Genomic DNA, 144,179 nt, shown 5'->3' on the forward strand with positions numbered 1-144,179 from the left:
CATGCTGGATAGCGGTCGATGTGTGGAGTAATAGTAGTAGATGCAGCCAGGAGTCGGTCTACTTGTCTCGGATGTGATGCCTATATACATGATCATACCTAGATATTCTCATAACTATGCTCAATTCTGTCAATTGCTCAACAGTAATTTGTTCACCCATCGTAAAATACTTATACTCTTGAGATAAGCCACTAGTGAAACCTATGGCCCCGGGTCTGTTTTCCATCATATTAATCTTCCAACACTTAGTTATTTTCATTTCCTTTTATTTTACTTTGCATCTTTATCATAAAAATACCAAAAATGTTATCTTATCATAATCAGATCTCACTCTCGTAAGTGACAGTGTAGGGATTGACAACCCCTTATCGCGTTGGTTGCGAGGGACTGGCGCGTAGCCTCCTACTAGATTGATACCTTGGTTCTCAAAAATTGAGGGAAATACTTATGCTACTTTGCTGCATCACCCTTTCCTCTTCAAGGGAAAACCAACGCAGTGCTCAAGAGGTAGCAAGAAGGATTTCTGGCGCCGTTGCCAGGGAGGTCTACGCAAAAGTCAACATACCAAGTACCCATCACAAACCCTTATCTCCTGCATTACAATATTTGCCATTTGCTTCTCGTTTTCCTCTCCCCCACTTCATCCTTGCCATTTTATTTGCCCTCTCTTTTTCTCGCTTGCCTTTCTTCCGCCATGTGTGAATCAAAAAGGGTTGGGGGTTCTCTCCTGAATTTTAGTACTTTGGACAACCCTTCTATTCTTGCTAAGCTCATAAATAAGGATACTGTGGAAAAACCTACCGGAGTTATCAATGAGAATCTTAATAATTTTGATGAAGATGATTCCGGAATTTTTCGTTATTTACTTGATGAATCTTTGAAAGATGCTTGGTATAGACTATTAAGGATCAGGGCTAGCTATGTGCCTCAATACCAAATTGAAATTTACTTAAAAAGCTTTTATATTGCCCTTCCTTCTTCTTTTAAGCATGTCTTAGATTCTATATTTGAAGAAGGCTTTCTTGAAGGGGATGCCATAGACACTTATGAGAAGATGAAAACCATATTTGGGCACCCCATGAATGAGAAAGTTGAATCTACATCTCTTTTGCTCTCTTACCAAAACGAATCTATCAAAGAGATGAAGGCTAGCTTAGATACAAATTTCCGTAACATACTTAATATTTCTTCTACCATTAATAGCCATGTGCTTTATCAAAAATAGAAAGATTAATTCCATAGATAGCAAGTTTTCTCCTTTCTTCCCTAAAACCAAAGATGGCAATACCTAGATCTATCCTTGCTTTTTATGCCTAGCTAGGGGCATTAAACGATAGCGCTTGTTGGGAGGCAACCCAATTTTATTTTTATTCCTTGCCTTTTGCTCCTGTTTATTTATAAATAATTTATCTAGCCTCTGTTTTGGTTGTGTTTTTTATGTTTAATTAGTGTTTGTGCCAAGTAGAACCGTTGGGAAGACTTGGGGAAAGTCTTGTTAATCTTGCTGTTAAAAACAGAAACTTTAGCGCTCACGAGAACTGCTGCCACTTTTATTTGGAAAGTGCTATTTAGTTAATTATTTTTGAATATGATTAATAGATAAATTACTCACTTCCAGCAATTTATTTTAGAATTTTTGGGGTTCCAGATCTTGCGCTAGCTACAGATTACTACAGACTGTTCTGTTTTTGACAGATTCTGTTTTTCGTGTGTTGTTTGCTTATTTTGATGAATCTATGGCTAGTAAAATAGTTTATAAACCATATAGAAGTTGGAATAAAGTAGTTTTAACACCAATATAAATAAATAATGAGTTCATTACAGTATCTTGAAGTGGTGTTTTGTTTTCTTTCGCTAACGGAGCTCACGAGATTTTCTACTTTAAGTTTTTGTGTTGTGAAGTTTTCAAGTTTTGGGTAAGGATTTGATGGATTATGGAACAAGGAGTGGAAAGAGCTTAATCTTGGGGATGCCCATGGCACCCCAAGATAATCTAAGGACACCAAAAAGCCAAAGCTTGGGGATTCCCCGGAAGGCATCCCCTCTTTCGTCTACTTCCATCGGTAACTTTACTTGGAGCTATATTTTTATTCACCACATGATATGTGTTTTGCTTGGAGCGTCCTGTATGATTTGAGTCTTTGCTTTTTAGTTTACCACAATCATCTTTGCTGTACACACCTTTTGAGAGAGACACACATGATTTGGAAATTATTAGAATACTCTATGTGCTTCACTTATATCTTTTGAGTTATATAGTTTTGCTATAGTACTTCACTTATATCTTTTAGAGCACGATGGTGGATTTGTTTTATAGAAACTATTGATCTCTCATGGTTCACTTAGATTATTTTGAGAGTCTTAAATAGCATGGTAATTGGCTTAAATAATCCTAGTATGCTAGGTATTCAAGATTAGTAAAAACTTTCTTATGAGTGTTTTGAATACTAAGAGAAGTTTGATGCTTGATGATTGTTTTGAGATATGGAGGCGGTGATATTAAAGTTGTGCTAGTTAAGTAGTTGTGAATTTGAGAAATACTTGTGTTGAAGTTTGCAAGTCCCGTAGCATGCACGTATGGTAAACATTATGCAACAAATTTGAAACATGAGGTGTTCTTTGATTGTCCTTTTTATGAGTGGCGGTCGGGGACGAGTGATGGTCTTTTCCTACCAATCTATCCCCCTAGGAGCATGCGCGTAGTGCTTGGTATTTGATGACTTGTAGATTTTTGCAATAAGTATGTGAGTTCTTTATGACCAATGTTGAGTCCATGGATTATACGCACTCTCACCTTTACATCATTGCTAGCCTCTTCGGTACCGTGCATTGCCCTTTCTCACATTGAGAGTTGGTGCAAACTTTGTCGGTGCATCCAAACCCCGTGATATGATACGCTCTTTCACACATAAACCTCCTTATATCTTCCTCAAAACAGCCACCATATCTACCTATTATGGCATTTCCATAGCCATTCGGAGATATATTGCCATGCAACTTTCCACCATCCCGTTCATCATGACACGTTCATCATTGTCATATTATTTAGCATGATCATGTAGTTGACATAGTATTTGTGGCAAAGCCACCATTCATAATTCTTTCATACATGTCACTCTTGGTTCATTGCATATCCCGGTACACCGCCGAAGGCATTCATATAGAGTCATACCTTGTTCTAGTATCGAGTTGTAATCATTGAGTTGTAAATAAATAGAAGTGTGATGATCATCATTTAATAGAGCATTGTCCCAATAAAAAAGAGAAAAGCTAAATAAAAAAAAGGCCAAGAAAGGAAATGAAAAGGGACAATGCTACTATCCTTTTTTCCACACTTGTGCTTCAAAGTAGCACCATGATCTTCATGATAGAGAGTCTCTTATTTTGTCACTTTCATATACCAGTGAGAATTTTTCATTATAGAACTTGGCTTGTATATTCCAACAATGGGCCTCCTCAAGTGCCCTAGGTCTTCATGAGCAAGAAAGTTGGATGCACACCCACTAGTTTCTTTTGTTGAGCTTTCATACATTTATAGCTCTAGTGCATCCATTTCATGGCAATCCCTACTCCTTGCATTAACATCAATCGATGGGCATCTCCATAGCTCATTGATTAGCCTCGTTGATGTGAGAGTTTCTCCTTTTTGTCTTCTCCACATAACCCCCATCGTTATACTCTATTCCACCCATAGTGCTATATCCATGGCTCACGCTCATGTATTGCGTGAAGGTTTATAAAGTTTGAGATTACTAAAGTATGAAACAATTGCTTGGCTTGTCATCGGGGTCGTGCATGATGAGAGCATTCTTGTGTGACGAAAATGGAGCATGACTAAACTATATGATTTTGTAGGGATAAACTGTCTTTGGCCATGTTATTTTGAGAACATAATTGCTTAGTTAGTATGCTTGAAGTATTATTATTTCTATGTCAATATTAAACTTTTATCTTGGATCTTTCAGATTTTAATATTCATGCCACAATTAAGAAGAATTACATTGAAATTATGCCTAGTAGCATTCCACATCAAAAATTCTGTTTTTATCATTTACCTACTCGAGGACGAGCAAGAATTAAGCTTGGGGATGCTTGATACGTCTCCAACGTATCTATAATTTTTGATTGCTCCATGCTATATTATCTTTTGTTTTGGACATTATTGGGCTTTATTATTCACTTTTATATTATTTTTGGGACTAACCTATTAGCCGGAGGCCCAGCCCAGAATTGCTGTTTTTGCCTATTTCAGAGTTTCGCAGAAAAAGAATATCAAACGGAGTCCAAATGGAATGAAACCTTCGGGAACGTGATTTTCGGAACGAACATGATCCAGGATACTTGGACCCTACGTCAAGCAACCAACAGGGAAGCCATGAGGTAGGGGGCGCGCCTACCCCCCCAGGCGCGCCCTCCACCCTCATGGGCCCCTTGTTGCTCCACCGACGTACTCCTTCCTCCTATATATATACCTACGTACCCCCAAACGATCAGAGACGAAGCCAAAACCCTAATTCCACCGCCGTAACTTTCTGTATCCACGAGATCCCATCTTGGGGCCTATTCCGGAGCTCCGCCGGAGGGGGCATCGATCACGGAGTGCTTCTACATGAACACCATAGCCTCTCCGATGATGTGTGAGTAGTTTACCTCAGAGCTTCGGGTCCATAGTTATTAGCTAGATGGCTTCTTCTCTCCTTTTGGATCTCAATACAATGTTCTCCCCCTCTCTCATGGAGATCTATTCGATGTAATCTTCTTTTGCGGTGTGTTTGTTGAGACCGATGAATTGTGGGTTTATGATCAAGTTTATCTATGAACAATATTTGGATCTTCTGAATTCTTTTATGTATGATTGGTTATATTTGCAAGTCTCTTCGAATTATCAGTTTGGTTTGGCCTAATTGATTGATCTTTCTTGCAATGGGAGAAGTGCTTAGCTTTGGGTTCAATCTTGCGGCGTCCTTTCCTAGTGACAGTAGGGGCAGCAAGGCACGTATTGTATTGTTTCCATCGAGGATAACAAGACAGGGTTTTTATCATATTGCATGAATTTATCCCTCTACATCATGTCATCTTGCTTAAAGCGTTACTCTTTTCTTATGAACTTAATACTCTAGATGCATGCTGGATAGCGGTCGATGTGTGGAGTAATAGTAGTAGATGCAGGCAGGAGTCGGTCTACTTGTCTCGGACGTGATGCCTATATACATGATTATACCTAGATATTCTCATAACTATGCTCAGTTCTGTCAATTGCTCAACAGTAATTTGTTCACCCACCATAAAATACTTATACTCTTGAGAGAAGCCACTAGTGAAACCTATGGCCCCCCGGGTCTGTTTTCCATCATATTAATATTCCAACACTTAGTTATTTTCATTGCCTTTTATTTTACTTTGCATCTTTATCATAAAAATACCAAAAATATTATCTTATCATATCTATCAGATCTCACTCTCGTAAGTGACCGTGTAGGGATTGACAACCACTTATCGCGTTGGTTGCGAGGATTTATTTGGTTTGTGTAGGTGCGAGGGACTGGCGCGTAGCCTCCTACTGGATTGATACCTTGGTTCTCAAAAACTGAGGGAAATACTTACGCTACTTTGCTGCATCACCCTTTCCTCTTCAAGGGAAAACCAACGCAGTGCTCAAGAGGTAGCACCAGACGACACTACGTAGCTCGGGGGTGTAGGTGCGGTAGCCCGCGGTGGTCACCGGAACTCATCATGGAGGTGGAGCCTGTTCTTGGTGCTCGTGTACCACCGCTGCAGGCAATGCGCGGTCTTGACGTGGCGGTGGGGGAGCGCTGGAGCACCTTCTTGCGGCTGTTGGACTTCATGGCAGCTTTCTTCCTCACGCACAGGCGCCTGGCGCGGAGGGTCGCGTCGAGGGGCCACACGTCTCGGGCCGAGGGTGACGTCTTGATGGGGAGATGGTGGAGGCACTCCATGGGCTATGTCGCCCGCAGCAGGGGGTGGACGAGGCAGCAAGGGGGCGGTGCAGGAGAGCCCCCAGCGGCGCTGACGAACTCGGCGATGCGGTCCAACCAGTCTTCGTAAAGGTCGTCGATGGGGCAGTAGCGCAGGATCTCGCGCGCCATGAGCAGCGCAGCCTGCGCATCCGCGGGCCCGCAACGAGCGTGGGACGACGAGCCGACCAGAGTGAGGGACATGGTGGCGGTGCGTCCGTCCCGCCGCACGGAGGGATGCTACGATGAAGCTTGCTGCTCGTTCCCCTCCGGGCCGGTAACGGCGTTGGCGGCTGGTGATGGAGAACGACGGGGAGGCCCACCGACGGACGCTGTCTCAGTGACGCGAGCGTTGAGAGCGGCTCGGCGCTCAGCACGAGCCCGACGAGTGTCAGCCATGGAGACGATGGAGCAGCGGCGAGTCGATCGACGCAAGAGAGGCTTCAATGCACCCCTACTTGGCGCACCAAATGTCAGATCCAGGGCTCCGCACACCCTTGAGAGGTTCGAACACTAGGGTACGCACGAAGAACACTCTCTCCCTAGCTCGCTCGCTAATGATCCCACGACCTAGCTCGACGAGCCCAAAGAACGAGAGACACAGAGATTTATCCTGGTTCGGGCCACCTTGCGGTGTAATACCCTACTCTAGCTTTATGGTGGATTGCCTCGAGGGGCTGAGGATGAACTAGTATAGTGGATGAGCAGCCTCGGGAGGTGAGGTGTTCTTGAGCTCGATGAGCTGGTGGATATGGGGATGGTCCGCATTCTCCTAATGGTCCCCCTTTCTATCGTGGTGCCTAAGTCCTATTTATAGTGGCCTCGGTCCTCTTCCCAAATTTTAGGCAGGAAGGGAACCCACAATGGCCAAATTTGAAAGGAGACAACTAGTACAAGTTATCCTGACAAAAGTATTCTTCGCCTGCAAAAGGCTCTGGTGGTGATGCTGCTGTGGGCTCCGCGATGACCTCTGTCCTGCCGTCCTGGCGGTCTTGGTCTTGTTGCACCGATAGGGAAACCTTTGCCTAATGCCTCGGGACCCTGCGCCTGCGCTTGCCCCCTTAGCACAAAAGAGGAAAATGGCATGTTGTGCCCGCTGGCGCCCGCCTGGCCTTGGTCGTCATGGCTCACGTCATGTGAACCTCGCGAGGTGCACCATGCCTTGATACCTCCGCTCCTCGGGAGCCAGCCTAGCGTGGCTGCCCCCAAGGAGGTCTTGGTGTCGTCCGCCTCGCGAGGCTTGGCCCCTCGCGAGGGTCTTGTGTTGTCGCTGCCGAATTGGGCCGTACCAAGCCGCTAGTGGACCATGCCGCAGGGCGCAGGCAGGCAAGTCTGGGCACCCCGATCCCATAACACCGACAGAGGGTTCCATTGCAGAGGCCTACATTTCTACAGAATCATTGACATTCTGCTCAAAATACATTGAAACAGCTAATCAGCTTAGAAAAGAGGTGGGTGAAGACAATCCCGAGCTCAATGTTTTTGATTATTCTGTTCGAGTTACAGGGAAGAGTCGATAAGAGGACAAACGTAAAGATTTGGACAAAATGGTTTGATATGTGTTGAATAACTGTCCTGAGATACTACCTTATATCAAGTAAGTGCTAAGTACTACAGCTTATACATCATAATCCACTAAACTTGCAGCACATTCTTATGTATTTAGATGTTTGACGCGATCACTATGTTGTGCAGCATCTACAAAAAGGAGTTACTGCCGCAAAATCCAAGAAACATTGACAAACTGGTTATGGCGGGATATGCGAAATGGTTCAAGATCCATGTAAGCTTTTGAATTGCACTGTCAGTTTTTTAATATATTGTGTACATAAGATGATCAACTTGCCTATTTTCTAACCATAGGTTAAGAAGATGCGGGAGGATGGGCAGGCAATTGATGATGCCCTTTACGCACTAGCAATGGGTCCTGATACTCGGGTAAGACATTATGAATCTTGCGTTGTTGGAGATGTGCGCTATAACACCCTTGCATGCAACGAAGGCATGAAGACACAAAACAGTGCCATCATGAGAACGGATACGTATGGCAGAGAGACAACTGAAATGTATGCTAACATAATAGACATTGTTCAGTTGTAATATATCTCCAATTTCGAGGATCATCAGTGTGTGGTTCTGTTGTGCTATTGTTGGTATAACCTGTTTTCCAAGATCGCAAAATCCAGAGCTGATGATTATTTCAAATCCATCAATGTCAAGGCGGCGTACTAGACCAACGAGCCTTTTATTTTGGCAAATCAAGCAACACATATATTTTTCTTGGAAGACACATTTGCACGTAGAGATAACTGGAGAGTATTGCAAAGGTTTGAGCTGAGAAATTTGTTTAATGAAGTTGCATAACAAGATGATGCTTACACTGCTCTTGATGTACAAGATTCCATAGATGTTCCTAATATCTCTGAGAACCATCACATCAATGACGCTGGAGAAAAGATTGTCTGTCATGCTGTGGACATACAAGAGTTGATCAACAAGAAGCCAACGTTCGAGGACATTGAGGATGAAGAAGAAGATGACACTATGGGGAATTACGATTCAGACTGATACACATGGCGAAGATGTTAACTCTGCTGCTGCGGATGATGATTAGATTACTTTTGTCATATTTGCCTGTCAGAAGACATTTTTAGCTACTATGTGAAATTGTGTTTGCTATCACAACTGAAACCTGATGAACGTGTTGTTTAGTATTTTAATGTGAGAACGTCACTTGTTACGTATGTTGATTTGTGTTTGGTGATTGTATGACGACTAAAACATGATGACATTGTTGTTTAGTTGTACTCATATTTGGCTGTGAAACTTGAATTTGATGACATAGTTTGTTGTTGGACTGCAATTTGCTCAACATCTTCGAATGGGAACAAAGCTGACCCAACAGGGCCTCTGCTAATTTATTTATTTATTACCAAAAGGGCCTCTGCTATTTATTTGTTTATGAGCAAAAAGGGATACCCCCAATTTCTGTTAATAGAAATCATTAGATGTTCACAACACTATGCCCAGCGTGCTACACAAGTTTCATTCATTACTAGTTTCAGCAAAGTGCTCATGTCATAGCCACTGAATACATCACGAGTTCTACACACACTGCAAATAAAGAGACAATCATCCTACAAAGCACAATTTTGCCCATTATGTTCACAAGCTCTTTCATCTCCTCATTGCTGTCAAGGTCGTTCAGTAGCTGTTGCTTGGCCATGATCAGAGGAACTGCATCTTTAACCTTCTGCTCTGCATCTTCCTCTTCTGTCATTCCTTCAGTTACTTGTCCAACACCCCAACCTACTGGTATTGGGGTTCCTTGGCTAACCAAATAATCAGCATAGTTGCATTCCCCCACATCAGCAACTTCACAGATACAAATCACACGAATCTTCCCTTTTCTGCATGAATCAAATTGGAAGATCATCAACCAAACTATTAATAAATCAGCAACTGAAAGCAGCAGAGCAATACTTAGACATATTATTACCCCATGTCTCAGGCATTTGTAGAAGACTCAGCTAGGGTGGAGGATTGTGGTTGAGACGTGATGGATGATTCTGCATGATTTGCAGCAGTAGCACCAAACCAACGGCAACATGTTGCGATGAGCAACCGGCTGCGGTGCGTGTGCCGACAGGGGTGTGATGAGACCCACAGGCGATGGTACGGGTGGCGACTTGGCGCATATCTGGATGTTGACTGCTGAAGAGCAGGTGGACGAGCAACCAGCGGACATGATTGCTTCGGCTAGAGCTTCTGATGCTAGGGAGAGTAAGTAGAGAAGAGGAGAAGCGAACATTGGATATGTCAGTTTCATTACTTGCAGAGTAGCATAGCACCATATATAGTCATAGTCTAGGTTTGGATTCGAACCAGCTACAGGAGCACGTCTCTTTTTTTTCTAAAACTCAGCAACGTCTCTTTACTGGTACACTAGATTGTTCTATACGCCTTCTCAAGTCTTTGATTTACTTTCTTTTTTGCAAGGAAGGAAGGATGACAAAATTGAGAGTTCCTGGGACTCGATCCCAACACATCTCAGTTGAAAACCAAGGGTGCTAGTCACTTATGTGGCGAACGTTCCCTGGGAGGAGGATGGTAGACGAACACATTTTCCTCACAATTTTAGTTGCGACGCAAGATCGAATGGTCGCAGTTTCAGGAATGTTATCAGGCGAACGAGCCCAAATTTTCTTTTCTTCCTATATATAAAAAGTATGCTACTTGGTGTCAGCTTAGTCAACAAACGATTGTGCCAACCATGACCGTTGGATTGACATTCAAATCTCTCATGTTTCTTCAGTGTCTTCTTCCTCCAGCCGCCAAAGCCAAACCAGCACCGGTGGGACCGCCTGCTCGCGCCTCCCATAGCTGGTTGTGCTGCCGTGCATGCATCATGGCCACATTGCACCCTAAAACCATGTGCATCTTACTCGGCTCCTTTTCGTTCCCGTCCGATGCCTCACCATCGTCTCTGCCTTGGTTCGCTCGCCGCGGTGCCACCCTCCGGTGTTGTCAACATGGTCAACATCCGAGAGGAATAAGGAGATGATTGTACATGGTGAGGATGACAGAAGGGACCCAGCAGCGCACGCAGTAATTTTGTTTTTCCGGGATGGAGAAGATTATCAACTGGGTTATACGGGAGCTGTGCCCCGTCCAGCCCAGGCTTTTATTTTATATGTTTACCACATGACCAGCCCAGTTTGTTTTTTTCCTTTCTAAAAATAGCTAGCACAGCTATTCTGTTTTTTTGAAGAATAACCAACGTAGGCCTACTTGCTTTTTTACGCCATGTCGGGCTAGAAATCTTTCAAGACGAGAAGGGATGCATTCGGGCTTGCCAGAAAATGGGCTATAAGTAATAAGAAATGGGCTGTAAAATGAAAAAAATACAACAAACACACAATTAATTCCAAAATACTTTTTTCTTTCGAATTTTGATATTTTAAATTTCATTTTTTTGTGTGGGTAAAATTTCATTGGATTTAAAATAAGGTATGTTTAGTTTTTAAATTAATTTGAATCTGGCTAGAAATTTCGGGTTGTATGCTGTTTGGGACAGATTTGGAGGCTGACTTGTGGGTCTACTAGGTTGACGTCTACGAAAGGCTTTGTCAACTTAGTCCACAAATGATTCTAGCAGCAATGACTGTTGGATGTTAATCCAACGGCCGTGCTTCTTCTTCAATATCTGATCTTCTTGCTCCATCCATCCAAACCAGCGCCGGTGGGACTGCCTGCTCCTGCCTCCTGTGGCCGGCTGTGCTGCCATATAGGCCGCACCGCCCCATCCTACTCCATTGCTGGCCAGGCCATTCCGCTACTCACCCACACCTCCTGTTATTTTCCGGTGACGGCAGCCGAACCAGTAAACCCTCATACTCCCCACCGCGTGGACAACCACTTCCGAGTCTTCCCTGGCTCCATGTCATTCCCTTCCTAGGCGTCGCCATCGTCCACCGCTCTGGTGCTCTCAGCGCGACGTGGTGAACACGGTCAACGAACGACATCCATCAGAAGTGGATTGTACGTGGAGAGGCTGACAGCTGGGACCACGGCCACACACAAGGAAATGCCTGCGCAAAATAATGATTCCTCCACCTGACAACTGGGACCCACCGGAAGGGCCTTTGTATTTCATGAAAAAAACACCCCTCCCCCCGCTAACAGCTCAGACCCACCAGCTATATCTTCGCACGCAAGGAAGTGCCTCCTTAATTATTACGCACAAAAAATGAATACCCCCTGCTAGCTGGGACCCACCATAGTGGTAGGCTGACTTGTGGGCCTACTAAGTTGACGCGGACGGAGGGCTTTGTCAACTTAGTCAATATGAACGATTCTAGCTCTAGTGACCATACGATGTCCATCCAACAGCCGTAGTGCTTCTTCAACCTCTAGTCTTCTTGCTCCAGCCGCCCAAACTAGCGCCGGTTGTGCCGCCTGCTCCTGCCTTTGGTGGCCGGCTATGCTGCCGCGGTGGCCTCACCGCCCCCTACTACTCCCACAGCTGGCCAGGCCATCCCTCTACTCACCCATACCCCTGTTATTCTGTGGCGACGGCAGCCTCACATCGAAGCTGAACCAGTGAACCCTCGTACTCCTCTCCGCATGGGCATCCACTGCCGCGTCTTCCCCGGCTCCACGTCGTCCCCTTCCTAGGCCTCGCCGTCATCCACCGCCTTGGTGCTCTCGGTGCGGTGTGGTCAATGTGGTCAACGAACGACTTCCATCGGAAGAGTACTGTACGTGGACAGGCTGACAGCTGGGTCCACGACCGCAGCAAGGAAGTGCCTCCTTATTACACGGAAAATAATGTTTCCTCCACCTGACAGCAGGGACCCACTGGACAGGCCACCGTATTTCATGAAAAAAACCTTTCCCCCTGACTGCTGGGACCAACCAGCTACATCTTCGCACGCAAGGAAGTGCGTCCATATTACGGGAAAAAAGAAATGATTCACCCCCTGACTGTTGGGACCCACCAGCTACATCTTCACACACAAGGAAGTGCCTCCTTATCCTCCCTGACAGTTGGAACCTACCTGGTCGAAGCTTATGTAGCGTTGTCATTCTGGTCACGAATGTGTACGTACATACTAGTCGATCGTTCTGTCTGCAGGCTGTAGCGATGAACCATGCCCTAGTAAGGAAGGGCACATGTCGTAGTAGAGGCGCGGACGTAGCATGTACACATACATACAGCCAGAGTGCAAGAAAGTAAATACAACCACGTACGTACATACCGGCGGGGTCTCGAATGCCTACTCGCGCATACGTATGGCCAGGGCTCGTGTACATGGCTGGGTCGGAACGGAGAAACTGCATCATCATGTTCATAGGGAGCCAACCGGCTTGGACAGAACAGTCGATCGAAACGAGGCTTGGCTTACTGCAGAATGGAGGAAACGGGCTTCTGTTCGACCGGCCATGGTCGAAACGTGATCCTTTTCATCGGGAGGGGTCTGGTGTACCGCAAAACAGAGGAAACGGACTTCTCTTGGACCTCCTACGGTCAAAACGGGGTCCTGTTGATCGGGAGGGGTGTGGCGTACCGCAAAACAGAGGAAACAGATTTGTGTTGGAGCACGATGGTCGAAGCGAGGGTCTTGTTCATCGTGAGGGGTGTGGTGTACCGCAAAATGGGACTCCACGGGCTACTGTTCATCTCCACCGTCGACCTCCTCTAGCCTCCACGGGCTATTGTTCATCCACCATCGACCTCCCTCCACCTGCGGCTGTTCATCCACGGGCTCGTGTTCATCTAGCCTCCACCGCTCCTCCACCGGCTATTGTTCAATCAGCCCTCTCCACGGGGTCCTATTCAACCACCCCTCCACGGGCTACTGTTCATCCAGCCCTCCACAGGGTCATCCTATTCATCCAGCCCTCCATGGGTCATCCCATTCATCTAGCCCTCCACGGGGTCCCATTCATCCACCCCTAACCGGCTCGATCGATCAGGGTCCTGTTCATCCAGCGGCAATGGCCTCTACTACCACGAGGTCCTATTCATCCAACCCCCCACCGGGAGCTGTTCATCCAACCCCCCAACAACGCTCACTGTTCATCAAGAGACAGCAGGTTTGATCGGCTTCAGTTAGCAGCAGTAGCGAAGGAATTGCTCGATCGGGTTCAGTTAAAAGCCAGATCGATAGATCGCTTGGGTTCAGTAGGCGAATGCCTCACTCGGGTTCAGTTAGAGCCCAACGCCTCACACCCACGTGCGTATGTGTACGAGAGAAACGCGCATCGCTCGGCCCCCGACCATCCACCGTAACCGGGAACTCCCCGATATTTTCCTCGCCCTCGCTTCTACCATGTTTTTTTTCTGTCTTGGACGGCCCAAAGAATGTCATGCAGTTGCGTCTCTAGCCCGCCCAGGACGAAAAGCCCATTTTCTATCATGATTTTTTGTCATGGAAGTAGGAGCCCACCACATCTAGGATGATACCGGGTTTTGTCACAATTATCGTCATAGAAGTGTCATAAGCATGACAGAAAAAATCGTTCAGCCCAAAATGTCAGGATGTGTCTTTTTTGTAGTGACAGGAGCCCCCGGGCCTGGCCCGAACGTGATCCCGGGCGTCGTCGGGGTAGGCCCTATCGAGGGCACAAGCAAGAGAGTAGTAGTTGCTTGTAATTTGAGATCTTCTTTCACTAGTAGAAAACAGGGCTATGGTCCAGGCCGGCTCAGCCCATTAGTCCCGGTTCAGTGTAGAACCGGGACCAATGTGGGCATTGGTCCCGGTTCATGAGTCCAGGGGGCCGGCCGGGCCACGTGGGCCATTGGTCCCGGTTCGTCTGGACCTTTTGGTCCCGGTTGGTGGGACGAACCGGGACCAATGGGCCTCGCTCCTGGCCCACCACCATTGGTCCCGGTTGGTGGCTTGAACCGGGACCAAAGGCTCCCCTTTGGTCCCGGTTCATGCCACCAACCGGGACCAATGAGGTGCCTATATATACCCCCTCGCGCAAGAGCAGAGCACAATGCTCTGTTTTTTCTGGCCGAGGGGGAAAGGGCTTTGTGGTGCTCTAGCTCACCTCCTATGCACATGAGGTGTTCGATGGAATGCCCGAGCCACACTACTTAAGCTTTCTCCTCTCGAAGCTCGACCTCCAAGCTCCATTTTCCTCGAGATTTGTCTAGATTTAGCGGTCCGTCACGCCCCGCCCCCGTCTTCACCGCCGTCGATCACCCGCGCCGATCTCATCACTGACACCACCGTGGTGAGCCTCTTGTTCTTATCTTCTTTCTGAAAGGAAAAATATTCTTACTTGCATGTTTAGATAGATACTTGTATCATTTTCTTACATTTATTATTGCATCTTATATAGTGCGATGGTTTTGGTATCCGCCCCCGTCGGCCCTCGTCCTGTCTATGATTCGGATTTGGTATGTATATTATCTTTATAACTATTGGTTCATTTATTGTTTATGAAAATTATGCCGACCAACGTGACATAGATTTTATTTATCTAGGATGTATGTGAATCGGAAATGCCAACCGACCCTATTGTCGAGAGGTTAAATTTAGTTGAAGAAGAAAACAATTTGTTGAAGGAAAAAATAAAAAAATTGAGGAGGAGAAGATGATATTGGAGTTGCATGTTGCGGATGTCGTCGATGATCACAAGATCAAGATGGATGCAATGCGCTTGAAGATTAGAAAGATTAGAAAATATGCCATTCATACCGAGGCTTGGTATCATTATGCCATTGGATCAATTGTTACCTTGGTTGCGATTATGATCGCATTTGTTTTCGCATTGAAATGTTTTACATAGTTTCAATGTATGGTTTAATTAATTAGATGCTCTAGAGAGCTATATGTTGTTAGATGAGAACTATGTATGCACTTTGGTTTTAATGTGATGATGAACTTCTATTAATTTGGACACTTAATTATATATAATGCACGCAGATGAACCGGCAATGGATGTACGGTGACAGACACACCTGCGAGTACATTAAGGGCGTGCATGAGTTTCTCGATGCGGCTGAGGCAAACAAGCAGAATGGTTTTATGTGTTGTCCATGCACTGAATGTGGGAATACGAGGTCTTACTCTAACCGGAAAATCCTTCACTCCCACCTGCTTTACAAGGGTTTCATGCCACACTATAATGTTTGGACGAGGCACGGAGAAATAGGGGTTATGATGGAAGACGGCGAAGAAGAAGAGTACGATGACAACTATGTGCCCCCTGAATACGGTGATGCTGCAACGGGGGGAGCTGGTGAAGATCAAGAGGAACCAGACGATGTGCCCAATGATGCTGCCACGGGTGAAGCTGCTGAAGATCAAGAGGAACCAGACGATGTGCCCGATGATGATGATCTCCGCCGGGTCATTGTCGATGCAAGGACGCAATGCATTAGTCAAAAGGAGAAGCTGAAGTTCGATCGCATGTTAGAGGATCACAAAAAAGGGTTATACCCCAATTGCGAAGATGGCAACACAAAGCTCGGTACCGTACTGGAATTGCTGCAGTGGAAGGCAGAGAATGCTGTGGCTGACAAAGGATTTGAGAAGCTACTGAAAATATTGAAGAAGAAGCTTCCAAAGGATAACGAATTGCCCGACAGTACATACGCAGCAAAGAAGGTCGTATGCCCTCTAGGATTGGAGGTGGAGAAGATACATGCATGCCCTAATGACTGCATCCTCTACCGCGGTGCATACAAGGATCTGAACGCATGCCCGGTATGCGGTGCGTTGCGGTATAAGATCAGACGAGATGACCCTGGTGATGTTGACGGCGAGCCCCTCAGGAAGAGGGTTCCTGCGAAGGTGATGTGGTATGCTCCTATAATACCACGGTTGAAACGTCTGTTCAGAAATGAAGAGCATGCCAAGTTGATGCGATGGCACAGTGAGAACCGAAAGAAAGATGGGAAGTTGAGAGCACCCGCTGATGGGTCGCAGTGGAGAAAAATCGAGAGAAAGTACTGGGATGAGTTTGCAAAGGACCCAAGGAATGTATGGTTTGGTTTAAGCGCAGATGGCATTAATCCTTTCGGGGAGCAGAGCAGCAATCACAGCACCTGGCCCGTGACTCTATGTATGTATAACCTTCCTCCTTGGATGTGCATGAAGCGGAAGTTCATTATGATGCCAGTTCTCATCCAAGGCCCTAAGCAACCCGGCAACGAAATTGATGTGTACCTAAGGCCATTAGTTGAAGAACTTTTACAGCTGTGGAATGGAAACGGTGTACGTACGTGGGATGAGCACAGACAGGAGGAATTTAACCTTAAGGCGTTGCTGTTCGTGACCATCAACGATTGGCCCGCTCTCAGTAACCTTTCAGGACAGACAAACAAAGGATACCACGCATGCACGCACTGTTTAGATGACACTGAAAGTATATACCTGGACAAATGCAGGAAGAATGTGTACCTGGGCCATCGTCGATTTCTTCCGACCAACCATCAATGTCGAAAGAAAGGCAAGCATTTCAAAGGCGAGGCAGATCACCGGAAGAAGCCCGCCATGCGCACCGGTGATCACGTGCTTGCTATGGTCAATGATTTACACTACGTAATCTTTGGAAAGGGTCCCAGTGGACTAGCTGTTCCGAATGACGCTGAGGGACACACACCCATGTGGAAGAAGAAATCTATATTTTGGGACCTACCCTACTGGAAAGACCTAGAGGTCCGCTCCTCAATTGACGTGATGCACGTGACGAAGAACCTTTGCGTGAACCTGCTAGGCTTCTTGGGCGTGTATGGGAAGACAAAAGATACACCTGAGGCACGAGAGGACCTGCAACGTTTGCACGAAAAAGACGGCATGCCTCCGAAGAAGTATAAAGGTCCTGCCAGCTACGCTCTTACGAAAGAAGAGAAAGAAATCTTCTTTGAATGCCTGCTCAGTATGAAGGTCACGACTGGCTTCTCTCGAATATTAAGGGAATAATAAATATGCCAGAGAAAAAGTTTTAGAACCTAAAGTCTCATGACTGCCACGTGATTATGACACAACTGCTTCCGGTTGCATTGAGGGGGCTTCTACCGGAAAACGTTCGATTAGCCATTGTGAAGCTATGTGCATTCCTCAATGCAATCTCTCAGAAGGTGATCGATCCAGAAATCGTACCAAGGCTAAGGAGTGATGTGGCGCAATGTCTTGTCAGTTTCGAGCTGGTGTTCCCACCATCCTTCTTCAATATCATGACGCACGTTCTAGTTCATCTAGTCGACGAGATTGTCATCCTGGGGCCCGTATTTCTATACAATATGTTCCCTTTGAGAGGTTCATGGGAGTCCTAAAGAAATATGTCCGTAACCGCGCTAGGCCAGAAGGAAGCATCTCCATGGGCCATCAAACAGAGGATGTTATCGGGTTTTGTGTTGACTTCATTCCTGGCCTTAACAAGATAGGTCTCCCTAAATCGCGGTATGAGGGGAGACTGACTGGAAAAGGCACTCTGGGAAGAGACTCAATAATATGCAGGGACGGATATTCTTGGTCTCAAGCACACTACACAGTTCTACAGAACTCTACCTTGGTGACCCCGTATGTCGATGAACACAAGAACAATCTGCGCTCCAAACACCCGGAGCAGTGCGACGACTGGATTACATGTGAACACATCAGGACTTTCAGCAGTTGGTTGGAAACACGTCTCAGAGGTGACAACACTGTTTGTGATGAGTTGTACTTGTTGTCCAGGGGACCATCTTTGACTGTATTAACTTACAAACGATACGAGATAAATGGGAATACATTTTACACGATCGCCCAAGATCAAAAGAGCACCAACCAAAACAGCGGTGTCCGCTTTGATGCAGCAACCGAGAGCGGAAAGGACACATATTATGGTTACATAGTGGACATATGGGAACTTGACTACGGACCTGATTTTAAGGTCCCTTTGTTTAAGTGCAAATGGGTCAATCTGTTAGGCGGCGGGGTACAGGTAGACCCACAGTACGGAATGACAACAGTGGATCTGAAAAATCTTGGGTACACTGACGAACCGTTCGTCCTAGCCAATGATGTGGCATAGGTTATCTATGTGAAGGACATGTCTACCAAACCGAGAAAAAGAAAATATAAGGAAGCGAATACATCATACGATGAGCCAAAGCGCCACATAGTTCTTTCAGGAAAACGGGACATCCTGGGAGTGCACGGCAAGACAGACATGTCTGAAGATTATGAAAAGTTTCATGAAATTCCTCCCTTCAATGTCAAGGCTGACCCAAGCATCCTGATAAACAATGAAGATTATCCATGGTTACGGCGCAATAAGCAAATGACACAAGCGAAGAAAAAGTGAAGACTTTCTCCCGCAATAAGCAAATGCTATGTGGGTGAAATTATGATACCATCCCAACTTTCAACTTTTTCAGAGTTCATTTGAAATGCTTTCATGTCTTATGGTTCGAAACTTTGATACTTCGAAAGTGATATTTTTATAGTAAAGTTATTCATAAACTAGTGATTCACACAAATTTTATAAAATTCCAATTTAAACTATTCAAAATTTTAAAACTAATGGCACTAACAGAAAGTTTATAATTTTTGTGACCTAAAAGCAAAAAGAAATCACTAAAAAACTATAAGTATTTAGTTGTAAGTATAACAAAAAATAAATAGAAAAAAAATTCTATTTTTATAGTAAAGTTATTCATAAACTAGTGATTCACACAAATTTTTAAAAATTCAAATTTAAACTATTCAAAATTTAAAACTAATGGCACTAACAGAAAGTTTATAATTTTTGTGACCTAAAAGCAAAAAGAAATCACTAAAAAACTATAAGTATTTAGTTTTAAGTAGAAATAAAAAAAATAAAAAACCAAAAAATGTAGAAATAAAAAAGAAAAAACCAAAAAAAATGCCTCCTACTGAGCCTCCACGGCCTGAATACGACTAGAAACCCTACATGGGCCAGGATTCAGGCCCGCAGAGGCCCAATAGGCCCACAGGCAGTAGCAAGTTTAGGCCCGAAAGCCTGCATTAGAGAGGAGCTCGAATGGGGAGGCACAGCAGGGCTTATAAACCAATGCCGGCGCCCTTCAGCTAGCGATGTGGGATTAAACTTTTGGGCGCTGGCAGCACAAGGGCATTGGTCCCGGTTGGTGGCACCAACCGGGACTAAAGGGGGCATTGGTCCCGGTTCGTGGCACCAACCGTGACCAATGCCCCCCTTTAGTCCCGGTTGGTGCCACCAACCGGGACCAAAGGCCGCCGCTTCCCGCCCTTTGGGCTGCTGAAAATTGGCCTTTGGTCCCGGTTGGTGGCACCAACCGGGACCAAAGGGGGGCATTGGTCACGGTTTGTGCCACAAACCGGGACCATTGCTCTGGCTATATATACAACCCTTGCGAAATTTTCGCCAACTGCTCCATTCCCCATCGCCGACGCCGCCAGGCTGCTCGTCCTCCTCATCGCCGTCGCTGCGCCCTGCCCCATCGCCGTCGCCGCGCCCCGCCTCCTCGATCGTCCTCCTCGTCGCTGTCGTCCGCCCTGCCCCGAGCCCCGCCTACTCGATCGTCCCCGTCGCCGCCGTGTGCCGCCCCGAGCCCGCGGCCGTCCCCGTCGCCGTGTGCCACACCGCCCCGAGCTCGCTGCCGTCCGCCCTGCCCCGAACCCCGCCTCCTCGATCGTCCCCGTCGCCGTGTGCCGCCCCGAGCCCGCGGCCGTCCCCGTCTCCCCATCGCCCCGCGCACGCCGTCCCCGTCGCCGGCATCCCCGAGCCTGCCGTAGCTCCTTTCCCGTCGCTGGCCTCCTCTCCCCGTCGCCGCCCGCCCCCAGTGAGCTCCCCCCTTTCCCATCCCCGTCACCGACGATGCCACCCATTGCCGCCGCTGCTCTCTATTCATATATGCAAAAGTTACTTTTTTTAGAAAATCATCTATATATGTTCAGAAAAGTTCTATATGAATGTGGCTATATATATATGTTCAGAAAAGTTCTATATGTATGTGGCTATGTATGTGTATGTGGCTATGTGAATATGCAAAGAAGAGGAGATGAAGAAGATGATATATTTTCTTATTCGTGGGTGTGTCGAGAGGGTCATCGATAACTTTAGTGAATTTTAGGTTATTTTCATTTTAGGTCATTTTAGGCGGGGAAGAAGGGGAAGAAGAGGGAGAAGAAGAGGGGGTCGAGAGGGGGTCTAGGGTCGCCGAGGGATCGAGGGTCGTCGAACATGAGAGGAGGAAGAGGATAAAAAAAGAAGAGGAATAAGAAAAGAAAAAAGAGGAGAAGAAAGAATAGAGGAGAAGATCTCCTCTATTCTTTCTTCTCCTCTTTTTTTCTTCTTCTTCCTCTTTTTTTATCGGGAACGAGGGTTGTCGAGGGTCGCCGAGCGGTAGAGGAAGAAGAGGATAAAAAAGAAGAGGAAGAAAAAAAAGAGAGGGGTCGACGGTCGCCTAGGGGTCGAGGGTCGAGAGGGGGTCTAGGGTCGCCGAGAGGGGAGAGGAAGACAGGGAGAAATAAATAATAAGAAGGAAAAAGAAGAAAAAGAAGAGGAGAAGAAGAAAGGAATAGAGGAGAAGAAGAGAAAAATAGAATATATATTCTATTTTCTCTTTTCTCCTCTATTCCTTTCTTCTTCTCCTATTTTTTTTCTTCTTCTTTTTCTTCGACACGTGGGGGGGGGGTCGAGAACGTCGGACATTCATGAGAGAGGCGAAGAAGAAGGGGAAGAAGAGGGAGAAGAAGAGGAGAGGAAGAAGAGGAAGTCTTCTCCTCTATTCTTTCTTCTCTTCTTTTTTCTTCTTCTTCTTCCTCTTTATTTTATCAGGAACGAGGGTCATCAAGAGGGTCTCCGAGCGGTAGAGGAGAAACCCTAAATAGAAAGTATCGTCGGTGTGAGATACATGTACCGTCGGTGTCGGACACTGCACCCACATCCCACAAGTGGCGCGGGCTTCGACGCCCACGTCACTTGTGGGACGTGGATGTAGTGTCCGACACCGAAGGCCACATGTATCTCACACCCACGATACTTGCTAGCTATTTAGGGTTTCCTCTACCGAAAAGAAGAGGAGAAATAAATAAGAAGAAGAAAAAAGAAGAAAAAGAAGAGGAGAAGAAGAAAGGAATAGTGGAGAAGAAGAGAAAATAGAATATATTCTATTTTCTCTTTTCTCCACTATTCCTTTCTTCTTCTCCTCTTTTTTTTCTTCTTTTCTTCTTCTTCTTCTTCTTCTTCTTCTTCTTATTAGCCGGAAGTAGAGAGAGGTTTCCTAGTGTCAAAGTATTGAAGAAATCCATGCCTTCAGCATTAGCCGGAAGTAACCAGGGCATGTTGGTACGAAGTTCTACAAAGTTGTTTTGGAATGGAGTCCCGGATAGAATAATCCGCTTTTTGGTACGAATTCAGCAAAGGCCTTCCAAATAGCGATATTCGGAAGGCTCTTGCTGAACTTTGTACCAAAAAGCGAATTATCCTATCTGGGACTCCGTTCCAGAACAACTTTGAAGAGCTTCGTACCATCATGCACATGTTACTTTTGCCTAATGATGAAGACATGGTTTTGTTGAATCCTTTGACACTAGGCAACCTCCCGACCCCTCGGCGATCCTCTCGAACATGAGAGGAAGAAGAGGGTCGTCTAGGGGTCGAGGGTTCCAGGGTCGTCGAGGGTTCGAGGGGTCGAGGATCGCCGAGGGGTCGAGAGAGGTTTCCTAGTGTCAAAGTATTGAAGAAATCCATGCCTTCATCATTAGCCGGAAGTAACCAGGGCATGTTGGTACGAAGTTCTACAAAGTTGTTTTGGAATGGAGTCCCGGATAGAATAATCCGCTTTTTGGTACGAATTCAGCAAAGGCCTTCCAAATAGCGATATTCGGAAGGCTCTTTCTGAACTTTGTACCAAAAAGCGAATTATCCTATCTGGGACTCCGTTCCAGAACAACTTTGAAGAGCTTCGTACCATCATGCACATGTTACTTTCGCCTAATGATGAAGACATGGTTTTGTTGAATCCTTTGACACTAGGCAACCTCCCGACCCCTCGGCGATCCTCTCGAACATGAGAGGAAGAAGAGGGTCGTCTAGGGGTCGAGGGTTCTTCTCCTCTATTCTTTCTTCTCCTCTTATTTTTCTTCTTCTTCCTCTTTTTTTATCGGGAACGAGGGTCGCCGAGGGACATACATGTAGTGTCGTCGTTGTCGATATATACCCCCTCCCGATAGCTTACTATGATTAGGTAGCTAGTTCTACGTTTGGCACTAATATATCCATCTGTCATGTTTGAATAATAATTGCCATGTTGTAAATATTTGTAGAAACTATGGACACCGCCCTAGACGAAGTAACAAAAGAAGCGTTGTTGAGGGACATAATCGTAGAAGGAAGTGATGCCATCTCGTTGTTTCTCAACAAAACCGATGGTCTGGAAGGAGAGGGTGAACAAGCTGGCTACAGTGACCTAATGCCGGTGCAAGAAGAAGAACATGAGGACGGCTCCGGTGACCCAATGCCGGTGCAAGAAGGAGACCGTGATGACGGCTCCGGTGACCGAACCGAGTCCGGCCAGGTATATATATTAGTTAAGCCTATGCTGACTAGCTGATTGATGCATTCATTGTTTTGGTATGTACACATATTAATTAAGTCTTTGTTCTTTTTTCTAGCCCTCCGGATCGAGCACAACTTCGGTAAAGAGACGAGGCCCGAAGAAAAAGTTGAGCTCGGATGAAAAGTTTGAGATCATAGCAATCGCGCCCGACGGCCAACCTATTGAACCCCTCCGGACAAAGAGCGCATTTCTTGCTCAGTGCGGGGTTCTGGTTAGGGACAAGATCCCGATAAGCATCCAACAATGGTTTAAGCCGGCTACAGAAGACCCTGAGGTCTCTTACGTCAATGATATGCAGAAAAATGATCTTTGGACTGAGCTGAAGTCAAATTTCACCCTACCGCCTGAGGATAATCCAGAGAACCCAGTTAAAGAGAAATTAATCAAGTCTTTTGCTCTGAAGAGGATGGCAGAACTATTCAGGAGGTGGAAGAAAGAGCTGAATAAGTTTGTCGAAAATAATGAGACACCAGAATTCAAGGGCAGATATGAGAATATCAGAGATCATTGGCCCGCATTTGTGGCCCACAAGACATCGGAAAAGAGTAAGAAGATGTCGGAGACAAACAAGCAAAATGCTGCGAAGAAGAAGCTTCACCATCGCACGGGGTCAGGTGGCTACCTCGTAGCCCGGCCTAAGTGGTCCAAGACTGAGAATGATCTGGTTCATAAAGGGATCGAACCAGAGACAATTAACTGGCCAGACCGTTGCCAGACTTGGTTCTTTGGGGCTGGCGGAACACTGGACCCTGTAACAGGGAAGTGCATTTGGACGAACAATCAAATGGACATACCAGTCAGTAAGCTTAAGTAGTATATCGAAGCAGCGCATGAAGGGACGTTCTTTCCAGACAGAGAGAACGACGAGCTCACAATGGACCTCGGGAATCCTGAGCACCCTGGACGGACACGAGGCACGCCAGGCTCCATTCCGTGGAAGGTTGGGTTTCCGGACGCAGGCGGTTACAAATCCCATGAGAGGAGGAAAAAAGTGCAGCAGACCCAAATGCAGGCGCTAAAAGCAAGGGTAGACGCGATAGAGGAACGAGAAGCAAATCGCAGCAAACATACTGCCGAAGCCTCCCCCGAAGCTACCCCGCCATCTCAGCGCAGAAGCAGCGTGGCTTCCACCGAGCTGCTTCAGCCGGAGCATGCCTTGACGGCTCCTGCCAGCTATCCTGTGGATGCTATAACGGAGTCTCAAAATTGCCACCTTATGACGCAATGGATGAATTTGAAGGTCAAGGCGGCTGTTGGCTCTGTTTTTCCTACTGAACCCGGCACAACTTTTCACTGCCGACCGATTCCAGAAGGATATGCTAGGGTGATGGTGGATGAGATAACGGAGGGATTTGAGGACCTCCAGCTTGACCACCCTACCGGTGAAGGGGAGACTCGGCTGGGGTCTGCTCTGAAGACTCCATGCCTATGGCGGAAGGAGCTCATCTACCTTCCGAACTGGACGCCACCGCCTCCTCCTCCTCCTCCGGCGAGTCAGGGCACTCCGCCTCCACCGCCTCCTCCTCCGGCGAGTGACGATCAGGGCCCTCGGCCGGCTCCTTCTCCGGCGCGTGGCGGCACTCCGCCTCCTTCTCCGCCTGCGCCGACGCGCCCGAGCAGCCAGCCTCCTCCTTCTCCGCCTCGTCAGCAAGGGCGGAAGAGACCTGCCGCCGCTCCAGCTGCTCCGGCGCGTCGTAGTCCTTCTCCTCCGCCTCTTAAGCAAGTAAAGAAGACAACCGCTACGTCTGCTCGGTCGGCGTCTAGCAGTACAACCAGAGGCGGGAGGACATACAGATTCGGTCCTTCTCTGAAGACTCCAGAGAAGTTACCATACGAGAGGACCCAGGAGGAGAACGCCGAGATCGCGCGAGAAGAAGTGAAGAAATTCTTTGAAGGGGTGAAAGAAAAGAAACATCCACCTCCGGAGGAGAAGGTAGATCGGGTGAAAGTGAAGCGCACTCTGGCTGCCCTGACAAAACCACCGAAGTCTGATCCGCCGAAAGGAAACTATGACCGCATTATTGGAAAGGAATTTGCCGAAGCGGAGCGGTCGGGAAGTACTGTCAGTGATCAAAGGCTGAAAGAATGATGAGCTGGGAAACAAATTGCCTAGCTCGGCGAACAAGCGAAGCAATCGTGCCCCCCGCTCAAGGTGCCTAGCCACAACGTCGATAATGATCCGAGGATGGTGCCCGGTTATAGCAATCTTGCAGATTACCTGCCCGACGAAGTACATTATGAACCCATGGAGATGCAGATACAAAGATATGAGTACGGGAAGCCTCTCGTCAAAGATGAAAGATCTCTATCAACGATGATGCGAAGATTGCATGATTGGTACTTGAAAATCTGCAGAGACTCTGGGGGGAGGAGTACTTTGTATGTGAAAGTTAAAAAGGAGCATGACCTCGTTGGAATTGATCTGTTGCCTGTTCCATTTCAGGAGTTCTATCAGTTTTTCAATCAATTGGCCCTCGATAAAACAACGGTCGCCTGCTACTGTCTGTAAGTAGTACTACTTCTGTCATTAAGTTTCTCTATATAGCTTAGCTCTTTCATTGCATGTATTTATAATCATCCTCACTATATTATGCAGATTGAAGATCATCGAATTGAAGAAAAGACAAGTCGGTGATATTGGGTTCATTAACACATATCTCATAGATGCAACTCAGGTTAAATTTCATGCCGCAGAAACCGAGGCCAGCATGCTTGAATCGTTGATAATAAATCAAAACAAATATATAATACTCTTTCCTTCCAACTTCAAGTGAGTGTTACTGTCTTGTGAGTATTCGGTTTCCCTTATATATTAGTCAAGGTTATAGTAATGTAATTGATGAGTTATGCATGCGTGTGCAGTTTCCACTATATTCTCCTACATATTAAGCTTGAGCAGGGACTAGTAACCGTCTTAGACTCAAGACAAAAAGATCCCAAGGACTATGCAGACATGACTCAAATACTCGAGAAGTAAGTTAAATCGATCATTATCCACCATATCAGCAACTTTGTTCATTTTTTGATATATCAAGTAATTGTTTTCTTTGTCCGGCAGGGTTTGGAGAAAATTCACCAGAAAAGCTCTGGGACTGCCGAAGGAGCTGCAATTTAGACACCCGAAAGTAAGTACTAGCTATAGTAGCATTTTAAGCGCATCTACTAGTCATTCAAGCGCTAGTTTCATCAATACCATTTGGCATTCTTGCTTATCAGTTTGATTAACCTCTATTTCTTGTAAAGTGGTTGTGGCAGGAACAAGGGAATGATTTCTGTGGATACTATGTTTGCGAGTCCATCCGCCACACGACCTGTGAGCGGGGCTACACTGACGAACAATATGAAGTACGTAAATAACAACATTCACAATTTTATTTTATTACCATCATTTGTGTTGAGTTTCATTCATTCATATATATATATATATATGTATTGACCCCCTTCTTTAAATTAGATGTTTCGGAAGTGGGATGAACTCCTAGCACCAGCTCGCATGCGAGGAATTCAAGAGGAATTGGCGGCATTCTTTCTTGACCACGTGATCCCTGAAGACGGAGAATTCTATGTGGACCCTGAGTCCGTATGATTATATTTGTAAGAGATAATTATTGTATATATGTAGCCGGTAGTGTCAGATAGATATACGAGAACTTGTTGTTCGACCAATCTCTCGGAGAAGGAGAGGTGGTCGATATCACTTCTCTCTGTATATATGCATATATGTTCATGACGATCTTCTGTTTCCTTCGTTTGCTTACTAGCTAGCTAGCATGTCTAGTCCTCTCTATATACGTATGTATAGTACGTAGCGTCGACCAAGCACGGACATAACAGAGGACACTTCTCTCTATTAATTATAACTAGCTAACACAATATATGAAACACCTAAATTAACCCCCCAAAACCCCCAACCCCCCCCCCCTTTCAAAAAAAAAACAAAAACCCCAGCCACAGAAGTGCTGACGTGTGGATGCCTATTGGTCCTGGTTGGTGCCACCAACCGGGACCAAAGGGTCTCCTGACTGGGCTCTGCGCACTGCCCACGTGGAGGGCCTTTAGTCCCGGTTCTGGATTGAACCGGGACTAAAGGGGGGAGGTATTAGTACCGACACTTTAGTCCCAGTTCCGGAACCGGGACTAAAGGCCCTTACGAACCGGGACTATAGGCCCTTTTTCTACCAGTGTTTGCTTCTTCATTAACTTGAGCCCAGGTCAGTTTCTGGTTCTCCCGTGCGTCGTGTAATGCCAATTGCAGTGGGGCCATCTTTGTAATGGCCCAAAAATATGTTTATCGCACGGGTGAGCAATTGCCAATTCACTCTTCCCACCACGCCCTTATCCTTGTCCATGTATGTTGCATGCATTGAGTGGGTTAGGTAACGGAGGTGCGTGGTGCAGGAGAGCGTCAAGGAAGGGGCTTGATCTTCTTGGATTGGTGGAGGAGGGCGGGGATTACCCGCCATGGGATCAGCCCCCAGCCTCAATCGACCTATAAAAGAGGGGGTGGGGGAGGAGCGGGAGTGTTCATCCACACACCTCTCCTCCTCCATTTCCCGCCTTCTTCTGGTTATGCTAAAAGGGAGAGACTGGGGCCAGGCCCCGGGCTTCAGCTTGGGGTTGATGACGTTGAATGCTCATGTCGATGCTCGCGGAGTAGAAGAAGGGAGCTGTCACGCCTTTGCTGGGATAGGACCCCCCTCAAGTCTTCGCACAGGCCTTAGGGGGGCCCGCAGGCGGTGCGGCGGTAGTGCTGGTGGTAGCGACTCCGGTGCGCTGTCGCCAGGCCGCCCATGGATTCAATTTCATTGAGGGGCTATGTGAGCGACACCACGCCGGAGCCCATAATGGATGCAAAGCGTGGTAGTCAATCATGGCCTATCCCCCTTTCTCCTTTGACGCCGAAGGGAGACCGCGGAAGTAGTTTTCCATTGGTACCAACAGATCCCTTCTTTCGGGGTACTGCATGTCTTGTGTATGGGCGGGTTCCTTGTGCCCGTGCATGCTTCTTCAGGGGACGACATCCTTCTAGCTTTGGGTCGTTGGAGACGACCGTGCTCTCTATGGAGCCTTCCGGAGCGCCTGGTGTTCGGCCTGGCCGCCATGGTGGGGGTTTAAGCGAGAGCGGGCGTGCCCCCTTGAGAGACTGCCACGAGGGAGGTGGCGGCAACCCATGATGCGTCAAGAGCGAGGACGACCACTCCGATGAGGCGTGATTGCTGGCAGTACCATCATCATCGGCTGGGCCTTTGGTAGTGCCACCATCCGCACCTGCCCTCCAGTTTCTTCCTCCCAACCCGGGAACAACCCCATCACTGGTGCCGAGACCTTCTATACAAACGGTTTTTAACCCCTTTTCGTGATGGCGCTTGGAACGTTCACCAAGTGAGTGTGGGCGATAGGGGGTCCTTCCCACACGACCTAGAAACCGTCGGGGATAGGCCCTCCTGGCACACAAAATGAGTTCGTGTGTGATCTGGCAAGGCATCAAAACCCAATCGTTTCCGTTCGTATGTACATCCCACATGGCAAATCCCAGAAAAACATTTCCATTCGTATGTATATCACACATAGTTTTTGTGTGTGAAAACGTTTGTGCAAGGTGGCCTAACACAAACAGTTCTCTACGGGAAGCCATGTGTGATTGTTAGTTGATCGAGCACGCCTACTTTTTAGGAACCATGTGGATTGTTTGAGTTCATCGCCCACGGTGTTTTCTGAGTAACCTTCTGCAATAGAAAACCCCAATAAGCAGGGTAATTGGCCTATTATTGATAATCCATGTAGTAATCAAATTGATATTTCGTATACAACACAACAGATATTTCATATCCGTATAACGGCAACCAGGATTTCAAAATCGAATTACATCAGATAGCTTCGGCACTCAGTTACGCCATTACACAACAGCACCAAGTTTCACATGCAACATCAAAACCTTTGGAAAGTAGCATCATACACGGTCAATAGACAGGTGAATCTCATCTGGGAAACTGCAGAAGCGGAAGGCAAATATTGAGCCTTCAGTTATGTTGAATGTCCTTGCAACTTTAGGCTAGTGGCTATGGATAATTGCCCGCCGAACCTTCATCCTCTTCAAGAAGACTTGAATATTGTACCATGGGTGTTGAATGAATACCTTCCTCTCCTCTTGACCATGTAGGTGGTTTGAGAGGTAATCATCGGTGAACTGCTTTGAAAAGTACTAAGAACAAAGATATGCATAAATCGTTATTATAAATTTTAAAATGGCACAAGGGGTAAAAACAAGGTAAAAGATTTAGTACCATCCTATAGTTGACTGATGTCTTCTTCAATGTGCAAACAAAGATCTTGTTGTTATTCATCGCAAATTTCTTCATCCTAACAATATTTCCGAGTTTCTTGACATGACTGATATTTATGGACATCTCATTTCCCCATATGCAAAATGGGTCGAACAGTGGGTCTAAGCCTCTGACAGCAGGGCCTACATGTGCAAGACCAAATTGTAAGATACCTAAATATTAGAATGATTCCTGCAACTGCACAATAATGTGCTATTAGCGCAAGGACCATGCATGAGCATACCTCGATGGTAAACCGCAGTGTCTCCCATTGTTTCCCTGCAACACACATAAGGAAGATCTTGATCAGGTTAACTGAGAGTTGCCATGCTATCAGTAGAATATGTATTGAGTACAACCAAATTTGATTTATTTCACATGCATAACGGTTGCCAGGTGCTACTGAGCTCCACGTTATACAGCGTGCAAAATGGTTGTGGGCGGCGCTTAATTGGAGGAGGGGACAGAGATTTTGGTGCAAGGTGTCGCGTCGTCGGTTGGGGCCTGTGGGATGGGGAAGGAGGAGGATGTTGTGGGTGGGGTGTGGATTACCTGACCATATCAATGAGGCCATGCAGCAAGAAGAAGGGTCGGCGGCGAGGAGGCCGTGCAGCAAGAAGAAGGGTTGGCGGTGAGGAGGCCGCGCAGCAAGAAGAAGGGTCGCCGGCGAGGAGGCGGCACTGCAAGAAGAAGGGTAGCCAGCGAGGAAGCGGCGCTACAAGAAGAAGGGTCGCTGGTGAGGAGGCCGAGCTGCCAGTAAGCAGCAGTGAAGGTTTGAACTTGGAAAGCAAGGAGGAACAGTGGAAACATGGCTTTTGGTGAGAGGGAGGGGGCGGGAAGACAGATATTTCCACAGTGGCAGAAATTTTTTGCTCGGGGCCATGAGAAACTGACGCGCAAGTGTGGTTTGAGCGAGGGCGGTGGACTATAGATGACAAAGCTTCCTGCGTAAGCCAGACAAGATGGTACACCACGATATTCTATATCGCATCCCACATGATTCTTTCTAGTAAACTGTTTGTGGTATACCTGATTTTTTCATTATGTTTTGAAAGACAAAATGGTGTTACGGAGGGAAAGGATGGTGAAGTGTATGCTAAAACATTTATGTACAATGAACATGCAACTACATGAGTGTCGTGTTTAAATTTGGAATTATTCAGGGTTTGTTTGGCATTTTTATGCATTAATTGAGTTTCTAGGCATTTAATGTGCATAATTCAAATTTGAACTACAAGCACATGCTCGAGTGCACCAAAGTTTGTTGAAAAATCACATGTGTGTCTTTGGGTGAATTTATAGGTCCCATCCAAGAAATGGGAATGAAATTCAAACATCTGGGCGTCATGGCTCGGCCGGGAATATTGAGAAACTTGGTTTTTTAATTTTTGTAAATCCAAAACACGCCTGAAAATCATGAAACTTGGCATGGTGTCATTTCATGGCACCAACATGTTGTGGTAATTTTTCTATCCGATTTGCGAAGGCGCACACATTAACAATCAACAAAGTCATTTTGGAACAAGTGTTGCCACGTTACAAATCGGAAACAAAAGTATTATTGAAACCGTGGGCGTTCTACTTACCAATTACGTGTCGCCACATGTCCCATTTTTTATTAGCTAGGAGGTGTCGTGCGGGGTAGCTATTTGGGTATGGGAGGCGTGTGATCAGATCCCTGCGCATGCTCATCGAGAGGAGAGCCCTTTGACATCTATCCGGCATGCACCTCCCTCCCAATGTCTCCATTAATGGCGCCCGAGCCCCTGTTTCACGGCATGGCTATGTGTCACTGGACTAAGATTTAAGAGAGAAAAAAGAAAATTTGAATATGACTTATAGCAAGACTGATGAATATATGGACGATTACAGTGCATAATAATTGTCTTACATATTTAGGAACATAATTTAAAAAGCCACACGCAGCAATGCCCAAAATACACTAGGGCAAAAGAATAAGGAAGACAACGATCATTCTCGATGATCTCTACTTTCTTGATGCATTGCTGCAGGCCGCGGGAACTAGTCTCCACAGCGAGCGGCGATGATCTCTTTCTTGTCCTCAAGATGATGCTTGAGAGCATCCATGGATTCCTCCACCAGCCTTCTGCGCTTGATGCGCATCATGGCATTCTCGCCCATAAGTTTCTCGACGATGACGTCGGTCCTCTTCAACAAGCCAGTGGTCTTCTCCTGCTGCTCCGCACTTCCGATGATCTTCGCCCTCAGTAGGTTGTGCTCGGCCCGGAGCTTCACATTGCTCTCATTTAGTTGTCGAATGATGTTGGTAGCCTATTCAAACGAAGCTTTCATGTCGTCCTGCACCCTCGCCCAGCCAGAGATCTGATCCATTTGGCTATGGATGCTCACATGCATGCACCTGTAAGAGTCCTCGCCTACCCGTGAGACATTTCTCAGGCCGCCGCGGCGCGGGAGGACATCTCTGCTGCATTCGCGGCGCGGTGGGACATCTCTTCTGCTTTCGCGGCACAACCGGACCAGTCTACTGCAACGACAGCACGGCGGGACCTCCGTGCTGCTTCGGCGGCACGACGGGACCTCTATGCTGCTACGGCCACGCGGCGGAACAATTCGACTGCTTTCACGGCGAGGAGGGACATCTCTCGTGCTTCTGCTTCCAGGCTCGCCTCTCCCTGGTGGCAATCTCTCGACCCAGAACTCACGCTGGCCATGGCAATCACAAGGGAATGATGATGAATGACTTGTTTGTTTTTGTGGATGAGGAGTTGAGGAGGAATGTACAGTCATCTTGGAGTAGTAGTATTTATAACCGAGTACTAATACACTCCTAAGTGGGAAATCGTTTAGGTTTTGATTGGTGGAACAGATTTGCAATTAAATATAGCACGGTAGTAATTTGGAATATGATGGGACGCAGACTCAAAATTTATTGAAGGTTCTAAGTGTGGCACTATTCTCGGAAGGCATAATGTGGGCACGCTTTCTCGGCCGTGTACGTGGCGTTTGCACCATAGGGTGCACCGTAATAGGCAATGTCAGCACACGTCTTGTTCCAACAACCATGCACACTCGTTATTACCATCAGGCACACTTCTTTTAATTAGAACGTGTGCCCGTCTAGCGCACACACGTTGATCTGTCTAACTGTTTCTGTTTGTTGTGGCTAATCACAAACAGTTCATCTGTGTGAAGTGTATGCCATCAATCGTCGACACTTTGATTTGGCTGACCGTTTCTGTTTTGTTGCCTGATCGAAAACAGTTAATCCTTCTGAAGCATATGCCCTCAATCGCACACACCTTTATATAGCTGCCTATTTCTGTTGTTCCTCCTCATCACAAACAGTTAATCCGAGTGAACTGTATGCCGTATATCGCACACGCCTTCATCTGGCTGCCTATTTCTGTTGTTCTTCCTCATCGCAAGCATTTAATTGAACTGAACCGTATGCCCTGCATCACACAAGCAACTAAAAACGAAACCGTGTTTGATGCATTTATCATCACAAACGATTTGCACCTTTTTGACGGGTATTTTACACCACCATTTGCGATTAATGCATCACACACAGTTTCGTTGAAGGGTCTCTGGTCATAGTGTCGCGTTAGCAGCATCCTGCAGAAGTGCATCCTGATCCTGGGGAGGCGCCGAATCCTAGCCAGGCCTTCCCTCCGTCTTCTTCGTCTCCCCTGCAGTTTCAAGGAGGGGATAGACAGAACAAAGGCATCACATGCATTTATCTTTTCTCAATTTAAAATATGTAGGCACTTGCCAAACTTTAGTCTAAATTATGTAATCTTCTTTACCCAAGTTTGTGTTCTGTAAGATCTATACTTGCTTATCAGCATATTAATGAAAAAGACAAGCCTTCACTACAAAAAAAGACACATCCGTGACATTTTGGGCCGAACGAATTTTTTCTGTCATACTTATGACACTTCTATGACGATAATTGTGACAAAACCCGGTATCATCATAGATGAGGTGGGCTCCTACTTCTATGACAAAAATCATGACAGAAAATGGGCTTTTCGTCCTGGGCGGGCTGGAGACGCAGCTGCATGACATTCTTTGGGCCGTCCATGATGAAAAAACCATGGTAGAAGCGAGGGTGAGGAAAATATCGAGGTGTTCCCGATTACAGTTGGTGGTCGGGGCCGAGCGATGCACGCTTCTCTCATACACGTACACGCATGTGTGCGAGGCGTTGGGATCTAACTGAAGCCGAGCGAGTCGTTGGGCTCTAACTGAACCCGAGCGATTGCACTACAGGCTACGCGTTACTGAACCCGAGCGATCGATCGATGGCTGTTAACTGAACCCGATCGAGCGATTCATTCGCTATTGCTGCTAACTGAAGCCGATCGATGCTGCCTCTGGATGAACAGTGAGCGTTGCTGGGGGGTTTGGATGAACAGTGAGCGATGGGGGTGGATAAACAGGACCCCGTGGTGTTGCCTTTGGATGAACAGGACCCCGATCGAGAGAGTCGGTTGGTGCTGGATGAACAGGACCCCGTGGAGGGCTGGATGAACAGGATGACCCCGTGGAGGGCTGGATAAACAACAGACGGTGGAGGGGTGGATGAATAGTAGCCCGTGGAGGGGTGGTTGAACAAGAGCCCGTGGAGAGGGGTGGTTGAACAGTAGCCGGTGGAGTATCACGCGGTGGAGGCTGGATGAACAGGAGCCCGTGGATGAACAGTCGCAGGTGGAGGCTAGAGGAGGTCGACGGTGCATGAACAGTAGCCCGTGGAGGCTGGAGGAGGTCGACGGTGGAGATGAACAGTATCCCGTGGAGTCCCGTTTTGCGGTACGCCACACCCCTCCCGATGAACAGGACCCCCGCTTCGACCGTAGCGCTCCAACACAAGTCCGGTTCCTCCTTTTTGCGGTACACCACACCCCTCCCGATCAATAGGACCCTATTTCGACCGTAGGAGGTCCAACACAAGTCTGTTTCCTCCGTTTTGCGGTACACCAGACCCCTCCCGACGAACAGGATCCCGTTTCGAACGTGGCCGGTCGAACACAAGGCCGTTTCCTCCGTTGTGCGGTATGCCAGGCCTCGTTTCCATCGACTATTCCGTCCAAGCCGGTTGGCCCCCATGCGTTCCGTTGTCTCCCGATGAACACAACGCATTCCGTTGCCTCCCGATGAACACGACGCATTCCATTGCCTCCCCATGAACACGACAACGACGCAGTTTCTCCGTTCCGACCCAACCATGTACACGAGCCCTGGCCGTACGTATGCGCGAGTAGGCATTCGAGACCCCGCCCGTATTTACGTACGTGGCCGTATTTACTTTCTTGCACCCTGGCCGTTGTACGTACGTGTACATGCTACGTGCGCGCCTCTACTACGACACGTGCGCTCCTCTACTATGACACGTGCGCGCCTCTACATCGACCAATATGTACATACACGTTCGCGACCAGAATGACAACGCTACATACGCTTCAACCAGGTGGGTCCCGACTGTCAGGCACTTCCTTGCGTGCGAAGATGTAGCTGGTGGGTCCCAGCAGTCAGGGGGGCGAATCGTTTTTTTGCCCGGACGCACTTCCTTGCGTGCGAAGATGTAGCTGGTGGGTCCCAGCAGTCAGGGGGAAACGTTTTTTCGCCAAATACGGTGGCCCGTCCGGTGGGTCCCCGCTGTCAGATGGAGGAATCATTATTTTCCACATAATAAGGAGGCACTTCCTTGCGGCTGCCATGGACCCAGCTGTCAGCCTCTCCACATACAGTACTCTTCCGGTGGAAGTTGGTCGTTGACCACATTGACCACGCCGCGCCGAGAGCACCATGGCGATGGATGACGGCGAGGCCTAGGAAGGGGATGACGCGGAGCCAGGGAAGACGCAGCAGTGGAAGCCCGCGCGGAGAGGAGTACGAGGGTTCACTGGTTCGGTTGCGGTGTGAGGCTGCCGTTACCGCAGAATAACAGGTGGTGTCGGTGAGTAGAGGGATGGCCTGGCCAGCGGTGGGAGTAGTAGGGGGCGGTGAGGACTCCACGGCATCACAGCCGGCCACGGGAGGCAGGAGCACGCGGCACGACCGGCGCTGGTTTGGGCGGTTGGAGCAAGAAGACCAGAGGTTGAAGAAGTACTATGGCTGTTGGATGGACATCGTATAGTCACTGGAGCAAGAATCATTCATATTGACTAAGTTGACAAAGCCCTCCATCCCCGTCAACTTAGTAGGCCCACAAGCTAGCAGGGGGAGTATTCATTTTTTTCTGCGTAATAAGGAGGCACTTCCGGTGGGACCGAGCTGACAGTGCGGGGGGGGGGGACATTTTTTTCACGAAATAAGGTGGCCCGTCTGGTGGGTCCCAACAGTCAGGGGGGAAACGTTTTTTTTTTTGCAAAATACGGTGGCCCGTCCGGTAGGTTCCTGCTGTCAGGTGGAGGAATCATTATTTTCCGCGTAATAAGGAGGCACTTCCTTGCTGCGGCCGTGGACCCAGCTGTCAGCCTCTCCACGTACAGTACACTTCCAATGGAAGTCGTTCGTTGATCACGTTGACCACGCCGCGTTCCATTGCATGAATGCGTCCATGGGCGTGGTGCGTCCCCACTGTCAGCCTGTCACGTACAGTCATCTTCCGATGACTCTCGGTTGTTGACCACGTTGACCACACCGTGACGAGCGCACCAAGGCCGGTGGACGACGGCTCGGCCCCAGACTGGAACGACCCGGAGATGGGGAAGACGGGGCAGTGGAGTCGCAGATGGAGAGGAGTGGGAAACTTGACTGGTTCGGGTGCGCGACAGCACAACTGCGGTGCCGCCCATGGGAGACAGGAGCAAGAACAGAGGTTGAAGAAGGAGCATGACTGTTGGATTAACATCCAACGGTCAAGCTGCTAGAATCATTTGCTGATTAAGTTAACAAAGCCCTGTGTACACGTCCACTTAGTAGGCCCACATGTCAGCCACCAAATCTGACGGGTCCTAGCTGTCAACGGGAGGAATAATTTTTTTTCGCATAACAAGGTGGCACTTCCTTCCATGCGAAGATACAGCCGGTGGATCCCAGCTGTCAGGTGGAGGAAACATATTTTTTCAGCTTAATAAGGAGGAACTTTCCTTGCGTGCGACCATGGACCTTGTGGGTCCCAGCCGTCATGCTCTCCACGTATAGTCCTCTTCCGATGACTATCGTTTGTTGACCATGGCGCACCGAGCGCCGCGAGGCGGTGGACAATGGCGAGGCCCCGGACGGGAACGACTCGGAGATGGGAAGACGTAGCAGTGGATTCACAGATTGAGAGGATGAGAAGGGTTATAACTGGTTCTGGTCCGGCGTGGGGATGCAGTTGGTGGAGAATAACAGGAGGTGTGGAGGGGTGGGGGATAGCCTGGCCGACGGTAGTGTAGCGCTTCGCAGCGATGCATGCTAAGCAGAGCCGCTAGCCGCCGGAGCTGATAGCCTGGCCGGCGGTAGGGTCGATGACGGTCCCGGCGATGCTGGAGGAAGAAGGCGAGAGATTGAAGGTGCATGCCGGCCGTTGGATATAAATCCAATGGTTGTGGATGTCATAATCATTTGTTGACTAAGTTGACAACGACCTGCGTAGGCTTCAACCTATTGGCCCACATGTCAGCCTACAAAAATGTGGCATATATTTAACCCATGTTTTCAAGAATGTACAATCCATTTGCCGGGCTGGGTGAACAAATAATTTCGCGTCAATGCGGCCCATTTATATTTTCTAAGAAATCCCAGCCCATTTGCACTTCCTTGAAATACACGAATTAGCTGGGCTTGTTATATATATAATGTTATGTTAGAAGGAGCAATTAATATCAAAAAATAAACCGGAGAGGCACATTATATATATAATTAACAAATTAGCGAGTTATTGCTCAGAATAAAAATGAGCGCGTTATCATTACATTGGTCCTTAAAATCTTCGCAAGCTTTTGTACACAATGACCAGGATTTTCCTTGCATATGAGTAAAAAACAACCAGGATTTTCCTTGCCAACTTCTGTTAAACATTTACTTTTATAAGTTAATAACACGTGGGATGTTGTTATAATGTATATATATAAGTCTCTATAAAATATACGATAATAGTAATAATATAAATAAATATATATATATATAATGTGGTTAGAAGGGAAAACATAATTTGGACACAACATTATTATTCTTATATATATATATATAAATAGAACAGAGACCTGCGTTTTATTAAAAAAATACATTGGGCTGCCGATCTTTAAGAAAATGCCCAGAGGCCGGTATGGACCTCAAAAAATAAGTTGAAACCACTGTCTCCGTATGTCGTGGGCTACGCATGTTAAAATACAAAACCTAGGCCTAGTTGATACTTGTTCGCCCTCCAGAAAAAAATGATACCAGATCCTCGAGCGAACTGGATTAAAGAGGGGGCCGGTGGCACGACTGAAGAAGCACATCAGGAGCGATTTTTTTCTTCAGTGGATGGCTCTCGATGGCATTTTTTTTACTTGGCTCTGCACCATACAACTTGTATTTTTAGCCTCCCAGTCCGTGGTGGACCAGCAACCCATTTGCTGGGCGGGCCAACCTACAGAAACCAGCACTCGATTTTTCATCAAGCCCCCAAAACAACGCAGTACTACGTTTGTTTTGAGGCCGAAAACATTACGACAGGGGTTGAGCGGGGGAGGGGGAAGACAGAGACAAAAGATTAAAAAGAGATGATGCGTCGTTGCTACCCTAACAAAGCAGGTGCAATTCTTCTCGGGAAGAAGGTGTGCCGTTGACACCCACACGTCACATACCCCACAGTAGGCATACTAACAAGTTCACACACAAGTACAACAGAAAAGGTAAACATTCGTATCAAACTCAGGTTCACAGGACACGTTCATATATATAGCCAACATTCACTATCAACAACTCAAAAGATTCACATATACATAAGTTTAGAATGTCTATGCATCCAAATGATTGATAGATCACACAACAATATTCATAGATAATTCACAAAAAGATTCATATATACACATGTTCAGTATGTTTATGCATCCAAATGATTGAGATCACAACCAATATGATCCATGGATGAACTTTAATTACCTAGGGTACAGACTGGTAAATGGTGTTCAGTCGGAGGCACTTCTTGCTAAAATTAATGCTTGTACGAGTAAACTTTCGAGTACATAAGAGGCAGCACAGACAATCTGAACTTTTCTTGTAGGTTTATCCTCAAATAGTGACCTGGTGCCGAGGGATGTTTTAGCAACTTGGCCACTACTTTCATCCAACTAGTTTACTGGCTCATCTTGGTCCTGTAGCTCGCCAAAATTCTACATTGCAGACGAGAAAGGAGGCGGTTGAGAAAATGAACCACCCAAATTTTTTGTGCAATTCAACTAAAATGGAGCATCCCTAGCGTGCAGACTGATTAAGTGCCAGATGAATATACGCGTCAACCAACTTGTCTGGAATCTTTAGACTCCATGCCATACAGTTCGCTACCATATCTGCCGATAACCAAAAGGCACAAGTTGGGACCAAAGACTGGACTGTGTTTTTCTGGGCTATGCGCCAAGCAATATTTTTGGCGTCCACTCTCCTAATACTTGGAGTTTGACAACTGTTTGACGCCGGTTGATACTCGAATGAATATAGGCACTTCTTGTCAACATTGATGCTTGTCTGAGTGAACTTTGGAGTACATAGCAGCAGCATAAGTATCTGTCCATCTGATTTGTGCAGTTCTACTGAAATCACCCAATGCAATGATTTGTATGCGAGTTCAGGCTCCAAGTTACTCCTTTATAAAATCAGCAAACAACAACACAATACCAAATTACCAATACATGACAAGCACAATAATTAGGATAAAGACCAGTACCAACCTGTGTGAGGTAGCATATCAATTACTATTTCCTTTGACTGGAAGCCGAGATAAGCGAAGCGACTGATAGCAAAGGAAGAAAGCAGGCCCAGATTAGCGACTGACGGGAAAGGACGGAAGCTGTCAAGGCAATGAAGCACCCAAAGTTTTTGTGCAGTTCCACAAAAATCGAGCATCCCTGTTGGCACATATATTGAGAGAGTGAGATTACTATAATAGTGGGACTAGTTGATGAAACATACACTAACAAATAGAAGCACCCTCATTATCTTAATGGGTAAAGTTAGCAACATAGTAGTCTTTCTTAAAGAGAGGCATTAGTTTATTCAATCAGTGCCAATTAGCTCAACACTCAAAGCATTGCCATGTATCATAGGTTGCAAAATTTTAACGTGCAAAGATAAAGGAGTTTCTCATGACAGTAGCATGATACAAGTAGATATGACAACAAACTAATATGGATGAAGGCCTTAGGCCCGCACCAACCTGAGGAAAAAAGCTTATTCATGTAGTCCCATAAGAGACGATAAAGCACTCACTGGAATCACTCAATAGTATATATTTTTGTGCACTTCAAATGTATGGTTGAAATCACTCTTGTTTACCAGTGCTGAGATTATATCGAAAGATTATCAAGAACTTCCAGCAGAGTTAAAGCACTGGCTGGGATACAGTTCATTGTATTGTCTTGTGTAGTTCCACTAAAATGTATGATTGGCACAACATGATCCCTGTTTTCACAAGTAGGAACAAGGTGAAACCTTCATTATCTTAGTGAGAAAGGATAGAAAGACATTATCATATTACTCTAATAGTAGCATCAAATTCATGATGGACAATATGCAAAACATTGCCTCATTGAACCAATGGCAATAAATTGACATGCAAAACAATAGCACTATTATGTCATGACACTAATAATATTCCCTCCCTGCTCCACCACATGATTCACCTCCATAGACAAACATACACACGTACATGATTCAGCATAGGGTGCTACTAAAGATTTGTTTAACTCCGACAGGAAAATTAGGCAGCAATAAATTAGTGGTACTTAAGTACTCCTAATTAATTAAGCGAGACAGCAGAAGTGGAAGGGCTCCCTGGAGGATCGTCTCACATGTAAGATAGTCATTCCCAGAGCCCTTGAATGGCCTCGACTGAGGCCTCTGGCTTCAGCAAGATCGCCTTGGCACTGTTTATTCTTCTTCTTCTTCTTCTTCCTTTTCATGCTCTGTTTCTCTTTCTCCTCACCAGTTGGTGAAACCTAGTACATGATTGGCCTTCTATTTAAGAATTGGTTTTGTCAGTGAGGGAGTACAAGTGTAATAGTAAAAAATAGCATTATTTTCTCATGGCAGTCGCAAAATAGAGATGAACACATGTATTAAATATCATTCTTACCTAAAGGAAGGTTATGGCGCCAATATGGATGATGAGGATTGGAACACAGATCTCCCTTTGTGCAGTTCCACCAAAATGAACCAACTGTTCCATTCTGACATTCTAGTTAAACATCACAAAAGTCACTTCTTTTAAGAAGAGTTTTGTGCAGTGCACCAAAAGGTCACAACAGCAACCAGGTGAAATGGATATCCCAATTTACACAAAAAGCTACAGAGGAAACAGTCAGAGTCTCAAACAATTATATGCAAAAACATTTGGCTAAACTTGTCATGGCTTATAATAGTGGCATGTCTTCATTTTACAAGGGGCATTAGATTAAGAACAGCTAAATATTTGGTATAAGGGCATGGGACAGTGGGTGCACCAGCAGTCCAGCACCATGTACCTAAACAGGGGCATAAAGTGGTGATTCATAGTTTGTTGCCCCGAGAAACAAACATCCAAGAAACATATCTGGGTTGGTCCCATTTTTGTTCACTCTAGCCACCTACTCCTATGTGTGGATAGCAAATCTAGTCCTGGTCATACCACTGTGTACAATGTTACCCCTATATTTCCCTTTTCGACCAAGAGACCGGTTGGATGACCAGTCTGTACTACTTTCACCCCCTTTCCTTCCTGTTTGTACCAAGTCCGATGTACATACTAAATTCCCTCACTCCTACTTTATTTCTTGTTTGAACCAAGTACAATATTCGACTCCATGAAGTAGCTTTACCTCTAACAATAGAAGAAAAAAATAGGTGACATTGGACCATCCGATCGAGAGGGGCTGAGAGGTAGAAAATGATGCACATGCAGCGACGTAGCGAGCTAGGGAAGTAGAGCTAAGGTGGTTTCGAAGGAAGATATACCTGAAGGTCGTCGGGATGTGGATAGGTGGGCGGCGGGAGGCCGGATCCGCCCACACTAGGGCAACGACGAAGGGATCGGAGGACCTCCCGCGCTGGCGCTCGGCCAGAGATAATGGTGCGGCCGGCAGTGGGTCTCCTCCCTCGCTGTCTACGATGGCCTAAACACTGCCCCTCCTCCCCTTCACCGGCGGAGGGGGATACATCCGGATCTGTAACCAGTGGTAAGGATAGAAAGACAGTGTTTTTTGAAGGGAGAAAGACAGTGTTACCACCTCTATCTTGTTTAGATCTGGAGAGAATGAGAGTGTGTGAATAGAGCAGCCCTAGCAAGCAAGCGCGGAGGCTCCGGCCTATATATGCGTAGTGGGGTAGTTTTCCTTTTTCACTCCATCAAAACAATCATTTAAAATTGTGTACTACGTGCCAATTCGCCGTTTTTTAGTTGTTGATTGTTTTTTGAGATAGCTACCCGCTTGTTCCAAGTGGTGTTATGGTGTGCCAGATCGCGCTTTGTATCATTCAAGTCTGGTACAGGTCCCTCCATTAAATGAACAACCACCCCCTCGTAAAAATTGTGAACAAACCCATGACTAAAATTATCGGAAACGTGGGTTGCCGCAACATGCATTATTATTTATATTTTCTACTCCCTCCGTTCCTAAATATAAGTATTTTTTTATTAGCCATACCTAAGACAAGAAATTTTTTATTAGCAGTGAACCGCACATGTCATAGAAACAAAAAGTGTGGCAAGATTTCCTTAGGCAAGCCAAAGTGTGTCTAACAATTTGAGAAACTCAAGTTATGCAAGTGTGGGAAAAATAATGTGGCAACATAAGACAAGCATAGTCACAATCCAAACAGCCCCGTAATTTTTTGTGACATACATGAAAATTTGGTTAGTTAAATTTATAGTCAAAATTTGGCAAGGTGCATCAAATCAACACATGCAAGTATCAAAAGGAAAGTCACGGTGTGCATGCATGCGTTGTACTCCCTCCGTTTCCAAATATAAGTCTTTTTAGAGATTGCAACAAGTGACTACTCCCTCCGTTCCTAAATGTAAGTCTTTCTAGAGATTTCGATGGAAACTACATACGGATGTATGTAGACACACTTTAGAGTGTAGGTTCGCTCATTTTGTTCCATATGTAGTCCTTAGTGAAATCTCTATAAAGAATTATATTTAGGAATGGAGGGAGAACATATGAAGCAAAGTATGTCTACATACATCTGTATGTTGTAGTCCATTTGAAATGTGTAAAAAGACTTATATCGAGTGCAGTGCTTTGATGTGTCGCGTCAACTCGTACAAGACCGAGAAGTTTGATTACTACAATGCCTTCTCCCTCGCGGACTGAGCTCCGGTGCCTTAACTACATCTGCCTTTGGCTGCATGACAGGTGGGCCAACCACCTGTTGGGCCCACCTGTCATAGACACAAAGGCAGGAGCAGTAAGTCAATGAAGCTGCATCCCTCCCTCACGCATGAGAGTGGTGGTTGGCAGGACTAGTAGAAGCTTTCGCTACACGCTATCCCTCTCGCACAAGGTGGACGGACATGCAGCAGTGGATTCGATACTGTAGAAGTAGGAGTAACATCATTGTTCGTCTTCTCGAAGAGGCGAAGAGCCAAGCGCAACCCGAACATGGCAGTTGTGAACCCTCACGTGGCAGTCTTTGTGTAGGGGTGGGGCGTGGGGCGGTGCCTTGGAGCACACATATAGACAGGCTCTTGCATGAGACAAAATTGCTATTCGAGCCCACTATTGTAGTACTAGTACTTGCTAGTATATCCCTGTAAACCGGAAAGGAGTATTTGCCTTTCTAGAGATTTCAACAAGTGACTAAACTACACCGCGTGCAGTACTCCCTCCCTTTCGGTTTATAGGGCTCAAATCTCAAATCTCATCAACCAAGGAATTTTGCAATTGGAAGAATGTATCTCATATACTTTATAAAACTACCCTAATTAAAATCATGCATTAATTACGTAGTTCTCTCTTTTCCTCTGCGCCTTGGTCGCGGTGCACAATATTGAGCACTCCTATATGACTAGCCGCTCTATCTACATGCGGGACATCAAAGCTTCCGGGCCCGTGTGCCATCCACGAAATCGTAGCGAGGTGCTACATGCGAGACTCATCGGTCACCCTGGTGTGGCCGTCATGACCCGTCATATCACAAAACCCACACCTTTACCAGCAATGGTAAAGTGGCCTCGAAGTTGGACTGGACAAAGCAACCATAATTTTACTAGAACACTCGTTGAAGCCCCTTCTCCCCTTTCTTAAAGAAAACCTCACTCCAGGCTACCCACTTCTGCCATTTTTCTTCTGTACCGACGAAGGAAAGGTGGGCGAATCAGTGATGCTGCTATATTTTCATTCCAAGTGTAACTCCCTCGATGCGGCTATATCTCCTACGTGTCGAAGCACGACTTAGAGGCATAACCGCATTGAAAGCAATGTCGCAAGTAAGGTAATCTTCACAACATCCCATGTAATATAGATAATAAAGGGAAAGGTACATAGTTGGCTTACACTCGCCACGTCAAACAAAGTACATAAATAGCATTACATCATCCAATCACTCATGGCCCGACTACGGTGCCAAAATAAAAGATCAACCCAACATGCGACACGGTCCCCATCGCCCCAACTGGGCACCACTACTGATCATCAGGGAAAGACACATAGTAACAGCGTGAGTCCTCGTCGAACTCCCACTTGAGCTGAAGCGCGTCATCTGGAACGGAGTCAACAGGCCCTGCATCTGGTATGGAAGTAATCTGTGAGCCACAGGGACTCAGCAATCTCGTACCCTCGCGATCAAGACTATTTAAGCTTATAGGTAAGGCAAGGTTAATATGTGGAGCTGCAGCAAGCGACTAGCATATATGGTGGCTAACCTGTTCGCAAAAGAGAGCGAGGAGAGAAGGAAAAGCGCGAACAAAGAACTAGAGAACAACCTATGGCAAACATTACTCCAGCACCGTGTTCACTTCCCGGACTCCGCTGATAAGAGACCATCACGGTAACACACACAGTTGATTCATTTTAATTAAGTTTACGTTCAAGTTATCTACAACCGGACATTAACAAATTCCCATCTGCCCATAACTGCGGGCACGGCTTTCGAAAGTTCAAATCCCTGCAGGGGAGTCCTAACTTAGCCCATGACAAGCTCTCATGGTCAACGAAGGATATACCTTCTCCCGAGACATTCCGATCAGACTCGGCATCCCGGTTCTACAAGACAACTCCGAACAATGGTAAAACAAGTCCAGCAACACCGCCCGAATGTGCCGACAAATCCCGATAGGATCTGCACATATCTCGTTCTCAGGGCAGACCGGATAAGCTAAGCGTACGGGAGCCAACGTAACCCAAGTTGCCAAGGGACGGCCCCGCACGGTGCTCTAGGTTGGACCAACGCTTAGAGAAGCACTGGCCCGGGGGTTTGAAATAAAGATGACCCCTGAGTCCGCGAAACCCAAGGGAAAAAGGCTAGGTGGCAAATGGTAAATCCAAGGTTGGGCATTGCTGGAGGAGTTTTATTTAAGGCGGACTGTCAAGGGGTTCCCATTATCACCCAACCGCCTATGGAACGCAAAATCCGGGAACATAACACCGATATGACGGAAACTAGGGTGGCAAGAGTGGAACAAAACACTAGGCGAGAGACCGAGCCTTCCACCCTTTACCAAGTATATAGATGCATTAAGATAACAAGATAATATAATGATATCCCAACAAGTTAACAATGTTCCAACAAGGAACAGTCTCCAATCTTCACCTGCAACTAGCAACGCTATAAGAGGGGCTGAGCAAAGCGGTAACATAGCCAATCAACGGTTTGCTAGGACATGGTGGGTTAGAGGTTTGACATGGCAATTTGGGAGGCATGATAAGTAAGTGGTAGGCATCGTAGCATAGGCATAGCAAATGAGCGAGCATCTAGCAAAGCAAAGATAGAAGTGATTTCGAGGGTATGATCATCTTTCCTGCAAAGTTGTCAGAGTTGACTGGATCCTCGAAAGGAAACCACGTGCAAAGCTCAAACAACATGATGCAAACATGGTATGCTATGCGGGATGCGATATGTGATGCATATGCAAGATTTGGCAAGGAATTAATGAACCTGGCCTCAACATGGAAATCCAAGTGTGCCACTGGAAAGGTGAGGTGATTTCGGTTGAAATCGATATAAAGAACGCCGGAATCAGATGCACGGTTTGGAAATGGCAAGCAATTCAAATATGGCAACGGTCTGCGATAACCAGCAAGTAACCATTTAAATGCAACAAGATAATTATGCTACGGCACTCAAACATGGCAACAAAATACATGGCAGGGATCCATTCATGATGCTTGACAAAAGATGAACAATGAGCTATGGCCAATTCATCCACTAACAGGTTCAAACAAGCATGGCAAACGTGCAATTGGTAAACAGATTTCAGACTTAGTGGAATTAACACTTGTCTGGAATCTCAGATCAGGTAGCACACTTTGGAGCAAGAAAACTATATGCTACAGGAACTTAACATAGCAAAGCAAGGCATGGCATGGAGCTACTCAAAGAGCTTAACAAAAGTACCTTAGTGACCTTGAGCCAAAAGGGATCAGAAAATACAATTGCAAGCATGTGAACATGGCAAAAACATAATCAGATCTCAGACTTAGTGAAAAACTGGAGCATGCAAATCAGATATCAAGTAGGCATGTTTACGAGCTCGATGCACTCACTACAGAGCAAGGCATGACAAACTAAGCATACACCCATCAAGAATACACATTATATTAGCTATACATGGCAAGAACAACAACATATCATGCACGGATCAACTACAACATCCTCGGCAAAATCGCTAACAAGTAGACAATCTGCCCAGATTCACGAAATAGCAAAACTAGAGCTCGATTGACTCAAGCTAGGGTGCTCCATAATTGCAAACAAGGACATGGATGGATAGAGCACTACAATATTAACAAAACATCCTTACCGATCATCCTCAAAAGAGGCACGGATCACTAGGAAACAACATGAACATATGGCATATTGATAAAAACAGATCAAGGACTTAGTGGAATTGCTAAGTCCCTGAAATCAGCATTAACGAATGCACCACTTTGCAAGCTTGTGCTAGTCACCAAACACATCACAAAAATACATGGATGGCACCTCTGGAAAGATGGCAAAGCATATAACAAAACTCATGTAGAGCTCAGGGGCATATCATGCACACATTAATCATGGCAAAAATGACAAATAGCTATTTGGTGCAGCAGATCTGATAATGAACTCAAATAGCACTCTTCCAACAGCATTTCGGGCGTCAAGATTAACTCAAATGAAAATGATGCAATGAGATGAAATGATGTACTCTCTGAGACGAACATTTTTATATGCTATAGGCCCAAAACGGATTTACGGATGCAAAGTTACGGCACGATGAACATGGAAATATAATCTGCAAACTTAGGAAAAAAGATGAAGTGAACCCTAGTTTTTAGATCTGGATCCGGCGCGCGGATCGAGGTTCGCCGGGGGGGCCTCGGCGGAGTTCGTCGGGGAAGCGCCTACCGGAGCTCGCCGAAGGAGGGGAAGGGCTCGCCGGCCCCGGGCGAGGACGGTGGCGGCGGTGGCGTCCATGGCGCGGGGCGCCGGCGGCTGGCGACGGCCGGAGCGGGCGGGGCCTCTGCGGTGTTGAAGCTCGCTGGCGACAGGCGACTGCGTGGTAGAGAGGGCGGCGTGCCTCGGGAGGAAGAGGCACCGGGCGGCGGCGGGAGGCGACTGGGCCGCGGGGGCCCCTTGCGGGCCGAGCGGGCCGGCGGCGGGAGGAGGTGGCGATGTGGGGCTTGCTGCCCACGTGGCAAGCTGCGGTTGGCGGGGCGATTTCGTCCGGCCGGACCGGACGTGTCCGGGCGCGCGGAGGTGCTGGAACTAGGGTTTCGGGGGAGAGGAGATCCGGGATTTCGAAGGAGGACCTATATATAGGCATAGAGGGAGCTAGGAGTTTCCAAATGAGGTGCGGTTTTCGGCCACGCGATCGTGATCGAACGCTCTAGATGATGGAGATGGTTTTGGGCCAAATTGAAGGGGTGTTGGGCTGCAACACACACGAGGCCTTCTCGGTCCCTCGGTTAACCGTTGGAGCATCAAACGAAGTCCAAATGGTACGAAACTTGACAGGCGGTCTACCGGTAGTAAACCAAGGCCGCTTGGCAAGTCTTGGTCCAATCCGGAAATGTTTAACCCCCACACACAAAAGAAAGGTAGAAATGACCACCGGAGGAGAACGGAGCGCCGGAATGCAAAACTGACAACGGGGAAAATGCTCGGATGCATGAGACGAACACGTATGCAAATGCAGTGCACATGATGACATGATATGAGATGCATGACAACGATAACAACACACGAAGACAAAAACCCGAACCCGAGAAAATAAAAATAACTTAGTGCCGGAAACGGCAAGAGTTGGATTACATATTAGGTAAATCATATCCGGGGTGTTACAACACTCCACCACTACGAAAGGATCTCGTCCCGAGATCTAGGACTGGAAGAACACCGGGTACTCAGAACGGAGGTGATCCTCGCGTTCCCAGGTGGCTTCACGGTCGGAATGGTGTGACCACTCGACTTTGAGGAATTTGATTGACTTATTGCGAGTCTTGCGTTCAATCTCTTCAAGAATAACAACGGGGTGCTCACGATAAGAGAGATCTTCTTGGAGATCAATGTCTTCGAAATTGACGGTGCCTTCAGGAGTCTTGAAGCACTTGCGGAGCTGAGAGACATGGAACACATCATGCACATTTGCAAAGTTTGAAGGAAGCTCGAGTTGATAGGCGAGATCGCCTCTATTGCTGACGATCTTGAAGGGACCCACGTATCTAGGGGCAAGCTTCCCTTTGATACCGAAGCGACGAGTACCTTTCATTGGAGAGACGCGGAGGTAAACATGATCTCCGATCTCGAAAGCCAAATCACGGTGCTTACTATCATAGTAGCTCTTCTGGCGCGATTGCGCTGCTTTAAGGTTATCACGAATGACTTTACACATCTCCTCTGCCTCTGAGATTAAGTCATTTCCCAGAAGTTGACGCTCACCGGTTTCAGACCAGTTGAGTGGAGTATGGCACTTCCCGCCATACAGAATTTCGAATGGGGCCTTGCCCGAACTTGCTTGAAAACTGTTGTTGAAGGAGAATTCAGCATATGGAAGACAATCCTCCCACTTCATGCCGAAGGAGATCACACAAGCCCTAAGCATATCTTCAAGAATCTGATTGACACGCTCGACTTGATCGCTAGTTTGAGGATGGAAAGCTGTGCTGAAGCAGATGTTGGTGCCCATGGCCTTCTGAAAAGACTCCCAAAACTTGGAGGTAAAGATGCTGCCATGGTCTGAAGAGATCACCTGTGGAATACTGTACAGCGAGACAATTTGAGAGGTATAGAGCTCCGCCAATTGAGCTGCAGTGATAGACTCTTTGATAGGCAGAAAGTGAGCCACTTTAGTGAGTTTGTCGATGACAACGAATATAGCATCATTGCCAGGCTTGGACTTTGGAAACCCAGTCATGAAGTCCATCTCAATGTGGTCAAACTTCCATTCTGGAATGGCAAGAGGTTGGAGGAGACCAGCTGGCCTTTGGTGTTCTGCCTTCACTCTTCTGCAGACATCACATTCATTCACGAACTGAGCAATCTCGCGTTTCATTTGAGTCCACCAATAAGCTTGCTTGAGGTCCTGATACATCTTCGTGCTCCCAGGGTGGATGGAGAGGAGTGAATTGTGATCCTCGTTCATGATCACTTTACGAAGGTCACCTTTGGGCACAACAATACGATCCTCGAAGAAGAGAGTATCCTTGTCATCAAGGCGGTAACACTTGTACTTGGGTTGACTCTTGGCAATCCCAATCTTCACCTTCTTCACCATAGCATCAAGAAGCCGAGCTTGGCGAATCTGGTCTTCCAAGGTAGGAGAGACTTGAAGGTTGGCGAGGAAACCTTGAGGAACAACTTGCAGATTGAGTTTGCGGAAAGCTTCACAAAGCTCGGGTTGGTAAGGCTTGAGAATCAGACTGTTGCAATAAGCCTTTCTGCTCAATGCGTCAGCAATCACATTGGCCTTGCCTGGAGTATACTCGATACTTGGATTATAATCTTGAATCATTTCGACCCATCGAGTCTGCCTGAGGTTGAGATTCGGCTGAGTGAAGATGTACTTGAGACTCTTGTGGTCAGTGAAAATGTCCACTTTTCTTCCCAATAAGAGATGTCTCCAAGTCAAAAGAGCATGCACAACTGCCACCAACTCGAGGTCATGAGTGGGGTAGTTCTTCTCATTGGGCTTCAACTAGCGAGAGGTATAAGCCACAACTTTCTTCTCTTGCATCAACACTGCACCAAGACCTTGAAGAGAGGCATCGCAAAAGACCTCGAATGGTTTGGACTCATCAGGAGGAGTCAGAACTGGAGCAGTGACCAATTTCTCTTTCAAAGTGTTGAAAGCAATGTCACACTCCGGAGACCAAACGTACTTGACGTGCTTTTGGAGAAGATTTGAAAGAGGCTTCGTGATCTTTGAAAAGTTCTCAACGAACCTTCGACAGTAGCTTGTGAGACCGAGGAAGCTACAGAGTTGCTTCACGTTCTGAGGTGGTTCCCAATTCACAATTGCAGACACCTTCTCAGGATTCACCACAATGCCCTTGGCAGAGATGATATGCCCAAGATAAAGAACCTCATCGAGCCAAAACTCGCACTTTGAGAACTTGGTGTAGAACTGGTGTTCCCTGAGCTTATCGAGCACCAAACACAAGTGCTTGGCATGATCTTCCTTGTTCTTCGAAAAGACCAGAATGTCGTCGAGATAGACCAAAACAAAGTCATTGGTGTAGGCGTTGAAGATGAAGTTCATCATGCGAGAGAAAGTCGGAGGGGCGTTGACGAGGCCAAAAGACATGACAGTGTATTCATATGAACCATAGCTTGTCCTGAAAGCCGTCTTGGGAATATCTTGCTCACGGATTCGAATCTGGTGATAACCCATGCGGAGATCAAGCTTGGAGAATACTTGGGCACCTTTGAGTTGTTTGAACAGCTCGTTGATGTTGGGAAGTGGGTACTTGTTCTTGATAGTCTTCTTGTTCAATGGACGGTAGTCGACACAAAGTCGGTCCGTTCCATCCTTCTTCTTCACAAAAATAACTCCACAACCCCACGGAGAAGAACTAGGTCAGATGAGACCCATTCGCTCTTGAATATCGAGTTGCTTCTTCAGCTCCTTCAACTCTTCAGGTCCGAGCTTGTAGGGACGCTTGCAAACCGGTTCCGTGCCAGGCTCAAGATCGATGACGAATTCCACTGGCCGGTGCAGAGGCATTCCTGGAAGCTCTTCTGGAAAGACGTCTTGATATTCGCAAATGACTGGAATTTGCGAGATGGCATCCAGTTCACCCTTCTCATTGAGAGAAAATAGACGGATTGTATCGTCATTAGCGGCAAAGACAATTACATCCTCAGATGAATGAGTCAATTGAATCTGCCTGGCAGCATAATCAAGCTGAGCCTTGTGCTTAGAAAGCCAATCCATTCCGAGAATAAGATCAATATTCGAGTTACCAAGGACCATTGGAGAAGCCAGAAACTTCAAATCACCCATCATGATAGAAACATCCGGGACTATTGAAGTAGCCCTCATAGACTTAGCCGGAGAAACCACTCCCATAGGTTTACCCAACATTTGCGAAACGAAGTCATGCTTGGAAACAAATGATCTTGACATAAAACAATGCGATGCACCAGTGTCAAAAAGAACTTTTGCGGGAATAGAGTTAACTGGAAAGTTACCCATGATGACATCTGACGAGTCCTCTGCCTGAGCTGCATTCAGCAAGTTGACCTTGGCGTGCTTGGGGTTATGCTTGACCATAGATGTACTTGCCGATCTCATAGGAGGAGGAGGAGGGAGACGCCTCTGATTGAAGCATTTGTTGGCATAGTGACCCTTCTGTTGGCACTTGTTGCACGTGACCTCTGAAAGCGGACGGTGATACGGAGCACTCGATCTTGGAGCTTGAGACGAAGTCTTGTTCTGAAAGCCAGGGTTGGGTGGGTGGGAAGATCCACTGCCACCTTTGCTCTTCTGATACGACTGATGGAACGGAGGAGGAGGAAGCCAATACTTCTGCTGCTTGGCCACTTGAGTAGAGGAAGAAGGAGTAGCATCTCTGACTCGTTTCTTGGAAGCATCACACTTTAGTTGAGCAGCCTCTTGCTTCAATGCCATGTTGTAGAACTCATCGTACCTCAAGGGCTCAAAGAGAACAAGAGCTAGCTGGATTTCTTCTCTGAGACCACCCCTGAACTGGTATATCATGCTCTTCTCGTCAGGGACGTCCTACTTAGCAAAGCGGGCGAGCTTCTGAAACAACTTGTTGTAGTCATAGACAGACATAGAACCTTGCTTCAGGTTGCGGAATTCCTCACGCTTGCTTTCAACCACGCTTTGAGGAATATGATGAGCTTTGAAGTCTTGACGGAATTCATCCCAGGTAATCACACGGCCTCCTCTGGAATCCTTGTACTGCTGGAACCATTCTGTAGCTTGGTCTTTGAGTTGGAAGGAAGCGAACTTGACAAAGTCCTCAGGCCTAACGTTACTGCACTCGAAATGCTTGCATAAGTCCACGAGCCAATCGTCAGCATCAGTTGCCTCAACACAATTTCTGAAGGTCTTTGGCTGGTTAGCAAGGAACTGGTTGAGTGTAGCAAAGTGATTCTGATTGTTGCCCTACTTGCCTTGGTTCGCTTGATTGCGCTCTTGGAGAATTTGCATGATCAACTGCGTGTTTTCATTGGTAGCAGCCATCACAGCTTGCCATGCCTCCGGAGGAGGGGGAGGTGGTGGCGGATCCTGATTCTGATTCTGATTGCTGCTCTTAGCGGGAGCCATCCTGAAGAGGGTGACATCCGTTAGCACATTGACAGATAAATTTGAAGCTAAATCAAGTGGGTTGAAATCGCAACATATAATCTTCACATCCGAACATAAGAACGAATGCATTCCACTTGAAATGGTCACATATCCATAAATTGAGAAGCCACTTAGAATTTAGGTAGAGGAATAAATCAACAAGGTACGGAGCAAGAACGAATACTCAATAAGAAATCCCAATCTCAAACCAAATATCCGTGGAAGAAGAACTAGAGCTACAAGAATTCCCACCTATGAAACTCCCGAACCTTTCTGGTTATGCAATCAGGTGTTGGGGATACAGGGGAAGCATAATATCTCACCCAAATCTAGCAAATCCTACATCCAGCTGTATCCATCCTTCAACACATAACCGAAAAAAACTTCGGAAACCATCTACCTCAACCTTCGAAAAGCATCCATTATACAAGTTATGGCAATACTCCCGAACTCCCCCCCCCAGTACTCGGTGGTGTCGAGGTTATCTCACCAACAACTGCATAAAAGAGATTTTCGATGTCAACGAACTAAACTCAGGTATTCCAGAACTGCAACGATAAAATTGTGACGACAACACCTCGGAGCTCAACTCCCCGGGACACTGCCACAACCCCTAAATGACAGGAGGCACCAAGAACAATGTTCTCGTCACAAAACCATTTGAACGATTCCAAGATACCCGCGTGATCCTAAATTTTTTTACTGAAATTTGAGAAGAGAAGAGTCAAAACTCTACGTCAGGATGCCTTACCAGAGCGATGAAGGGACTGGGGAGTAAAAAGAATTCCTAAACTCTCCGATATATAATTCCTAAATGACTCAAAACATTTTTCTAGACTCAACAACGGCTGCTAAAAACGATCAAGCAGTGGGGGATCCTAAGGTCGGGGAAGGCTCTGATACCAACTTGTAACGCCCTCGATGCGGCTATATCTCCTACGTGTCAAAGCACGACTTAGAGGCATAACCGCATTGAAAGCAATGTCGCAAGTAAGGTAATCTTCACAACATCCCATGTAATATAGATAATAAAGGGAAAGGTACATAGTTGGCTTACACTCGCCACGTCAAACAAAGTACATAAATAGCATTACATCATCCAATCACTCATGGCCCGACTATGGTACCAAAATAAAAGATCAACCCAACATGCGACACGGTCCCGATCGCCCCAACTGGGCACCACTACTGATCATCAGGGAAAGACACATAGTAATGGCGTGAGTCCTCGTCGAACTCCCACTTGAGCTCAAGCGCGTCATCTGGAACGGAGTCATCAGGCCCTGCATCTGGTTTGGAAGTAATCTGTGAGCCATAGGGACTCAGCAATCTCGCACCCTCGCGATCAAGACTATTTAAGCTTATAGGTAAGGCAAGGTTAATATGTGGAGCTGCAGCAAGCGACTAGCATATTTGGTGGCTAACCTGTTCGCAAAAGAGAGCGAGGAGAGAAGGCAAAGCGCGAACGAAGAACTAGAGAACAACCTGCAGCAAACATTACTCCAACACCGTGTTCACTTCCCGGACTCCGCCGAGAAGAGACCATCACGGTAACACACATAGTTGATTCATTTTAATTAAGTTTAGGTTCAAGTTATCTACAACCAGACATTAACAAATTCCCATCTGCCCATAACTGCGGGCACGGCTTTCGAAAGTTCAAATCCCTGCAGGGGAGTCCCAACTTAGCCCATGACAAGCTCTCACGGTCAACTAAGGATATACCTTCTCCCGAGACATTCCGATCAGACTCGGCATCCCGGTTCTACAAGACAACTCCGAACAATGGTAAAACAAGTCCAGCAACACCGCCCGAATGTGCCGACAAATCCCGATAGGAGCTGCACATATCTCGCTCTCAGGGCACACCGGATAAGCTAAGCGTACGGGAGCCAACGTAACCCAAATTGCCAAGGGACGGCCCCGCACAGTGCTCTAGGTTGGACCAACGCTTAGAGAAGCACTGGCCCAGGGGTTTAAAATAAAGATGACCCTTGAGTCCGCGAAACCCAAGGGAAAAAGGCTAGGTGGCAAATGGTAAATCCAAGGTTGGGCATTGCTGGAGGAGTTTTATTCAAGGCGGACTGTCAAGGGGTTCCCATTATCACCCAACCGCGTAAGGAACGCAAAATCCGGGAACATAACACCGATATGACGGAAACTAGGGCGGCAAGAGTGGAACAAAACACTAGGCGAGAGGCCGAGCCTTCCACCCTTTACCAAGTATATAGATGCCTTAAGATAACAAGATAATATAATGATATCCCAACAAGTTAACAATGTTCCAACAAGGAACGGTCTCCAATCTTCACCTGCAACTAGCAACGCTATAAGAGGGGCTGAGCAAAGCGGTAACATAGCCAATCAACGGTTTGCTAGGACATGGTGGGTTAGAGGTTTGACATGGCAATTTGGGAGGCATGATAAGCAAGTGGTAGGCATCGTAGCATAGGCATAGCAAAAGAGCGAGCATCTGGCAAAGCAAAGATAGAAGTGATTTCGAGGGTATGATCATCTTGCCTGCAAAGTTGTCAGAGTTGACTGGATCCTCGAAAGCAAACTCAACGAGCTCCTCATTAGCGAACTCGTCTCCCGGCTCTACCCAAACAAGACAAACAAGCAAGAGGAACACAATCAACCACGTGCAAAGCTCAAACAACATGATGCAAACATGGTATGCTATGCGGGATGCGATATGTGATGCATATGCAAGATTTGGCAAGGAATTAATGAACCTGGCCTCAACTTGGAAATACAAGTGTGCCACTGGAAAGGTGAGGTGATTTCGGTTGAAATCGATATAAAGAACACCGGAATCGGATGCACGGTTTGGAAATGGCAAGCAATTCAAATATGGCAACGGTCTGCGATAACCAGCAAGTAACCATTTAAATGCAACAAGATAATTATGCTACGGCACTCAAACATGGCAACAAAATACATGGCAGGGATCCATTCATGATGCTTGACAAAAGATGAACAATGAGCTATGGCCAATTCATCCACTAACAGGTTCAAACAAGCATGGCAAACGTGTAATTGGTAAACAGATTTCAGACTTAGTGGAATTAACACTTGTCTGGAATCTCAGATCAGGTAGCACACTTTGGAGCAAGAAAACTATATGCTACAGGAACTTAACATAGCAAAGCAAGGCATGGCATGGAGCTACTCAAAGAGCTTAACAAAAGTACCTTAGTGACCTTGAGCCAAAAGGGATCAGAAAATACAATTGCAAGCATGTGAACATGGCAAAAACATAATCAGATCTCAGACTTAGTGAAAAATTGGAGCATGCAAATCAGATATCAAGTAGGCATGTTTACGAGCTCGATGCACTCACTACAGAGCAAGGCATGACAAACTAAGCATACACCCATCAAGAATACACATTATATTAGCTATACATGGCAAGAACAACAACATATCATGCACGGATCAACTACAACATCCTCGGCAAAATCGCTAACAAGTAGACAATCTGCCCAGATTCACGAAATAGCAAAACTAGAGCTCGATTGACTCAAGCTAGGGTGCTCCATAATTGCAAACAAAGACATGGATGGATAGAGCACAACAATATTAACAAAACATCCTTACTGATCATCCTCAAAAGAGGCACGGATCACTAGGAAACAACATGAACATATGGCATATTGATAAAAACAGATCAAGGACTTAGTGGAATTGCTAAGTCCCTGAAATCAGCATTTACGAATGCACCACTTTGCAAGCTTGTGCTAGTCACCAAACACATCACAAAAATACATGGACGGCACCTCTGGAAAGATGGCAAAGCATATAACAAAACACATGTAGAGCTCAGGGGCATATGATGCACACATTAATCATGGCAAAAATGACAAATAGCTATCTGGTGCAGCAGATCTGACAATGAGCTCAAATAGCACTCTTCCAATAGCACTTCGGGAATCAAGATGAACTCAAATGAAAATGATGCAATGAGATGAAATGATGTACTCTCTGAGACGAACATTTTGATATGCTATATGCCCAAAACGGATTTACGGATGCAAAGTTACGGCACGATGAACATGGAAATATAATCTGCAGACTTAGGAAAAAGATGAAGTCAACCCTAGTTTTCAGATCTGGATCCGGCGCGCAGATCGAGGTTCGCCGGGGGGGCCTCTCCGGAGTTCGTCGGGGAAGCGGCTGCTGGAGCTCGCCGGAGGAGGGGAAGGGCTCGCCGGCCCTGGGCGAGGACGGTGGCGGCGGTGGCGTCCACGGCGCGGGGCGCCGGCGGCTGGCGACGGCCGGAGCGGGCGGGGCCGGTGCGGTGTTGAAGCTCGCCGGTGACCGGCGACTGCGCGCGGTGGCGCGGCGGAGAGGGCGGCGTGCCTCGGGAGGAAGAGGCACCGGGCGGCGGCGGGTGGCGACTGGGCCGCGGGGGCCCCTCGCGGGCCGAGCGGGCCGGCGGCGGGAGGAGGCGGAGACGTGGGGCTGGGTGCCCACGTGGCAAGCTGCGGTTGGTGGGGCGATTTCGTCCGGCCGGACCGGACGTGTCCGGCCGCGCGGAGGTGCTGGAACTAGGGTTTCCGGGGAGAGGAGATCCGGGATTTCGGAGGAGGACCTATATATAGGCATAGAGGGAGCTAGGAGTGTCCAAATGAGGTGCGGGTTTCGGCCACACGATCGTGATCGAACGCTCTAGATGATGGAGAAGGTTTTGGGACAAATTGAAGGGGTGTTGGGCTGCAACACACACGAGGTCTTCTCGGTCCCTCGGTTAACCGTTGGAGCATCAAACTAAGTCCAAATGGTATGAAACTTGACAGGCGGTCTACTGGTAGTAAACCAAGGCCGCTTGGCAAGTCTCGGTCCAATCCGGAAATGTTTAACACCCACACATGAAAGAAAGGTAGAAATGACCACCGGAGGAGAACGGAGCACCGGAATGCAAAACGGACAACGGGGAAAATGCTCGGATGCATGAGACGAACACGTATGCAAATGCAGTGCACATGATGACATGATATGAGATGCATGACAACGACAACAACACACGGAGACAAAAACCAGAACCCGAGAAAATAAAATAACTTAGTGCCGGAAACGGCAAGAGTTGGATTACATATTAGGTAAATCATATCCGGGGTGTTACAACACTCCACCACCACGAAAGGATCTCGTCCCGAGATCTAGGACTGGAAGAATGCCTGGTACTCAGAACGGAGGTGATCCTCGCGTTCCCAGGTGGCTTCACGGTCGGAATGGTGTGACCACTTGACTTTGAGGAATTTGATTGACTTATTGCGAGTCTTGCGTTCAGTCTCTTCAAGAATAGCAACGGGGTGCTCACGATAAGAGAGATCTTCTTGGAGATCAATGTCTTCGAAGTTGACGGTGCCTTCAGGAGTCTTGAAGCACTTGCGGAGCTGAGAGACATGGAACACATCATGCACATTTGCAAAGTTTGAAGGAAGCTCGAGTTGATAGGCGAGATCGCCTCTCTTGCTGACGATCTTGAAGGGACCCACGTATCTAGGGGCAAGCTTACCTTTGATACCGAAGCGACGAGTACCTTTCATTGGAGAGACGCGGAGGTAAACATGATCTCTGATCTCGAAAGCCAAATCACGGTGCTTACTATCATAGTAGCTCTTCTGGCGCGATTTCGCTGCTTTGAGGTTATCACGAATGACTTTACACATCTCCTCTGCCTCTGAGATTAAGTCATTTCCCAAAAGTTGACGCTCACCGGTTTCAGACCAGTTGAGTGGAGTACGGCACTTCCTGCCATACAGAATTTCGAATGGGGCCTTTCCCGAACTTGCTTGAAAACTGTTGTTGTAGGAGAATTCAGCATATGGAAGACAATCCTCCCACTTCATGCCGAAGGAGATCACACAAGCCCTGAGCATATCTTCAAGAATCTGATTGACACACTCGATTTGACCGCTAGTTTGAGGATGGAAAGCTATGCTGAAGCGGATGTTGGTGCCCATGGCCTTCTAAAAAGACTCCCAAAACTTGGAGGTAAAGATGCTGCCACGGTCCACTCAAAGAAAGAAAGGTAGAAATGACCACCGGAGGAGAACGGAGCGCCGGAATGCAAAACGGACAACGGGGAAAATGCTCGGATGCATGAGATGAACACGTATGCAAATGTAGTGCACATGATGACATGATATGAGATGCATGACAACGACAACAACACACGGAGACAAAAACCTGAACCCGAGAAAATAAAATAACTTAGTGCCGGAAACGGCAAGAGTTGGATTACATATTAGGTAAATCATATCCGGGGTGTTACACCAAGAATCTTCTTTTTGCGAAGCACCGACCGATTCTCACAGCCTATTCTTTTCCCGTTTTCATTGCGATTGTGGTTTCCTTTCGATTGCTTTTTGTTTGTCAGTTCATTGATGGATCCTGGAGCACTAGGCAAAGAGTTGCCGGCGGACAACCCACTGGAGACTGCGATCTCCAGGAAGCGAGCACCGACCAACGAGTCGACCATGTTGGTGGGCCAACCCATGGAGACGAAGAACTCCATGAAACAAGCACTGGCCAAAGAGTTGACAACGTTGGCGGACGAACTCCTCAAAGAAAGTTGGAAGAACAACAAGGGCCCCACCGTGCCTACCCCAGAAACTCTGATGGCCACCTATGCGAGGCTCAAGGCCGAGTTTGAGGAGATAGTCGCTGTTGATAAGCAGTATTCCCCTGGCAAGGTGATGGACCCCATCTAGGACGAGGAGATGGCCCCCGGAGGGATGGGATCCCCCGGTGAGCTGGACAAGGTAAAAAATAATGGCTTATTACCATAGTTGTGGTTTTTGATTATTTGCAATGTGCTTGCTAATATGTTAGGGTTGTGTAGGCGCCGATGGACGTCCTTGATGATTTCGATGTCGCGGCCCGTCCTGTGGACAACGTCGAATAGATTGTTTTTGATGTCGCGGTCCGTCCTGTTGGCATCGCCCCGGAGATCGATTTCGATGCCGCTATCCATCCTGTGGACATCGCCATAGAGATCGATTCCGATGTCGCATTCAGTCCCGTGGACATCGTCCTAGGGATTGATTCCCATGCCGTTGTCCGTGCTGTGGTCATTGTCGAGAGATCGCTGACAAGAAATAGTTGGTCGTGCTAATCCTTCAGGGTAGTTTGCATTGCCCTGTGTTTAATTACCAGAATGATGCGTGTTATCAAACCATCTTAGGGCTAGTGTACTGTCTTGTGTCGGCGGTACTTGCTACTTTTGTTTGATAGTGAAACATGCGGACCCTCTCCGAGTTATGGAAACAGATGTATCCTCACCAGCTTTTGATGTAATATATGGCATGCTTAGATGTAAGTTTGAACTGTTTATCATATCAGCAGGGTTTGTTTGATTATTCTTGGTGTTAGTAGGCTAGCTATTGTGCGAGCTATAGTACTTGCAAAACAATCACCGAAGAGAAACGTTGGGGCTGATGAGCTTGTGGTACGCTTATACTTATCTGTTGTCGATCCTCCAATAGCTCAAGCTCCTAAAATTGTAGGCTTAGTCGACACGGATACATTCATGCCTCATTTGGTTCATAGGGTAGGAAAATCGTAGCAAAAGTACAGAGACGTACAACACAAAATCATAGCAGTACAGAGACGTACTCCCTCTGTTCCAAAACAGATGACCTATAGGCGGGCTAGTTTGTCCTAGTGGTTTTCTTAGGATGGCCTAGTGGGTTTTAGTGATATGACGTGGTACAATGCCGTCTAGTCTTCGCGTGTGGTAGCAGTATTGTGGGTACAGTAAGTTTTCTTGAAGAAGCGGAATTCAACGAAGTCATGATGGTTCCTTCGTTTGACCAACTTACAGTGGGAAAGGTTGGGCCTGAAACGAGTATACATTGTTTATTTTTGATGAAAGCTATTGTCTCCACTGTTACAATGGAGGAGTGTGAAACACGGCAGCCCAGTGAACTTGGCATGTGCACCACTCCCTCCTTCCTCATGTAATACTACCATACTTTTGACTATAAGGTTACAACTTTTTCTCACTTTCTCTCTATCTATTTCCTCTCAAATGTTTTTTACCTTTATTTTTTTAGACACAATTGTTTTTTTATGCCTCTTTTTTTAGAATTATTATTTTTATACCTAGGAGCACGTGTAGAGACGGGCTCTTGCAGAGCCCACTCCTTGACTTTGTCAATGCCTCTCTCTCCTCCACATAAGCGGACTTATAACCCAGTATTTTACTGGTACTACTTGCTGTGCATGCATGCGGCAGGCAGCTGGCGTCTGAGGGGCCAGGGCGGTCAGAAGCGGGCTTGGAAGCGGTCCGGACTCCCGCATGGCCCACCTCACATTATTACCATATATTTCTTGGAGTCTGTGTGCGGCGGGCGGGCAATCTCCTCCCCCTCCCCCGTCGCTCTCTTCTCAGCCGACGCCCGCCGAGCGATTAGATTTCGGCTATCGACGGTTTATTCAATTGCAGTCCCACATGTCAGTGAAATCGCAAGAAAACGCGTGTCCCCTCTAGTGAGCGGCGTGCGAGCCGGACTGTCGGGGGTGCGACGCGTATGAGTCGTAAGTGTGCCACCTTTTCCTTTAGAACTTGCAAAGCGTAACATTTTCGCGCGATCGATCGATAGAAATCCAGAACAAAATGACGAGGGCGGTGCTTTCCCGCTCGTTAGGCGGGCTAGTTTGAGTGCTATGACGTGCTATAGTGCCGTCCACTTGCTCCATTTTTATGTAAGATAGAGTTTACACTCTTACGTGGGAGGAGTGCGAAACACCACGGATCTGATTTTGATCGAGGGATAACTATTCCCTGCCAAATAATGGAGCACTGTTAGCGATTATAGCATGATAGTTAGGGCATCTCCAGCGTTGGCCCACAAATTTACACCGGCATCTGTCCGAGGACACTGATGGATGACATCCGATGCTGCTAGCATACCTTTCGACAACTATATGAACTTACCGGACAAAATTCGTGCAAACAAACCAAATTTAAAATTAACCAGATGAAATTCATTACATTTCGAAAACTTTTCCTACAAACTGGACGAAATTCATTACATATTTCGCACAAACCGTACTAAAACCTACTGTAAACCTAATCTAAACTATCGCTGGCGCCCGACCACCATGTCTGGCCGTGAACCCGAGAAAGCCGGCCATTGCCTTTGCCTCCTCCTTATCCGCCTCGATAACCTCCTCCTACGGAGCACAAGGTTCTGAAGATTTCCGCCTCCACGTCGCCGTCAAGCGGCTAATCGGCTGCCGATGTTTACCCCACCAAGCTTAGCGTCGACTGAGTGGAGTAGCGGTGGCCTTCCTGGGACCAGAGTGGCGGCGACCTACCATGTACTACTCTTCCTCACTGCCGGCTGCGCACGCGCGCCGGCTTCGTGGTTGTGTCGGCGGAGGGCGGTCGGGGGTGCCGGCGTTCTTCTTCGTCTGCTCTTGCGACAGTATGTCGAAGAGAGCTTTGGAGCGCGCCCGAAGCAGAGCCGCCGATGTCCCTCGTCTGCTCCAGCGAAAGTACGTCCAAGAGAGCTTCGGAGCGCCAGGAGGCCATGGTGCCGACAAAAGGAAGGGACCGTAGGAGAATGAGTGTGGGTCTTTGGCCATGGCTGGGAGCTGGGGCTCAAGTTAATATAGCGGGCGAATGGCAATGAGCCATGGCAGACGGATGGATGGCTGGCGCCGGAGTAGGTTCGTCGGGCGTGAATGCGGACGCTGCTTCAGTGACTTAACTGCAGGTGCATTGGGTTACTGACATGTGGGCCAACGGGCATCTGGCCCGCATGTCAGTGACACACCAACTCCACCTATAGTTAAGTCCAGTGAATGCGGCATTGACATTCTGGAGAGACGGTAACCGTTTCAGGCGGGAAGCGCGCGCTAGTGATGGAAGGGGTTTCGGTAGGCCAGGGTGGTCAAACGCTGGCGTGGTGGTAAAGTGTGAACTCATGGATGACGAGCCTTTGAAGCATGTGCAGCACGTATTGACAACCAGGCGTCCATGCAACCGCTCTTGTCGCTAGCTAGCCTTCGACGACCACTATTAGACACCACACAACCATGCATAACTTACGAATAATGGACGAATCAATCAGACACACACTCGTGTGTAGTGGCAACTAAGATTGGTCGCTCACGATAGTACATACTCCGTACCATAGTACCCTCTCTAGCTAGGTTGTTTTATAGATTGTCGTTGTGATGGACGATATTCATGAGAAAGGCGCTCCGAGTATGACCGTTGGTGTTGAGCCAGGTGAATACATGCTCAGCGTTCGCATAGGCCTCCATCAAACGTCTAAACAGTAGTGTCAGGCACCGCCGGGGCACGCAGGTGATGGGCTCACCGTTTGCGGTGCGCCATTAGCAGGACTTTGATTGAGAGGGCGACGTGCATGCATTAGCATGCTTTGACAGCGTGAGCGTGAGTTTCTGATGCAAAGTATTTCATTTTCATTTGGCTGACGAGTGTGTGTTGCAGCGACGAGTCCGTGGTTTGATTCCCCACATACGCATAATTTTTGTTTTTATTTCTTTCTCCACTGACAGGTAGGCCCGCATAGATAGATAAAGAACACGAGCTGTGAGGCGCATGCGGACTGTTTGACTGGTCAACCAGACAAATACGGAGCTATACGCTGAGCTAGTGACCGTATAATCACCATATCCCGTATACAATGATCAAAGTGAGCTATCAAGACAAGTTCGATGACCGCCAATGCATTTTACTCGGTAATAAATGACCAGGATTGAAGGGGAATCCAAATTTGCTTCGTCTTCTGTCCTTGAGCTCTTGACAAACCAATGCACTATACGGTTGTCCGGCCACTCCACCCCAGAGCTCTCAATAAGCGTCGTTCATGCCACGCGCCGCACACTAACCGGTAAGGAAGCAATGGCATCCAACCATGCCGAGTTCCTCGCCACCCATGACCACACACAAAATGGTAGGGAACCGATGGCATCCCGCCGTGCCGAGTTCATCGCCGCTTGCGACCTCACACCTATGTGGGAGGAATTTGAAGCTGCCAAGGCCGAATGGGCGGTAGAGAAAGAGGCGGCCAAAGCCGCACAGAGGGAGCGGAAAAGTTAGAAAGCACTCAAGAAAAGAGAGGCCCGCCGCCGCAAGAAAGAAGAGGACGCACGCGCTGCTGCGGAGAGGTCGGCGGAGATCCAAGCACGGCGGGGTGTCGCCGGCAAAGCCAGGAAGGAGAACGACGGCGTTTGGCCAGCATGTGAGAAGTAGTAGTACTAGTAGTTAGTGTGTGTGTGTGTCCGTGTCTGAGTACAAGCATGTACCAGTACTACTAGTTATACTGTAGTTTTTAGAGCAAATTACCAGCACATTAGCCTAGACTCAATGGAAAAATTCCTATCCCATGCATCAAATGGCATCTCTTTATCTATAGGAATTGAGATGCATGTCATCTCACTTCCTATGATTTTCATATTCCTATAAAATTCCTATCCTATGAACGAAAGGAGGCCTCTGTTGGAGTAAGTACTGTAGCTAGCAGTACTGCTGGTACAGTAGTTTTCTTCAAGAAGCGGAATTCAATTAAGTCATGATGGTTCCTTCGTCCGAGCAACTTCAAAGTGGGAAAGGTTGGGCCTGTGATTTGACGGCTCATTAGTTATTATTGCTGCGGCGCGACGACCGGGGTGACTCTCCCTTGGAGTTCCGCGTGCATGGCAAGTGGAACAGGATGGTCGACGTCCCACATGGTCGCGAACAGAAGTATTCTTTCCGATATCGAGGAGCAAGGAAACCACGTGGTATAGTATCACTGCTGATTGGTTCTAAAAAAAATAGTATCACTGCTGATTTATATTTATTTTTTATTTCTGATGAATGCTAGCGTTTCAACTCTTACGACGAAGAGTGCCAAACACGGCACGTGCTGGATGTCCCACACGTCAGCAAAAGGAGTGGGACATGAATAGCGTGGTAGAGCCTAGTGCAAAAAAACAACGTGGTAGAGCATCTCCACTTCTTCCACTTCTGAGTCGAAGACCACATGTAGTAGTACTAGTGGTATGAACGATACAAAGTGCGACCTGGAGAGAAAGACACGTCTAGTTGGAAAGTCTCGGGGCATACACGTAAACAAATATAAAAGCTAATATGTGCCTCCAACTAATATAGTAGTAGTAGAGTACTTAGGCACGTACTCCATAAGATCACCGTGCATTGCACGTACAACATTTAGTGGTACTACATAGTAAGAGACAAATGCCGCCCAAGAGTTCCCTTCTCGACCCACTTTTGGGTGTTTGGTAGAGTGTATGGAGGGGGCATGAGTCCACACTAGTTTAGCACAAATACACTAGAAGCATGCATGCAGAGAGCATGCATGAAGAGGGGTGTTGAGTTGAGCATGCATGAAGAGGGAACAACTATGCTGAGATGAGAACGCAACCAAACACACCCAATATGCCGCGCATGTTCATACCATTTGTGCCTTTCTACTTCACTTACTGCGCTACATTACTCAGGTTCGTACGTCCACTCCTAGGTACATGTCCGTCTCATAGTTCTAGTCCCACATGGTCTTCATATAGATGGAACGATCCTTGCATGACACGTGCACCTTGATGCTGGATGTCTCGCGTGTTGGCAAAAGGATGAACAAAGCTCACATAAAAAATAGAGTGGAAGAACATAGATTCTCGACGACCGAGAAGGAGCAAGGAACCTCGTGGTGGAGCGTCCGCACTCATAATATTTTATATTATTCAGTAATATAAAATCAACCAATCATCTCCACAATGGACTGCAAGAGTACGAAACACGGCAGCCCAGTGTAGTTACATCATACTAGTACATGGCTAACCCACGCTATCACCATATTTCTTGGCTTCCGTGCGACACCTATCTCTAGTAATCCAGCAGCCCGTATCTCTTCTCCCTCCTTGTCTCTCTCAAAGTGGGGCGGGCTGGCATTTTTGCCGTCTATCGAGGTCGGTTAACTCATCGCATGTTAGCAACATGCCAAGAGCATTCTAAAAAAAATCCTTTCACGTTCCGTTTTCAAAAAGAAAAAAATCCTTTCACGTACGAATTTGACTGTATGCTTTGAGCAACTTGCATGTCCTATACTGCTCCAGTTTGGATTCTCTAACTTAGCTAGAGGTTAGACTAACTCATGACTAACTGAAAGTGCGTTATATCGACTAGAGGGGGGGGGTGAATAGGCGATTTTTATGAAAGTCTTCAAAACGTGGAAGTTTCGAAGACAAACGATAGAAATAAACCTATTACCATGCAGCGGAAGGTAGACTACACTAGGCAAACCATAGTCAAGTATTCAATGAAGTGAAAGCACAATGACTAATAGCAGCAATGTAGTAAGGGTCAGGTAGGAAGATATTATGAAGCTAAACAGAACACGCAGTCACTCAGTGAAGATAGAAGATAGTGCAATCATACAATGACTTCACAAGGACCAACAGTAAGTAAAGGGAAGGGAAGGATGAAACCAGTAACTCGTTGAAGACAATGATTTGTTGGACCAGTTCCAGTTGCTGTGACAACTGTACGTCTGGTTAGGGCGGCTAGGTATTTAAACCTGAGGACACACAGTCCCGGACACCCAGTCCTGAACACGCAGCTCAGGACACCCAGTCCTCACCGTATTCTCCTTGAGCCAAGGTCACACAGACCTCGCCCAATCACTCTGGTAAGTCTTCAAGGTAGACTCCCAAATCTTCATAGACTTCATTCACCGGCGATCCACAATGTCTCTTGGATGCTCAGAACGCGACGCCTAACCGGCTGGAGGATTCACAGTCCTGAAGTGTAATAAGTCTTCAGATCACACAGACAAGAAGACTTAAGTGATGCCTAACACTCTTTGGCTCTCGGTGGTTAGGGATTTATCCTCGCAAGGAATTCTCTCTCAAAGGCTTCGAGGTGGGCTGCTCTCAAACGACAAAAGCCGTACTCTAACTCTGAGAAGCCAACCGTTTATGGTTGTAGGGGGTGGGATATTTATAGCCACTAGGTAACCCGACCTGATTTGTCCGAAATGACCCTGGGTCACTAAGGAACTGACATGTGTTCCGACGGTCAGATTTCAAACTCACACGACAAGTTTACTTGGGCTACAAGCAAAGCTGACTTGTCCGACTCTGGACAAGATTCACTCTCATAGTCTTCACTCGAAGACATAGGTTTTGGTTAAGCATCACTTTAATCATTCTGACTGGTTCTCTTGGACCCCACTTAACAGTACGGTGGTTCCTATGACTCAACAAAGAAGAAATAGAACTACGAAAGATCTAAGTCTTCGAGCTCCATAGGCTTCATGCGATGTCTTCTCTTGTCATAGTCTTCAATGAGAATATCTTCATAAACCACCTTTGACATCAATGTCTTCATACATTTTTAGGGGTCATCTCTGGTAGGAAAACCGAATCAATGAGGGACTTCTACCTGTGTTATCCTGCAATTCTCACAAACACATTAGTCCCTCAACTAGGTTTGTCGTCAATACTCCAAAACCAACTAGGGGTGGCACTAGATGCACTTACAATCTCCCCCTTTTTGGTGATTGATGACAAACTAGTTGAAGTTTTCAACGGGGAATATAATATGTGAAATTGTAAAGGATAAGGAATTGTCTTCATAAGTTGCAAGGGGTCCCCCTGAAGATGTGCATATAAGTAATTTGCTTTTGGAATGCAAATGCACATGGCAGGTTGTACTCGTGGAGATCCTCTTCAACTTATGATGACACTTCATTATGCATGAGAAGGTATATGAAGATAATGAAATGCATAATGGAAAATGGACGTCTGCCAAAATGATCCAAGTGTGGAATTTATCATCGCACATGCGGAATTTATCATCGCATCACAAAGTGGCAAATAAGTAGCAGACGACCATCGAGTTTAAGTGTTACAACTCAAAGAACCAAATATATCAAAACGAGAGTTGTAAACACGAGGCAAAATATAAAGCAACCGCCCATGTGGACCCGCTTGAAGACTATCAAACTCATATGCTTCTCCCCCTTTTGTCAGTAAGGACCAAAAAGGTTTGAAGACATAGAGCATCTACTCGTTCCCATGAGGAGTAGGTGAAGCAGCAGGGTGTCGGTGGTGTTCAGCAGTGCAGAAGAACTTGGAGCAGTGTCGAAGCGTGCTGAAGGAGGTGGCGGTGAAGTAGCATCGTCTTTGTCCACAATCACTCTGGCATTCACAGTTGCAGCAAAGGAAGAGAACTCAGAGTCTTCAAGAGATGGAGTTCGTCGCAGCACTGCCCTTCAAGGAGGTGTGGAGTCAAACTTGAAGCGTTCAGAGAAGCCATCCTCTTGAAGATCATCTTCAGAGCACATTAGCGTCAGCCCTTCCCATGTGCGTCAAGAGGTTTCATGTGGAACAAAGGCATTCTTGGTGGCAAGATTGCGAATGCGGTTGACATCCACCAAGAGGCTTTGCATTTGGCGCTTCAGCCAGTCATGATGCCTATCCTGTTTCTGATGAAGAGCCACCAGAAGCTCTCGGTCATTGAGAACACGAGTGCGCTTCTTGGGTCATTGGGCAATTGTGCTATCGATGGCTTCAGTAAGGGCAGGATGTGGTGCACGTGTAGTTCCAGCCAGAGGATAAACACGGGTGACTGCTTCAACCCCTTCAATGTTCTGAGAGAAACTTTGATGCTCCACATTCTGAAGACTAAGAGGTTCCTTGGCAGGCTCAGGATAAATGGCTTCAACGGACATATCCACATCATGCAGAAAGATCCTATGATTGCGAGCAGATGGCTGATATGAGATAGCGGAGTGGAGTTTAATCAGCCACATTATCCATGGAGCGTAGAACTTCAAGCCAAAAAGATCAAAGCCTGATGCAGAAGTTGGCGTATGAAGAAGTCCTGTGCATTGAAGCATTTGCCATGAAGAATATAGAAGACCAAAGTCTTCATTGCACCTTCCAGCTTGGCATGTGGAGAATGTCCTTTGATGGGCCAGAGAGTTCGCCTTATGATGTGATAAATAGTCCTTGGCAGATACTCAAGGTCTTCAACAAAGAACTCCTTGGGATATGGAGCATCTTGGGGTAATGGCTTCATCATACTGAGCATCTGACTCATGTTTAGTTCAGGCTTCTGAAAGATGCTCTCCATAGCTTCACTGTGAAGCTGACAGCCAGGTTCGTAGAGATCGCCAGGAGTGGGCAGACCAGTGAGCTCAATGATATCAAAGGCTTTGGCTTCGTGATGAACATTTCCTGTCATCCACTCCAGGACCCAAGTCTTCGGATCTCTGTTGTACCCACGGATGTGAAGTGTGGCGTAGAATTGGAGCAGCAACTCTTCATTCCAGTGCTCTTGGTCGGTGACAAACGACAACAATCCAACCTCTTTGAAGCAATCCAGAGCTTCTTCCAGACAGGGCAGCCCAGCTATTGCTTCGATATCAAGACGCTTATGTGGGAAGATGCGACCTTGATTGTATAGAATGCAGGAGTAATAGCTTCGCTGCGGATAGCTCCAGAACCGATCAGAAGATATTCTTTCCCTTGAGTAGGGGTTCTTGGAGCTATTGAAGAAAGTGTTGTCTGCTTTGAAGCCGTTGACATTGAAGGATCTAGGTGCTGATGCAGGACCTGGAAACCTAGGCAGTCTTGGGATTGGCTTCTGTACCTGAGGCCTGTGCTCAACATGATAGTCAAACTGAGGACCAGCAGCAGGCGCAGGAATAGAAGCAGTAGTATCATTGGCTTCGCTGACTTCTGGTGCTTTTGTTGGTGTAGGCTCCACATTGGCTTCATCCATGACCACGTCAGTGGCGTCGGTGGCAGCCTCAAGATTCTCAACCTCCACTTGATGAGCTGGAGGGTCGATCACAGTCACGTTCTCCTCGAGAACAGCTTCTTGGTGAGACGGGGGTGTAGCAGCTCTTGGGGTTTCTTCTTCATCGGCTGATGCAGCCGGAATGTCTTCAACAACTTTAGCTTCAGACTTAGAGACTAGAGGCCTTGGTCCTTTATGAAGCCTGCGTAACGCTGGCGACGCCTGTGGAGTTGGAGTTGGCTGGGCCTCAAAGTCATCTTCCTCTTGTGCTTGTGGGTGATCAGCCCATAATGCATCCTGAGCAATTGGCGTCAGAGGACGACCAATGCTGATGAGTTTGCTGTGCGTTAGCACAGGCGATGATACCTGTTGGTGCTCGAGCTGAGGAAGAACTGCATCATCTTCAACATGGTTATGGTGACCAATGTCTTCAGCAGCGATGGGATCAGCTGCTGGAAAGTCTTCAACTTAATGAGCCTCTATGAAAGCAGGCTCATGGACAGCCAGTTGGCGCTCTTGAGGTTCAGCGTCAGGGCGAACCATGGAGATGGGTTCAACAATCAAGGGCTCTGTGGGAGCAGCCCGTTCCTTCTTGGTCTTCCGCTTCTTCTTGGAGGGAGCAGTAGCAGAGGCTTCAGGATGTTTCCTCTTTCTGGCTTCAGCCTCAGCAGTCCTTGTCTTCTTCAGTTCTGAAGCGGTTGACCTGGCCTTTGGCTTCGAGCCAGTCATTCTAGTTGGGAAGACAATGGGATCTGCTTCCTGCCTTGGTGCGCTGGGTTCGGCCATAGCGGGCTTCTTCTTCTTTGCAGCCATCCTGGAGTCAATGCCAGGACGCCCAAGGGCCTTGCGCTTCTCAGCCTCATTGTAGGCTTGCACACACTTGTCAGCCAGGCTCTTCATGCGCTCACGAGAACCTTGAGCTTCTTCATGCTTCTTGAGAAAGGCTTCTTTAAGCTCGTGCAGCATGATCTTGAAGTTCTTGACCTCTTGCATGCTGAGCTTGGCCATATGCTTCTTGAACTGAGCTTTCTCAAAGTCAATCTTCTGCTTCAGTTCGACGATGCGCTGAGCTAGAGCTAGCTCTGAAGCAATGGCGCCATGGAAGGCGACACTAAGACCAATGGGAAGTTGCAGGTCTTCAAAGCTGAGGTTGGGCGTTTCAAACCACTCATTGATGAAGTCGTGGATGATTGCCACGTCAAAGAGAGGCAGATCATTGAAGATTTCTGCTTCTTCTTTGCTCTTGATCAGTTGCTCAAGAGCGTCATCTGCAAGATCTTCATCACTGGACAGATCGATGGCGTCGTTGTGCAGAATAGCAGCAGCTGTCAGTTCTTGGCCGGTGTGTGGCAGAGGCATCTTGACTTTCTGGGGCTTGGAGATGCGTGACAAATCTTCAGACTGCACACTGTCTTCAGGAGGTGCAGTGGCCAGTGGCTTCGCCCGTGAGATTTTTGGTGCAGAGGCAGGCTTTGAAGCTTTAGGCTGCTTCAGTTTCTTTGGCTTCGGCGCTGCAGGAGCTTCATCTGATTCAGCGTCATGTGCAAGCTCATTCACGGCTGTCCCTTGAACCACTATATGGGTGATGAGACCTTCAAGGTTGTAGAAAGGACCAATGACATTGGGTTCTGCATCGCGTGTGCCGTCAGCCCGGGGAGCAGAAGGACCAGGGTTGAAGTCTAGTCCCAATGACTTCTTGTTTTCCTTGGCCAATGCCTTTGCATGCTGGAAGTTGCGCTTGAAGAGATTATCGTCACGACACCATAGCAATGATGATGGGTTGGCATCTTCAGGCTGAGGTCCACGGACCATACACGGATAGAAACCCTGAGCAATAGCTTCAGCTCTATTCTTGGGTGGAAGGCCTCGGAAGAGAATATCACCCCAAGGACTTTTGATAGCACTCTTCTCAGCATATTCCTTGGTCACGAATCTGTATTTGTACCACTGTTCTGCCCAATATCTTCGAATCCACTGGATTCGGGTCTTGCTTTGATTATAATCCTCTTCAGGATCTATCTTGTAAAGCTCTGAGAGGTCATCAGGCAAATCTCTTGATGTTCCCCCACGACGCTGTCTGCCTCCCTTCCTTGTAGATTTCTCTGTAGCCATGAACTTTAACCTGAATGGCTTCAACACGTTCAAAGGCTTCAGAGGCTTTCGCTTGCTGGACAAACAGGAACTGGCTTCGAGAGAATTTATATGATGCTGTAAGAATTCTGCAAATGAATGCAGACTATGAGAACCAAGGGATTCTCCCACGGACATGTACCTGTGACAGCATTAAGGTGCGAGGAAAGGGGAAGAGGTCATATGCATTCTCAGAAGATTTTGAAGATAAATCAGTTTAGAAGACATTGACCTCATCGTGCGAAGACATTCACTCATAGATAAGGAGTTGGTTCCAGATTTGTACAAATCCAGAGATCAGTACAAGTGAGGAATCTAATTGCTTTGTGAAGCATAAGTGAACATACTAGGCATAATATGAGATGCAGTATGAAGTGGATCCAACATGTGTGAACATAAACTACTTGTGGTAGAAAGTGATGAATCTGTAGGATCAAAGGGGCCGTAAAAAGGAAGTTTTATTTACCACACAAGGAACTGCTAGACGGAGTGGAAGAGGAGGCCGAGCAGTTCGATCGTTCGTGCCCTAACTTGGCGACGGAGGACACCTACGGCGACGGCGGAGAAGATGATGTCCGCGGTCGGCGTGAAGACGGCGTCAGAGAGGTTGCGGCAGCTAAGCGCTTCGTCGCCGGCGTCGTCGAGGGCTAGCGGTGGCGCTAGGGTTCGTGCGAGAGTGGAAGAAGAGATAATGACTGTGGTGAGGCGTATATTTATAGGGACATGGGTGGCTCAGTGTTATTACACAGGTGCCCCTGGCGATTCACATATGAGGAACACGTGGCCATCATGCAGCATATCGGGGGTTGTTCCACGTCCCACGCACGCCTGGATTGTCGGGTGGTCGTTCTCACTTCTTTGGGTTTTAGGTGAAGGAATGAGCATTGAAAACGGACTTAATGTTTGTCTCTGTATCTTCTGCTGACAAGGACGCAGAGAAGACATTCGACAGTTTCAATAGAATGCATATGATTTGGAGAGATAGAGTTTGAGATAGAAAGCATAGAGAGGTTAGGGTCCAATCACATTCACTTAGTTCAAAAGATTCAACAAGAATACATAGCTATAAGTGAATGCTGTAGAGGACAGAACACTAGTATATATATATAATCAACATAGTGAAGATAATCATGAAGACATGTTGAGATTGAAGCCAAATCAAATGTGAAGACATAGCAAATGTAACGCCATGAGTGAAACACTTCAAACAGAACCTTTGATGGTGGCGTTACCCACCGTATAGGAAGTATTAGACCCAGACACGGCGCACAATTATCGTGGCGCTCCAAGTCAAATTCCACATTAATGTATTCACACTTAGAGTGTATGTCTTCATTGATTGAAGATATACTTTACTTCGTGTGTTGCACATCTAAGTCATCAATATGCATAAGTGTTAGGATGTGTGCCTGATCACAGGACATTTGAGGATTCCAAGATATTGAGCTCACACCATAACTTGCAAAATCTCTTCTCATCCAAGGGCTTGGTGAAGATATCTGCCAATTGCTCTTCAGTGTTGACGTGTATGATATCAATATCTTCCTTCACAACATGATCTCTGAGAAAGTGATGACGAATTTCAATGTGCTTTGTCTTCAAGTGCTGAACTGGATTGTTGGCAATCTTGATGGCGCTTTCGTTGTCGCAGTAGAGTGGCACTTGCTTCAGATGAATGCCATAGTCTTCGAGTGTTTGCTTCATCCACAGAAGCTGAGCGCAGCAAGATCCAGCAGCAATGTATTCAGATTCAGCAGTGGAGAGAGATACACAGTTCTGCTTCTTTGAAGACCAACATACAAGTGATCGTCCCAGAAAATGACATGTGCCTGATGTAGACTTGCGATCCACCTTGTCACCAGCATAATCAGCATCCGAGAATCCAACCAGATCAAACTCTGAGCCCTTTGGATACAATAATCCTAGAGTTGGGGTGTTAGCCAAATATCAAAGAATTCGCTTCACAGCTAAGTGATGCGACTCCTTTGGTGCCGCTTGGAATCGAGCACACATGCAAACACTAAGCATAATATCTGGCCTAGATGCACATAGATAAAGTAAAGAACCAATCATGGAGAGGTATACCTTTTGATCAAACTCTTTACCATTGTCGTCGGGACCCAGATGATGTTTGGCTGGCATTGGCGTCGTGAAGCCTTTGCAGTCTTGCATACCGAACTTCTTCAGGCAATTTTTGAGATACTTCTCTTGAGATATGAAGATGCCGTTGCGTTGCTGTCGTATTTTAAGACCGAGGAAGAACTTCATCTCTCCCATCATGGACATCTGATATTGCTCTTGCATCATATATCCAAACTCTTCACTGTACTTCTGATTGGTGCAGCCGAAGATGATGTCATCCACATATATTTGGCACACAAACAGTTCACCATCATATGTCTTCGTGAAGAGAGTGGGGTCGAGGGAACCAGGTATGAAGCCTTTGCTCTTCAGGAAGTATTTGAGTGTGTCATACCAAGCCCGAGGGGCTTGTTTGAGGCCATACAGTGCCTTGTTGAGCTTGTATACCATGTCAGGATGTTTTGGATCTTCAAAGCCAGGCGGTTGTGCAACATACACTTCTTCTTCAATCTTGCCATTGAGAAAAGCGATCTTCACATCCATTTGATATAGAAGTATGTTATGATGATTTGCATAGGCCAGCAGTATGCGTATGGCTTCAAGTCGAGCCACAGGAGCAAATGTTTCATCGAAGTCAATCCCTTCCACTTGAGTATATCCTTGAGCAACGAGACGAGCTTTGTTTCTGACAACTTGACCATGCTCATCTTGCTTGTTGCGGTATATCCATTTGGTGCCTATTATATTGTGCTTCCGAGGATCAGGACTCTTAACCAGTTCCCATACATTATTCAGCTCAAACTGTTGAAGCTCTTCTTGCATAGCTTGAATCCATTCAGGTTCCATGAAGGCTTCTTCAACTTTCTTGGGTGCTGTTATTGAAACGAATGCGAAGTGCCCACAGAAATTTGCTAGCTGTGTTGCCCTTGAACAAGTGAGCGGACCGGGTGCATTGATGCTATCAATTATTCTCTCAATCTACACTTCATTGGCAACACGAGGATGTACAGGGCGAAGATTTTGCTCTTGCTGATCATTGTCATTGTTAGAAGGATTGTCTTCAGTTTGATCAGATGCGGATATGATAAGTTCCTCTTCAGGTTGAGCTTCAGAGGGTATGATTTCTCCAGTTCCTATTAGTTTGATTGATTCACTGGATGGAACTTCATCTAGCACATTTGGCAGGTCCTCTCTTTGTGAACCGTTAGTCTCATCGAACCGCACATCCACTGTTTCAACCACTTTATAATGAAAGAGATTGAAGACTCTGTAGGAGTGCGAATCCTTTCCATATCCAAGCATAAAACCCTCATGTGCTTTTGGTGCAAATTTTGAAGTGTGATGTGGATCCTTGATCCAGCACCTGGCGCCAAATACTCTGAAGTAACTGACATTTGGCTTCTTGACAGTAAGGAGCTCATAAGATGTCTTGTTCAGAAGCTTGTGAAGATAAACACGATTGATTGTATGGCATGCAGTATCAATGGCTTCAGGCCAGAATTTTCTTGGAGTCCTATATTCATCAAGCATCGTTCGGGCCATCTCAATGAGTGTTCTTTTCTTGCGTTCGACGACGCCATTTTGCTGTGGCGTGTACGGGGCTGAGAATTCATGTGTGATGCCCAAAGTATCAAGATATGTATCAAGGCCAGTGTTCTTGAATTCAGTGCCATTATCACTTCTGATGTGCTTTATCTTGGCACCATGGTTGTTCATTGCTCGATTGGCGAAGCGTTTGAAGACATCCTGCACTTCAGTCTTGTAGAGGATTATGTGCACCCAAGTATATCTAGAATAATCATCAACAATGACAAAGCCATAGAGACAAGCAGTAGTAGTAAGAGTTGAGTAATGAGTGGGACCGAAAAGATCCATGTGGAGCAGTTCGAACGGTCGAGTAGTTGTCATGATTGTCTTCGAGGGATGTTTGGCCCTTGTCATCTTTCCTGCTTCACAGGCACCACATAAGTGATCTTTCTTGAACTTGACGCCCTCGATGCCTATGACATGCTTCTTCTTTGCAAGGGTGTGGAGGTTCCTTATGCCAGCATGCCCTAGCCTTCGATGCCAGAGCCAGCATTCTGATGCTTTTGCTGGAAGACATACGACAAGCTGTGGTCCTGCTGAGAAATCTACCACGTACAAATCATCTTTCCGATACCCTTCAAATACCAGAGACTTGTCAGATTCCATTAGAACAAGGCAACGATATTTTCCAAACAGCACAATCATATTTAAATCGCAAAGCATCGAGACAGACATTAAGTTGAAGCCAAGGGATTCAACAAGCATGACTTTATCCATGTGTTGATCCTTTGAGATTGGAACTCTACCTAGACCCAATACCTTACTTTTACCAGTGTCAGGAAATGTGATGTGACTCTTGTCGGATGGACGTAAGGTTGAGTCCATAAGAAGGCTTCTTTTGCCAGTCATGTGATTGGTACACCCACTATCAATAATCCATTCTGAAGACGCTGGTGTCGTACCCTACAGTGCAGTTAGGGGGATAGGCTTCATGAAGAGAATTGTGAAGCAAAAACATTTGACGAACCAGTGGGTTATGAAAGCTTAGATCAAGATTAGGATTGATAGGGAGAGTAGCAAGCGATTCAGGAACAAAGTACATAGTAAGACCATTCGGGCATTTGATCTTGCGCCCTACAAGATGTTTAAGGTCCCCAGCAATAGCGTTAGATGATTTTGGTTTTCTGCTGGAGACCCTTCCCTGCAAAAGAGAGTTAAGCTTTCTTAGCCACCCACATCTTCAAGGGTGGCTTAGAAGCAATAAGTCTAAGTGTAGCGTCTGAGAACTTTGGCTTTGGAGCCCTAGCAAAGTCTTGCAGGCGGACAATAGTACTCATAAGAATAAGCAGAATAGTTCTTGGTCTTATGAACATGGCGGTTTGATGAACCGCGCTCATATTCATAGGCCTGAGTATGGTTTCCCTGCAAAACATTTGCGTTAGTGCGACTCAGGTGAGTCCTCTGTCTGTATGAAGCCTTTGGACCGTATGAAGCCTGTGGTCTGGGGTTTGTCTTCTTCACCTGTGGTGTCATGATGACATTCACAGGAAGATTTTCCAAACACCTTTTCGGCACCCAGATCTTCTTCATAGGCGGTCCATTCCTGCAGTTAGTACCAATATACCTGGCAAACACTTCACCATTCTGATTCTTAAACAGTTTATAGTTTGCATCAAAGGATTCATCAATAACAATGGGATTAACACAAGTGAAGCCAGATAGGGTGGATGGATCCGCTAAAGGTTCCTTTGCAGCAACCCATGTGGTTTTGGGGTACTGCTCAGGTTTCTAGTAAGAGCCATCGGCATTCATTTTCCTTTCGAACCCAACACCCTCTTTCCTAGGGTTTCGGTTCAGGATCTGCCTTTTGAGGACATCAAATAGTGTCTGATGCCCTTTGAGACTTTTGTACATCCCTGTTTCAAGCAATGTCTTCAACCTAGCATTCTCATCAGCAATAGCAGTGGTATCTCCAGCATAGGGGTTAGTTACCACATCAACAGTTGAAGATATTGCAACAGTAGCAGCAGTAGAACACTCAGCAACAGAAGTAGCGTTGTCACGCTCGATGCATTTAAGACATGGTGGTTCAAATCCTTCCTGAGCGGAACTGATCTGTTCGGCGCGAAGTGACTCGTTTTCCTTTTGAAGATCTTCATGAGCCGCTCTCAATTTCTCAAGATCTTGCTTCCTTTGAAGATAATCATAGGAAAGCTTTTCATGAGTTGTTGAGAGCGTTTCATGACGACTTTCAAGTTCCTCATACTTAATGTGAAGATTTTTATGTCTTCAATTAAGGACTCAGATCGAGTCATTTCAGCGTCTAACAGATCATCTCTTTTGTCTAACAGTTTTTGAATATGTTCCATAGCTTTCTGTTGTTCAGTTGCAATTTTAGCAAGTGTTTTGTAGCTGGGTTTTGAACCACAATAAAAGTCATCTTCACTAGATGTTTGATAGTGAGTAGTGCGTGTGTTTACCTTGGCACCGCGTGCCATGAAGCAGTAGGTAGGAGCGGAGTAGTCCTTGTCATTTGCATCGGTGTCGGTGATGAAGTCATTGTTTTCAGTGTTGAAGATGGACTTGGCAACGTATGCTGTAGCCAGACTTGCAACGCCAGAATCGGACTCCTCCTCAGACTCCACCTCCGCCTCCTCAGAAGCGGACTCCTCCTCTGAATCCATTTCCTTGCCAACAAACGCACATGCCTTGCCAGATGAGCTCTTCTTGTGTGATGAAGACTTTGAGGAAGACTTGGAAGAAGACTTTGAGTATTTCTTCTTCTTCTTGTCGTCAGAGTCATATTCCTTGCTCTTCTTCTTATTTTTGTTCTCATTGTCCCACTGCGGACACTCAGAGATGAAGTGTCCAGGTTTCCTGCACTTGTGACATGTTTTCTTCTTGTAGTCATGAGCAAAAACTTCATCATTCCTTGAGCTTGATCGTGAAGACTTTCTGAAACCTTTCTTCTTGGTGAATTTTTGGAACTTCTTTACAAGCATAGCAAGTTCCTTTCCAATGTCTTCAGGATCATCAGAACCGCTGTCATATTCTTCTTCAGATGATGAGACAGCTTTTGCCTTCAAGGCACGAGTTCGCCCATAGTTGGGACCGTAGATATCTCTTTTCTCAGAAAGCTGAAACTCATGTGTGTTGAGCCTCTCAAGTATGTCAGACGGATCGAGTGTCATGAAATCAGGACGTTCTTGAATCATCAGGGCTAGGGTGTCAAACGAACTGTCAAGTGATCTCAGGAGTGTCTTGACGACTTCATGCGTGGTGATCTTAGTAGCGCCGAGGGCTTGAAGCTCATTTGTGATGTCAGTGAGTGGATCAAACGTGAGCTGGACATTCTCATTGTCATTTCTCTTGAAGCGGTTGAAGAGGTTGCGAAGGACACTGATTCTCTGATCTCTCTGGGTTGAGACGCCTTCGTTGAATTTGGAGAGCCAGTCCCAGACTAGCTTAGATGTTTCCAAAGCACTCACGCGGCCATACTGTCCTTTGGTCAGATGACCACAGATGATATTCTTGGTAGTAGAGTCCAGTTGAACGAACTTCTTGACGTCAGCAGCAGTGACACCTTCTCCAGCCTTGGGAATGCCGTTCTTGACGACATACCATAGGTCGACGTCAATGGCTTCAAGATGCATGCACATCTTATTCTTCCAGTAGGGATATTCAGTTCCATCGAAGACGGGGCACGCAGCAGAGACTTTAATTATCCCTGCAGTCGACATAGCTAAAACTCCAGGTGGTTAAACCGAATCACATAGAACAAGGGAGTACCTCGCTCTGATACCAATTGAAAGTGCGTTATATCGACTAGAGGGGGGGTGAATAGTCAATTTTTATGAAAGTCTTCAAAACGTGGAAGTTTCGAAGACAAACGATAGAAATAAACCTATTACCATGCAGCGGAAGGTAGACTACACTAGGAAAACCATAATCAAGTATTCAATGAAGTGAAAGCACAATGACTAATAGCAGCAATGTAGTAAGGATCAAGTAGGAAGATATTATGAAGCCAAACAGAACACGCAGTCACTCAGTGAAGACAGAAGATAGTGCAATCATACAATGACTTCACAAGGACCAACAGTAAGTAAAGGGAAGGGAAGGATGAAACCAGTGACTCGTTGAAGACAATGATTTGTTGGACCAGTTCCAGTTGCTGTGACAACTGTACGTCTGGTTAGGGCGGCTAGTTATTTAAACCTGAGGACACACAGTCCCGGACACCCAGTCCTGAACACGCAACTCAGGACACCCAGTCCTCACCGTATTCTCCTTGAGCCAAGGTCACACAGACCTCGCCCAATCACTCTGGTAAGTCTTCAAGGTAGACTCCCAAATCTTCACAGACTTCGTTCACCGGCGATCCACAATGTCTCTTGGATGCTCAGAACGCGATGCCTAACCGGCTGGAGGATTCACAGTCCTCAAGTGTAATAAGTCTTCAGATCACACAGACAAGAAGACTTAAGTGATGCCTAACACTCTTTGGCTCTCGGTGGTTAGGGCTTTATCCTCGCAAGGAATTCTCTCTCAAAGGCTTTGAGGTGGGCTGCTCTCAAACGACAAAAGCCGTACTCTAACTCTGAGCAGCCAACCGTTTATGGTTGTAGGGGGTGGGCTATTTATAGCCACTAGGCAACCCGACCTGATTTGTCCGGAATGACCCTGGGTCACTAAGGAACTGACACGTGTTCCAACGGTCATATTTCAAACTCACACGACAACTTTACTTGGGCTACAAGCAGAGCTGACTTGTCCGACTCTGGACAAGATTCGCTCTCATAGTCTTCACTCGAAGACATAGGTTTTGGTTAAGCATCACTTTAGTCATTCTGACTGGTTCTCTTGGACCCCACTTAACAGTACGGTGGTTCCTATGACTCAACAAAGAAGAAACAGAACTACGAAAGATCTAAGTCTTCGAGCTCCATAGGCTTCATGCGATGTCTTCTCTTGTCATAGTCTTCAATGAGAATATCTTCATAAACCACCTTTGACATCAATGTCTTCATACATTTTTAGGGGTCATCTGGTAGGAAAACTGAATCAATGAGGGACTTCTACCTGTGTTATCCTGCAATTCTCACAAACACATTAGTCCCTCAACTAGGTTTGTCGTCAATACTCCAAAACCAACTAGGGGTGGCACTAGATGCACTTACACTAACCCTGAACTAACTGTAGCCAAAGAGGTGTTTGGGTGACAGGGTTAGATTGACAATAAATGCACTTGATGGAGAGAGAAAAGTGATTTTTCAGTGGTCCCAATGAGAACTATCTCCAGTTAGCACCTCTTGGGTTGGATAGTTTTTTTGGTGGGTTCGGTGCAACTTGGTCCAATTTAAATCCTCATGCTTGGATACTTTCGGGCTATTTGAGCCCCAACTAGCTCAAACTAACTCTAACCCATGGATCCAAACAGGGCCTATGGCCAGCCTCGACGCGGGGCAGTCGCGTGCACCGGGAAGCGACACTCTCTCGGCCGTCGCGCCACTTCAAAGCCGGCGCCAGTTAGAGGTCGCCTCCACTCTGGCCGGGCATTAATGTGGCACTAACGCTCCAGGGCGACGCTGACCTTTTCATGCAGGAAGCGGGCATTGGCAAGGGAGTATAGGTTTTGAACCTTTTCAGGTGTAGTACTGGTAGTTTGCAAAACTACTCAATTATTGCACTCAGTTTCCTAAGAAATTGTGGTAAAAAACGTTACTACTCCACAGCCCGCTTCCCTTCTCCTTCCTCTTCCACCGCCCGCGCACGTCCGCGGGAAGCGACTGGTCAACCCTTATATAGGAGTGCTAGCACAAAAAGATGCATGCATGACCACTAAAATTTCCAGATTAAAGCGCTGCTCCGGCAGGAGTATGGCGTATGTTGTTACCTTCGGCCGGGCCATGGCTACCGGGCGACGGCGACCAGAGAAGAGGCGGCGGGAGGGGAATGAATGCAGCTACTATTTTGGTTCGCCGTCCGGCTTAAAAAATGTGCAGCATCACGTGCACCCGCGGGTGCACAAATTGTAACATACGTGGCTGCTTAAGTGGGCGTCACGTAACTGGTGTGTGTGTGTGAGAGAGATTCTGAGAGACAGAGTGTGTGTGTGCGACTCTACTCTTCGGACATGTACTCAATCTTTTGCATCGGGATATAAATATAATGGTATTTACTTTAGCTAGTGATTTACGTGGCCATGTTAACGTGGTTGTGTAAAAAATTGTCACTTCCTGCTCGTGATTTGCGTTATATAATTACAAGCAAGATGCTCGTGCATTGCACGGAACATCAATATTAATTTTTTTACAAAACACCTGTTGTGATTGACCCATGCAGGAGTAATACCATGTGTAAAAACTAATGATATCTCGAGAATTTTATTGGAAAAATGGTATCTCGAGAATGTCATCGAAAAAAATGAAAGATGAGAGATAAGGTGAGGAGGAGTGGAGCGTGGTGGTGACTGGTGGTCAGAATGGGAGGAGGCATGGGGATGGATAGCCTCGGCAGGCGGCATCGGCCACCATGCTAGATTGTTCCAGAGGCTTCCTTTTTTAATTGCTCAACAATGAGGTTGTGGGAGATAAGGATGTGGAGAGAGGTGCGGGTCTCTTTTGTAAAATTATGATAGTTTGCTTTCTATCCGTCAGATATAGATCAGACGATCTATATTACAAGATGGCAGGCACACCATCATCGCCAACTCGGTTTTTTATAAGGGTACAGATGATAAGTTTGCTAACTACTAACATAAAGTGGAATTTGTCCATGTTATCCAAGTAAATTAAGGTGATTATTTATCATACGGGTAAGGTTTGATGAAGGGTGGTAGGAACAAATGCTCCGCCTAGAGCATGTGTGTGTGAGATGGAGTCCTAGTGTGTGTGTGTTTGTTTGTGTGTGTGTGGGTGTGTGTGTGTGAGAGAGAGAGATGGAGTCTTAGTGTGTGTGTGTGATGGGATCTTAGTGTGTGTGTGTGTGTGGGTGGGTGCGTGGGTGTGTGTGCGTGCGTGTGTGTGTGTGTGTGTCACGGGGTCCTCGGTGGCGGATGTAATTTAAGTGTGCATGGCTTCATCATAGAGAGGTGATGTGTATGGCACAGGCCACATACGATGGGGTGCGAGAGAGAAAATGCCCGTAGAGAGGGAAGAGAAGGTGTGTGCGCGTGAGAGGAGTCGACATCGACAGAGCGTGTTTGTTCGAGAGACACCGAGTAAGACTACTATATATCGATGGTGCATGTAGGCGGGAATTAAACGAAGGGATGGTCTTATTGGTTTCGGGGATATAGGGGAAGAGTGAGAGGGGGGTAGCTAGAAGGAGATTGTTAAGTGTGAGTGTGTGTTTTACCCATCCAGGCGGAAGTTATATGCACACAAGAAGAGAACGATTCGATGTGGCGTTAGGGTTGAGTGTAATTAACTACATATGGGAACATAGAGACCTTGAACATGCATGTGTGAGAGGTATACATGTATACATGGGATGTGTGTGTGTGTGTGCGCGCGCGCATGATCGAGATAAAAGAAAGAAGACATAAGTCATAAGATCAACGACATGGGAGAGACGGATCGGTATGACAATATGCATGCATGTGAGAATGTAGGGAAGAAGGCCCGACAATTGAGCATGTGTTTTTGTCTTTAAGAGATAGTGGCGTGGGCTGGAGCATGCATCTATGGTGAGCAGAGGGAGTGAGTCACAATGATTGTGCAAAAGAGATCAACCTATAAATGCATATGCATGGAGAGACATATATAGTGTGGGTGATAGGAAGCAAGACTGTGTGCGAGAAATAAATGTTGACAGAGAAACTACAAATAGATACAGAGATGGAGATGCTAGCTAGAGGGACATCCGCTAGTTTGAGTGTTGGAGATGACCGCCGGGTGGTTCAGAGGGTGAAGTTATGTGTGTGTGAGAGAAAGATAAAAAGAGGACACTTGGCTGCATGTAGAGAGAAACATATGTAGTGTGCATGATAGGAAGCAAGAGTGAGGGCGAGAAAGAAGGTTGATGGAGAAACAAATAAATAGAAAGATAAAGATGCTAGCTAGTATGCATTAGAGATAGGGGTCGAGTGGATCAGAAGGCTGAGTTATATGTGTGGGTGTGAGAGAGGTAGAGAGAGGGTGCATGTGAGTCACATACAAACAAATATCAGAGAGAAATGAGATCCCGAGAGATGGAGTTTTGTGTGTGCGAGAGAAATAGATATTTCACGACGAGAGTGATAGCTAGAGAGACATATGAGGGAACACAAGATATCTCTAGGGAGAGTGAGTGTGTGTGAGCGACATACAAGAAAATAGTGGAGAAATATGAGACCCTGGGAGACAGAGTTTGTGTTTGTGTGTGAGAAAGAGATATTTAAGAGGAAGAGTCATAGGTTCTCATAACTAAGGAGCGAAAGACATCTCTGTATGAGGGGTGTGCGAGTGGCACAAAGGGGAATAGTAGAGAGAAATGAGACCCCGGGAGACAAAGTTTTGTGTTTGTGTGAGAGAAAGAGATTCCACATGGAGAATCATAGTTAGAGACACATAGCAGGGAGCGAGATATACTTAGAGAGAGATAGAGTGATGTAGGTCAAGGGAGAGAGTACCTTCAGTGTGTTACAAAGATAAAAGATCATTATCGACATACAGGTAGCACGAGAGATACCCGAGAGGCGCTGAATGCGTATAAGTCTAGAGAGATAGTCCTATATAAGCATGAGCGATAGCTACATGTGACAAATATCTGGATTAAAGGGGATTCAAATATTTATACTGGAGATCACGACATCGATAATATCATAACGCAAATTGGTGTATGAAACATGCATATTCATTTGAATTTGGGGACACGTGTAATCTTATATAGTTTATCAATATTGCTGATCCATAGATTCTTTAATTAGAAACAATGCATGGTTTATATGAAATTAATGTCTAAACGGGATTACACTATATGTTGCGTGTGTGAAACACATTATACATGTTTGAGAAGTAAAAAAACCCCACATGAAACACACATTAATTGGAGACAGTTAGCGAGGAATGCATACATTGGATTTCAACATAAAGTGGTTTCAAATATTTGAAAATCAAAATTGATGGATACAACCTTATGAATTTGAGATCATGCCATTTGTAAACCATATTTATGTATAAAGGGTGTTGTGCTTTTGAAAGTATATATAAAAAATGATGTATATAGAATTTTATTCCAATCGAAAATCGATCCCGCACGAAAAAATAGAATACAAACGGGATTTGAGTCGAGTTGGCAAAGTAAACGTGCACTCTGCAAAATTTGAATGAAGCGGGGAAAGTCGCAGTAACAGCCCGAAACCAAAATCTGCGAGATGGAAATTACTACTGCCTATCCCTGCCACGCAAAGCCTATCTGCTCGATTTCTATAGGTTTCGATAGGGGTAGGTCTGTAATTTCACTCAAACGTAACATAACCGCATCTCACCCGGATTCATACACGGTGGGCGCCAAAACACAATGTGTCCTCGGCCGAAATCGACTCCCTCCCCGATTCATACACGGTGGGCGCCAAAAACAAACTCCCGTCGGCAAATATTTGGTGTATGCGAGATTACCGTCCTATCCCCAACCGACTAATATTGCTATGATGTAGGAAATTTGAAACGGGGGCTAAGTTTGTAAATTTCCTCGCATTTGAGACAAGCGCGCCCTGAAGACATGGCCCCCCTTCCTCTCTACCTCCCTTTCCCCATTTGTACTCAGTGGGCGCGAAAACACCCTCTCCACCCCAGCCTCCTCCGTCCGCCACCCCATCCACCGCCGTCCTCCTCCACCATGCCGGAGCTGATACCCCAACGCCGCCGTCCATTACAAGAGATTGACCTCTCTCATCCACGGCTTCGGATCGGGATCCTTGCATCCCATCCTCTCGCTTCATCCCCGCCGTCGTCCACCTTGCCGGCGCCGCTCCTACGACCATCTCGTCCACCACGCCCCGCCGCCACCGTCTACCCTCCTAGATCTTCTTCCACGTCGCCGACAGCCACCGCTACCGCAGCACCGTCAAATTCTCAGCAGATGAATACACGGCGCCGCACCAGAGGCAGTACTCTTTCGTGTCTGCTCAGCTTATTTATCGCAGCAAGAAAATAGATCACCACTGCTTTACTCATATTTCTTGTCCATCACTTGCTAGTTGAAAGCAAACATTGGTTGCGAAGTTGCCTTTGTCCGGTTTGCACCTTTAGATCCGCCATGGCACGCTCAACACTATACTCCCAATGCTTATGGTTTTCCCCTTTTATATTCCACACTAGTTAAATCACATTAGACTAAACGTCAAAATTGGGCCAGTAGATTTTTCAGAGCTCGTCGGAGTTCGCCGGTGCCAACGAAGGGGCTCGGGTGGGGACGGTGGTTGTGGGGGGGGGGCAGTGGTGGGGCCTTGCTGAACGAAGAAAACTTGACGCGGGTGGGTGTGGGGGTGGCGGAGGAACACAGGCGGTGGGGGCCGGTGGTCCGGGCGGCGGCCCATGCGGTGTTCTGTATGGGAAGAATCAGAGACGAGGAAGAAGAAGGGTTAGGAGACGTAGGATCGTCATCCAACCGCCTGAAATGGTTGAGAGACAGCAGGGAGTTGCATTCTTAATGCGCTCTGGTTCATCATTTGTGGGCACTGCACAACGAACATTTTATTATCCAAAATCTGCTTGCTCTTCTTTACCATGTTCCTCTTCTGTTGTTCTTTAATAAGTACTCTCTCCGTTCCTAAATACAAGTCTTCATATAGATTCCACCATGGACTACATATGGAGCAAAATGAGTGAATCTACACTCTAAAATGTATCTGGATACATCTGTATGTGATCCATAGTGGAAATCTCTACCAAGACTTATATTTTGGAACGGAGGGAGTATGATAGTAGTACGGTATGTTCCTTGTAGTGAAGATGAGGAGGGACATTTGCAGTGTAGAGGTCTATATGGTCGGTTGTGATGGACACTTTGAACTCTTTGGGCCTCTTTGATCCGTAGGATTTTGTAAACATAGGAATAGGATTTGTAGTCGTCTGCCTACTTGAATCCTATAAGAATAGCAATGAAATGCGGGGAGCTGTGTCGCCTTTGAGAGTTACACTGATATTAACAGTACCGCATCTTCAGTTGAAGAGAGCTGGTATCCGAAGCGTTTCTAGCCGTACCGGCAATACTAGCACATATATTCCAGCAAGTTCCACTTTGCTGATTTTACTCTGATGCTTACGGTTTTCCCATTATATCTACACTACGATCTGTGTAGCTGCTTTTTGTCACACTAGCAGCAGTCCACTCTTGAAGCTAAACACTACAATGACTTATAAAATTGGCACCAAGGCATTGACTGCCATTCTGGATGCAATGAAACTCATACGCTCCCCACCTGTTGACTCTTGTTCAGAATATGATCCTAATGAATCTTGTTCAAAATTGCCACATATAGAGAGACAACATGGAATTGCATTTCTTTGGGCATTGTGATCCATCATGAGTGGGCAACCAACATTGTATGCAATGAAGTGGAACCTCAAGAATATGTTTCCTCTTCTGTTCTTTAACATGTTCCTCTTTTGTTATTCTGTATTTAGTACATACAACATGTTCCTTGTCAGGAAGGGGAGCAGGGACATCTGCAGTCAACAACTGATAGAGCTGGCCTGTACGTGATCGATAGGCTTTCAATTACTAGCAGCAATACAACATCGTATTTTCAAGCTAGTTCCACTTTCCCGATTTATATATCGTGGTTATGGTGTACCCCTTTTATGTACACTATGATCTGCCTAGTTGCTGTGTGCTCTTGTTATCATGGTTTGGCAATAAACTCTCCATACAATATATTATGAACCTATCATCTGCCAACTATCCTTACTTCTAGAGCCTATTTTTGTGTACTTGTGCCAGATTATATAAATGCGCGCACCATATTACAACACACATGAGCTCTCTCATCAGAATCCAGCGATAGCACACAAGTGTTTACAGGGGCGCCCCTATATTAGAATATCCTCTGCAGTACAAAGATAATCTCACAACTATTTATGTTTTCATGGTTCTCAGATATTATACGTAATTACAGTGAATATCAGAATCCGCGCATCAGAATAATATTGTGGAACACTGCAATGACTTACAAAATTGGCACCAAGGCATTGAGTGCCATTCTGGATGCAATGACACGCATATGGTCGCCACCTGTAGATTCTTGTTCAGAATATGATCCTAATGACTATTCTAACCTCGAGGAGTCAAAGGCAGATGGCTTGTCATGTTCACCCATCAAGGTGTGTGTTCTAATTGGGCAAGGTTTTATTGATTGCGCGTATCTTGCATATGTTGTCTTGCATTTCTTCTACTTTGTTGCACCGCCATCTTCTTAGTTTACTCATCATATATGTCGAGATGCCATGCCCATCCATTATCAATACATATTCCATCTGTCATCATACCATGTTTTTCCACTCAAATGATGTTCTTGTGCATCGGACATCAAAAAGGAAGAGGGTGATTGCCGAACCTGAAGGAGCACCAGCAAAGTCCCTGAAAAACGTGGTTGTGCCGGAGAAATCAGACAACACCCCACTTATATTGGTTGTAGAACCAGTGACACAAAACATAGGACCGACACCAGCAGACTGTACCCATACTTCACTAGCCACACCACTAGCCCCACCACACAGGACCTGCACTCCAGCAAAAGATATGCCGATTTCAGTTGCCATAGCACCAGTCGTACCACTGAAAAATCCCACTCTAGCAAAAAGTACAACAAGTCCACCGGCTGAAGACCTATCCCAACTGCAGAGATGGCCAATTCCTGTAGATTGGAACCCCATTCCAGTTATTCCTAGTTTAAAAGAAAATGCTTTCAATGTTGTTAGGGACTACGTGCATATATTCCCATCATGGGAAGATTATAGTGAAGATAAACACCATTTTCACATCTTCCTGTCCCACTTACGTGTAAGTGCTATTATTCATGGTGATTATTCTCCTATTTTCTGCTGATTGAACACATCAATGATTTACATTACATTGTTGTAAGTAGGCGAGAGTCAATCTGGATAGTCATGACGAGCAAAGCTAGCTTGCGCTTTTCAAGGAAGCATTGCAGCAGTATCGGTGTTACCCGAGGAAATCACACTTTGATGGCAAGTCTATAAACGAATTTCCAGTGAAGTCTCCTATGCTAAATTTAGAAGACATTGAATGGAAAAACCTTGTTATGCACTGTTCTCATTCCGAGGATGAGGTACTGTCTATGATATCGCATGACAATTTGAACTTCTACTTTTCCGCATGTGCCTTATGGATCTTATTTGCAGGATATCTGCTCGAAAAAGAATTCTGGTTTGAAAAGAACGACATGATATCGCAAATATGCTGCCCGCTGCTTTGCTCTTGTTAGTACCTGTTGACCTGTATCACTGTACTTGCATACATACCTGGTTCATTATGTGACAGCAGTATGCATGATAGCTTGCTTATCAATTGTTCGCTCCAAATTATCTAATCTGTATGAATGGTTACATTAGTATAGAATATATCCAATGCCAATGAAATTTTTTAGCTCTGCATTGTTCTTGTAAGTACCTGCTGTCCTTTATCAGTGTACTTATATTGACATGTAGTTGTTCATGTACCATCACTCTGCAGCTTATTTTCCTTTGCCCTCCAATTTCTACACATAAGATCTATATTTACTCTTACCATAGGGTTGGATAACACTGATGGTACTGAAGAAGTTTAGCTCTGCATTGCTCTTGGCTGTACCTTTTGCCTGTACCGCTGTACTTACATTTATATCTACTTGGTTATGTAGCATCACTCTTCATCTGATCTTAAATATTCTCCATTTTTTCTTATATTGTCACATCTATATTTACTCTTAACAAATTGTAGAATAAAGGCAATGCTTATGAAGAAGATTCTGTGGTAAACTTCTTGAATTGCCCCCCCATCATCATGGACAAGGGCTTTATAGAGCCTGACTTCACCAATAATGTAAGTTTGTCCTTCTCAAGCCTTCAAACTTTGTTGTGTATATTTGGTTAGGCATGACTGCAAAAGCTGTTTATTTTTGGTATTTGCATCAAATTGCATGTTTAAAGTTTATTATGTAGTTCATAAACAAAAGTTTGTCCTTCTCAATTTAAGTTTTCAGTTGTACAACCAAGTTCCTTCTTCATACCATGTAAATTAAACTATACAGAGCAAGTGATCTTATTTTGACAATCTGAAATGGGATAAATTGACAACACAATAACCATTGATACTTATGAGTTCTTAATCTGTAATCCAGTGGTGTCCTGGAGCTGCCAACTCCTTCACAATGTCATTTCCTGTCATGTCTTGACCTGAACAATACCATATTGTGTTAATGCTATTTTAAACTGTGTCACTTTATTCGTCAGTAAGAAATGTGATGAATTGTCAGAACCGATACTTATATGTGCAAAACCTGTCATCTGTCTGCTTGTTTATCTTTCAGAGTGAGGAGGATATAAGTGTCAAACAAGCGCAATCTCATCAGCTTGCTCAGCTTCTTGCACTGCAGCTCCCAAGCAGGGCTAACCTTTCTTGAACTTTATTGAAGTGCTGTCGGTTTTGTATATTATTTTGTCGGCGCGTTTAATTGCACTGGTGGAGATCTTTGATGCCCAGTGTATGTAATCTGCTGTCTGCTTGTGCTTTATTATCATAGTGGCGAACTTTGATGCCCAGTGGATGTAATATGCCGTAATTTCTTTATTTTATAGTCTAGGTTTTTTCTTATTCATGATGCTGAAGTTATTTTACTGTATATATATCATGTCTTCACAGGAAATCGGCCAAATCGTAACATTACGGTACATAATCGGGCCGTCATGCAAATCACTATGTATGATCCGCATCATGGGCCCCGTTATCTTGGTCCGTTAATAGGCCTAAATGTAAACTGGCCCACTAGTAGATTAGGGCCTTTAATAGGCCGAGTAAAACCGCCGACCCTATTTTCCCAAGAAAACTCAATGGGATTTAGGAGGCTGAAAAGTAGGTTGGGCCTGAAACGTGCCGAACAGCTCACGGGCCGGCAGCAGGCCAAAATAGACCCCAGCCCATGATTGTGCCAATCAAATCATGGGCTTATAACAGGCCAAAATTATCTTGATCCTTGTTTGGCCCAATCAAATTATCGGCTGGGTGCGGGCCGGATGCAAACGGGGCCGTAGTTAGGCCCAACTATATGATGGGCTTTTAACAGGCCGAAATATATATAGGGCCGAAATGTTAAACGGGCCTTTAACAGGCCGAAACTAATATCAGGCCGAATTACTAAATGGGCCTTTAGCAAGTGGGCCCAAAAGCATAGCATCCAATTGACGGGCCGAATCTGATATGGGCCATAATTTCGCCCAAAGCCTCTTAAAGGGCCAGACTTGATCTGGGCCGTAATTTGGCCCACAACGTGGTAGGCTTTTAATGGGCCGGATCTCATATGGGCCATTATTAGGCGCAGGACATGGCAGGCCATTAATGGACCGGATCAAATATGGGCCGACATTTGGCCCAAAACATGGCAGCCAGTTAATGGGCCGGCCTACTAGGGTCCTCAAAATCTTGTGGGCCTTCAGCTGGGCCGGCCCATTATGGTCGGTGAAATCTCATGGGCCTTTAGCTGGGCCGGCCCATTATGGCCCGCAAAATCTTCTGGGCCTTTAGCTGGCCCGTCCCATTATGGTCCGTTAAATCTCGCAGCTCTTTCGCTGGGCCGGCCCATTATGGCCCGCAAAATCTTGGGGGCCTTTAGCTGGGCCGGCCTATTATGGTCCACAAAATCTCGTGGGCCTTTAGCTGGGCCGGCCCATTATGGTCCGCATAATCTTGTGGGCCTTTAGTTGGGCTGGCCCATTTAAACTTTATGGGCCACTTTTGGGCCGGTCCACGTGTCAACATATCATATGCGCATCTCGCCCATTGGATGAGTGACACCTGTGCCAATGTAGAGCTGACACGTGTTTCCTCCAGCCAATGATGATTTTACATGTGGAAAATCCCCATTGGTCTGGGCTGTTAACGGGTTATCGGATCCAAAACCGGACCCGATAGCTTAACGACGTTCCGTTACGGTGGATGCCACATGTCGGTCACCATTGACAAAAGCACTTCTGTGACGCGCGATTTATCGTCATGGAAGTGGACACTTCCGTGATGATAATTTTGGTAATGTCATGGAACACTCCTACGATAGCACATGTATGACTATCTTGATTCTGTCATAAAATCATCATCGATGTACATGCATGACAGAAAACGTGACCTACTATGACAAACACATATCATCATGGAAGTGTATTTTTTGTAGTGCTTTTCGGGTACTCGTGCATATAACGTGTCCATGTAGAGGTGAAATGCCTCTATATTTTCAAGTAAACAAGTTTTCCCCGGCAGACTATCCTACCGGTACCCTTAGTTTGCTACCGTGGAGCTAGGCTTGCCGGGTGCAAATTATAAAGAGGGACTAGCCCCTCGCCAATCCTTTTCCACCAAAGGCCACTTCAACCATCATAACCTAAGCAACGTTCGGGTCAAGGGATGGGAGCACCTAAATTTCAAAGGTGGCGAGGGTTTCATATGCACAAGTCTCTACTTACAAAACATATATGGATAAGAAAGAACTTATCTGTTTGGCTTGTGGGGGATCACAAGTTAGGCTTGCCTTCTCTTCCTTTCTCCGGGATCAAATCCACGGCGTGGACCCTGCATCTTAGTGCAGATGAAAATGGCCACATGCGATATTATCTATATGAACATGCTATGCTCATGATATGCTTATGCATGCATGCAATTTGTTGGCCCCCCAGTGCTTCATTTATTTCTCTGTTGCTCAGGGTCTACGTTTGGCTTTGTGCAAGGGATTACATGCAACATCGGCAAGGCTTGTACAAAAGGGTGGGTGCCGGGCAGGGCCCGACAGCCGCGCCTTATGGGTAGAACTTGCGGAGATGCTCAATGTCCATGAGTTTTGCAACTGAATGCCATCTCCGGTCTCCAGACGGATTGTGCCCGATCTGGTGGCCTGTACTACCTGGTAAGGGCCTTCCCACTTTAGCGTCAACTTTTTTGTACCCTTGGTGGACTGAACGCACCTAAGGACAAGGCTGCCTTCCTCAAAAATCCAGGCATGAAATGTGCGGTTGTGATAGCGACGCATGGCTTGTTGGTAGCATGCAGCACGCATAGTAGCCTAGAGACAGTTCTCCTCAAGTAGCACAACACCGTCACACCGGTGCTGTTCTTGCGCCACTTCATCGTAGGCAAGCACTCGAGGTGACCCTTATATGAGTTCCGTGGGGATAACTGCTTCTACCCCATATACTAGGGAGAAGGGAGTCTACCCAGTAGCTCGATTTGGTGTCATTCTAAGGGACCAAAGAACCACCGACAGCTCGTCGATCCATCGCCCGCTGAGGGAGACCTAGATTCGGGGGGTCCTCAGGTGTCCGGCTCACTCAATATGGGCCGTGCTGATGGGTCGTGATGAGAAACTGGAAGATCATTCCCCGTGTTTGGGTAGGACTCCTTGATGCGTGGATGGCATGATTGGAGTCTGGATGTGCTGTTTCCTTCCCTTGTAAACTGACTATGTGTCCTTCCGGTGTATATATAAACTGGAGGGTTTAGCCCATAGGGTTCATCAGAATTCATATAGGCTAGACATCTAGGGTTTAGCCATTATGATCTCGAGGTAGATCCACTCTTGTAACCCCTATACTCATCAAATACAATCAAGCAGGACGTAGGGTTTTACCTCCATTAAGAGGGCCCGAACCTGGGTAAACACCGTGTTCCCTGTGTCCCTTGTTACCTTCGATCCTCAGACGAACAATTTTGGGACCCCCTACTTGAGATTGGCCGGTTTTGACACCGACATTGGTGCTTTCATTGAGAGTTCTTTTGTGTTGTCGACAGAAGGATCGATGGCTCGCCTTGTCATTAATGAGGATATTACTTCTGGAGGGGCCCTAACTCCAGGACAAGTCCTCCAGCTCGGCGGTTTTACCATGGGCGCTCGCTCCGCCGTCAAGCCAATGGCGATCCCCACAATCGCCAAACATCATCTCCATGTCAGCCTCGAACAATCTGAAAAGATGGATCCAGCAAATGTCTCATCCTTGATCGAGCTGCTAGATCGCATCGCCGCCCTGGTGGTCGCGATAGACTATGACCGGATTGGGATTAAACCCAATCAGAGGGAAATCAAGTCCCCGCCGGTCACCCACATGGTAGAGGTCGTTGAGGAATGAGCTGAGAATGCCTCTCCCCCTAAATTAAACAACAACTATGTTTGGATTTCCGAGCCCTGCGGGCCGGATACCCATCCTCGAGAAGAGACTTCATGTCCTCCAAAAATAGGATTGGGCATTAAGTCTGGAAGTCTTCAGGACCTTACTGATCCTGAACTGGTGACCTCAGAGATTCCTCAAACTCTGGATCCAATAGTGGGTCAGGGTTTGGATTTTAGCCCGCCCACCCACCACAAGGAATATTCTCCAAGCAATTCATGTCCTCTAGACATATGTGACCTAATGTATGTACGGCAGCAACCTCAGGAAACGGTCCATCACTTCTAGGCTAGGTTCCTCCTTGTTAAAAACAAGATTAAAGATTGCTGCAACGACGACGCGGTTTCAGTTTTTTGCCGCAACTTTACGAACAAGGGAATTCTCAATGCCCTCAACCGCCGCCGCATACTGTACTTTGCAGATTTGGCACACATAGTACAGAAGTACTGCGCAATGGAAAGCGCCTGGAAAGCCCAGACAGCCCGGTGGGAAAAGGGCGTTACGCTACCTCGCCGAAGTTAACCAAGTAGCCACAATAAATCCTTGGAACAATACGACAATAACTTTCACCGCCAACGATGAACCAAGGGCCCGATCAGTCCGAGCACCAGCCACCCTGGTCTTAAACCCAATTGTGGATGGCTTTCGACTCACTAAAGTGCTCATGGACGGCGGCAACAAACTAAACCTCATCTACAAAGATACACTTAACAAAATGCAAATGGACAAGAGTCGCATTGAGCAGAGAAGCACCACCTTTCGAGGCATTATCCCCAGTCGAGAAGCACGATGCACGGGGAAAATTATACTTGATGTAGTATTCGGCACACCAGAGAACTACAGGTCCGAAGAGTTGCTCTTCCACGTGGCACCTTTCAATAGCGGATATCATGCCCTGTTAGGGCAAGACGCCTTCACACGCTTTCAAGCCATACCCCGTTACGGCTACACGAAGCTCAAAATGCCAGGGCCCAACGGAGTTATCACTATCACCAGTGATCTGGATATTGCACTCCGCACCAAAAACAAAACTGCATCCTTGGCCCTCAAGGCACTATCCGAGGCCCTCGCAGCCGAGGAGCTAACCACTCTGCGTTCCAAAGTGGACAAAGACGATGTAATCCTCGACAAGAGACTGCTACCTCTTGAGCACTACGTCGGTTTTCCCTTGAAGAGGAAAGGGTGATGCAGCAAAGTAGCGTAAGTATTTCCCTCAGTTTTGAGAACCAAGGTATCAATCCAGTAGGAGGCTCCTCAAAAGTCCCTCGTACTTACACAAACAAACAAGAACCTTGCAACCAACGCGATAAACGGGTTGTCAATCCCTTCACGGTAACTTGCGAAAGTGAGATCTGATAGAGATAATAAGATAAGATAAATATTTTTGGTATTTTTATGATATAGATTGGAAAGTAAAGATTGCGAATAAAGGTAGATTGGAAACTTATATGATAAAAGATAGACCCCGGGGCCATAGGTTTCACTAATGGCTTCTCTCAAGATAGCATAAGTATTACGGTGGGTGAACAAATTACTGTCAAGCAATTGATAGAAAAGTGCATTGTTATGAGATTATCTAGGCATGATCATGTATATAGGCATCACGTCCACGACAAGTAGACCGAAACTATTCTGCATCTACTACTATTACTCCACACATCGACCGACTCCTGCCTGCATCTAGAGTATTAAGTTCATGAAGAACAGAGTAACGCATTAAGAAAGATGACATGATGTAGAGGGATAAACTCATGCAATATGATATAAACCCCATCTTTTTATCCTCGATGGCAACAATACAATAAGTGCCTTGCTGCCCCTACTGTCACTGGGAAAGGACACCGCAAGATTGAACCCAAAGCTAAGCACTTCTCCCATTGCAAGAAAGATCAATCTAGTAGGCCAAACCAAACTGATAATTCGAAGATACTTGCCAAGATAACCAATCATACACAAAATAATTCAGAGGAGATTCAAATATTGTTCATAGATAATCTTGATCATAAACCCACAATTCATCGGTCTCAACAAACACAGCACAAAAGAAGATTACATCGAATAGATCTCCACAAGAGAGGGGGAGAACATTGTATTGAGATCCAAAAAGAGAGAAGAAGCCATCTAGCTAATAACTATGGACCCGAAGGTCTGAGGTAAACTACTCACACTTCATCGGAGAGGCCTTGGAGATGATGTAGAGGCCCTCCGTGATCGATGCCCCCTCCGATGGAGCTCCGGAAAAGGCCCCAAGATGGGATCTCACGGGTACAGAAGGTTGCGGCGGTGGAATTAGGTTTTTGGCTCCTTATCTGGTAGTTTGGGGATACATAGGTATATATAGGAGGAAGAAGTATGTCGGTGGAGCAACATGGGGCCCACGAGGGTGGAGGGCGCGCCCAGGGGGTAGGCGCGCCCCCTACCTCGTGCCCTCCTGGTTGATGTCTTGATGTAGGGTCCAAGTCCTCTGGATCACGTTCGTTCCGAAAATCACGCTCCCAAAGTTTGCATTCCGTTTGGACTCGGTTTGATACTCTTTTTCTGCGAAACTCTGAAATAGGCAAAAACAACAATTCTGGGCTGGGCCTCCGGTTAATAGGTTAGTCCCAAAAAAAATACAAAAGTGTATAATAAAGCCCATTAATCATCCAAAACAGAATGTAATATAGCATGAATGAATAAAAAGTATAGATACATTGGAGACGTATCATCAATCCCTTCACGGTAACTTGCGAAAGTGAGATCTGATAGAGATAATAAGATAAGATAAATATTTTTGTTATTTTTATGATATAGATTGGAAAGTAAAGATTGCGAACAAAGGTAGATTGGAAACTTATATGATAAAAGATAGACCCGGGGGCCATAGGTTTCACTAGTGGCTTCTCTCAAGATAGCATAAGTATTACGGTGGGTGAACAAATTATTGTCGAGCAATTGATAGAAAAGTGCATAGTTATGAGATTATCAAGGCATGATCATGTATATAGGCATCACGTCCGCAACAAGTAGACCGAAACGATTCTGCATCTACTACTATTACTCCACACATCGACTGACTCCTGCCTGCATCTAGAGTATTAAGTTCTTAAGAACAGAGTAATGCATTAAGAAAGATGGCATGATGTAGAGGGATAAACTCAAGCACTCTAATATAAACCCCATCTTCTTATCCTCGATGGCAACTATACAATACGTGCCTTGCTGCCCCTGCTATCACTGGGAAAGGACACTGCAAGATTGAACCCAAAGCTAAGCACTTCTTCCATTGCAAGAAAGATCAATCTAGTAGGCCAAACCAAACTGATAATTCGAAGAGACTTGCAAAGATAACCAATCACACATAAAAGAACTCAGAGGAGATTCAAATATTTCTCATAGATAAACTTGATCATAAACCCACAATTCATCAGATCTTGACAAACACACTGCAAAAAGAGTTACATCGAATAGATCTGTAAGAAGATCGGGGAGAACTTTGTACTGAGATTCAAAGAGAGAGAAGAACCCATCTAGCTAATAACTATGGACCCGAAGGTCTATGGTAAATTACTCACAACTCATCAGAGAGGCCTTGGAGATGATGTAGAGGCCCTCCGTGGTCGATTCCACCTCCGACGGAGTGCCGGTGAAGGTTCCAAGATGGGATCTCGTGGATACAGAAGGTTGCGGCGGTGGAAATAGTTTTTTGTGGTGCTCCTGGATGTTGTCGGGGTACCTGGATATATATAGGAGGAAGAAGTAGGTCGGTGGAGCCACGAGGGGCCCACGCGGGTGGGGGGCGCGCCTACCCTCCTAGGGCACGCCCTCCTGCCTCGTGGCTGCCTCGGCTGCTGCTTCACATCCACTCAAGTCTCCTGGATTGCGTTTGTTCCAAAAAGATCGCTCCCGAAGGTTTCATTCCGTTTGGACTCCGTTTGATATTCCTTTTCTTTGAGACACTGAAATAAGCAAAAAACAACAATTCGGGCTGGGCCTCCGGTTACTAGGTTAGTCCCAAAAATGATATAATAGTGTAAAGTAAAGCCCATAAACATCCAAAACGGGTAATATAATGCCATGGAACAATAAAAAATTATAGATATGTTGGAGACGTACCAGAGGCCCAAATCCACATCTTTCGAACCAGCCGATGAAATAATCAAATTTCAAGTGCACTCGACGGATCCTAACAAAACAACAACCATTGGAGCATAGCTGGATCCGACGGTCGACGCCACCCTACGAGTGTTCCTGCGCGAAAATTGGTATATCTCCGCCTGGCACCCTTCGGACATGCCCGGGATCGCACGCAGTCTGGCCGAACACAACCTCAATATAATAAAGGGGTTCAAACCAGTCAAGAAGACGCTGCGGCATTTCTGAACCCAAACAACAAGCTATGGGGGAGGAGCTAGCCAAACTACTTGTGGCCGAATTCATTAGAGAAATCAAGCACCTAGACTAACTAGCCAACCTGGTCATGGTGCCGAAGAAGGATAAATCCTGGCACCTTTATGTCGATTTCAAAGACCTTAATAAGGCTTGCCCTAAGGACCCCTTCCCACTGCCCCGCATTGACCAAATCATTGACGCGACTGCAAGACACGACTCATTGTGTTTCCTCGATGCATACTCCGGATACCATCATATTAAGATGAAGGAGTCTGACCAGGCCACAACGATATTCATTACCCCGTATGGGCCTTTCTGCTTCAACACTATACCTTTCGGGCTCAAAAACGCCGGCGCCACTTACCAACACATGATTCAAACATGTCTGGAAAAGCAAATTGGCAAGCAGTGGAGCCATACGTAGATGATGTCGTCATCAAGACTAAACTTGTCGAATCATTGGTGGACGATCTACACCTCACATTCAACAACCTCCGAACATATGACATACGTCTCAATCCGGAAAAATGTGTCTTCGGTGTTCCAGCTAGAAAACTACTCGGATTCATTGTTTCCAATAGAGGAATCAAAGCGAACCCAGCCAAAATCCGAGCCCTATCACAATTGGCACCGCCAACAGACTTAAAGGAGGTCCAAAAACTAGTTGGGTGTGTGGCAGCCTTGAGCCGCTTTATCTCCAGATTGGGAGAAAAGGCGCAACCACTTTATCGACTGCTCCGACGCACTGACCATTTTGAATGGACGGATGCGGCTATAGCCTGAGTGGAAGAAATATAAACTTTGTTAGCAAGCAACCCAATCCTTGGCACACCAAGCATTGGTGAACCTATCTTGCTCTACATATCTGCGACTCACCAGGTGGTGAGTGCCATACTCGTCGTCGAACGAGAGGAAGAGGGACACAAATTCCCACTCCAGAAACTAGTGTACTATGTATCGGCGGTCCTTACACCATGCAAATCTTGATACCCACACTATCAAAAGATAGCGTATGTGGTCTCATGGCATCCCGGAAGCCGCGACACTACTTTCAAGAGTGTTCGATCATGGTGCCATTCGAAGTACCATGTAATGACATCATAAATAATCAGGAAACCACCGATCACATAGCCAAATGAGCCATCGATCTCTTCTCATAGATAAACTTGATCATAAACCCACAATTCATCGGATCTTGACAAACACACTGCAAAAAGAGTTACATCGAATAGATCTGCAAGAAGATAGGGGAGAACTTTGTATTGAGATTCAAAGAGAGAGAAGAAGCCATCTGGCTAATAACTATGGACCCAAATGTCTGTGGTAAACTACTCACAACTCATCAAAGAGACGTTGGAGATGATGTAGAGGCCCTCCGTGATCGATTCCCCCTCCGACGGAGCACCGGCGAGGGCTCCAAGATGGGATCTCGCACCCCTTTTTAGTTGAAGGATGTTGACTCCCACCCCCACGCCACCACCCTAACCCTAGCCACTCACCACCACCGGCGATCTCCACGCCTCACCGTGGGTTTTTCCATCCGATCGGTTCATCCTCTCTGGCGTCACCTCCTCTCTCTACTGGTTATTTTCTTCCTCATGGCAGTCCATGCTGCGATCTCCATGGGTCTGGACTTCACCCCGGGGATGAAGTTGTCTCACGAGATTCAACGCACCTTCGGCAGATCCATTCATCCATCGAAGGACACGGGGCACTTCATCATGGTGGTCTCATTTGCCAGACATTCTTTTCGCCTGAATGAGGAGAATGTTGGCCTGGCGTTGGAATATGCTGTTGGAGGTTACTGTTCCCAGCTCAAGGTATCTTTCCTTAGCAATGGTGTTTTCTCGTTCAATGTTTCATGCAAAGAGGTGGGCTTTTTTATTCTGCATCAGCAAAGCTTTGTTTGCCCTCAATTCAAGTGCTACTTGCATCTTTGGGGCCATGGGGGGTCCGGATTGGGAGAAAGAGTTTAGATCTTGGCAATCTGAGTGCCAACAGGAATGGATCTTAGTGAGCCCCTCTAAACGTAGGGCTAGAATGGGTATGGAGGCCATGCATCATCGCCCTAGTAAATATTCCCTTCGTTCTCGTCAGCCATCTAGCGATCCCAAGAAGAAGTTGTGTTTTGCGACGTTCATTAATTATCCAGCTCGTAAAGGTTATAGTTATAATCCTACACGCATAGATGTCCAGACGATCCGTGAAGCTGGTTATGCTGTTGAATCACATGAGGCGGGATCGCTAAGCCCTGCACTGTTGAGCCCTGCTTCGCCGGAAAGCTCATCGGCGATGACGGAGAGCCCTTTGATCAAGTTTGGGTCGTTCCCATCATCCCCGGACAGGATCAACTCTGTTGGCGGCAACCCCGGATCCTCAGGAACCTTCAAATTTGTTGGACCGGATTTTGGGGAATCGGCAGCTTCGGCCCAAGCCAGCCCGATAACACCACCTCGGCTCGTGGGCTCTCTCTTAAGGCCCATTGTTCTTTTGGATGATGAGACCGACGCGTCTCATCTGGATTTTTTGGAGTCACCCTCTCCGTAGAATATTACCAAAGGTTTACAGAGTTTTGATGATATGATTGAAGACATGGATGCAAGTTATTGGGATTGTCAGAACTGTTTGGGCATGGGCCACAAGTCAGACACTTGCAAGAATAGGGTGCGGTGGAGGTTATGTTTTCGTTCTGGTCACATTAAAAAGAATTGTACCGGGCAACCGCCTGACACATCCATCTGGGTACCCAAAATCCCATCGAGCGTCTTTGGAGCTCGCGCCATCAGGGAGGACTCGCTTGCCTCTTCGGTTTCCAATACAATTGCAACACCGCAGCAAAAACCCCAATCGTCCCCCTGCCCCTCGCCGCAACCCAGCTCCTCTACTTCGCCGCCCCAAACTGCCGCTCCGTCGCCTGCATCGCCACCCGCCACCTCGACGCTCCAGGATAAGCAACCAGCTTCTTCAATGGCGGTGTACGCCATTGACCCTCACCGCTTCCTCCCTGCGGGATTTGATGTGGTCGATGGTGGCGACGACAGGCTGCCACGCACCTACTACTCGCCTGAGATTCTGCCACCATGCCGACATGATCAGTTCATGGTGGCGATCGTCGAGCCCCTTCCTCCGGCTCACTTGGTGGCCATCCGGCGAGAGCAGGTTCTGAACTTTCTGACACAAACTATGCAAGTCCCTGTCCTCTCTGCTCAGACTTGGTTCCAGGGGGTTGGTTTATTTGAGATGGAAGATCCTGTGGTGCGTGCCTCCTACACATAGCATCCACCGTTCCCGTTGGGTCTTGATGCAGAGGGTAATGAGTTTTTTGTAAGATTTATTCCGCACAATCAGGGGGAAGGATTTAGAGCTATCCATGGTCATAGGACTGGTTGGTTGATGTTCATTGGAGTGCCATTGGACTATCGGAACACAACTAACCTAGCAGAGATTGTTGGCACATTTGGCCAATTTCACTATTGGAATGACACTGATCGTCGCAAGGTCCGGTCTGTGGTTAGATGTTCTTTCCCTGATAACGCTCTTGTTCCACGCTCGGTCGTTTTCAGAGATTTTGCAACTTGGGGAGGTGCTGTTGTTTCTTGGACTGCAGGCTGTTATATACATGCTGGTGAGTTTGCAGAAGCTGTCATACCTGCGGATGAGGACCCAATGTCGTTGGATGGAAACCCACATCCCATGCCAGGGGTCAATCCACCACAACCTTTTTGGGCGATGCCACCCTACCCTGCTCTGGGCTGGAATGCAGTGCCTCCCAATCATCTGTAGCCTTTCCATGGAAATCACAACAATGGAGGACATGCGGACCAGCAGACGGATGGTTGGGGTGCTTGGGAGAAGCCAGAAGAGCCGCAGCAGCAAGTTTAGGATAATGAGCAAGTTCAGGATCAGAACTCTATGATCCTCAACCCTTCCTTGGATTCTGATGATAATGCAGTGGATATGGAGGAAGTGCAACAACCTCACCCAGTTATGCCCATGGATCCCATTCATCTTGGAATTGTGAGGATTGTGTATGGCCCGGTGCTGCCACCTGAGATGATCTGGGCACGATCGTTCTCGTCCCTTTTGTCGGATTTCCTCATCAAGAAGGTGCCATCTGCTCTGCCAGGGGTTTTCTTGCCACCGTCAGTTGTCTCCCTGGCCAGTTGCAGCCTGATCAGGAGAGGAGGCTGTCCCTCCTCCTTCAGGGGCCGGCTACTCCTGCACGCAGACATTCAGTCATTATTGAGGAAATATCAGATGCTGCTGACTCAACTTTGGTCACTCCATGTCCTCCTGACGCAGTTTCCTCTTCGGACAGCAGACTAGCAGACTTGTGAGCTCTGACTTTCTGTTTTCGGCCACTAAACCACCTGCAGAATCAGTGCTTGGGAAGCGACAGCATGAGAGGAAGCGTGCTCGCCGTGCTGCGCCAATTTCTAATACTCCAGACTTCTCCACGAGGAGAATGACTAGAAGTTGTGTCAAATCTTCAGGCTTCAAACCCATCTCTGCAGTTTTGGTTAAATCATCACCTTAGAGGCGACCGAGAGGGAAGAAGCTCAAGATATCTGAAGAGGAGACCATGGACCAGATTCGGATGCCACCGGATACCCCAATTCCAGTTATGCAGGCGGTCGTCCATGCTTTGGGCATCCCAGCTGGGGATCTGACAGAGGAGAAGCTTATGGCTCCCTCTAAGAAGTCTGAAGATGATGCAGTTTCCAATGATGAGTGATTTTCTGTACCTATCTATGATGTGGTGGTGGTGTGTTGTGGGCCTGATCGACTTCGCATTTTGTGGCCCACGGTTATCTCTTTTCCATTTTTTATATCTGAACTCTGCTGGCAGTTTATGGGTTTATCTTGTATGGATGTTGCCAACCTTATGGCTTTTGGAGCTGCACTGTTAAGCAGTGGGCTAGATTATCTCCCCTATATAGTTTATCATGGCTAGTACATCCTATCATATCTGGCGTGTTTTGTGCTGGAATGTTCGTTGTCAGTGTCAAAACCGGCGGATCTCAGGTAGGGGGTCCCGAACTGTGCGTCTAGGACGGATGGTAACAGGAGGCAAGGGACACGAAGTTTTACCCAGGTTCGGGCCCTCTTGATGGAGGTAAAACCCTACGCCCTGCTTGATTAATATTGAAGATATGTGTAGTACAAGAGTAGATCTACCATGAGATCAGAGAGGCTAAACCCTAGAAGCTAGCCTATGGTATGATTGTATGTTGTGATTGTTGTCCTACGGACTAAAACCCTTCGGTTTATATAGACACCGGAGAGGGTTAGGGTTATAGAAGGTCGGTTACAAAGGAGGAGATATCCATATATGTATTGCCTAGCTTGCCTTCCACGCCAAGTAGAGTCCCATCCGGACACGAGACGAAGTCTTCAATCTTGTATCTTCATAGTCTAACAGTCCGGCCAATGGAGATAGTCCGGCTGTCCGGAGACCCCCTAATCCAGGACTCCCACAGTAGCCCCTGAACCAGGCTTCAATGACGACGAGTCCGGCGCGCAGTATTGTCTCCGGCATTGCAAGGCAGGTTCCTTCTCCGAATACATGACAAAAGAAGTTGAATACGAGGATAGTGTCCGACCCTGCAAAATAAATTCCACATTCCACCGCAAAGAGAATAACGTTTTCGCAGATCTAATTTGCTGGCCTGTTTTGGCAGCATGACGTTACGTCACGGCCCGGTGATTATTCGAACCGTTTCTTTTAACCAGCTCCACACATAACGCCAGGAGGTTTCGTGACACGTCTTGCTGAAGCGGCGATCATGTTCCCCCAATTACGGGATTCTCATTAATGCGGTCGTGGGTAACCCAACCGTGTCTAGGACTCCTAGATTATAGGCAAGTCCTAAATGGCTACGGAGAGGACACTTGATATTCACCCTCTTTATAAAGGGACGAGGTTTTTGCTTTTTCTCTCTCGTGCTCAATCGAACCCTTCCTCCGCCTCGAGTTCTAACACCCAAAGCCCAGGTTAGGTGCTCCGGATCTTCAATCATGTCCGGATCCAGCCTTCAGGGCTGATGGATGCCCTCCTCCGTGACGGAAGAGGACATTAAGAAGTTGAGGGAAGCCAGATACCTGACCGCCGAGGTTTCGCATCGGCTGCCTGCTTGTAGGCAGGTCGTCCCTACTCCCGAACCCAACGAGAACGTTGTGTTCGTCTCCCACTTCCTCCGAGGTCTAGGCCTCACTCTGGAGCCTTTCGTCAGGGGCTTGATGTTCTATTACGGGCTAGATTTCCACGATCTAGCTCTGGACTCCTTTCTCCACATCACGACATTTATTGTCGTGTGTGAGGCCTTCCTCCGTGTGACCCCTCACTTCGGCCTGTGGCTCAAGACCTTTGAAGTACAACCGAAGATGATCGAGGGGCAACATGCAGCGTGCAGAGGTGCATCAATAGGCAAGATGGCAGGAGCTCCATGGCCGAAAGGTTCCTTTCCAGAGGTGTCCGAATTATGGCAACGGGAGTGGTTTTACGTCACGGCTCCCAGAAGTGCCAAGTGGGCGGCTGCCCCCGCTTTCCGCTCGGGCCCCCCACCACAACTGATGTCATGGATTAGCAGGGGTCTGAGCTGGGGTCCAGCCAAGGACGTGCCTATACTGCAAAGCCGCATCCGAGATCTCTTCGAGGGAGATTTTAATTTAGTTGTGGTAATACAAGTTATGCTGGTTCGTCAAGTCCAGCCTTGCAAACGCCGGCCCCTGCGCTTGTGGGAGTTCAACCCAGAGGGACCACGTGCCATTCAAAGTTTCCTCGGCCTGACGCATGAGGAGATGTACAAGTCATTCTTCAGACCTCAAGTGGAATGTCCGGATATCACCGAGGACGTGGGCCTGAGCAGTAACCGCGCCGCCGAACAGGTAAGAAATCCTCTAGCTGAACACACTGTCTTTTATTCGAAGTTATTTCTGAGAGTTCGCTTTTTGACCAGGACTGACTAACAAAGGCGAAGATGATTCGGTGTTTGGCCCCCCTCCCTGAGGGTTTGGAAAATCCGGTATTGGAGAAGATGCTCGAGGTCGCACCTTGCCCGGAGCCCTTGAAGGAAGATACCGAGGGGGATATTACGGGCAGACCCGGGCCCCCATCGCTATCCGCTCCAACCAAGGGAACGAGCGTCTCCACGAAGGAGGACGATCGGGGGAGGAAAAGGACTGCTTCCGAGGATCCGGAAGCCGAAGCCTCCAAATGGGAGAAGATGTCTCCCACAGAGGGTCCTGCCTTGGGGGGTGCTTTTGCCGCACAGAGTCTGCGGGGGGATCAGCCCTCCAACGAGTCGTAAGTGATCCAAAATATTTTAATAGTAAGGGTATGCTATCTTTTTCCTCTAAGAAAATAACCACCGCATATATCTTGCAGTTCGGGCCTCAGCCCCTCTTAAATGAGCTCGTCTTCGGGGGATCTTCTTCCAGAGATGATGGAGAGCGAAACACCTCCCCCAGACTCCTCCGCTCCAGAAGCGGGCGACCCCGAAGTGTCGTCGCGGAGGGCCTCTCCGGATCCGGTGAGGCCAGAAGATAATCCCATAGACCCCCGAAGTCCCCAGTGTCCAGCTCCCGAAGAGAGCATACGAAAGAGTCCGGCACTATCTGGTGTGCGGTCGGACGTTCTGAGGGAGTTGGTGGGGCGAGCGGCCATCTCAGAAGAGCATCGTACGCTGATGGGTACGGTGATGGAGAGAATCTCGTCCGCTGAAAGCGGATTACATGAAGCCTTTATGAGTCTATTGACAGGCTTTGAGGTATGTGAGATAATATGTGATAGTACTGCACATGTTAGGTGTGCCCTGTGTAGATAGTAGCCCCTGAGACTCTGGTTGTCATCGAGGACGGCGGCGAACAGAGGATCATATTCCCAGGCAATAACCAAACTGCCTCTATGTGCAGGTGGTGGAAGCTCCGGTGGCTAGCCGGACTAGTGAGTTTGCCCAATTAAAACGGCAACTAGATGTGGCAGACGCCGACATCGAGCTTGTTAACAAGAGGCTTGACGAGGCACATGGTAAGTGTTATTATCCGGTGAATGCCACATAGTAAGAGCAGCATAATGCGAGTATCTTTAATATGTTGTGACTGCAGATGGAGCTGCCACCATGGAAGCCTTGCGGGCGGAACTTGCCCGAGCCAAGGAGCAAGCGAGGATTAGTAATGCGGCTGCTTTGAAGGCAACTGAAGTGTTGAAAGCCGAGAAGGCCGCACATTGCGAGAGCCAGGAGAAGATGGCCAAGATGGCCGTAGAATTAAAAGACACTGCCGACCATTGCCGGTTCCTTGAGAAAGAAAACCGAGCGAAGGGAACGGACCTTGAGAAGGCCGCGGCGGCAGACAAAGACACCCGTTCTCCTATGAGAGCGAAGAAAGAGGAGCTGCGGGAAGCCGGGGATATTGCGGCTGGGAAACCCTTCATGTTACGGAGGAAGTTCGGAGATCCACGGTATGCCCCTCTGGATCGGCTGTGGAGTTCGGCAGATGCGTATATGGATTTGGCGGCGAGCGTTGTCGATGCGACCAAGTACTTCCAAGGTCAGAAATATCGTGAAGTGGACAAGCTGTTCTGGACGCAATTCCATGTTCCAGAGCATCCGCTTTCATTGACTGACCAGCTAGCCGAATGGGCCGAACTGAATAGTTTGTCCGGACTCACCATGAGGTCTGTTGTGGATCAGCTATGGCCGGAAAGGCCAAAGCCGAACAGCTATTTCAGCTTAGTGCAGCAGTTCCTTGATGCGGTGCCTCGCATTAATGCGATGAAGCGGTCGGCGTGCATAGAAGGCTCGCGGATAGCCCTTGCCCGTGTTAAAGCATACTGGGCGGAGATGGACGCTACCACTGTTGCGGCGCAGGGTTCGGTCATAGGCCGGGTGGCTGCCGAGCACTATTTCGAGGAGGTTCTCGAGGGTGCTCATTTGATAGAGGCCTAGTGCTAAAAAAATATTATGTTTGAGTGATATGTATTCTCATTGTAAGCACAATGCTTTTATGAATTTTTTATAAGGTTATTTTTATACTTTTTCCTGAAAGTATTATGATGCCTCCTGTGCAGCCGTTTGTGTATACCTGTGTATAACCTGAAAGATTGCAGCCGTCGGCTTCAACCCCCACGCATAAAATGCAGGGGTGCTCGCAAAAAACACGTGTTCACACTTAACCCAACGTCTTGGTCCTATTAAGGAGGTGATAGCATAGCGAGCGAGGCAACCGGACTATAATGCTTTAACACTTTCACTTAGCCATAGGAGTTTGATAGTGGGGCTACTAGATAGCCCCTGGTGGCTCCGCACTCTCCCGATCGCGGGGTGCGTACATGCCTGGCCGGAAAACGACCCTTCGTTAAGGCGGAGGAATTCTAACATTCCGATAGGTCACCGAGTGGTTGACCAGTCTCACGCTATATCATGACAGTCAGTTTTCAGCTTTCTCTACTGAGGTGCTCGTCTGGATGAACTAGGGCACAATCGCAGTAGTTCTCCTCGTGCTACCTTAGCCGGTAAAGCGGAACATAAGGCACCAAAACACAGGAGCCGGGCAAACCCAACATTTGACCAAAGACAATGACTCGGAGCTGATGCATATAAGGCCAAACTCGCGACGCCGAACACTCCCTAAGGTATTCGGTCTTTATGGTATAAACCGGGCCTAAATAGTGCCCTTCGTAAGAAGCCCCTTGTGTCCAGGGACGTGCATTATTCTGACATGGCCACATGCCAAGACGCCAGCATCCTTCTCAATTGTGCTGAGAATTCGATGGATATGTATCAACAAGAGACAGTAAAAAAGGTTTACGCAGCGTCTTAATCTAAAAAGAATCCTTGGAGCGGGTCCCTGCTGCACGTCTGCGCCTGTGTCTCCGTTGTGCCGTATCCTGGACAGGTGTAGCACGATGATTATCTGTAAAAGAGAGGAGCTTAGGTGAAAAAGCTATCGTGCAAAAAGATAGTTTTTTAAAGAAATCATGTATAATTCAAGGTAAGTAAGAATTACCTCTTGTCTACACACGTTGAGCCCCTTGTATTTGTAATAGGGGTGTGATCATTGATCCGGTATAAATTGCATATAGCTGCGCCGGACTCGTCTAACCGTGTCCGAGGTCGTGACGACCTGCTAAATGCTTTAGTTGGTGAGGCCGTTTTTAGTGTGCGGCTGTCAGGGCAGCCGCACGCTTTTCGGTGCGTAGAGATCTCTTAATACTTCCGTTCACTGTAATGATGCCACGTGGACCGGGAATCTTGAGTGTGAGGGAAGCGTAGTGTGGTATTGCGTTAAAGCGAGCGAAAGCTTTGCGTCCGAGTAGTGCTTGATAGCCACTTTGGAACGGAGCGATGTGGAAGGTTAAATGTTCGCTACGGAAGTTATTGGGGAAGCCGAATATAACTTTTAGTAGCAGGGAGCCCATGCAATGAGCCCCTGGGCCTGGCATTACTCCTTTAAAGGTAATATTGCTATGGCAAATTTTTGTTGGGTCTATCCCCATTTCGCGGGTTGTATCCTGGTATATCAGGTTTAGACTGCTGCCACCGTCCATCAGGACTCGTGTGAAGTGGTATCCGTCAATTATTGGGTCTATTACCAGGGCAGCCCATCCTGCACGCCAGATACTTACTGAGTAATCACGATGGTCGAAAGTGATCAGTTGAGACGACTAGTGGCAGGACTCCGCGATGATAGGCCTTCGGGCGTATTTTTCTGGGAGTGCCGTTTTGTTTCTTCCATTGATCACATGTAACACGTTTACTGTTTTGACTTATGGTGGAAATTTCTTTTGTTCCCCAGTGTCTTCCTTGAGAGGCTCATCCTCATCTTCACTTGGTGTATCCTCCCCCTTGTGTACGGCGTTGAGCTTGCCGGACTGCTTGAAGACCCAACATTCTCTGTGGGTATGATTGGCTGGTTTGCCAGGGGTGCTATGGACCTAACATATTTGGTCCAGAATTTTGTTTAGGCTAGACAGTTTGTCTTTGGCGCCTTTAGGGGGCGGCTTTTGCTGACCTGGCCGAGAGCATTTGAATCCGGCGTTTACTGTCGTGCTCTTCGTGTTGTCTCCTTTATTCCGGCGTTTGTTATTGCTGTTGCGCCGTGATTTCCCATTTCCATCTCTAACTTCAGATGTACTGGGGTCGCTGGAGCTGCATCGGGCTAGCCAGTTGTCTTCACTCGCGCAAAAGCGGGTCATGAGGCCTGTTAATGCTTCCATTGTTCTCGGTTTTTCTTGGCCGAGGTGTCGGGCGAGCCATTCGTCACGGACGCTGTGCTTAAAAGCTGCTAAGGCTTCGGTGTCTGGGCAGTCAACAATTTGGTTCTTTTTAGTAAGAAACCTGTTCCAAAGCTTTCGGGTTGACTCTCCGGGCTGTTGAATCATATGACTCAAATCATCCCCGTCCGGAGGTCGGACATAAGTCCCTTGAAAGTTTGCCCGAAAAGCGTCTTCGAGCTCTGCCTAGTTTCCAATGGAGTTTTCGGGGAGGCCTTTAAGCAAATGACGAGCTGGCCCTTTGAGTTTGAGTGGTAAGTACTTGATGGCATGGAGATCATCTCCTCGAGCCAAATGGATGTGGAGGATATAGTCCTTGATCCAAACCCCAGGGTCTGTTGTTCCGTCGTATGCCTCTATGTTTACAGGTTTGAATCCCTCTGGAAATTCATGATCCAGCACCTCATCGGTAAAACATAGGGGGTGTGCGGCACCCCTGTATCTGGGTGTACCGCATTGTTCGGATGTTTGTTGTGTTATATCGTATGCTGGGGCACGCTTGCATGGTCCATAGATGGATCTGGTTGCGCTATCCTTTTGGTGCACGCCCTCGCATGAATCGCGTAATGTCTTATGAGTGGCATTGTTTGCCGCTCTATGTTGGCCGTGAGGTCGTCTATCCGGCCAGGTGGCTGTTTTGATTTTTGGTTGTGAGGGGTCTGAGGCCTCCTCATCGAATTCATGTAGCAACTTCCGCTTTGGGTAGCTCTTGGTGGGGCGATTGTCGCCGTACTTCGCTGCTGTGTTTAGTACTTTACTCCATCTGATTTGGAGTGTGTCCTGCGCAGCCTTGAGCCTTTGCTTCTGCTTTTTCAGACTCCTCGCGGTGGCAACAAACCTTTGACGGGCATTCTGCTGCTCCGGGTGCCTGTCCGGCGTTGTGTCGTCCGAACTATTATCTTTGATAGAATTGGTTTGTTCGGTTTGATTGTCCGTATTGCCGTGGTCCGGCAGTGGTTCGCCCTGCTCCAACGCTAGGTCTATGTGATCGTTATTTCTGGCGAGGCGTGACTTGGGGCAGCGCTTGCGCCGCCGCTTCGACTGCTTCTCGAGGGAATAAGCCTTCGGTGTGTCCTTCCGTTCCTCCTCGTCATCTTCTTTTGGTGTGTCCACCATGTATACGTCATATGATGAAGCGGACGTCCAGCGCCCTGTGGGCGGTGGATCCTCTTCGCCTCCTGCATCGTTGTCCATACCATCGATGTCTTCGGAGTCGAAGTCGAGCATGTCGGTTGAGTCATCGACAGTGGCTATTAAGTGGGTGGTGGGTGGGCGTCGAATTTCTTCGTCGTACGCATCCCAATCCTGTTGGCCATAATACGGCCAGGGCTCTCCTGACAAAGAGAGAGACCTTAGTGAATTTAGAATGTCGCCAAAGGGCGAGTGATGAAAGATATCCGCGGCGGTGAATTCCATGATCGGCGCCCAATCGGATTCGATTGGCAGGGGCGCGGATGGTTCGGGGTCCGGAAGAGAGTCCGGCACCTTGGAGTCACGGGCTGCATAGAGGATTATGCTGGTGTTCGGCTCGATCGCCGTTGAGACTGCAGCCCCTGAGGCGGTGTCTAGCCACCCGTCCTCGATTGGCGCAGCTGGCTCCAAGCTAAGGGTCGGAGCTGATGCGGGCGTGGCCTCTGGGGTACCGTCCGGTGGCAGAGCTAGGTCATACCCATCGCGACAGTGCAGCGCGCCCGGCTGTGGATCGAATCCGTCGAAGATCAAGTCTCCGCGGATGTCGGTCGTGTAGTTCAAACTTCCAAATCTGACCTGATGGCCAGGGGCGTAGCTTTCAATTTGCTCCAGATGGCCAAGCAAATTAGCCCGTAGTGCAAAGACGCCGAATACGAAGATCTTTCCGGGGAGAAAAGTCTCACCCTGGACCACATCGCTATTGATAATAATAGGAGCCATCAAGCCTAACAGCGACGACACAGAGGAACTCTCAATGAAAGCACCAATGTCGGTGTCAAAACCGGCGGATCTCGGGTAGGGGGTCCCGAACTGTGCGTCTAGGCTGGATGGTAACAGGAGGCAAGGGACACAAAGTTTTACCCAGGTTCGGGCCCTCTCGATGGAGGTAAAACCCTACGTCCTGCTTGATTAATATTGAAGATATGTGTAGTACAAGAGTAGATCTACCACGAGATCAGAGAGGCTAAACCCTAGAAGCTAGCCTATGGTATGATTGTATGTTGTGATTGTTGTCCTACGGACTAAAACCCTTCGGTTTATATAGACACCGGAGAGGGTTAGGGTTACACAAGGTCGGTTACAAAGGAGGAGATATCCATATACCTATTGCCTAGCTTGCCTTCCACACCAAGTAGAGTCCCATCCGGACACGAGACGAAGTCTTCAATCTTGTATCTTCATAGTCTAACAGTCCTGCCAATGGAGATAGTCCGGATGTCCGGAGACCCCCTAATCCAGGACTCCCACATTCGTGGTCTGAATTCTACGGAGAGATAGAGAGATGTTAGAGCAAAAATTGAGGAGAGCCAGTGCTCGATTGTGTGCCTTCAGGAAACCAAATGTGAGGATTTTGATATTAGGACAATTAGAACCTTCTGCCCGCGGCGGTTCGATCAGTTTGCTTTTGCTCCCTCGGTAGGGGCCTCTGGTGGTATTCTTGTCATCTGGAATTCAGGTGTTTTCACTGGCACACTAATTGAATATCAAAGCTTCGGTGTTGTGGTTTCTTTTACTTTAGTACACAATGCTGAAACCTGGACCTTAGTGTCAGTTTATGGGCCTTGTGATGGGCCTCTCCGAGATGATTTTGTTCACTGGATTTATCATCTGACCATCCCACCTGATGAACATTGGCTACTCCTCGGGGATTTCAATTTTATAAGGTCCATGGATAATAGAAACCTGCTGGGGGGAAATGTTAACGATATTTTCCTTTTCAATGAGATAATTGGTCATTTGGGCCTCTTGGAGTTGACATTGAAAGGGAGAATGTATACATGGTCCAATATGGAGGAAATCCCGCAGCTGGAACAACTTGATTGGTTCTTTACAACATCGGATTGGATTTCCATTTACCCAAACACTGTGGTACTCCCCCTAGAGAAAACATCGTCTGATCATGTGCCATGCGTGGTATCCATTGACACAACCATTCCAAAAGCCAGGGTTTTTCGTTTTGAGAATTATTGGGTTGACATGCCAGGCTTTATGGATTGTGTCAAGCGGTCTTGGGAGGCTCTGGTTTTTTCTGACTTGTCTGCGGCTGTAATTATCTCCAGGAAGTTCAAACGGTTACGAATGGACCTCAAAGTGTGCAGCAAAAATATCTCTCACATTAAACATCTCACTTTGAATTGTGCCAAGGTAATTCTGCATTTTGATGGGCTTGAGGAGTGGAGGCCGCTCACAACTCCTGAGTTTAATTTTAGAGAGATAGTTAAGTTGCACCATGAGAACTTTCTGCGTATTCATTACATTTATTGGAAACAGCGGTGTACAATCAGATATATCAAGGTGGGTGAGGAAAATTCAAAGTTTTTCCATGCAATGGCCTTAGAAAGATTGAGAAAAAATGCAATTGCTAGTCTTAGGGTTGATGGGAATGATCCAGTCTTAGATCATACACAAATGGTTGGAATTTTGGTCTTCTTTTATGAATAGGATGGGTCATGCTCAAGGCATTACCATGGGATTTGATCTCCCACAATTGATTCAGCCAGTCAATGGTTTGGAGGTTCTCTCTGCTCCTTTCTCACAGGAGGAGATAAACAAGGTTTTAAAGGAGCTACCCACTGACAGAGCACCTGGACCGGATGGTTTTAATGGCATGTTTATTAAGAAATGTTGGCCTATCATTGAACAAGATTTTTTGATGCTCATATAGGCTTTTTATGATGGAGAGCTATCTTTGGAGAACATCAATGGCTCACTCATCACCCTTATTCCCAAGATGATTTCTCCTGAGGGACCAGATGATTTCAGGCTCATTTCTCTTACAAACAGTTGTCTGAAGTTCCTCACCAAACTGTTGGCAAGTAGGTTGCAGAAGGTAATTTTGCAATGCATTCATAAGAACCAGTATGGATTTTTGAAAAGTAGGTCCATTCAGGATTGCCTTGCATGGGCATTTGAGTACATTCATCAATGCGAGCAATCAAAGAGACCAATCATAATCCTTAAGCTGGACTTTGCCAAGGCTTTTGATACAATGGAGCATGAGGTAATTCTACAAGTTCTTCATCATAAAGGTTTTGATAGCAAGTGGATTGCTTGGGTTAGGGAGATTCTGTCATCTGGGACATCTTCTGTTTTACTGAATGGCATTCCAGGGAAGCAATTTAGATGTAAGTGTGGGGTCAGACAGGGTGATCCTTTGTCACCGCTCCTTTTTGTTATTGCTGCTGATCTGTTGCAGTCTGTGGTCAACCATATGTTGTCTCAAGGGTCTCTGACACTCCCAATACCATCCCATGATCCTAACTACCCAATTATCTAGTATGCAGATGACACAATCATCATTTTGCCTGCTGTGGAAGAACAATTGGTGGCTCTCAAGAATATGTTGGCTGTGTTCCAACAGTCTACTAGTCTCAAGGTCAATTTTGCCAAGTCCTATATGATACCTTTGAATATATCTAATGATGAGGCCCTCGGGTTGGCTGCTCTCCTGGGATGCAAGATAGGTGAACTCCCTTTTACTTATCTTGGACTACCCCTTGGTACCACCAGACCCAGAATTGTGGATCTCCTCCCCCTTGTGGATAATATTGAAAGAAGGCTCTCTGCTAGTTCTGCAATGCTTAACCAGGGCTCTAGGTTGCAACTGTTGACTTCAGTTCTAACTTCCATGCCAATCTATTTCCTCTGCACCTTGCATATACCTCTTGGAATCATCAAGCAATTGGATAGGATCTTCAGGCAATGTCTTTGGAGAGGAAATACAGATGCACCTAAGCAATCTCTGGCAGCTTGGGACCTGGTTTGCAGGCCTAAAGATAAGGGTGGGCTGGGCATCCTCAATCTAAATATTCAGAATCAGGGGCTGCTTATGAAACATCTACATAAATTCTACAATAAGCATGATGTTCCTTGGGTATCCTTAATTTGGGATTCCTACTATGACAACATTGTTCCTCAGGCAACTGTATTGACTGGATCTTTCTGGTGGAGGGATGTTTTCAAGCTAAATGATTCTTACAGGGCCATTGCTTCTGTTCATATTAACATGGGGGACACTGCTATGTTCTGGCATGATGCATGGCATGTGGCTGGCTCTTCCATGCCCCTTCTAAGGAGGCTTCCTAGGTTGTTCTCTTTTGTGATTGATGATAAGGTCTCAGTCAGGGATGTGCTTCAGACCCAGGACCTTTTTTCCATGTTCTACCTACCCATCTCCCAACAAGCTGCTGCAGAACTAACAATTCTGGAAGGTTGGCTGCTAAACTTGCAAAGAGATCCTCTACTTCCTGATCAGTGGGTGTGGCCTTCCAAATCTGGGTCTTTTTCGGCCAAAGGGTTCTATAATATCATGCACTCTAATATGCCCACTATTATGCCATGCAAATGGTTATGGAATAGGAGATGCACAATGAAGATTAAAGTCTTTGGTTGGTTATTGTTCTTTGATAAACTCAACACCAAAGATATGCTGGTTCGAAGACACTGGAGGTCCCAAGATGAGGATAATCTTTGTGTTATATGTAATGCTTACGTCCATGAGGACAGATCCCACTTGTTCTTCCAGTGCAATTTCAGCTCCAGAGTGTGGAACTACCTTCAAATTGACTGGTCCTAGGGGTCTAGTACCCAGGAGTGTGTTTCCAGTGCCAGAACCAGTTTTGGCCACCCTTTTTTCTTTGAAGTGATGCTCACAGCAGCATGGAATATTTGGATCGTCAGAAATGGGAGGATCTTTAGGGGGAGCAGGCTCGTTTTGCCACTTGGAGGTGCAATTTTATACATGATATCCTTCTTTTGGCTCATAGGCTTAGCGTTAGCATGAGAGCTCAACTCATACCTTGGGTTAATGCCCTTCTCTAGATATAGGTTAGCATCAGCTCTTGCCTTGGGTCATGACCCTTTGTAACTGTAGGTAAGTATTAGATAGGACTCTTTTTTGTTTTGGCACTCTCTCAGTGCTTTGTATTTTGTTGGACCTTCTCTTCTTTTAATAAAATGGGCTGTGGGGTTTTACCCCATAGTAAATATTCAAAAAAAGATGGGATCTCACAGATACATAAGGTTGCGCCGGTGGAAATAGTTTTTTGTGGTGCTCCTGGATGTTCTTAGGGTACATGGATATATATAGGAGGAAGAAGTAGGTCGGTGGGGCCACGAGGGGCCCATGAGGGTGGGGGGCGCGCTTACCCCCCTAGGGCGCGCCCTCCTGCCTCGTGGCTGCCTCGGCTGCTGCTTGACATCTGCTCCAAGTCTCCTAGATTGCGTTTGTTCCAAAAAGATCGCTCTCAATGGTTTCATTCCGTTTGGACTCCGTTTGATATTCCTTTTCTTCGAAACACTGAAATAGGCAAAAAAAAAAGCAATTCGGGTTGGGCCCCAGTTAGTAAGTTAGTCCCAAAAGTGATATAAAAGTGTAAAGTAAAGCCCATAAACATCCTAAACGGGTAATATAATAGCATGGAACAATCAAAAATTATAGATACGCTGGAGACGTATCAAGCATCCCCAAGCTTAATTCCTGCTCGTCCTCGAGTAGGTAAATGATAAAAACAGAATTTTTGATGTGGAATGCTACCTAGCATAATTCTCAATATAATGCTATTTATTGTGGCATGAATGTTCAGTTCCAAATGATTCAAGATAAAAGCTCATAAAACATAAAAATACTAATACTTCAAGCATACTAACAAGTAATCATGTCTTATCAAAATAGCATAGCCAAAGAAAGCTCATCCCTACAAAATCATATAGTTAGGCCATGCTTCATTTTCATCACACAAAATACTCCCATCATGCACAACCCCGGTTTCAGCCAAGCAATTGGTTCATACTTTTTAACACGCTTCAACTTTTCCAACTCTTACGCAATACATGAGCGCAAGCCATGGACATAGCACTATATGTGGAATAGGGTGGTGGTTGTGAAGACAAAAAGGGAGAAGATAGTTTCACATCAACTTGGCGTATCAACGAGATATGGAGATGCCCATTAATAGATATCAATGTGAGTGAGTAGGGATTGCCATGCAACGGATGCACTAGAGCTATAAATGTATGAAAGCTCAACAAAAGAAACTAAGTGGGTGTGCATCCAACTTGCTTGCTCACGAAGACCTAGGGCATTTTGAGGAAGCCCATCATTGGAATATAAAAGCCAAGTTCTATAATGAAAAATTCCCACTACTATATGAAAGTGACAACATAGAAGACTCTCTATCATGAAGATCATGGTGCTACTTTGAAGCACAAGTGTGGAAAAAAGATAGTAACATTGTCCCTTCTCTCTTTTCTCTCATTTTTTTGTGGGCTTCTTTGGCCTCTTTTTTTATTTGGGCTTCTTTTGCCTCTTTTATTTTTTTAAAGTCCGAAGTCTCATCCCGACTTGTAGGGGAATCATAGTCTTCATCATCCTTTCCTCACTTGGGACAATGCTCTAATAATGAAGATCATCACACTTTTATTGATTTACAACTCAAGAATTACAACTCAATACTTAGAACAAAATATGACTCTACGTGAATGCCACCGGCGGTGTACCGGGATATGCAATGAACCAAGAGTGACATGTATGAAAAATTATGGAGGTGGCCTTGCCACAAATACGATGTCAACTACATGATCATGCAAAGAGCAATATGACAATGATGGAGCGTGTCATGATAAACAAAACGGTGGAAAGTTGCATGGCAATATATCTTGGAATGGCTATGGAAATGCCATAATAGGTAGGTATGGTGGCTGTTTTGAGGAAGGTAAATGGTGGGTGCATGACACCGGCGAAAGTTGCGCGGCATAATAGAGGCTAGCAATGGTGGAAGGGTGAGAGTGCGTATAATCCATGGAGTCACATTAGTCATAAAGAACTCATATACTTACTGCAAAAGTCTACTTTCCCTTGAAGCAAAGTACTACTACGCATGCTCCTAGGGGGAAGGGTTGGTAGGAGTTAACCATCGCGCGATCCCGACCTCCACACATAAGGAAGGCAATTAAAAGAGCACCCCATGCAACAAATTTGTTACACAACTTTTACCATACGTGCATGCTACGGGACTTGCCAACCTTAACACAAGTATTTCTCAATTTCAGAATTATCCAACTAGCACAACTCTAACATTACCACCTTATTATCTCAAAACAATTATCAAGCATCAAATTGATCATAGTGTTTAATGCACTTTCTATGATAGTTTTTATTATACCCAACTTGGATGCCCATCATATTAGGACCAATTTTATAACCATAGAAAATACCATGTTGTTCTAAAAGACTCTCAAAATAATATAAGTGAAGCATGAGAGATCAATAATTTCTACAAAATTAAGCCAACGCCGTGCTTTAAAAATATATAAGTGAAGCACTAGAGCAAAAAATGTCTAGCTCAAAAGATATAAGTGAAGCACATAGAGTATTCTAATAAATTCCAAATCATGTGTGTCTCTCCCAAAATGTGTGTACAGCAAGGATTATTGTGGTAGACTAAAAAGCAAAGACTCATATCATACAAGACGCTCCAAGAAAAACACATATCATGTGGCGAATAAAAATATAGCTCCAAGTAAAGTTACTGATAGACGAAGATGAAAGAGGGGATGACTTCCGGGGCATCCCCAAGCTTAGGCTTTTGGTTGTCCTTGAATTATCTTGGGGTGCCATGGGCATCCCCAAGCTTAGGCTCTTGCCACTCCTTATTCCATAGTCCATCAAATCTTAACCCAAAACTTGAAAACTTCCCAACACAAAACTCAACAGGAAATCTCATGAGCTCTGTTAGTGCAAGAAAGAAAAACCACCACTTAAGGTACTATAATGAAGTCATTCTTTATTTATATTGGTGTTAAACCTACTGTATTCCAACTTCTCTATGGTTCATACCCCCCGATACTAGCCATAGATTCATCAAAATAAGCAAACAACACACGAAAAACAGAATCTGTCAAAAACAGAACAGTCTGTAGCAATCTACAACTTCCGAATACTTCTGGAACTCTCAAAATCTTACCAAAATAGGAAGTCCTGGTAAATTTTTCTATTGATCTACTACAAAAATAAATAACTAAAAATCAAGTTTCTGTGATTTATTAAAATTATTCTTGTGCACGCAAAAGTTTCTGTTTTTCAGCAGAATCAAATTAACTATCACCGTAGGTTATCCTATAGGTTCTACTTGGCAGAAACACTAATTAAAACATAAAACCACATATAAACATAATCTAGATGAGTAATTTATTAATAAACAGAAGCAAAAAGCAAGGAACAAAAATAAAATTGGGTTGCCTCCCAACAAGGGCTATTGTTTAACGCCCCTAGCTAGGCATAAAAGCGAGAATAGATCTACGTATTGCCATCTTTGGCATTCAATTCATAAGTGGCTCGCATAATAGATTCATATATAAGGTAATTTGAATTTCTTTCTAGGGAAGTGTTCCATGCATTTCCGTAATGGAAATTGGAATCTAATATTCCCTTCCTTCATATCAATAATTGCACCAATCGTTCTAAGGAAAGGTCTACCAAGAATAATAGGACATGAAAAATTGCAATCTATATCAAGAACAATGAAATCTACGGGCACATAATTCCTATTTGCAACAATAAGAACATCATTAATCCTTCCCATAGGTTTCTTAATAGTGGAATCCGCAAAGTGCAAGTTTAAAGAGCAATCATCAAATTCACGGAAACCTAGCACATCACATAAAGTTTTTGGAATCTGGAAACACTAGCACCCAAATCACACAAAGCATAGCATTCATGATCTTTAATTTTATTTTTTATAGTAGGTTCCCACTCATCATAAAGTTTAATAGGTATAGAAACATCCAACTCAATTTTTTCCTCATAAGATTGCATCAAGGCATCAACAATATGTTTGGTAAGAGCTTTATTTTGACTATAAGCATGAGGAGAATTCAACATGGATTGTAACAAGGAAGTACAATCTATTAAATAACAATTATCATAATTAAATTCCTTGAAATCCATAATAGTGGGTTCATTGCTATGTAAAGTTTTGACCTCTCCAATCCCACTTTTACCAAATTTAGCATCAAGATCTAAAAACTCCGAATCATTGGGACGCCTTTTAACTAAAGTTGACTCATATCCAGTCCCATCATTATCAAGATTCATACTGCAAATAAAAGATTTAATAGGGGACACATCAATAACTTTTAGATCTTCATCATTATTTTCATGGAAACTAGAAGAACATGCTCTTACAAAGCAATCTTTCTTAGCATGCATCCTAGCGGTTCTTTCTTTGCACTCATCAATGGAAATTCTCATGGATTTGAGAGACTCATTGATATCATGCTTAGGTGGAATAGATCTAAGTTTGAAAGAATCAACATCAAGAGGAAGTCTATCAACGTTCCTAGCCAATTCATCAACTTTAAGCAATTTTTCTTCAAGCAAGGCATTGAAATTCTTTTGAGAGATCATAAATTATTTAATACTATTCTCAAAATCAGAGGGCATATTATTAAAATTTCCATAAGAGTTGTTGTAGGAATTACCATAATTATTAGAGGAATTACTAGGAAACGGTCTAGGATTAAAGCTTCCTCTATACGCGTTGTTACCAAAATTATTCCTACCAACAAAATTCACATCCATAGATTCATTATTATTCTCAATCAAAGTAGACAAAGGCATATCATTAAGATCAATAGGAGCACTCTTAGTAGCAAACAATTTCATAAGTTCATCCATCTTTCCACTCAAAACATTAATCTGTTCTATCGCATGAACTTTTTTACTAGTAGATCTTTCAGTGTGCCATTGAGAATAATTAACCATAATATTATCTAGGAGTTTAGTAGCTTTTCCTAAAGTGATTTACATAAAAGTGCCTCCCGCGGCCGAATCCAAAAGATTCCTAGAAGCAAAATTCAATCCAGCATAAAAAATTTCTATGATCATCTATAAATTCAAACCATGTGTAGGGCAATTGCGAATCATTAATTTCATTCTTTCCCAAGATTGGGCAACATGCTCATGATCAAGTTGTTTAAAATTCATAATATCGTTTCTAAGAGAGATGATCTTAGCGGGAGGAAAATACTCAGAGATAAAAGCATCTTTGCACTTATTCCATGAACAATACTATTTTTAGGCAAAGACGAAAACCAAGTTTTAGCATGATCTCTAAGCGAAAACGGAAATAACTTCAATTTAACAATATCATTATCCCTATCTTTCTTCTTTTGCATATCACACAAATCAACAAAGTTATTTAGATGAGTAGCGGCATCTTCACTAGGAAGGCCGGAGAATTGATCTTTCATAACAAGATTCAACAAAGCAGCATTGATTTCACAAGATTCAGCATCATTAAGAGGAGCAATCGGAGTGCTAAGGAAATCATTATTGTTGGTATTGGAAAAGTCACACAATTTGGTATTATCTTGCGCCATCGTGACAAGCAATCCAACACACAAGCACACAAGAGGAAAGCGAAAGAAAAGAGGAGAATGAAAAAGAGAGGGCGAATAAAACGACAAGGGTGAAGTGGGGGAGAGGAAAACGAGAGGCAAATGGCAAATAATGTAATGCGAGGGAGATGAGTTTGTGATGGGTACTTGGTATGTCTTGACTTGCGTGAAGACCACCCCGGCAATGGCGCCAGAAATCCTTTTGTGAATTAGGGGACACATCAATAACTTTTAGATCTTCATCTTTATTCTCATAGAAATTAGAAGAACACGCTTTCGTAAAGCAATCTTTTTTAGCACGCATTCTAGCGGTTCTTTCTTTGCACTCATCAATGGAAATTCTCATGGCATTGAGAGACTCATTGATATCATGCGTAGGTGGAATAGATCTAATTCAAAGAATCAACATCAAGAGAAATTCTATCAATGTTCCTAGCCAATTCATCAACTTTAAGCAATTTTTCTTCAAGCAAAGCATTGAAATTCTTTTGTGAATTCATAAACTCTTTTACACTAGTCTCAAATTCAGAAGGCATCTTATTAAAACTTCCATAAGAATTATTGTAGGAACTACCATAATTATTGGATGAGTTACTAGGGTACGGCTTAGGATTGAAGTTTCCTCTATACCCGTTATTACCAAAATTATTCCTACCGACAAAATTAACATCCATAGATTCATTATTATTCTCAATCAAAGTGGACAAAGGCATATCATTAGGATCAGAAGAAACACTTTTAGTAGCAAATAATTTCATAAGTTCATCCATCTTTCCACCCAAACATTGATTTCTTCTATCGCATGCACCTTTTTATTAGTAGATCTTTCGGTGTGCCATTGAGAATAAGTGACCATAATATTATCTAGGAGTTTTGTAGCTTCTTCTAAAGTGATTTCCATAAAAGTGCCTCCCACGGCCGAATCTAAAAGATTTCTAGAAGCAAAATTCAATCCAGCATAAAAAATTTGTATAATCATCCAAAGATTCAAACCATGTGTCGGGCAATTACGTATCATCAATTTCATCCTCTCCCAAGCTTGTGCAACATGTTCATGATCAAGTTGCTTAAAATTCATAATATCGTTTCTAAGAGAGATGATTTTAGCGGGAGGAAAATACTTAGAGATAAAAGCATCTTTGCACTTATTCCAAGAATCAATACTATTTTTAGGCAAAGACGAAAACCAAACTTTAGCACGATCTCTAAGCGGAAAAGGAAATAGCTTCAATTTAGCAATATCATTATCCACATCTTTCTTCTTTTGCATATCACACAAATCAACAAAGTTATTTAGATGGATAGCGGCATCTTCAATAGGAAGGCCGACAAATTGATCTTTCATGACAAGATTCAACAAAGCAGCATTAACTTCACAAGATTCAGTATCGGTAAGAGGATCAATCGGCGTGTTAAGAAAATCATTGTTCTTGGTATTGGTAAAGTCACATAATTTAGTATTATCTTGAGCCATCGTGACAAGCAAGCAATCCAACACACGAGCAAACAAGAAGCAAGCGAAAAGAAGGCGAACGGAAAAGAGAGGGCGAATAAAACGGCAAGGGTGAAGTGGGGGAGAGGAAAACAAGAGGCAAATGGAAAATAATGTAATGCGGGAGATACGGGTTTGTGATGGGTACTTGGTGTAGCTTGACTTTTGCGTAGACTCCCCGACAACGGCGCCAGAAATCCTTCTTGCTACCTCTTGAGCACTGCGTTGGTTTTCCCTTGAAGAGGAAAGGGTGATGCTGTAAAGTAGCGTAAGTATTTCCCTCAGTTTTTGAGAACCAAGGTATCAATCCAGTAGGAGGCCACGCACGAGTCCCTCGCACCTACACAAACAAATAAATCCTCGCAACCAACGCGATAAAGGGGTTGTCAATCCCTTTACGGTCACTTACGAGAGTGAGATCTGATAGATATGATAAGATAATATTTTTGGTATTTTTATAATAAAGATGCAAAGTAAAATAAAATAAAAATAAACGGCAATAAAAATAGCTAAGTGTTGGAAGATTAATATGATAGAAAATAGACCCGGGGGCCATAGGTTTCACAAGTGGCTTCTCTCAAGAGCATAAATATTATGGTGGGTGAACAAATTACTATTGAGCAATTGATAGAATTGAGCATAGTTATGAGAATATCTAGGTATGATCATGTATATAGGCATCACGTCCGCGACAAGTAGACCGACTCCTGCCTGCATCTACTACTACTACTCCACACATCGACCGCTATCCAGCATGCATCTAGGGTATTAAGTTCATGAAGAACAGAGTAACGCATTAAGAAAGATGACATGATGTAGAGGGATAAACTCATGCAATATGATATAAACCCCATCTTTTTATCCTCGATGGCAACAATACAATAAGTGCCTTGCTGCCCCTACTGTCACTGAGAAAGGACACCGCAAGATTGAACCCAAAGCTAAGCACTTCTCCCATTGCAAGAAAGATCAATCTAGTAGGCCAAACCAAACTGATAATTCGAAGATACTTGCCAAGATAACCAATCATACATAAAAGAATTCAGAGGAGATTCAAATATTGTTCATAGATAATCTTGATCATAAACCCACAATTCATCAGTCTCAACAAACACAGCGCAAAAGAAGATTACATCGAATAGATCTCCACAAGAGAGGGGGAGAACATTGTATTGAGATCCAAAAAGAGAGAAGAAGCCATCTAGCTAATAACTATGGACCCGAAGGTCTGAGGTAAACTACTCACACTTCATCGGAGAGGCCTTGGAGATGATGTAGAGGCCCTCCGTGATCGATGCCCCCTCCGATGGAGCTCCGGAAAAGGCCCCAAGATGGGATCTCACGGGTACAGAAGGTTGCGGCGGTGGAATTAGGTTTTTGGCTCCTTATCTGGTAGTTTGGGGATACGTAGGTATATATAGGAGGAAGAAGTATGTCGGTGGAGCAACATGGGGCCCACGAGGGTGGAGGGCGCGCCCAGGGGGTAGGCGCGCCCCCTACCTCGTGCCCTCCTGGTTGATGTCTTGACGTAGGGTCCAAGTCCTCTGGATCACGTTCGTTCCGAAAATCACGCTCCCAAAGGTTTCATTCCGTTTGGACTCGGTTTGATACTCTTTTTCTGCGAAACTCTGAAATAGGCAAAAACAACAATTTTGGGGTGGGCCTCCGGTTAATAGGTTAGTCCCAAAAAAATACAAAAGTGTATAATAAAGCCCATTAATCATCCAAAACAGAATGTAATATAGCATGAAGGAATAAAAAGTACAGATACATTGGAGACGTATCATCAATCCCTTCACGGTAACTTGCGAAAGTGAGATCTGATAGAGATAATAAGATAAGATAAATATTTTTGTTATTTTTATGATATAGATTGGAAAGTAAAGATTGCGAACAAAGGTAGATTGGAAACTTATATGATAAAAGATAGACCCGGGGGCCATAGGTTTCACTAGTGGCTTCTCTCAAGATAGCATAAGTATTACGGTGGGTGAACAAATTATTGTCGAGCAATTGATAGAAAAGTGCATAGTTATGAGATTATCAAGGCATGATCATGTATATAGGCATCACGTCCGCAACAAGTAGACCGAAACGATTCTGCATCTACTACTATTACTCCACACATCGACTGACTCCTGCCTGCATCTAGAGTATTAAGTTCTTAAGAATAGAGTAACGCATTAAGAAAGATGGCATGATGTAGAGGGATAAACTCAAGCAATCTAATATAAACCCCATCTTCTTATCCTTGATGGCAACTATACAATACGTGCCTTGCTGCCCCTGCTATCACTGGGAAAGGACACTGCAAGATTGAACCCAAAGCTAAGCACTTCTTCCATTGCAAGAAAGATCAATCTAGTAGGCCAAACCAAACTGATAATTCGAAGAGACTTGCAAAGATAACCAATCACACATAAAAGAACTCAGAGGAGATTCAAATATTTCTCATAGATAAACTTGATCATAAACCCACAATTCATCGGATCTTGACAAACACACTGCAAAAAGAGTTACATCGAATAGATCTGCAAGAAGATCGGGGAGAACTTTGTACTGAGATTCAAAGAGAGAGAAGAACCCATCTAGCTAATAACTATGGACCCGAAGGTCTATGGTAAATTACTCACAACTCACCAGAGAGGCCTTGGAGATGATGTAGAGGCCCTCCGTGGTCGATTCCACCTCCGACGGAGCGCCGGGGAAGGTTCCAAGATGGGATCTCGTGGATACAGTAGGTTGCGGTGGTGGAAATAGTTTTTCGTGGTGCTCTTGGATGTTGTCGGGGTACGTGGATATATATAGGAGGAAGAAGTAGGTCGGTGGAGCCACGAGGGGCCCACGAGGGTGGGGGGCGCGCCTACCCCCCTAGGGCACGCCCTCCTGCCTCGTGGCTGCCTCGGCTGCTGCTTGACGTCCACTCAAGTCTCCTGGATTGCGTTTGTTCCAAAAAGATCACTCCCGAAGGTTTCATTCCGTTTGGACTCCGTTTGATATTCCTTTTCTTCGAAACACTGAAATAAGCAAAAAACAACAATTCGGGCTGGGCCTCCGGTTAGTAGGTTGGTCCCAAAAATGATATAATAGTGTAAAGTAAAGCCCATAAACATCCAAAACGGGTAATATAATGGCATGGAACAATAAAAAATTATAGATATGTTGGAGACGTACCAGAGGCCCAAATCCACATCTTTCGAACCAGCCGATGAAATAATCAAATTTCAAGTGCACCCGACGGATCCTAACAAAACAACAACCATTGGAGCATAGCTGGATCCGACGGTCGACACCACCCTACGAGTGTTCCTGCGCGAAAATTGGTATATCTCCGCCTGGCACCCTTCGGACATGCCCGGGATCGCACGCAGGCTGGCCGAACACAACCTCAATATAATAAAGGGGTTCAAACCAGTCAAGAAGACGCTGCGGCAATTTTCTGAACCCAAATAACAAGCTATGGGGGAGGAGCTAGCCAAACTACTTGAGGCCGAATTCATTAGAGAAATCAAGCACCCGGACTAACTAGCCAACCTGGTCATGGTGCCGAAGAAGGATAAATCCTGGCACCTTTGTGTCGATTTCAAAGACCTTAATAAGGCTTGCCCTAAGGACCCCTTCCCATTGCCCCGCATTGACCAAATCATTGACGCGACCGCAGGACACGACTCATTGTGTTTCCTCGATGCATACTCCGGATACCATCATATTAAGATGAAGGAGTCTGACCAGGCCGCAACGACATTCATTACCCCGTATGGGCCTTTCTGCTTCAACACTATACCTTTCGGGCTCAAAAACGCTGGCGCCACTTACCAACACATGATTCAAACATGTCTGGAAAAGCAAATTGGCAAGCAGTGGAGCCATACGTAGATGATGTCGTCATCAAGACTAAACTTGTCGAATCATTGGTGGACGATCTACACCTCACATTCAACAACCTCCGAACATATGACATACGTCTCAATCCGAAAAAATGTGTCTTCGGCGTTCCAGCTAGAAAACTACTCGGATTCATTGTTTCCAATAGAGGAATCGAAGCGAATCCAGCCAAAATCCGAGCCCTATCACAATTGGCACCGCCAACAGACTTAAAGGAGGTCCAAAAACTAGTTGGGTGTGTGGCAGCCTTGAGCCGCTTTATCTCCAGATTGGGAGAAAAGGCGCAACCACTTTATCGACTGCTCCGACGCACTGACCATTTTGAATGGACGGATGCGGCTATAGCCTGAATGGAAGAAATATAAACTTTGTTAGCAAGCAACCCAATCCTTGGCACACCAAGCATTGGTGAACCTATCTTGCTCTACATATCTGCGACTCACCAGGTGGTGAGTGCCATACTCGTCGTCGAACGAGAGGAAGAGGAACACAAATTCCCACTCCAGAAACTAGTGTACTATGTATCGGCGGTCCTTACACCATGCAAATCTTGATACCCAGACTATCAAAAGATAGCGTATGCGATCTTCATGGCATCCCGGAAGCTGCGACACTACTTTCAAGAGTGTTCGATCATGGTGCCATTCGAAGTACCACGCAATGACATCATAAATAATCAGGACACCACCGATCACATAGCCAAATGAGCCATCGATCTCTTGCCATTTGAAATAACATACAAGCCACACTGAGCTATTAAATCTCATGTGTTGGCCGACTTTGTCGCCGAATTGGCATAAGCCGAACTCCCTAAAGAGTATAGCACATAGTCCAACTGGGTAATGTACTTCGACGGCTCTAAAATGTTAGCCGAATTGGGGGCTAGTGTCATCTTAACATCCCCTACGGGGGACACAGTCCGCTACGTATTACAAATCATGTATACGGACTCCAACAACGCAGACGAATATGAGGCACTACTACACAGTCTCCGAATGGCTGTTTATATGGGCATACAATGCCTAGAGGTGTGTGGGGATTCGAACCTTGCAATATCCCAAATAAATGGAGAATTCAACGCAAAAGACCCAAAGATGGCGGCATACCGAAACGCCGTACTCAGAATATTACCTCGGTTTGAGGGGCTCGAGTTACATCACATTGCTCAAGATAGTAATCAGGCAGCAGACATCCTTGCTCGAATGGGTGCTAAATGCGACCCCATCCCGCCTAACACCTTTGTGGAAAGGCTATTCAAGCCATCCGTGGTATGGCAGGACGAGAGTGGAATTAGTAGTCTGGAGCTGATCATACCCCCATATGCCGAACACAATTCTGATATCATCGGGGGTTTGGGCACCGAAATGACACCTTCCTCCCATGTAATCATGGATGTCATTGCTCCATGGACTGAACCCTTCCTGGCCTACTTCAATAGGCAAGATCTCCCTGATGACCATAATGAGGCCCATCGCATAGTTCGACGTTCTAAAGCCTACAAAATTCGCTAAGGTGAACTCTACAAGAAAAGTACTACTAGAGTTCTTCAAAGATGTACCTCCGAAGAGGAGGGACGAAAGCTCCTGGCCGAAATACATGCTGGTCTTGGTGGCCATCACGCTGCAGCTCGGGCCCTCATAAGCAAGGCCTTTCGTATAGGTTTCTTTTGGCCAACGGCCCGAGCAGATGCACATGCCCTTGTACAGCGCTGTGTAGGATGTCAGCTTTTTGCCAATCAAAGTCATATGCCGCCCACTGCCCTCAGAACAATCCCGATTACTTGGCCTTTTGCGGTCTGGGGGCTAGATATGGTCGGACCCCTTAAAGGGGGAAGCCACAGGAAGAAATATTTGCTGGTTATGGTCGATAAATTTACTAAGTGGATAGAGGCCAAACCAGTAAAAACGATTGAAGCTGGGTCGGTGATCGACTTTATATCCGGCGCCGTACACTGTTATGGTGTCCCACACAGCATCATCACTGATAATGGCTCTAACTTCACAGCCGCTGAGGTGAAAAATTGGTGTGCTAATTTGGGCATTAAGCTTGATTACGCCTCCCTATATCACCCTCAAACAAACGGTCAGGTCGAACGGGCTAATGGCTTGATAATGAGCGGCGTCAAACCCAGGCTAGTGCGAACCCTACGGGAGTGAGATAAACAATGGGTCGAGGAACTCGATTCCGTACACTGGGGACTATGGACTATGCCCGAATGCACGACCGGATACACACCCTTTTTATGGTGTATGGCGCAGAGGCTATCCTGCCTTATCACATTATTCATGACTCACCTCGAATGTGTATGTATGAAGAGAGAGAGGCCGAACTCAATCAGCAGGACAACCTAGATGGCCTGGAGGAGGAGCGTGACATTGCAAAAGCCTTGTCGGTGTCAAAACCGGCGGATCTCGGGTAGGGGGTCCCGAACTGTGTGTCTAGGCCGGATGGTAACAGGAGGCAAGGGACATGAAGTTTTACCCAGGTTCGGGCCCTCTCGATGGAGGTAAAACCCTACGCCCTGCTTGATTAATATTGATGATATGGGCAGTACAAGAGTAGATCTACCACGAGATCGAAGAGGCTAAACCCTAGAAGCTAGCCTATGGTATGATTGTTGATGTGTACGTTGTCCTACGGACTAAAACCCTCCGGTTTATATAGACACCGGAGAGGGTTAGGGTTACACAAAGTCGGTTACAATGGTAGGAGATCTACATATCCGTATCGCCAAGCTTGCCTTCCATGCCAAGGAAAGTCCCGTCCGGACACGGGACAGAGTCTTCAATCTTGTATCTTCATATCCCAGGAGTCCGGCTGAAAGTATAGTCCGGCTATCCGAACACCCCCTAATCCAGGACTCCCTCAATAGCCCCTGAACCAGGCTTCAATGACGACGAGTCCGGCGCGCAGATTGTCTTCGGCATTGCAAGGCGGGTTCCTCCTCCAAGTACTTCATAGAAGATTTTGAACACAAAGATAGTGTCCGGCTATGCAAAATAAGTTTCCACATATTGCCATAGAGAGAATAATATTTACACCAATCTAATCTGCTAACGTATTCCATAGCGTGACACACCACTGCCAAGCCTTTATCTGAGTCGTTTCATTATCCCACCTCAGCGCGTTATGCGAGGCGGTTTCCTTGGCACGTCTTGTTAAAGCAGAGATCGTGTCCCCTTATCCCGGGATTATCATCAATACGGGCGTGGGTAACCCAACCGAGCAATTGATTACGGCGCTTGGGAGATAAGCGAGTTTTACCAGGCTGGTGGGGACATGTAGTTGCGTCCACCCATATAAGGGGATACGGATCCACCTTTTCACCTACGCCTTCTTCCTCCTTCGTCTATCCATTCTTGCGCACTCGAGCTCCAACGCCCAAGTCCGCACTCCCCACCTCAACCTTCTCCAGCCATGTCCGGAGCGGGGGGCAAGTGGATGGTCTCCTCCGTCACGGAGGGACATATCAAAAAGCTGAGGAAGGCCGGATACCTGTCTAACGACATCGTGTACCGGCTCCCCGAAAAGAGGCAGCTCATCCCCACCCCTAGGCCCCATGAGAGGGCGGTGTTCCTCCCCCATTTCCTCCGCGGACTGGGCTTCCCTCTCCACCCATTTGTCCGGGGGCTTATGTTCTACTACGACCTGGATTTCCACGATCTGGCCCTGAACTTCGTCCTCAACATCTCGGCGTTTATCGTCGTGTGCGAGGCCTTCCTCCACATCCGCCCCCATTTCGGCCTATGGCTCAAGACTTTCAACGTCAAGCCGAAGGTGGTGCGCGGCAACCAGGCGGAGTGCGGAGGCGCCATGGTGGGCAAGATGGCCAACGTCCTATGGCTCGAGGGCTCCTTTGTGGAGACCCTGAAGGGGTGGCAATTGGGGTGGTTTTACATCACCGAGCCGCACGACGCCGAATGGGTCGCACACCCCGAGTTTCGATCTGGACCCCCCACGCGGCTCACCTCCTGGAAGGAGACGGGCCTGTCTTGGGGTAAAAAGGGAGAGCTGACTGGACTCCAAACATGCATCCAAACCTTGGCAGACAAGAAGCTCAAACTTGTCAACGTAGTCCAGGTTATGCTCATCCGCCTGATCCTCCCATGTCAACAACGGGCTTTCAACCTGTGGGAGTTCGACCTGGCGCGGCACCAAAGTCTGAGCAGGCTCTTCGACACGACGTATGAAGATGCCTGGAAGGTGCTTTTCAAAGGCGCCGAGGCTCCCGCGTTCGCTACCGAGGATCGCGGATTCAGTGCGCAGTGTCACGCTCTCGCGGTAAGCTGTTATTCTCCCTTTACAGGGTATCAGTTTTTCATAGTTTGACTCCATGAGGGATCTAAGCTCCCTTACCTTTGACATGATTGGCAGGTGACGTCCGGACAGATCAACTGTCCGGCTCCTTCGCCCGAAGGCCCAGCGGACGCTCGCTTGGCGAAGCTGCTGGTTCCGGCACCCTATGTGGTGCCGGAGAAGAAGGCCGCGAAAAAGGCCGCGGGGACTCGAAAGAGTGCCCGGCGCCAGGAGGTGTCGGATCCATCATCCGATGGTTCCGAGGCGCATTCCTCCCGTGAAGACGAGGAGGAAGAAGAGGAGAACTCTCCCCCTCCAGTGGGAGGAGAGAAGAAAAGGAAGGCCGCCCTCTCTGGGGAGGCCGGAGGGTCCAAGAAGGGGAAGACCCTTCCTCGGGACTACTCCACCGACGCCGACGGTGGAGAGGAGTGGCAGCCCAAGGCCAAGCCCCTGGCAAAATCGTAAGTATCCGGATACCAGAGTAATTCATAGTATTCTTTTATTGCACATCCTTCCCTTACGTCGAATATGTTTATGCAGCCCACCCAAGGACCGGCTCGACGCGTCGTCGAGCGGCTCATTGGACTCGTCGGATCTGAACTCGCTTCCGACGGCTTCCTCCCCCCGCCCTACGGACGACACCGAAGTGTTGTCCCAACAGGTTCCAAGCCGGGAGGAGGTGGTCCTGGAGGCGTCGCAAGGCGACCTCCCGGACTCCAGGAGTAAAGGGGATGAAACCCCCCAGGGCTCCAAGTCCGGCTCTAGGCCGGACACCGCTGCGGAACCTTCAAAGGTTCTAGAGTCCGGCGGGGACCTCCTTCCAAGAGGAGCAAGTCCACCGTGCCGGCGGCCCCCGTCCAACCGGAGGCTCCGGACAATATGTTGGAGGCGCTCCAAGGCGCCTCCATCGACGAGGAGCATCGCACTATTATGAGTGCGGTGGTCCAGAAGGTTCAGTCCGCCAAGAGCGGACTGACTGAAGCTTGTACTAGCGTTTTGACAGGCTTTGAGGTAAGTAAAGAATGTGTAAATAATAGTACCGCATAGACAGTAGCCCCTGATGCTCTATTTGGCGTTTGGGAAGAAAAGCCGAATAGAGGATCAAATAGAATTCGCAAGAGTCTAACAAAAATGAGTCAATATGCATATGCAGGCTTCCCTGCCGGCATCCGCCGCACTGATTGCGGAAGTGAACACGCTAAAGCAGAACCTCGAGCGGTCCGAGCAAGAGCTCAGACGTGCCAAGAAGCAGCTCGAGGACAATGAAGGTAAGAAATACCTTTTTTTAAATATATATAAAAAGGTGCAATTGCAAAGAATGACAGGATTATCGTGGCTATTTTAGGGGCCACGTCTGAGGTGGCAACCTTTAAGCAAGCGCTGCTCGAGGCCGAGAAAACGGCGGCCACGGAGCGCACCGAGCGGGAGAAGTATGAGGCCGAGGTTGGCAAGGTATGGCAAGAGGTCCAGGCTCTCATGGAAAAACATGAGAGTTTGGAGCTTGACTCAAAGACGTGAGCGTCCGAGCTCGCGATGGCTATTGAAAATGCCAAGTCTGCCAAGGCTGAATCCCAGAAGACCCTCCAGGAGTTGGATGAGGTGAAGAAGATAGCAGCGGGTAAGGCATTCTTTATGCAAAGCAAACACATAAACGTGAGTTACTTGTTACTTACCCGAATCCGGAGCTCTCCAGGAGCGTTCACAGATCTTCCCTGGAGTGTGTCTGATGCCACCGCATTCTATCGAGCCGAGGAGGGCAGCTCGACAGAGAAGGTGTTCTGGTCTCAGTATGCTGAGGCCGGACACCCCGTGCCCCTGAGCGACCAGCTGAAGCAACTGGTCGAGCTCCACAAGGCGGCCGAATAGGCCATGAGGGGCCTCATAGTTCGGCTGTGGCCTAGAGAGGCTCTGCCTGGGAGCTATTTCGGGCTGGTGCGGCGGCTGGTGGAGGCCTGTCCAAGGCTCGAAGTCATCAAGCGCTCCGTCTGCATTGAAGGTGCCCGTAGGGCCCTTGCCCGTGCTAAGGTGCACTGGGGCAAGCTGGATGCTGAGAAGCTTGTGAAGGACGGGCCACCGTCGGGGAAAGAGCATCGCAAGCCCGAGAATTATTATAAGGATGTTCTGAAGGGTGCCCGCCTTGTGGCGGATGAATGTTCTAGGGATGTAATTTTTGAGTAAAACTCGCTCGTTTTGTCCTGTGCGCTGAAAACTTGTTCATATGCACTAAGCAATGCTGTTTTGAATTTAAAATATTGCCTTCTGTGCGGCTGTTTATCAATTCTGAGGGATGGCGAGTCGTCGGCTTCTGCCCCCGTGCCTCTAGTGCTGGGGTGTTCGGGGATAAACCTGAGTGCTCTTTTTCCCATGTTCGGGTCCTTCGAGGGAGGCGCTCAGCCCAACGAACAAGGCAATCGGACTATAATGCGTGAACACTCTCACTTAGCCATAGAATTCTATAATTTTAAATTTTGGCGAAGCCCCTGGTATTCAGAAGACCGAGTTTGGGGCGCTATCCATGCCTTGGCCGGACGGAGCCGACTCCTCGCCCTAAGCGGCATAAGTCTCTAAGGACTCGAAAAAACCTCTCGAACAGCGACCAGCTCTCACTTCATCATGACGGTCAGTTTTAGCTTTCTCCACTAAGGTGCTCGGCCCAGCTGAACTGGGGCACAATCGCAGTGGTTCTCCTAGTGCTACCTTAGCCGATATAGCGGAACGTAAGGCACCAAAACATAGGAGCCGGCAAACCCAACTATTTACCCAAGACATGATTCAGAGCCGATGCATATAATGCTATAAGTTCGGGGTGCCGCACTTGTTAAAGTGTTCGGACTTCTCACACCATGTTGAGGGGTACTGAAGCCCCTGGCGTATTTTGGCCGTACCAAAGTGTACGGGTGCAACGTGTCGTTAAGGAACATATAAAAAAAGTAATGCAAAAATATACAAAAGCTATGCATTGTTTATTAAAGAGGGTTGCGATCAAAGCAGAACGATACAAATAATGCGATAATTGGAAGGTTGGACTAGTTAACATGTCCGTTCCAGGGGCAATCTGTGGAATAGTATGCGGAACAGGTATACTTCTCGTGATAGAGACCACCTGGGAGTTCCATACTGCGGCGTGGCTTGTCTGCTTCCCTGGTTCTTGCATCGTTTGTGCGGCAATTGAACTGCCGAACAGGCCTTCCGAAGGATGGAGTCCTGAAAGTAAGAGAAAATTAAAAAAATCGGCAGCCCCTAGTATGGCTTAAGCCGTATTTTTGGGCGTGCCATGATGGTGCCCCTCCCCCTGTACCCATGGTATCTCTAGAGCGTAGTTATGTACGCGAAGTACTGGCGTCGCCTTTTTGCGAGGGTTGGGGTTGGGGCCGCATTGCTACGCCTGCTCGGATCGTGCCAGGCGGTCTTGTTGTAGGTTACTCCGGGCGCACTTGACGGTGTCCAGTCGTTTAGTGGCCGGACTGGAGAACTGCCTGGAGAGGCTGCTTTGTACTTCCGCTGCAAGGGCCGCAGTGTGCTCCTCCATTCGAAGGGAGCGTTCGGTGTTTCCATTGACCGTAATTACTCCTCGAGGGCCTGGCATCTTGAGCTTAAGGTATGCATAGTGCGGTACTGCATTGAACTTAGCGAATGCAGTTCGCCCGAGCAGTGCGTGATAACCACTGCGAAACGGGACTATGTCGAAGATTAACTCCTCGCTTCGGAAATTATCCAGAGATCCGAAGACCACTTCAAGTGTGACTGAGCCTGTACAGTTGGCCTCTACACCTGGTATTACGCCTTTAAAGGTCGTTTTGGTGGGCTTAATCCTCGAGGGATCTATGCACATTTTCCGCACTGTATCCTGGTAAAGCAGGTTCAGGCTGCTGCCGCCGTCCATAAGGACTCTAGTGAGATGAAATCCGTCAATAATTGGGTCTAGGACCAATGCGGCGAACCCGCCATGACGGATGCGAGTGGGATGGTCCCTTCGATCAAAGGTGATCGGGCAGGAGGACCATGGGTTGAACTTTGGGGCGACTGGCTCTACCGCGTATACGTCCCTTAACGCGCGCTTCCGCTCCCTTTTGGGAACGTGGGTTGCGTATATCATGTTCACCGTCCGCACTTGTGGGAGAAAACCCTTCTGTCCACTGTTGTTTGGCGGCCGGGGCTCCTCGTCGTCATCGCTATGCAGTCCGTTGTCTTCATTTTCGGTGTTTAACTTGCCTGCCTGCTTGAACACCCAACAATCCCTGTTGGGGTGATTGGCCGGCTTTTCGGGGGTGCCATGTATCTGACACAAGCGGTCGAGTATTCGGTCCAAACTGGACGGGCCCCTAGGATTTCTTTTGAATGGCTTTTTTCCGCTGACCGGATTTAGAGCCTCTGAATCCGGCATTAACTACCGTATCCTCAGCATTGTCACCGTTAATGCGGCGCTTCTGCTTGTTGCGACGCGACCTGCCACTACTGTCCCTGGTGTCCGAATTACCAGGGTTCTTGGTCATATTGTTGCTACGAGCAAGCCAGCTATCTTCTCCCGCGCAAAAGTGGGTCATGAGTGTCGTGAGTGCTGCCATAGATTTCGGCTTTTCCTGTCCAAGGTGCCGGGCCAGCCACTCGTCACGGATATTGTGCTTGAAGGCTGCTAGGGCCTCAGCATCCGAACAGTCGACTATTTGATTTTTCTTTGTTAGGAACCGTGTCCAGAATTGCCTGGCTGATTCCTCTGGCTGCTGAATTACGTGACTTAGGTCATCGGCGTGTGGGGGTTACACATAAGTGCCCCGGAAATTGTCGAGGAATGCGGCTTCCAGGTCCTCCCAACAACTGATTGATCCTGTTGGCAAGCTGTTAAGCCAATGCCGAGCTGGTCCTTTAAGCTTGAGTGGGAGGTATTTGATGGCGTGGAAATCGTCGCCGCGGGCCATGTGGATATGAAGGAGATAATCCTCGATCCATACCGCAGGATCTGTTGTGCCATCATATGGTTCGATGTTTATGGGTTTGAAACCCTCGGGGATTTGATGATCCATTATTTCGTCTGTAAAGCATAGTGGGTGTGCGGCGCCTCTATACTGGGCGATATCATGTCGTAGCTCCAATGACCTTTGTCTACTGTGCTCGGCCCTGCTGAATTTGTGGCCGGCGTGATGGTTACCGTCTTGAGCCGTGGGGCGCCCACGCGATCCGTTGATCGATCGTGTTTGCCTTGCCTTGTCCCCCAACATGTCTCGTAAGTCCGGCGCATATTCCCGTGCCTTGGTACGGGGTGCGGTTTGAGTGGAGAGCCGGGAGGCCTCTCTGTCGCGGCCACGAGGTGGCCGGTCGGCCGCATCAAGTGCTTCCTCCTCTAATCGGGGTAGCAACCTGCGCTTTGGGTAGCTCTTGGAGGGGCGTTCGAGTTTATGCTCTTCAGCCGCAAGGACTTCAGTCCATCTGTCGACCAGCAAATCTTGATCAGCTCTAAGCTGTTGCTGTTTATTCTTGAGGCTTCTTGCCATGGCCATAAGCCTGCGTTGAAAACGCTCTTGCTCGATGGGATCCTCTGGCACGATGAATTCGTCGTCGTCGAGGCTTGCCTCGTCTTCGGAGGGAGGCGTATAATTATCGTCCTCGACCTCTCTGTCTGCCGCTCTCTCATGAGGGCTGGTTTCTCCATCCTCCTGTGCTAAGTCTTGCTGGAGGGGGTTTTCTTCGGCACTTTTCGGAGTATTATTATCTACCATGCTGGAATCGCCTTATTTGTTTTGGCGGGATTTTGAGCGGCGCCCTGACGCCGGTGCTTAGGCTATTTCTTGGAGGGGTCATCCTCCGCTGTTCCATCGCCATGTCCCTCTTTTGGGGTGTCCACCATGTATATGTCATATGACGAGGTGGCTTTCCAGGGCCTAGTAGGCACTGGTTCTTCATCATCTCCTTCATCGGCGTCCATACCGGCGATGTCTTCGGAGTCGAAGTCAAGCATGTCGGTTAAGTCGTCGAAAGTGGCTACAAAGTGGGTGGTGGGTGGGCTTTGAATTTCTTCATCGTCCGTACCCCAACCATGCTGACCGTGGTTTGGCCAGGGCTCTCCTGATAAAGAGAGAGACTTTAGTGTCTTCAGAATATCGCCAAGGCGAGTGCTGGAAGATGTTCGTGGCAATAAACTCCATGATCGGCGCCCAATCGGATTCGATCGGCAGGGGCGCGGAGGGTTCGGTGTCCGGAGAGGAGTCCGGCTCCTTGGAGTCATGAGTCTCGCAGAGTGCGGGGCTGGTGTTCGGCTCAATCGCCATTGGTATCACAGCCCCCGAGGCGGCGTCCAACCACCCATACTCGATCGGCGCGGTTGGCTCCAAATTAAGGGTCAAAGCCGATGCGGGTGCGGCCTCCAGGGCACTATTCGGCGGCAGAGCTAGATCATGCTCGTCGGGACAGTGCGGAGCGCTCGGCAGTGGCTCGAATCCGTCGAAGATCAAGTCCCCGCGGATGTCAGCCGTGTAGTTTAAACTTCCAAATCTGACCTGACGGCCAGGGGCGCAGCTTTCGATCTACTCCAGATGGCCAAGTGAATTGGCCCGCAGTGTGAAGCCACCGAAGACGAAGATCTATCCGGGGAGGAAGGTCTCACCCTGGACCGCATCGTTATTGGTGATCGTAGGAGCCATCGAGCCTGACGGCGACGACAGAGAGGAACTCTCAATGAAAGCACCAATGTCAGTGTCAAAACCGACGGATCTCGGGTAGCGGGTCCCGAACTGTGCATCTAGGCCAGATGGTAACAGGAGGCAAGGGACACGAAGTTTTACCCAGGTTCGGGCCCTCTCGATGGAGGTAAAACCCTACGTCCTGCTTGATTAATATTGATGATATGGGTAGTACAAGAGTAGATCCACCACGAGATCGAAGAGGCTAAACCCTAGAAGCTAGCCTATGGTATGATTGTTGATGTGTACGTTGTCCTATGGACTAAAACCCTCCGATTTATATAGACACCGGAGAGCGTTAGGGTTACACAAAGTCGGTTACAATGGTAGGAGATCTACATATCCGTATCGCCAAGCTTGCCTTCCATGCCAAGGAAAGTCCCTTCCGGACACGGGACGGAGTCTTCAATCTTGTATCTTCATATCCCAGGAGTCCGGCTGAAGGTATAGTCCGGCTATCCGAACACCCCCTAATCCAGGACTCCCTCAAGCCCGTTCCGCATTTTGTCAACAACAGGATTGGCGATACCAAAGTAGAGAAGTGCGGGCAAGACTTATAATGTCGGCACACTCGTTCTAAGCCTCCCAGAGAAGAAGAAGGACAACTCAAACCAAAATGGGAGGGGCCCTTTATTATAGATGAAGTTCTCACAGGTGGGGCCTATCGCCTTCGTAATGCATCGGATAATCTCCTTGAGCCGAACCCATGGAACGTTGCTTGGCTCCGAAGATTCTATGCATAAGTTCAGCCATGTTTCTTTTTTGTTTTTTCTCCTCTTCATTTCTTTCTATTTCTCTCATTTTTGTACGATTCCCAGGGTATGTTCGGATAGGCTGAACACCTGAGGGGTACACATCCTAAAATGTATACACCCCACGACGCCTGGGGGCTTCTTTAACCGAAGTTTATTGATGGAAATATGCCCTAGAGGCAATAGTGAAGTTGTTATTTATATTTCCTTATTTCATGATAAATGTTTATTATTCATGCTAGAATTGTATTAACCGGAAACTTAGTACCTGTGTGAATACATAGACAAACAGAATGTCCCTAGTATGCCTCTTCTTGACTAGCTCGTTAATCAAAGATGGTTCAGTTTCCTAACCATAGACATGTGTTGTCATTTGATGAACGGGATCACATCATTAGAGAATGATGTGATGGACAAGACCCATCCGTTAGCTTAGCATAATGATCGTTTAATTTTATTGCTATTGCTTTCTTCATGACTTATACATGTTCCTATGACTATGAGATTATGCAACTCCCGAATATCGGAGGAACACCTTGTGTGCTATCAAACGTCACAACGTAACTGGTTGATTATAAAGATGCTCTATAGGTGTCTTCGATGGTGTTTGTTGAGTTGGCATAGATCGAAATTAGGATTTGTCACTCCGTGTATCGGAGAGGTATCTCTGGGCCCTCTCGGTAATGCACATCACTATAATCCTTGCGAGCAATGTGACTAATGAGTTAGTTACAGGATGATGCATTACGGAATGAGTAAAGAGACTTGCCGGTAACGAGATTGAACTAGGTATGATGATACCGACGATTGAATCTCAGGCAAGTAACATACCGATGACAAAGGGAGCAATGTATGTTGCCGTGCAGTTTGACCGATAAAGATCTTCGTAGAACATGTAGGAGCCAATATGAGCATCCAGGTTCCGCTATTGATTATTGACCGGAGATGTGTCTCCATCATGTCTACATAGTTCTCGAACCCGTAGGGTCCACATGCTTAATGTTCGATGATGATTTGTATTATGAGTTATGTGATTTGATGACCGAAGTTTGTTCGAAGTCCCGAATGAGATCACGGACATGACGAGGAGTCTCAAAATGGTCGAGACATAAAGATTCATATATTGGACAATGTTATTCAGACACCGGATGAGTTCCGAGAGGTACCGGGTAACTATCGGAGTGCCGGAGGGTTATCGGAACCCCCCAGGGGAACTAATGGGCCATCATGGGCCTTAATGGGAAGAGAGAAGGGCCACAAGGTGCTGGCCTCCCCCTTCCCCACCCCCTTGGCAGTCTGAATTGGACTAGGGGAAGGGGGCATGGCCCCCTTCCCTTCCCTTCCCCCTCTCCCTTCCTCCTCCCCCTTCCACCAAGTGGAATCCTAATAGGACTTGGAGTCCTAGTAGGACTCCTCTCCTTGGCGCACCCTACAGGGGTCGGCCGGCCACCGCCTCTCCTCCTTTATATACGAGGGCAAGGGGCACCCTAGAACACACAAGATCAATTGTCTTAGTCGTGTGCGGTGCCCCCCTCCATAGTTACACACCTCAGTCATAACATCGTAGTGCTTAGGCGAAGCCCTGCGCCGGTAACTTCATCATCACCTTCACCACGCCGTCGTGCTGACAGAACTCTCCCTCATCCTCACCTGGATCAAGAGCTCGAGGGATGTCATCGAGCTGAACGTGTGCTGACACGGAGGTGCCATACGTTCGGTGCTAGGATCGGTTGAATCGCGAAGACGTTCGACTACATCAACCGCATTACTAAACGCTTCTGCTTTCGGTCTACGAGGGTACGTGGACACACTCTCCCCTCTTGTTGCTATGCATCTCCTAGATAGATCTTGCGTGATCGTAGGAAAAAATTTGAAATACTACGTTCCCCAACAGTGGCATCCGAGCCAGGTCTATGAGTAGATGTTATATGCACGAGTAGAACACAGTGAGTTGTGGGCGATAATAGTCATACTGCTTACCAGCAACGTCTTACTTTGATTCGGTGGCATTGTTGGATGAAGCGGCCCGGACCGACATTACATGAACGCGTTCATGAGACTGGTTCTACCGACGTGCTTTGCACACGGGTGGCTGGCGGGTATCGGTTTCTCCAACTTTAGTTGAATCGAGTTTAACTATGCCTGGTCCTTGTTGAAGGTTAAAACAACACACTTGACGAAAAATCGTTGTGGTTTTGATGCGTAGGTAAGAACGGTTCTTGCTAGAAGCCAGTAGCAGCCACGTAAAACTTGCAACAACAAAGTAGAGGCCGTCTAACTTGTTTTTGCAGGGCATGTTGTGATATGATATGGTCAAGACGTGATGAGATATAAATTGTTTTATGGGATGATCATGTTTTGTAAAAGTTGTCGGCAACTGGCAAGAGCCTTATGGTTGTCGCTTTATTGTATGAAATGCAATCGCCATGTAATTGCTTTACTTCGGCGGTAGCGATAGTCGTAGAAGCAATAGTTGGCGAGACGACAATGATGCTACGATGGAGATCAAGGTGTCAAGCCGGTGACAATGGTGATCATGATGGTTCTTTGGAGATGGAGATGGAGATTAAAGGCACAAGATGATCATGGCCATATCATATCACTTATTTTGATTGCATGTGATGTTTATCCTTTATGCATCTTATTTTGCTTAGTACGGTGGTAGCATTATAAGATGATCCCTCACTAAATTTCAAGGTATAAGTGTTCTCCCTAAGTATGCATTGTTGCTATAGTTCGTCGTGCCGAGACACCACGTGATGATCGGGTGTGGTATGCTCTACGTTCACATACAACATGTGCAAGCTAGTTTTGCACATGCAGAATACTCAGGTTAAACTTGATGAGCCTAGCATATGCAGATATGGCCTCGGAACACTGAGACCAAAAGGTCGAACGTGAATCAAATAGTAGATATGATCAACATAGTGATGTTCACCCTTGAAAGCTACTCCATCTGACGTGATGATCGGACATGGTTTAGTTGATATGGATCACGTGATCATTTAGATGACTAGAGGGATGTTTGTCCAAGTGGGAGTTCTTAAGTAATATGATCAATTGAACTCTAATTTATCATGAACTTAGTACTTGAAAGTATTTGCATGTGTATGTTATTGTAGGTCAATGGCCCGAGCTATCGTTCCCTTGAATTTTAATGCGTTCCTGGAGAAAGCTAAGTTGAAAGATGATGGTAGCAACTACATGGACTGGGTCCATAACTTGAGGATTATCCTCATTGTTGCACAAAAGAATTATGTCCTGGAAGCACCGCTAGGTGCAAGACCCGCTGCAGGAGCAACTCTGGACGTTGTGAACATCTGGCAGAGCAAAGCTGATGACTACTCAATAGTTCGGTGTGCCATGCTTTACGGCTTAGAATCGGGACTTCAACGACGTTTTGAACGTCATGGAGCATATGAGATGTTCTAGAAGTTGAAGTTAATGTTTGAAGCAAATACCTGAGTTGAGAGATATGAAATCTCAAATAAGTTCTATAGCTGCAAAATGGAGGAGAGTAGTTCTTTCAGTGAACATATACTCAGAATGTCTGGGTACCACAACCACTTGACTCAACTAGGAGTTAATCTTCCTAATGATAGTGTCATTGAGAGAGTTCTTCAATCACTGCCACCAAGATACAAAAGCTTCGTGATGAACTATAATATGCAAAGGATGGATAAGATAATTCCCAAGCTCTTCGCGATGCTAAAGGCCGTGGAGGTAGAAATCAAGAAGGAGCATCAAGTGTTGATGGTTAACAAGACCACTAGTTTCAAGAAAAAAGGCAAAGGGAAGAAGGGGAACTTCAAGAAGAACGGAAAGCAAGTTTCTGCTCAAGTGAAGAAGCCCAAGTCTGGACCTAAGCCGGAGACTGAGTGCTTCTACTTCAAAGGGACTGGTCACTGAAAGCAGAACTGCCCCAAGTATTTGGCAGATAAGAAGGATGGCAAAGTCAAATGTATATTTGATATACATGCTATTGATGTGTACCTTACTAATGCTCGTAGTAGCGCCTCGGTATTTGAGACTAGTTCTGTTGCTCATATTTACAACTTGAAACAGGGGCTATGGATTAAACGAATATTGGCTATGGACGAGGTGATGATGCACGTGGGAAATGGTTCCAAAGTCGATGTGATCGCCGTCAGCATGCTACCTCTACATCTACCATCGGGATTAGTTTTAGACCTAAATAATTGTTATTTGGTGCCAGTGTTAAGCATGAACATTATATCTGGATCTTGTTTGATTCGAGACGGTTATTCATTTAAATCAGAGAATAATGGTTGTTCTATTTATGTGAGTAATATCTTTTATGGTCATGCACCCTTGATGAGTGGTCTATTTTTGTTGAATGTCGATAGTAGTGATACACATATTCATAATATTGAAGCCAAAATATACAAGTTCAATAATGATAGTGCAATTTATTTGTGGCACTGCCATTTAGGTCATATTGGTGAAAAGCGCATGAAGAAACTCCATGCTGATGGGCTTTTGCAATCACTTGATTACGAATCACTTGATGCTTCCAAACCATGCCTCATGGGCAAGATGACTAAGACTCCGTTCTCTGAAACAATGGAGCGACCAACTGACTTATTGGAAATAATACATATTATTGTATGCGGTCCGATGAGTGTTGAGGCTCGTGGCGGGTATCGTTATTTTCTGACCTTCACAGATGATTTGAGCAGATGAGGGTATATCTACTTGATGAAACACTGATTTACCGCTATCTTTTGGGGTTATGCTTTAGAGACAGTTGCATTCACATTGAATAGGGCACCATCTAAATCCGTTGAGATGACACCATATGAACTATGGTTTGGCAAGAAACCCAAGTTGTCGTTTCTTAAAGTTTGGGGCTGCGATGCTTATGTGAAAAAGCTTCAACCTGATAAGATCGAAGCCAAATCGGAGAAATGTGTCTTCATAGGATACCCAAAGGAAACTGTTGGGTACAAATTCTATCACAGATCCGAAGGCAAGATATTCGTTGCTAAGAATGGATCCTTTCTAGAGAAGGAGTTTCTCTCAAAAGAAGTGAGTGGGAGGAAAGTAGAACTTGATGAGGTAATTGTACCTGCTCCCTCATTGGAAAGTAGTTCATCACAGGAATCAGTTCCAGTGATTCCTACACCAATCAATGAGGAAGCTAATGATAATGATCATGAAACTTCTGATCAAGTTACTACCGAACCTTGTAGGTCAATTAGAGTAAGGTCCACACTAGAGTGGTACGTTAATCCTGTTATGGAGGTCATGTTACTTGACCATGATGAACCTATGAACTATGAGGAAGCGATGATGAGCCCAGATTCCGCGAAATGGCTTGAGGCCATGAAATTTGAGATGGGATCCATGTATGAGAACAAAGTGTGGACTTTGGTTGACTTGCCCGATGATCGGCAAGCCATAGAGAATAAATGGATTTTCAAGAAGAAGACTGACACTGACGGTAATGTTACTGTCTACAAAGCTCGACTTGTTGCGAAAGGTTTTTGACAAGTTCAAGGAGTTGATTACGATGAGACCTTCTCACCCGTAGCGATGCTTAAGTCAATCTGAATCAAGTTAGCAATTCTCGCATTTTATGATTAAGAAATTTGGCAAATGGAAGTCAAAACTGCATTCCTTAATGGATATCTTAAAGAAGAGTTGTATATGATGCAACCGGAAGGTTTTGTCGATCCAAAAGGTGCTAACAAAGTGTGCAAGCTCCAGCGATCCATTTATGGACTGGTGCAAGCCTCTCGGAGTTGGAATATATGCTTTGATAGTGTGATCAAAGCATATCGTTTTATACATACTTTTGGAGAAGCCTGTATTTACAAGAAAGTCAGTGGGAGCTCTTTAGCATTTCTAATATTGTATGTGGATGACATATTATTGATTGGAAATAATATAGAATTTCTGGATAGCATAAAAGGATACTTGAATAAGAATTTTTCAATGAAAGACCTCGGTGAAGTTGCTTATATATTTGGCATCAAGATCTATAGAGATAGGTCAAGACGCTTAATTGGAGTTTCACAAAGCACATACCTTGATAAAGTTTTGAAGAAGTTCAAAATGGATCAGTCAAAGAAAGGATTCTTGCTTGTGTTACAAGGAGTGAAGTTGATTCAGACTCAATGCCCGACCACTGCAGTAGATAGAAAGAAAATGAAAGTCATTCCCTATGCCTCAGCCATAGGTTCTATCATGTATGCAATGCTGTGTACCAGACCTGATGTGTGCCCTGCTATTAGTTTAGCAGGGAGGTACCAAAGTAATCCAGGAGTGGATCACTGGACAGCGGTCAAGAACATCCTGAAATACCTGAAAAGGACTAAGGATATGTTTCTCGTTTATGGAGGTGACAAAGAGCTCATCGTAAATGGTTACATTAATGCAAGCTTTGACACCGATCCAGATGAATCTAAGTCACAAACCAGATACGTATTTATATTGAATGGTGGAGTTGTCAGTTGGTGCAGTTCCAAGTA

This window comes from Triticum urartu, chromosome 3A (genome assembly GCF_056163025.1).
Source record: "Triticum urartu cultivar PI428250 chromosome 3A, HENAU_Tu73, whole genome shotgun sequence".
In the NCBI taxonomy this organism is placed as follows: domain Eukaryota; kingdom Viridiplantae; phylum Streptophyta; class Magnoliopsida; order Poales; family Poaceae; genus Triticum; species Triticum urartu.